The 144,179-nt window shown below is 36.1% G+C and overlaps 2 protein-coding genes across 2 annotated transcripts; both read left to right on the top strand.

The window, feature by feature from the left end:
* The first annotated feature begins 3,175 nt into the window (after positions 1–3,175).
* On the top strand, positions 3,176–12,962 carry LOC126815252 (uncharacterized). The gene is made up of 5 exons (XM_050540816.1): positions 3,176–3,253; positions 6,854–6,965; positions 8,523–8,665; positions 10,332–10,463; positions 12,819–12,962. The coding sequence occupies exons 1-5, from the start codon at positions 3,176–3,178 to the stop codon at positions 12,960–12,962; spliced, it is 609 nt and encodes a 202-aa protein (XP_050396773.1).
* Positions 12,963–24,174: 11,212 nt separating this feature from the next.
* On the top strand, positions 24,175–134,030 carry LOC126816722 (vitelline envelope sperm lysin receptor). Its single transcript, XM_050543474.2, has 10 exons — positions 24,175–24,287; positions 25,975–26,018; positions 30,089–30,125; positions 30,523–30,704; positions 67,907–68,055; positions 113,152–113,297; positions 127,612–127,690; positions 127,878–128,031; positions 132,904–132,952; positions 133,831–134,030. Exons 2-10 carry the CDS (start codon positions 25,980–25,982, stop codon positions 133,995–133,997), a joined length of 1,002 nt encoding a protein of 333 aa, XP_050399431.1. The 5' UTR covers positions 24,175–24,287; positions 25,975–25,979; the 3' UTR covers positions 133,998–134,030.
* Positions 134,031–144,179: the final 10,149 nt, after the last annotated feature.

Raw genomic sequence — 144,179 nt, 5'->3', positions numbered from 1 at the left:
TAATGCATGCGGGATTTTACCAGTAGCCAATAAAGATCTTTCAAATTGAGTTTCAAATATAACCCGAACAGCATTATGCTAAGCATCCTCCAACCTGTGAATATCTGAGTCGGGTGTTGTAGCTAATAATGCATTATTTAGCGTAGTCTAAATGTGACAAGTGCACAGACTACGCTAATGGCACAATCCCTAATTCGGCACTTTCCAATCTTAGAAATGTTTCTCAACTGGGAAGATCATTTGTTTTACGGTACTGTTTATCTGTGGTCTGTTGGAGAGATGTTTTTCAAAGATGTGGCCCAGGTTCTTTGCTATATCCTTTTTTCTTTCTTTTTTTTTTGCGGCGCGGGGGCGGTTAGGTGGCGGAATGGTTAGCGAGAGAGAGAGAGAAATGGGGTTTAACGTCCACTCGACACAAACTAGGTTATTTCGGGACTAACATATGGTTTAATTTTATTTCAATAATTCGCTTGCGCATAGGGGTCTTTAGCAGTGGGAGGAAACCGGAGGACCCGGAGAAAACCCACGAGGTTGGACAGGCGACCCTACTCCTTGTCACGTACAACCGGTAATTCGAAACCATACTAAAAATAGCACAAACATGTCCATACTGAACTGCAATGTTCTATCCAAAAACATGATCATCCAAAAGTTCTCCTAAAAATCTCCCCGCGTTTTCACACAGTAATCACGTAGTTCTTAGTTAAACTATACACAAGTTTCAAATATCATATTTGAAGAAATCAGAGCAAAATAACCCAGTTGTAGCCACACATGGCAAAAAAACCATTTTGGTGCTTGGAACAGTAATAAGTGCTGATAGTAAGTGTTTTAGGATTATATACAAATTACCAACTTCAAAGAAAAAAAATAACAAACAATTTTTTTTCACCGATGAATTTTCAGCTATGGTAGATATAATTGACAAGAAAGGGGTGAATTCTAATTATTGTCGGAGATTTTAATGTCCATTATGCGGGGTGGTGTGTGTGTGTGTGGGGGGGGGGGGGCGAATGGTTAGCACGTGCGCACTGTACCATAAGGCCTGTCATTGAGTCAACTGGCGTGGTTTCGAATCCCCGGTTGTACGTGACAAGGAGTAGGGTTGCCTGTCCAACCTAGTGGGTTTTCTCCGGGTCCTTCGGTTTCCCCCAACTGCTAAAGACCCCTAAAATTAAACCATATGTTAGTCCCTAAATGTCCATTATAACAATCAAATTAAAATCTTCAATAAGAAAACTCTAAAACGAAAGACATTCTTCACTCATTGGCTGCACTTTCATGAATAAGCAATCTCGGGCAATGAAATTAAGCACGTGGTACATAACTGAAAACGGCGACATTATTAAGTCTATATATTGCATCAAAATATGACTTGTTGATTTAGAGTCAAATCGACTAATGGCATGATGTAAACATATCGACATAGTTTTTGTCGTTTAGAGGTGAATTTAATGCGCCGAGTCGACTTATTAAGTCGATTTTTTTGTAATATAACTCATGAAGTTGACATATTTCAGTTCGATGTGTTGCGATATTATCTCAATAAGTAGTGACCCAAATACGCTTCCATATAGTTACCACTGTTGTACTATGCTATGTTTATAAACTATCAGTCTATGACCTACAGCTAAAACATGAAACTTGAAACGCATGTAGCACTCCACTTGTCACATAATTATCTTTTATTTTTGACCTGTGATCTTCTAGGTTGGTTTGATTCTGGACTGGCTACTGCTGTATCTCTGTCCTCACGATACCGAAATCGAATATATCACCGAGGTGATATCGCAGACAAGACTATTCTATCCCCCGTCCTCTCTTTTATAGGTGCCTATCCCTAATTGATTTATGTCATAGACTGATAACAGCTAAATTTCAAATATGGAACAGATATTCACCATACCCTGTATACTGGCAAGGATTATTACCTAATTTGGTCAACAAATTATGATGTACGTTTTATTACATAGTAAAGTGTAAATGATCAACACATGTGTATAAATCTATAGCTCAGTTAACGTATCAAAGCAACCTGCATTACTTGATAGATTTTTGATTATGATTTTAGAACCAATAGTTTGTAAAGATACTATTTTTACAGCCATTATATTGTTACACTCACTGTGGTCAATAAGACAAGCTTCTGAAAAGTACCGAAATAAATTGACAATTAAATTATTTTAATGTGAAAAGGGTCAAGTAGTTTTAGTTATGTGGTTCAGGCCCGAAAGTATAAAAAAAATGTGGTTTGATGATTGAGATTCATCGGGTATAATTTATTTAGCTAAAGTTATAATGTTGATATAAATGATGATTATCTTATGGATTAGTAACACATTAATTTATAGCACTGCACATCTGCAAATAAGTGTCTATAATGCCCTTGGGCAACTGTTTTGCCGTGTCGTAGACGGCGGGGGGGGGGGGTGGTGTCTATAGGGGCGGGGCCATGCTTAAAATCGGAAATTGGCGGGAAATATAATGATGTTGATATCAATGATTATCATCATTAGTAAAATACCCTGTACACTGCACACTATGAATTAATGCTTTACTAACCTGTACGATAATCAAGACCCGTTTCGAACCATGTGGTTTTTGTCCCAAAAATGCATTTGGAACCCTACAGGCCCCAACCTCTCGTCCCGCCCCACACTCTCCTCCGCAATGCGAGACAGTTGCCAAGGGGCTATGGAAGCCTATTGCGGGCATTTCAGAATCTCGAGAAGTCGAGAAGTCGTGGGCGAGAATACGAGAACACGAAAAGACGAGAAGTCGATGGCGAGAGTGCGAGGGAGCGAGAACACGGGGAAACAGGGCGAGAATACGAGGATCTCGCCCGGAGAACACGAGATTACTTTCACCTCGACTTCTCGCTCCCTCGTCTCTCGACTTCTCGCTCCTTCGTGTTCTCGCCTTTGAAAAACCTCGTGTTCTCGCACTCTCGCCCTCAACTTCTCCCCCTCGACTTCTCGCCCTCGACTTCTCGCTCCCTCGTGTTCTCGCCTTTGAAAAACCTCGACTTCTCGTGTTCTCGCTCCCTCGCTTCGTCACAATCTCGACTTCTCGTGTTCTCGTGTTCTCGCCTCGGAAGTTCAGTTTATGCGCATCTATATTTGGAGACATCGACTCCAATAGGCCGATCTTCAGTCTAGTATTTCATTCAGAACCGATGGCGATGGATGGAATCAACACAATTCTCACTGATTTGGGATTAACGCATCTTATGGATGGATTTAAAGACAATTCCGTAAGTACTAAAGTAGCCTATCCTATGATAGATACGACCACATGTTTTGTTTGGATGATCAAGTCCAAAAAATCACGTTTTTAGTTAGTTTGTGGACCCTGTAGAGGTCACAATTTTGAACCAATTTTGATCCAATTTTGATGAAACTTGAAATGCATGTTTATAAATTATAACCCAAAGATCTTGGTTGCTTTCGATATTTGCGCATAATGGATTGTAACTTCCTGAATTATGGCCCCTGATTGATCGAAAAATCGCCTTTTTTAGCTTGAGGCCCCTCTGAAGGTCACAATTATTATCTGATTTAAAAAAAAACGTTTGTTTATATCACAGTTACACCGTAATGAAGGTTGTAACTCTCTGAATTATGGCTCCTGATTATTGATTGTACGAAAACTTACATTTTTAGCCTGCGGTCCCTCAAGGGGTCACAATTATTATCCGATTAAAAAAAAAACAACGTTCAAATATATCACCGTTACACCGAAATGTTGGTTGAGTTCGAATTCCATGAAAATCGGACCAAAATGGCCATCCTTGTGCGCCAATATTTATATCAAGGTTGTGGAACCTCTAGATGTCAAATTTTTTTATACGATTTTGATGAAACTTAGTTCGTTTCGATATTCATACATATCGGATTGTAACTCCCAGAATTAAGGCCCCTGATTGTACGAAAAATCGTATTTTTAGCTTGTGGATTCTCTAGAGGTCACAATTTTTCATCCAATTTTAAAAACTGTTTAACTATATCACCGTTCCACCATAATGAATATTGAATTTGTATTTCGGGAAAATCGAAATGAAACTGCACAACAAAATGGACGCTCTTTGTACGCAAATTGTGTAAAAGTATGTAATACGAAGGTTGTGGACCTTCTAGAGGTCACAATTTTTATACGCCCACATTTTCATGTGGATGTATATTGTCATCGCCCCTGTCCGTCCGTGGACACTCTAGCACATGTCACAATTTTTATCCGATTTTGGCGAAACTTGAAATATATGTCTATCTCCCAAAGATTTCAGTTCCTTTCGATATTGGCATGTATCGGACCATAACTTCATGGATTATGGCCGCTGATTGTATGAAAAATCATGTTTTTAGCTTGTGAAGAGTCTAGAGGTCACAATTTTGATCAGATTTTGATGAAATTTAGAATGCATGTTTATATCCCAAAGATCTTGATTATTTTCGATGTTCGCGCATCTCGGATTGTAACTTCCGGAATTATGGCCCCTGATTGTACGAAAAATCACGCTTTTAGCTTGTGGTTCCTCTAGAGGTCACGATTTTTTTTCCGATTTAAAAAAACATTTTAGTATATCACCGTTACACCCTAATGATGGTTGAGTTCGAATTTTGTGAAAATCGGACCAAAACTGTCAGACAAAATGGCCGCCCTTTGACTGCAAATTGTGTATAAGTAATACAAAGGTTATGGGCCCTCTAGGAGGGGGGTGGTACCCCAGGAAGAATAATAGTCGATCGCAAAATCAGTGCAGTCGGTCGCAAAATAAGAGCAGTCGGTATCAAAATAAATGCTCACTGCATACGTCACGCTACTCACGCAAAACTTTAGTATAAAATAACCTTGCCAACTTATCACTAATATTCAGTTGTGAGTGTGTTGGTCTAAGAACAAAATTTCCTCTAGGGAGAAAAATAGTCGGTCTCAAAATAAGTGCAGTCACTGCAGTCGGTCTCAAAATTATGCATCGGCGACTTAATGAATTAATGAGGTAAACAAACAATGCTAGAATAGATCCCAAACTATGTATTTGCGTGAATCCGTGAGCCTAAATTGCATACGTCACACAAAACTATGGTATAAAATAACCATGTCTGCTTGTCATGTTTGAAAAAATGTCTGTCACTCGTATTCTGTTGTGAGTATGTTGTTCTATGAAATGTTTTCCCCCCATGGCAAAAAAATAGTCGGTCTCAAAATAAATGAATTAATGAGGTAAACAAACAATCACAAAACAGGCGAAATTAGTACGGATAGGCCACATGATTCTGTCCCATTTCTTATCCTCTCGTTAACGAGAATTTTGTTCCATTTACCATGACATTGACTAAAATTTTCGGGCCTAGTCTTGCAAAACAGGCGTAATTGACAAGGGCAGATCTCGAGATTCAGTCCCATTGGCTCACATTTCTGGTCCTCTCGTCCACAAGACTTTCTCCCAGCAATGACCTCAAAAGCTAGGATATTGACTCAATTTTTCAAGATTTTCTCAGGCTGCTCAGTGTTATAGGCACAATCCACAGGCACTTGAAGGGATTAAATTAAAATTTGTTACAACTGTTTGACTATGTAATACAGTATTAATAAGGTGCATCACCCGACATTTTGTTTTGACTGGGTCATCCAGTCCCTAGGCAAATTTCGCATAACGGATAGGTTAATGAAGGGACTGGGTGAAACAGACTGTTACTAATAAAAACAAAAGGAAATTCCTTTGAACTCAATTCGTGCAACTACCGGTCCAACGAAGTTTGAAATGGACATGTGATAGCGCTTCGGGGTTGATTTGTAATTAATAACGTTGTAAAATGACAAATTTAAATACATTGGAAGCTGTATAAGGATTAAATGAAGTCTCGATGGCTATATAAACGACGGGAAGCTAGAACTAGTAAGTATTGTGAGATGATAGCAGACGAAATGTCGTCAACAAGTCAAAACAAAATGTCGGGTGATGCACTTTCTTTATACTGTAATATATAGTCAAACAGTTGTAACAAATTTTATTTTAATCCCTTCAAGTGCCTGTGGCACAATCATCATATATGACATAAACTTTATGTCAACTTAAATAAAACTGTTTTCCGGCGAGACAACAATAGGCGAACAACTATATAATTATACAATACTATCTATGTTCTATTGGGACGCTTAATGTTATAGCGAGTATTTTGTTGACATTCATTGTGGGGTGGGATTGTGGATGACGCCCTAGATTTGGAACCGCCCCCACCCCACCCCCTATGCACAGCTTCTATATATCCGCTACTGCACATGGTCCCTAGTAAACTCGCATTTGTGGTGTGCGGCTCCCGACTGCGTCACTCCTACTAGGGGTATGTGCATTAGTCGGTCGCATTTTGGCTTAACACCCCCCCCCCCCCAAACAAAATCGTTATGTACGCCCCTGCCTCTAGGGGTCACAATTTTGATCCGATTTTAATGAAACTTAAGACATATCTTTAAATTCCAAAAATCTTAGTCCCTTTTGATATTTGTGTATTTCAAGCCGTAACTTTCTGGATTATGGCCCCTGATCGTACAAAAAATCGTTTTTGTTTTTAGCTTGTTCTCTATTCATCCCTTGCAAAATGTGGGCGTATCCGGCCTGGCAGCCGCTGATTATCCGATTTTAACGAAACTTAAAATATATCTTTATATCACAAAGATGTCAGTCCCTTTTGATATTTGCGCATTTCAGATCATAACTTTCTGATCGTACGGAAAATCGCTTTTTTTCTAGCTTGTTCTCTAACCATCTCTTGCAAAATGTGGGCGTATCCTGCATGGCAGCGTATCCTGCATGGCAGCCGCTGGTTTTCTTAATTAATATCTGTTTATTTAACAGGTTGGCCCTCAAGAAGTTCTAACATTAACTGATTCAGAATTTAATTTCCTTGGTGTGAGTGCTATTGGTGATCGTGCTAGGTTGAGTCAGAGATGTAGAACATATTTGAATGGTAAGTAGCATGTGCAAAGTCTGGAGATAGCGATAGTAGATGTCGGCGAAACATAAATACTGTTTGGGGGTTAAGATTGGCCAATGATTTTCGATAACTTCCGTCTGTCATTGACATTTTTTGTTTGTACACATGAGTTTACTATAATCCATATCTTTTCGAAATTGAAATAAACGCCATTTATTTCTGATAATCACCACTAGAGTTATGCCCCCGAGTTAGACTTTATAATTTATATGCTGCATTTATTAACTTATTTCTATATGTCCACACATGAAAAACGTTGTCACTAATGTCTGTCCGTCGGTCCGCCTGTCAATAATTGACTTGTTAATTCTATAGTGGCTACAGTTTTTAACAGATTTTTTTTCATATTTGGTGTTCTGGAATATGATAACTGCTACAGGTAACTTACAGATGTTTTTCAATTTGGGTGTGGTGAATTGGGGTCATGAGAGGATGAACCCTATTTAGCATTCTGCAACCTTCTGTTTCAGATGTGCTGCTGTCGAGACATAGCTGCTGTGTGGGCGTAATTACACACTTTGCAAGGCTATATTTCAGTAATATATACTTGTCGTCTATCTGTCTTATGGAAAAGAATAATGCTTTAATTATGTCTTTTTGAAATTTTTACCCTGTTAGCTAATAACTGCTCGTAGAATATAGCTGCGCATGAGCACATGTTTGGTTATCTGCTTTTCACCCCAAACTAGCATGTATGTTCTCATTGAAACTAGCACTTAAATGTAAAGAATATTGGGTACCATACTTAAGAAGTTAATTCCTTGTGTTAAGTTAAATTTGGTAGCCTAGATTTGTCTTTGAAAGTGGCTGAAGATCTTTCATATATAATGCATACCTCAATATGCTCAGTTTATCATTTTGAAGATTTTCAAAATTAGATACAGGTATTTTTAAAATCAAATAAGTGCTCTGACTGTACTATAAATGCTCCCCGGATGTACGTGACAAGGAGTAGGGTCGCCTGTCCAACCTCGTGGGTTTTCTCCGGGTCCTCCCGTTTCCTCCCATTGCTACAGACCCCAAGCGAATTATTGAAATAAAATTAAACCATATGTTAGTCCCGAAATGACCTAGTTTGTGTCGAGTGGACGTTAAACCCCATTTCTCTCTCTCTCTCTCTATGAATGCTAAATGGACGATTGGCATATTCAATCTTGGCCCTTGCTTGGCAGATTTAATCTGACTGATTTAATCTGCCTCTTGCATGGCAAATGCATTTTCCATTCATTGATTTTGACTTCACAAATTTAAATTTTCTAGGTCAGTGTGAATCGCCGTCTTTTAAAAAATTCAAAGAACTTTCAGAAAAGAAAAAGCCACAGAATAACAAGTTAAAGTCAAACAGGAGATTATATACAGGATGAAAGCTATTCACTGGACAAAGTTATAAATTGGTTCCGTTATCACAAGGGGGTGGATCAATTATTATGGATCTACCTAAAGAGTATTTACTCCCAGACCTCCAGAAAAAGATGATAGCAACTTTCTTCCCAGATGGTCAAGCAGTCCATAAAAACATAAAACTATCACATTGTGAAACATTTATTGGAAATTTTGCTGGTGAACGTGTGCCATCAAAACTGTTAAATGAAGATCTTTTTTCCCTTGATGGATATTTTTCAGAAATAAAATCCAATCCTGTGAGACTATATTTGTATGCAAAAACTACAACAGTAAATCGACCACCATCAACTTCATCTACTACGTTAAATCAACCACTATCAACTGTATCTACTACGTTAAATCAACCACCATCAACATCATCTACCACATTAAATCAACCACCATCAACTTCATCTACCACATTAAATCAACCACCATCAACTTCATCTACCACATTAAATCAACCACCATTAACTTCATCTACTATGTTAAATCAACCACCATCAACTTCATCTACCACATTAAATCAACCACCATCAACTTCATCTACAACGTTAAATCAACCACCATCAACTTCATCTACCACATTATATCAACCACCATCAACTTCATCTACAACGTTAAATCAATCACCATCAACTCCATCTACCACATTAAATCAACCACCATCACCATCAACTTCATATACAAGATTTAATCATCAAACCTCAGCCATATGTACTCAACCACAAACAGCAATTAATGTAGTAAATTATCCAACAATTATCACCAACATCAATGATGACACAGATGATGAATTACCGGATATATCATTTTATTCAGGAACACCAACTGTAAGTATATAAATAGAATAATTTATAATCATGATGCAATTTAAAATGATGTTGAGGGTACAAAAAATAAAAATAAGACTATAGAAAATTGAGGACAAACTTTGGCCTTTAATTCTGTTCAGTGGAGCCCTCACTCACCAAAGGACCTTGGCCAATATCTTAAAGTCCATTAATCATAGACTGGCTACTGATTATTTTTTTAAGAATAAGACGAAACCAGCTTCAGTCTGCTCCAGTAATCAGACTGATATCAAATCCCTAAGTAAAAGTTAAATTTGTCAGAAATACTCAATTTTTTAGCCCTCTGTTCACCACACTCAATGTTCTTGATTATTATTTAAAATTGGCACAGCAGTCTTCATCATTGTGTGTGTATGCCATATTATGAAATAAGCTATCTTTTTACTTTCAGATAATCTTCAAGAAAAGTAAAAAGTAAGTAAATTGTCTTTAATAAATGACACTTTTTTGGGGCATATGCTCCATATTTTGAAATGATCCTCACAAAACTTTTAGGCCGGGTTAAAATTGAGGAAACAGTCACCCAGAAGGGGACAAATTTATATCATCATATTCATAGGCATATCTTCAATCCAGGCTTTAGAGAAGGCCTGGTAAACCAGAGTCAATTGGTTTTAAAGGGTAAATGACTATCAAGCAGCTACGATTTTGCCCATTTAATTAGATTAATGCTTTCTTTACATGCATGGAAGTGGTGGGACTTTAGTTGATTCATTATGGTATGAACTGATAATTTTTATGTGATGTGTTCGTAATGACAGACTGTTCTTTATGCAATTGGTAGGAGCATAAGGTATACCGGTAGATCAAATTTCATTTGAGTGATTTAACAAGCATGTATTCTAGAGTTATCGTCGAAGTCTAATATCCAGTTTACCAAATGCATATATTGAAGCAAATGAGGCCACACAGTGTTTGAAAAAAAAGGATGAGATTTATGCCCTACTGTTAAGTACTGATATCTAGGCTAATAAAGGCAAGAAAAAATTTAAATGGGCACAATATATCAGGTAGTAAAAGCTATCTTAATTTTATTTTCAGAGCTGAAAGCTTGGAAGAAATTTTAGTTCGCTTAAATAATCAGGTACAAAATGGGAAAAACATCATCAATGTAAGCAGAGGTGATGTTTTGTCTGGAACAAAGAGAGCTTTTTCCAGGAAAACCTTCAGACCCGAATTAGGTCTAAGGGTAAAATTTTCAGGGGAAAATGGCATTGATGATGGGGGACCATCCAGAGAACTTATATGACCACTATAAAGGATTCACAAGTGTTTCAAGGATCAGAGAGTAAAATGCTTTGTCCAGATATCCCCAGTAAGTATCAAATGCACAGGTGAATCGCACTAATAAAATCAGCAATGTCAACTGAAATCAACCTTTGTGACCATGCTTCCACTTGCTCCCAAGTAACCAGTCAGACTTATTGGCATATCTTGTTATATGCTCACATTTTAGTATTGTCATTATTCCAGTTTGTCATAATATCTTGTTAACACCATGGAGGCTTCAGGTTTCATCAGATCTATTTTAATGATATCTTCCAGTTATTTACTTTTACTATTATATCTTGTGGCCTTAGTGGCTGTCTAGTCTGGAAATGAAGTGGGGTTTTAACGTTCTACTGTTTTGCTCCGAACTGGGCTAATGAAGATAGACATACGCCTACTCTTATATCGAATCCCAATTGTCAAGGGATCTTTTATGCGCACGCCAATGTGTTCATTTAACCTCAGTTTTTCGTCCCATTCGAACAACTAGACAGCTTTCCTTGTCTGGCCCTCTGTCCTGCATCACTGACAAGGGGGAACCACACCGGAAAATCTGGATGCACTTTCTCGACCAATGCAGGGATCGAACACCTGAACTCCAGGCTAGCGAGCCAGCGTCCTACCCACTTAGCCACAGTCTGGAGGCTCAGTGCGGGGGGGGGGGGAGGGGTTCCATTAAATGGGCACAAAACCAGATCTAACTTTTCCACAGTATTTTTGGGGCGTAGAATACTATAAAGAGTGGTAATCAGTCTGCCGTTGGAGATAAATTTTAAATACTTCACCTGGTTTATTCTACAATTTATTCAGTACATAATTACTATATTCATATCCTATGTTAAACAATATAGTCAAAATCTTAATGATAGTAATTACACTCATTCAGTCTGTCATCATATTTTTGTACATCTTTCGGTTCTTAACCAATAGATATGTATATTTGAGTGTTACTGTTGTTTGACCAATTACTCTGACTTTTATCCCCAAACATGTTCATCTAAAAATGTGTGTGTCCAAATGGAAAAGTTAAGTTTTTGGAACTTTTAAACATGCTGGAATGTGTGTGTATGTAGCAACAGCTAGTTATTTCTCCATATTAAAATATGTTGCATTGCCCGACAAACCATCTTCACACTTGAATAGCAGATTTAAAATATATCTATTAGCTTAACTGCACGGTTTAAATTATTTGTCAGGTGAAGAAAGAGATGATTACAGACTGTTTGGAAAAATCATATCATATTCAGTAATTCACCGTGGTAAGTCTTTTGATATTCATTACTTTTAACATTAAGTATATAGTGATGTTGATGTAGGTAGCTGTAGTTACAGTTGAATTTCGGGATGTTATCAACTTGGATGTCTGTAGTATGTCTGGGCATAAAAATGTAATTTTTAATGATCATCAGACACCACCTAAGATGAATTTTGAACAATAATCTATCCCTTTATCTACATTTAAGCCTAGAGAGATTTTGAAATTAAAAAACAGCATAGGTATCTGCAGTTTTTGTTGAACCTTTGATAGCAATATTGTATCATTGTAGTAATACAGTGTCAGTTCAAGCATCAATAGTAAATATATAGATATTTAACTAATATTCTGCATACCAGCTACCTATATTCTGTCTTGATATTTATCCTTATCATACAAACAAATTTCTGTGTGATTTTCCTTCCAGAAAATTACAATTTATTTTGGTCCTCTTAGTTCTAAAAACCTAAAACAAAATTATTAAATTTCTTTTATTATGTTTCTACAGATTTAATCAATCTGTATTATTATGCCTACTTTATTCGGCTGGTTTATAAACATGCAGATGTTTGCAACCTTTAATTTTTAAAATTTTAAACAACCATTAAAGATTATGTAAGAGCTAAATCTGCCTATTACGGGTTTTTATTTAGGCTTCACATGTTATATAAACTATTATTTAGACATTTACTTATTACTTGACAAGCCTATAATCAACTCTCCAGCAGATGTAAATGGATTCAAATACGATTGCCATTTAATGATTTAATTTAAACATGAAGACGTGAGATGGAGTCTCGATAAACAAGTAATTTTTTGTCAAAACTTCAAACAGTGATAACATCGCTCAGAATAACTTAATTTGAGTGAAATTTTCAATATATTACTTTTCAAATATTTATTTTTGAACTATTATAGCAAGAACTGCCAGCTCTTTAGCTAATTCTTGCATAATTTATCTGGAGCAGAAAAGTAGGATTTCAAACTCCATTTCATAATTTATCTTTAAGGATCAAAGATAAATTGACTCATTTCATCGTAACATAATTGTTTCTATTTTTTCAGTGTAAAGGTCCAGTGCCAAGATTCTTTTCTAGAATCCTTTATGATCTGATAGCTTTTGGCTCTTGTGAACCAAAATTGGATGACATAGTAGATTATCAAATCAGAGAACAAATTAAAGAGGTATTTCGAATGCTAGTGTATTAGATATAGATTTGAATGTTCAGTAGTAACATTCAAATGCAGATCTTTGCTGTTTGTCAAGGTGATTGTATCATATGGTGGGTGCCGAATCTGGTTCCAATTTAATTGTATTTGAAAATGCATATAAAAGCTGGTGTTTTGTTGTATGATTATATAGATGCAAGTTTGTTTTTTTTAAAAGTTGTCAAGGGCAGATGATGTAATAATTTTACAAGAGGCTGCACAGCCTCTTATTGGCCATATAGACTTTTTAGGAGCTATACCGCTTATATTCGATGTAAAAAATAAGGAAAGTCTAGTCACATTATTAACAGGGTATTTTGTTGTGGACGGGGTAAAGGGAGTGTTTAATCAGTAAGTGAATGTTTTTTTGATCACTGTTTATCTGAAAAATTGGTGTTCCTGGACGTGGAAAAGCTGCAAGTTTTCCATGGTGAGATGAAAAAGTGATGTCCTCAATGAGTCAATGCATGTTAATCCATAGGCAATTAATATCAGAAAAAAAAGTAGAAGGAAATACTGTTCGCCTGGGAATTTTGTTAAACTTTCACATTGAATGACTGATTATAGAAATATGAATATATTTCATCTCTATAATAAATATCCCAAAACAACTAATTTTAACTTTATATTAGGTTCTGTGAAGGGATGGATTCTTTGGGTTTAAGAAAGGAAATAATTAAAAATCCAGAAGTCATGAGAGAACTTTTTGTTTTTTCTTATGAAAAATTGTCGTCCATTAATATTGATAGCCTGTTTACTACAGTTTTTAGCGAAAACAGCTTTTCGCTTGAACAGGAATTAAACAGCCATGCTCATTGGAGAGATTTTCTTCTGGATCTTGAAGGTAATCATCCTCTATTTAAGTATATTTTTCTGTTTTTCATTGTCTATAAGTTGTGTCCCACCTTCATTATCTTAGATTAGTGAACAACACAACAGCACAGTGTACATTTTTAATAGTACCATAGAACAAATGGTATGGTTGCCCATGTCCATCTGACAGTCCATAGGTATTTCTAGTCTCCAAATATTGCTCCATTGCAAGCAAAGATATTAACTTGTAAAGGTTGGACAGGATATGCGCATTAATTGCAATCACTGTTCTAATCTACTTAATATCAAAGATATCCAATGGCACCGAGAGTTGATTATGGCCTGGATAATTTAGATAAAATTTCAGGCCCAAAGAAAGATCTGCAAAAGACAGATTTAGCTCTTGCAAAATGTACTTTTAATTTCTTGACAACTGTTGGCTTTCTATAGATGTGGATGAAACTTAACATTTATTTATCCTCTCAAACAGATGAACTGGGTAGTTTGTTATCTTTTGTGACTGGTTTAAAGGACATACCTCCACTGGGATTCAACCCACCACTAAAGCTACTGTTTAGACACCCATGGGACATTGCCCCGTTTGCAAATACTTGTGCTAATAGCCTTAACATTCCAGTGTTAAAAGATTATGATACATTCAAAACTGCAATGGCCATGTCTTTAAGAATTGGCAATATTTTTTACTGATGCTTAAAATATTAACTTGCCTTTTTCGGTTTTACCCAGTCAGTTTGATAGTTATATTTAAAAACACTTTTTTTGTGATACAACTTAGTCTGTTTTATCCAGTCAATTTGATAGTTTTTAAGATAATTAAATTTAAAATTGCCCTTTTTGTGATACAACTTAATTTGTCCCTTTAAAGTGTGTAATAATTTCTTTTTTACCTTTGGGGGTAGCCCATTTTAAATTTATTTCTTTGTGATATATTTTATGTTCTTTGGTTCAATTTTGATTTATTTCTGTGTAGAGCTGCAACAATCTAATGTCATTGTATAATTTTTGCAATCTGAGTTGTTTAATTTATAATTTTTAACAAAAAGTTTTATGTTAAAAGATATATAGTAGTAGTGAAGCAGTATTTTTTTACCTGCAAACAGATAATGTCCGACAAATATTACCTTTATAACTTTTTATCTTTTACCTATTAAATATGCTCTTTGTAACTTAATTTCTTTGTTGTCAGAATTGCAGTATCTAAGGAAAACACAAACTACTTCCCTTTGCAAGACGTTTTGTACCAAATCCTATGCCTGGACATTTTGTACATGTAAATTTCCTACAAGAAACTGGTTTCTGTTATTTAAAAAAGGAAAATTAAATTGTTTTAATTTCATAGGGAATTTTTTATTTGACAATGGGTAGAAATAATGATTAATATACAGACTTTTGCATATAAAGTTAACTTGAATGTCTAGGTTGCAATCTGAACAAACCTTTTTAAGATCAAAATTCTTACATTAATTTTTATACTCCCACATTGAAATGTGGTTGTATATTTTGTCGTTAGCTCTGTTAATATCTGATTGACTTAAGATTTATACACAGTGTTTAAGGTCATCAGACCGATTTTCAACCATTTCTGATATTTACTGCCACAGTCATGGCCTTTAAAGGACAATATTGGTGCCAGTCATGTGATAGAACTGGTTAAATACATTCCAAATATAATTTTAACAGAGAGATCACTGCTACGATAGCTGAGTAATACAGGATTTGCGAATCGGAAGTGACGAACGCCAAAGGAAAACACGGGACAGACCTCTATATAACTGGCTGAAGTGCCGACTGATAACAGATACATGGGCGAATTTCTGCTCACTAATAATTCCTTCGAAGACCAAAAGTTGTTATATGGGACTGTAAGAGGATAGCTGACAATTCAATACAGTAATTGAATGTCATTAGATAAGAGAACACGAGAAAAATAGAAATAGTCCGTACATTCCCTTGTTTATATTCATTCTATAGGGGAGAGCGGGGCTAGTTCGCACCATTTTTAATGAAACCAACATATCTCGATAATTTTTGAAGCTACGTTACCGTAGACCAGTGATTCCCAACCAGTGTGCCGCGCAACACAGCTGTGCCGTGAGATCTTCCTATGTGTGCCGTTTAGTTTGAGCCATACTATGTGTCTATGACTAGTCTGTGGCTACAGTTGTATGCCGTCTATGATTTGCCATGAAGGTGCTGACAATACACCCCCCCCCCCCCCCAGGCTGTGTGCTCCTTAACCGGAGCCAGTTTAGCTTATGCCTTTTTTTGGACACTGTAGATCGATGGATTACAGTGCTTATCCCGAGAGGCGATTGTGTCAAATTCTACTGACAAATAGAAGAGAAAATAACGTACTTTGCATTTCAGGCCTACATATGTTCATAAGGCCTCAAGGGTGAAGCCCTTCCCAGCAACTAACCAAAGTTCAGGTTGATGAATAATAGTTTAATATACACCCTTCAATAAAAGCTTTGTCTACTAAAACTGTTTGACCAGCGGTTGCCAGGCAAGATACACCCACATTCTGCAAGAGATGGACAGAGAACAAGCTAAAATAAGATGTGATGTGTTTTTAAGGAATATCAAGCGCCATAATCCAGCAAGTTACGATTCGATACGCTCAGGTATCAATATGAAAGCATATCTTTGGGAAATAAACATAAGTTTAACTGAAATTGGATCGGATAAAAAAATTGTGACATCTACAGGGTCCATAACCTTATTGTGTGCGGGGAGTGGCTATTTTGTCGAGCAGTTTCAGTCCGATTTTCATGAAATTCGAGATCAGCTGACATTATTGTGTAACGGTGATAAATATAAACGTTTCTTCAAAATCGGGCAAAAAGTCTATCCTCTTGATGAACAACAAGTGACCAACACGGAATTTCATACACTCAGGGGCCATAATCCATGAAATTACCATCCGATATATCAAGAGGAACCAAGATCTATAGGATAAAAACATATTTTTATTTTCATCAAAATTTGATAAAAAAAAATGTGACCTCTAGAGGATTCACAACCATGTTATTTCATAACTTACTTTTACACTATTTGCGTTCAAGCAGCGGACTTTTGTCGGTCCAATTTTTACGAAATTCGAACTCAACCATCATAACGATGTAACGGTGATATATACAGTGAAACGGTTTTGTAAATTGGATAATAATTGTGACCTCTAGAGGGACCACAAGCTTAAAACGTGATTTTTCGTACAATCGGGGGTAAATATCGAAAGGAATCAACATCTTTGGGTTATATTCTATAATCATACATTTCAAGTTTCATCAAAATGGGATAATAATTGTACCCTCTAGAGGGTCAACAAACACTGTATGTTTAATTAGTCAGTTCTCATTTTTAGCCAACTATATAATTCTAATGCCTCTTCTGGATCATTTGGCATCGCTTTTCCGGCCTGCACTAACAATGCTGAGCATACATTGGGTCGATAAAATTTACAAAACTGACTAAAACTATCAAGATCTTCGACAGCAACTTCGGTTTTGTAATCAACTGTATCTGAATATTAAAATGAAAAAAAAAATCACACAAAAATGTTGGTATAACTAATATATGACATAATAGCAGCTTAGTTTTCATTTAATGTTCAAATAATGACCAAATAGTTTCTACCCCCATTTGATTCGTATGGTGAGAATAATAATTTCTCATATTAAATCTAGTGATTGTCGCCTTACCAAACAACTGTGGAGTAAAATATAACAAGTCCGGTTTGCCTGCAGAAAACTCTGCCCCTTTAGTTGGTCTCATCTTATGTTGATTCCAGTCTTTACGGATTTGGTCTAAATCTTTTTGAATGAGATTTGTGAAGCAAAACCTGAAACATTCTCTGTAAGACATAATGATACCAATATTGCATTATCAATATCAAAACTAATATGTATGCTTGCTAATTTTACTGTAAACATATATGAGTTAAATCAAGCATATCAAAATAGATAAACAATACCATGACATTAGACACCCTATGAAATGTATTATACTGTGGGGACCTTAATAATGGAGGCTCTATCATAGATATATGACCAGTCAGCCTTTCACTATAACTTGACACCCATGATGGATTATCGATAATCTAACTATAAACATTACATAACCATGGCCCCAAGAAGTCATCTCAATAAATGAATGAATGAATGGGTGTCACTTAAATACAACCCCTTAAGAACAATTAAAAATTACCCCTTAAGAACAATTAAAAATTCAGTCTAGAATGTAATTATTCTGTATTGCTTATTGTTTACCTCTAGTAACCTCTAGTATATTAGAGGAAAGTTTGTAGATTTAATTGTAGATAGTCGCAATGGGTAGGCAAGAAGACATACTAAATGGCAGGTCTCTGATTCGTTATTTCTTAGTTCTATATTATATTGGTATTAATGGTGTTACCAGAATATAGAATTGTACGAGGAAGAAGTGAGTTGTTATTTATTGTATGATCAATCTTACACCCCCAATTAGATTGGTCATACAATCCATCGTCTTAGATTGGACTTAAAAGCCGGTTCTAAAACCCCGGATGATAACTATATCATAATATGAAGAATACATTTTGTGAGAGCTAAATTGGCCTATCATGGATCTTTTTTCTGGCTTCAAACGTTATATTATAAATTGTTATGTAGACATTTATGTACCCCACAAGCAGCATTCTAGATCGTCGGATGGCTAAGATATTGGCTAGATTGGAACACTCGTGACACCTAATAATTAAACGCTAAAATAGTTGATAGTTTGATAATTGAGACATTCCACATTCCACTCAGAAATATTTCATTTTTCATAATATAACATGTAATTGTCTGCAATATCACTTTAAATAAAGCTATTTCACACGCATAATTAAATAAAGCTATTTCTCATGCACGCATACACCCACACACTAGAAACAATGTATGCACCGATGTAAGTAAATGCTATCATAAAGGACCTTTTGTGTGTGTGTGTGGTGAGGGGGGGGGGCACATAACCCTCCACTCTTTCAGAAGTAGCCGTGCATGGTCAGGGACTACAAGAATCAGATGCTTACTGAATTGTTTCCTGGTGGTACTAACTGGGGCGGGCAGCCACTTTGGCATAAAGCATTGGCAATGTGGTCAAGCTTTTAAGTACTATGCTGTCCAGGAAGTTGCGAAACAAGTTATACACTGGAATGTAAAAGATAAAAAGTTTAACATGTATTATTTTCGTTTGATAACATGTATACCAAGTGTTATTGTTATCAGTTCAAAACTGTAGGGGTGAGGCTGCTTTCAAATGTTTGCGACAATTGTAATCAGCTTTCGATGAAATTGCCTAAATTTGCTTGACCTTCATTTTATGATTAACACACAAGAATGCCAAGTTTCATTAACAAGCGGTTGCATAGCAAAACAGGATGGAAATACCTAGCAACACGTAGGCCATGTTTTGACAGGAGTCTTTTCGCTAAAGCCCGGTAACCGAGAAACCGTCCACTTTCAGTCAATTCCTCCTGAAATAAAAGAAAAATTTGTTATTTCCATGACAACCCAATAAAGTGGTTGGATTTAGAACCCTATATCTAAAGCATTGGTCATTATCAAGGCGGGGTTAACCATTAGGCTAATAAGGCATTAACGTAAGCCCTTTAAAAAATTTAGGCCTTCAAATCCGGCTGGGAGTCGACTAAATTTTCTAAAGATACCGTTGAAAATACCAGCAAATGTTGAATAGTCTTAGGTATCTGATACAACTACATCGCCAGGGATATCTCAAGCATTGTCTAATGAGTCCGTTTTTAATATTTTCTTTGCAAAAGTCTTCGAAAAACACACGGTGTTACATAATAACTGTCTTATGTATTGTCATTTTGTTCGCAAAATTGGGCACTTCTTCAGTAAGCAGCCATAGGTCTAAAGTACTCTTAATAAGCCCTAGTGATTATAACAGTAAATACAGACTGTACCATGTGGTGTGGGATATTGTTGTTGCTTCTCGTTATTCCCACTTTCTCCAAACTGGGGTCATTTCTTCACAAGATATGTTATGTAAGGTTTCGGAGAGTAAAATTTAGCCTATTACGTAGGCTACACACCTACTCTTATAGCAGCTGTTATAGACTCCACCTCTTCGCCTATGACCATATCTTTTAAGAATTCTTCTTATTTGCCTTTCACTGAATTAATATTAAACAAACAAAAATACATGATTTTAGTCATTTTCTAAAAGAACATATTATATTTCTTTGCTTTTGTCATTCATTATAAATTTCCATAAATTTCCATAAAATCAATGACACACATCATATCACACAATCACACACACCAAGAAAGGCATACCTTACTGATGTATTGTGCCTTAATAATAATAATACAGAGATTTCAATATTGGTGTATCCGCCAAACAAATATTCACAATGAGTTCATCACCTGTAATAATAAATAAGCATAGGATAGGAAAATTAAATCTCTGCTCGTGGCTCGAAAACACACGTTTTGACTAAAATTTAAAACATAATTAATATAAAAAATGAGGTTAAACAATTAAAATACAAGTTTTGCGACTTGATAACGAGTTACTAAAATGTAGGCCTACGTGTTGGATGACCCCCACTCCGAACCATTTATGTATATAAATTCGCCATTTTAATTGTTTATACTACACGACCAAGATGCATTGTTTAATAAATACTCTCAAACCTTCCTTTTTTTATTTTTTTATCCTAAAATTAGTTAATTTCGTGTGTAGCAAAATGTTATTAAAAAATCTGGACAAACGTAGATTTCATATGCCGAAATTGGTCAAATGAAATTTGCATTTTGATAGATTTTTGAAAGATTTTTTGTTGCGCACGAAAATTAATACTTGCACTTCCGAGGCGAGAAGACGAAAGTCGAGATTGTGACGAAGCGATGGAGCGAGAACACGAGAGGACGAGATTAACTCAAAGGCGAGGGAGCGAGAAGTCGAGGTTTTTTAAAGGCGAGAACACGAGGGAGCGAGAAGTCGAGGGCGAGAAGTCGAGGTCGAGAACACGAGGGAGCGAGAAGTCGAGGGACGAGGGAGCGAGAAGTCGAGGTGTAAGTAATCTCGTGTTCTCGGGGCGAGATCCTCGTATTCTCGCCCTGTTTCCTCGTGTTCTCGCACTCTCGCCCTCGACTTCTAGCGCTGTAATGGTTAACTTCAGTTTGTATGGCAGATAATTCCATAATAGAACACAGTATAAATTAAATTTTCTATTTCTAAATAATCAGTTGACAAAAAATCACAAAAATAAAAGCAACTCTGAACACAGATCAGACCTAATGGCATGGATATCTAGAGCAAACTTCAGATTTATAATAATTTAATATATTCTTGTGCAGTAGTGTAAAATGGACAATTTCATAGTATTGGGGGGGGGGGGGCTATAAAGGCCGTCAAAACATTACATGACACCCAGAGCAATATGCAAAATATTCATTCTCAAGTTGTTTTTGGTTTATACTTGTTTGTAAAAAGAGAAACCAATCAACTCAAATAATGTTTATTGAAAAATGTTATAGGCCTATTTAAAATAGAATTTTAATATCTTTAATTATTTTATTTTTTAAAAATGAAAGCCTACATTAATTAATAGAACAAAAATCATAAAAAGCACACGGTGAGTCAACGTTGGAGCCAAAGGTATTTTACCTTGGAAAACAACCAACGGTTCAAATCTGTTTATTGGAAAACGTTATATGCCTATTTGAAATTCAATTTTAATATTCTTAAATTATTGTTTTATATTTTAATGAAAGCTTACTTTATGAAGATAACATAAATAAGAGAAGCACATAGTAATAAGCTCTAGAAGACAAAGGAATTTTTCTTTGGGAGAAAAATAAGTCATGTTGATGTTGAGTAAAATAGCTAGGCCTTATCCAAAAAAGGGCGCGGTACTTTGACATTTTCAAATGGCCCATTTTAAGGTGTATGGAAATTACATTTCAAATCTAGGAATGGAAACAACAAGTATTTGGTGGAATAGTTTCAAAGTTAATAAAACCTCTTAAAAATCGACAATAATTTACGGCCTTAAATAGACCAATTCGTAAACCGTCACAAATGCCGTCTCTCGTCTCAGTCTCACTTCATTCCGGGCCGTACCACGCTTTTATGCATGTTTTAAAAATATGAATCATGTTTTATAAATCCCGAAACACACACACAACTAACATATTATGATTGTATGTGATAATTCTCAGTAGTTTTGATACCGAAAATACTATAAAAACTACGAAATTAAAGAGATTTAGTTCATCGATATAGATATCGTAACGTCGTTGAGCGAACTGTCAGTGTGTGTTTATTACAGACAATTCCCAAGATGCATTGCGCGTCGATGTGTTTCTAAGGGCCGTAATGCGAGTCGCCACTCTGTGTATTTTTACTCTGTGACTTACGGCTGAAAGAGCCAAATCTAACGACTGAAAGGACCAAAACTAGTACTTACGGCCGAAAGAGCCAACACTATCACTTACCGCTTAAAGAACCAAAACTATCACTGACGGCTGATAGAGCCAACACTATCATTTACGGATGATAAAGCTATCACTATCACTTACGACTGAAAGGGTCAAAACTTAAACATACATTTTGCAAGAGCTAAATCTGTTTATTGCAGGGTTTTTTTTAGGCCTGAAATGTTTTCTAAATTATTAATTGGACATTAATTAATAGATCCAGGCCACTAACCAAAACTATCAGTAACCAAAACTATCACTATCCAAAACTATTACTTATTTCCACGAATGATCTCAAAAGAATAAATTTCCAAACGGTCTTAAGAAATGGTCGCCACTACACAACCGACACTCAAATAACTGACAATATATATTTTAAAAAAAAATTAAAAAAATAGCCTTCAGTTCAAATTCATAATGCATGATTTTAGGGGAACTCCTATACAAAATTGTGAATGGCAAAATATTAAATCTAGAAGCAACAAATTTGCAGGGAAGTGGCTGGGAATTTGGCACCGTCTTAAGTTGAAAATTACTAAATAAAAATAAATATATGACTAAATTTAGCGAACTTAATCAGATATTTTCGAAAACTAATGTTCTAAAATACCATGTTAGAAAATAAAATCAACATTCAATCAATCGGATTTAAAACATACCCCATCAATTTTATCCGTAGTAAATAAAATATGTGGCGGCCGTTTCGTTAGACAGGGAGAGCAGCGTAGATAGATTGAATTTCAAATGGCCATATCTTTGTTAATACTATTATTTTTATTATTATTATTACAGCATATTTATAGTGCACCCTTTCATATAACATGTTCAGGGGCACTTTTACAAAGTGACAATGTAAATCATACATAAACAACAAGATTATGGACATGTTAACAATTGTATACAGAGTCAGTTAAAAGCCTGATTAAATAAATGTGTTTTAAGTTGTTTTTTAAAAGAATATAGAGATGTACAACATCATAAACTAAATGGTAGATTATTCCATAAAACCGGTGCTTGATAACTAAAAGAGCGCTGACCATAAGGGGCTAGTTGGACAGTTTTCGGCTTTAAAAGTAGTTTATCTGATGTACGTAATGTTCGGCCAGGTGTATAAAGTTATAAAAGATCTGAAAGGTACACAGGAGCTAAATTATTTAAACATTTAAAAGTAAGTAATAAAATCTTAAAACCAATTCGATATTTAACAGGTAACCAGTGTAAATTATATAAAACAGGAGTTATGTGGTCACATTTCTTAGTTAAAGTAACAAGTCTAGCCGCAGTATTCTGTACTTTTTGTAATTTATCTATACGCTTTAAAGGTAAACCAACTAAAAGTGAATTAAAGTTAACTAATCGAGAAGTGACCAGAGAATTAACAAGTGACTTAGACAGTTACACATTTACGTATTTTACCATTTTGAACCATTTTTGGGCTGATATTCAAATTTCACAATACTATAGAATGCATATAGCTAAAATCACGCACCGCTGCGTCTTTAATATCTATATGCAGTTCAAACATTATCAGATTCTGTTATGTTTAAAATGAGAGTCTGGATGTACGAGTGTGTCTGGATGAAAAAGAGTGAAAGCGCGTGTTGCTCTTCTCAAACGTTAACAACGTATCCAGACTAATATTCGTAGAATATTATTCTGGATGATAGAGACTAAGCGTTTTAGAATTGTTTAATGTTCAGGTTTAGAGTAAATCGAAATTTCCGGATTAAAATGTAAATGTTTTTGTAGGGACGGGATGGGGTCGGGGTGTGATAATCATATATTTTTGGGCGGTATTTGCGCAATGTTCGTTACCAAAGTCAATCTAAATGTTTAGTATAACACAATGATTCCCGTAGGCCTATGAAACTATTGCCCAAACTCAGATCCGTTCAGCGATCTTTTGTGCACGTGCATCCGTACACTGTATTTTACGCGCATGTACATTAAATTGACCGTCCATGGTTGTGGAAGTGTATACCCAACTGTTAATATAGTCACCAATTTCTCCTGAAAACAGGTAAATACTTAAAATTCGATTGTATTTCAAATTCTTATAGACAAACTAGTGAACAATCATGCCATTTTCTTGTAGCTAACATCATTTGATTGACTGTTGTTCATCTGACCAGTGTCGGTATTGTACTTATTATTATGTGTTAAAATCGTAAAATTGGTCACTACTAATAATTGTATCCGACTCTGTTGTTTCTAGTTCACTACATGGTTACGATCACAAAGTGCTAAACACCAACCGATGTTTATGAAAAATAATTTTAGGAGGGTAGGGCGGGGTGTTGCGAATAGGGTCGGTCAGGTGAGGGGTGTTTTACCGTGTTTAAAATAGTAATTAACAAAAAATAGGTACATGGCCATGTGTCAATCATATGCAAGACTAAAATGTAATTTTTATTTTCATCGGTTACCGAATTAAACTATAAACCCACAGGCACTTGAAGGGATTAAAATAAAATTTGTTACAACTGTTTGACTATGTAATACAGTATTAAGAAGGTGCATCACCCGACATTTTGTTTTGACTTTTTGACGACATTTCGTCTATCATCTCACAATACTTACTAGTTCTAGCGCTTCACGTCGTTTTTATAGCCATCGATACTTCCAATGTATTTAAATTTGTCATTTTACAACGTTATTAATTACAAATCAACCCCGAAGCGCTATCACATGGTCATTTCAAACTTCGTTGGACCGGAAATTACACGAAATGAGATCACTGACGTCGCGTTGGGGAAGCCCTTATTTTTAATTGGTCGAGACGTGTTACTAATACTAAAATTAACATTAACATTAAGAATCTCAGAATAACAGCTGAATACTCTCATTAGTATGCAACGTACTTGTGAAAACTGAATTGATCTCTCGGGTAGACAGGTAGTGGTACAAAACTATAATATTTTTTGGGAAAAAATATTTTGCCTTTTAAAGTTTTATTCAGCAAAATGATGCGTAAAAAAAAACAACCGATGTGTATAGTGCCACTCTAGTGTAGTCACTCTGCTTTATGCCCGCATTTTTTGTTTGTATGCACAAATAGACAGACAGCGACACTATATGACGTCCCGTTACAACAAAATTGTGGCCAGTTTTTATAACTTCAAAAGCCTGACTTTGCTCTGGAATTAATACCAGGGCAATTTTCATTTTCACCCGATGAACACGTGCGGTAGTGTCTTGGTGCAGTCTGGGTCATCCAGTCCCTAGGCAAATTTCGCATAACGGATAGGTTAATGAAGGGACTGGGTGAAACAGACTGTTACTAATAAAAACAAAAGGAAATTCCTTTGACCTCAATTCGTGCAACTACCGGTCCAACGAAGTTTGAAATAGACATGTGATAGCGCTTCGGGGTTGATTTGTAATTAATAACGTTGTAAAATGACAAATTTAAATATATTGGAAGCTGTATAAGGATTAAATGAAGTCTCGATGGCTATATAAACGACGGGAAGCGCTAGAACTAGTAAGTATTGTGAGATATGATAGCAGACGAAATGTCAACAAGTCAAAACAAAATGTCGGGTGATGCACCTTCTTAATACTGTAATATATAGTCAAACAGTTGTAACAAATTTTATTTTAATCCCTTCAAGTGCCTTTGTATAAACCCTATATAACCTAATTACTGTGATATGTCTGGAATTGATTTTTATAAGTACAGTATAAGTTTGATATATTTATTACAGACATAATGTGGTGGCCTTTTCTTCTGGTCATAGCAGGAATGGTGGTAAGTACTTAAGTTATATCAAATGTATAATACATAATCATACTTCATTTCAATAAATAATCATACGTACAGGTAGTTTAAATAAACAACCATTTCGATAAATGATCAGGTATCATTTAAATAATAATTGTACATAGATTTAATAACCATACACCATTTCGATAAATAATCTTTCAACAATCATTTTAATAAATAATCATTTCAATAAATAGCCATATACATATACATCCTTTCAATAAAATCCCTTCAATAAATGATCACCTATCATTAAATAAATGATCATGTATCATTTAAATGAATGACCATGTGGACGTATTATGCCGTCGCTCCTGTGTGTGTAGGTGGGAGGGGTGGGGGGTATATGTATGTGTGTCGGTGGGTTGCCTACATGGTGTATTTATGAATTGTCTTGAAACTTAGCATACTTATTCCGTATACCATAACATATTATTTTTGGAACACGCCTGCCCCCAGGGGACAGAGCCACGCCCATTTTTTTTTGTATTTGTCACGTTCAGGCCACGATTCTTAATGGATCATCTTGAAACTTTGAATACTTATTCCTTGTACCCTTATTCCTTGTGCATGCCCAACAGGGGCAGAGCCACGCCCATTTTCTCTTTGTGCCTGTGTGTCGCCCACAGATCGCAATTCTTAATGGAAACATTTCATACTCATTCCTTATACCCTAAGGATGACCTCTATTATTTTTGGTGCATGCCCGACTCCCTGGTATAGAGCCACGCCCAATTGTGTGTGTGACTTTGTGTCGGCTGTAGGCCACAATTTCGAACCGCTCCTTTTGAAACTTTGCATACCTATTCCTTATACCCTATGTTTCTGGTGAATGACCTACCCCCAGGGTCTGAGCCACACCCATATTTTCTTTGTGTGCCTGTGTTGCCTACAGGCCTCTAATTTTAATGGATCGTCAAGGAGCTTGGTATATATATTCCTTATAGCCTAAGGACAACAACTATTGGTTGTGTTTATCTTGTGAAGGCCACAATTATGGTTATTTATCGAATATTGGCCGCAATTCTGAATGGAGCATCTTCAAACATGGCACATCTATTCCTTATAGCCTAAGTGCCGCAGCTATTTACTTTGTATCATGTCCCGACCCCAGGGTCAGAGCTAAGCCTATTTTTTGCCTTTAGCACCAGGAGGCCACAATTCTGAATGGATTATCTTAGAACTTGGTATACTGATGTTGGTGCATGACCCCGGCGGTGCGACACCCACTTTTTGTTAATATTTTGTCTGTAAACAATCTACAGGTTGCAATTAACAGATTTGGATCCATCATAGGATTGTACCTATTTATATTGGCCCTTGTCCAACCCCCAGGGGCAAAGCCACGCACAATTTTTGCGCTTTTGTCTATAGGCTGGAATTCTGAATGGAATTACATATTTATTCCTTATACCGTAGGGTGGCTACTATTTATTGTGGTGCATGCCCCGACTTCCTGGGGCGGTGTCATACTCACTTTTTGTTAATATTTAGTCTGTAAATTTGGCAAAACAAACCCCAAATGCCTAGTCTTCTTTGCCTCTTGTTATACTTGTATTAAAGTCATTGCAGCCATTTCATTTTTCATGTTCATTTGAAAAAGTACCTTATCAAAGCAGGACTGTGGGCGAATATTGCTGCACCGGTAGCGATGCTCTTGTAATAATCATTTCAATAAATGAACATGCGCCATTTCAAGAATAACACAATTTCAATAATAATTGTAGAACACTACAATGTACATCCAAAATGATTACATATTTGTAATTACGCAAAAAGTCTCTCTATTCTTAGGGTATAAGGAATATTCTTAGGGTATAAGGAATAAGTATGCACAACTGCAAGACAATCCGTTAAGAATTGTCGCTTGTAGGCGACAAACTGACACATGCAAAAATTGAGCGTGACTCTCTGCCCCTGGGGGTCGGGCACGCACCAAAAACAATAAGGAACATCCTTAGGGTATAAGGAATAATTAGTATGCAAAGTTTTAAGACGATGCGTTAAGAAATGCGGCCTGTAGTTTTGAGGCGCCTAGTGATAGTGAAACTACAAAAGGCCCACTGTACGTCAACTTTCTAAGCAGACAAAACAAGTTTTCATCTGTTTTTAAACCAAACTAAATTAAAATGATACTCCCTGGATCCCAAAAGAGTCTTTATTCTTATTCTATGGTAAGAGCTAATATAAAATGACAAATATGAGGGGTCTAAGTCTTTCAGAAAGAATTTTAATCTGATCGTCAAAACCAATATTCCAATTCGTGAAGCATATTAACCACTTTGTTCTCGTTTTGGAGACACAATAAAATTAGAACACTACAATGTACATCCAAAATGATTACATATTTGTAATCTACGTAAAAAGTCTCTCTAAATAGACACGTTTGAGGAGTATAGCTCATTTAGAAGTTATTTTAAAATCAACGTGCAAAGTCAACAATTTTCATAATAGCCATTAAACTTCATCACCGCACAGATATCAAGTGTCAATTAAAAATATACTCAGCCAAATTAAAAACTTGACACTCGGGATTTTTGGGACTAGATTTTTAATATTTGGTTTAAGGCAACTATTTTAGTGTTATGTTGTGCACAGACGACCTTGACATCAACAGAAAACAAGAATACGTCTCGTCGAAAGTCCTTGACATTGATAATGTTCGTGATGACGTAATCGTATTGCTTGATCTTCCTGGAGTGACGTCACACGTGGCGCTCCCGCCCTTGGGCGGTCGGCAATAGTTCCAGTTTGAAGCACTCTCATTCTAAGATTAATTATTGTCTGGCGTGAACAATTAAAGGCTCTTGCAACAGTGACCACAGACTGACCAGCATAGAGACTACCTATAGCACGTAGACGTTCTACATTTGAAAGGTGTGGCATTTTCTAACAAAGATGAAAATAACAATTTTAATTTGTTTTTTCAGTTCAAGTTACGTGTGCGTGTTCAGTTTAAGCAAACTTGCATCGATTGACCTCACGAGTTTGAGTTTGCACGTGTTTTTCAGGTTTTTCATCTTTATATGCTCAAAAGTCATGTGATCCACGTGACTTTACAATTTTATGAAATTAAAGGCTTCTTACTACTTACTATCGTTAGAAACACTTTAAAATTTATTTGACTTACCAGAATTTGAAATTCATCAGTGTCAAGTTTTTAATTTGGCTGAGTATATATGTTATCAAATACACAAGATGTACTTTAATGTATGTTATAGTAGGATAATTGAAGTTTCATTATCAAACATTATCAGAATTACCTCTGTCCCACATGACCAAAATTGAAGGTGAAAATGGGTATATTTTTGTATGTTTTCAGTGTGCATTGAATTTCGAGACTGGATATTTGGACAAGTATATATTCCATCGACTCAGAATCTTTTGTAAATTGATAAGACAAACTGACATAAACTATGCCAATTTGAGTTTGTGTATACAATAGTGACTTTGCCAGAGACTGTGGAAATCCTGAAAATAAAAGTGATTAGTTCATTAGTTCCACATTTTGCAACCTGGTGGTGCGAAAAGTATGCATTGGACAATGACTGATGTTCAATTCGTAATCTACATCAAAAGTTGTCTTAGATGACAAAGTTAGAGAGTTCTACTGCTATTAGAAATGTGAGTTTAAGGTATCCGAAAACCTGAAAAACATTACTGAATTTATGACCGTTTCAGTACCCTAATTTCAAATGTCCATATCTCAGCGAGTTTTCGACCTAGAGAGGTAAAATTTCGGATTTGTTAGTTTAAGGTCATAAACTATAATTTTTTTATCTTTTTGGAGGTGGGGGTCATGTTTCCACCATTGGTCCAGTTGATATAGAATGACCCAAATATACAGTTTAGGGAAGTGCACAATGAAAGGTACTTTATAAAACATTCGTTATATCATTCAAATCGATGTATTCTAACTTTAATAATAATTCTGCTCTATATTTCGTGCAAGACAGCCCTTTCTCCATGGAGGTGTTTTTTTTAATACCAGGATGTGCTTACTTAGTCTCTGAATGTTCCGATTGATATCTTTAAAAATTACCTTTATTTTTCAGCATCATATATATTGTACAGATACCTTTGTTATAGAAGGTAAGCGTGGCCTATACCATCTCTGTCCGGGCTTTTAAATTACAGGTTCAATGGCGAATACAACATTTTGAAAAAAGTGTTGCGAGTGAAGAGAGGCAAAGTAAACTTTTGGGCGCTTTTCTTTGATTTCATATGATTGGCCCAGGTCCCAAAGATTTTTAGTCTTCCTTAAAATCCTGAGATGAATAATTAGTGTAATTATCGTACGTAATTTAATAGTAAACATTATTACAATATCACATGGCACCTCTTTGATTTTTCGTTCAAAGCATAATAAAAAGTAATAATTGAAGAGACTTGAAGATGCAGAATAGTAGGATGTCAAACCCCATTTCATTCATTCATTCAGAGTTATGGCTATAAACAATTGTGTTGATTGTTCCTTTTTTTTTATCAGTGTCACATACATGTGCTAAAACTCTAACAGGTGGAAGTGTTGATATTGTTACTGATGCATCATTAACACCTACCCTATATTGTAAAGATGGCTTTAATAAAACGTTAAAATCACATGATCTTGGACATTATTATGGTAATGCATATTTTAGAGGAAACTCTAGCAAGGAATGTATATTTGTAGTAAGTATATTTTACTCAACTGTCATTCAATTTGTTAAATATTTCCTAGCAATCAATACATACCACAAGCTAGAGGATTGGTCCAAGGATAATCATTGTAGATCCCCAAACACCCTACAACAAACTGTATCAGGTGGATTTAGTGCGGGAGGTAAGCCCCCCCCCCCCCCACCCCTCCCAGTAATCGTGTCTTCTGGATCACCTAATTATACTCACAAAAAAAAGTAGGGGGTATTGAAATGTAAATACCTATGCAGGTTATATGATAAATAGTCATGGACACTTGACATGCTTTGAGAGTATGTTCACAGATGAAGAACTTATCGCCCCAACAGAACCACTTCATGTGCGACACGCAATGGCGCCATACACGTGGGAGGGGTTCATTGCCAAATTTGACACTTCAAGGCAGGGTTGATCAAAACTGCCGCGTGCTGGTTTATCCTATCCATGTTTGCTTTCCTATCGGTTCTTGCATAAGATTTACTGTTTAGCGTATCTTTGTTTAAGTGTGTTACGTTTAATTTGATCGGGAGACGTGTTTGTCGACGTCAACGTCAACCGACAACACTGGAAGAATTGGCCGTGGCACTGCAAGAGGAGTGCCCCAAATCGTGATTGGACGGTTAATTAGGAGCATGTCACGACGAATTGCTGAATGTCTTGAGGATTGGTGGAGCAATCACTCATTCTTAAGACAAAAATCAAAAACGTCCTTTTTCACTTTTGACAGTGTATCTCTTTGCGAGTGAAATGGGGTCGTCAGATAAGCCGCTCATATGAACTCTTCATGTGTAGGCAATTGCTTGTTATTAACATACACTGGTTACCTCTAATAAAAACAGCAGTGCATTCCTGCGCATACCCGTACAACAATTTGTTTGGCCAGTAAGTTCACGTGATCTGAACACCAGCTTCAAAGAAATGACGGATGTCGATGTAGCACTACATTATTAGGGTTTCACACTGCTTTTGTGGAACACTATTGTTTTTGTTCGGATTATTATTTTTATTATTAAGCTTTCATATTACATATGAAAGCTTATTGTTTCTGTTAAGATTATTAAGCTGTCATATTTCATATGAAAGCTTATTGTTTCTGTTAAGATTATTAAGCTGTCATATTTCATATGAAAGCTTATTGTTAAGATTAATATTATTATTATTTTTTGTGTTTTTCCTGGAAATCGTATATCTCAGAATCTAACCATAGGATCTTTCTGAAACTTTGACCTACCCCACCAAGAATGGGTGGTGGCTTTGGAATGAACATATATTTTCAAAACGTTTTACGAATCCGAAATCATCGAATTTTACGAACGAAAAAACTAACAATGCATAGTCATAACATTGTGGATTTTTGGCCTATTTTAATCCTTTTTTTTTTGAGTACCTTGAAAAAAATCATTTTCATCTGCAATTTCAGATTTTCGAATTTCATAAATTCGTCGCTGTGACCCGGAAAGTGGAGACCAACTTGACAACTTCTTTAATATTCACACGATTTTGTTGAATTTTGGAATGTAAGTGGATCTTACTGATGCGACGTGAAAGATGTCATTAGAAATTTTCTAACTTATCTCCCCTTGAAGAAATATAGGATCAAATTTTTCAAAAAAAAATCGACGAAATATAGGTCAGATTACCTTGAATTAATTTTCCTGTACTAGCTACGACACTACTGATTCGTACACAAAAAATGGAGTTTGTAGCTCAATCCAGAAGTGCCACCATCTAGAAATGTGAAATATCCCTAAGGCATTTTTGATATTTTACTTACAGACAAGGGAATTATATTTTCCGGATCCTTGAAGGAATGCCCATTAAATGTAGTGCTTAGAATTTTGATTTCGGGCAAATGATGGACACCATTTTGAATTGAAAATGAAAAATAGTGAAAAAAATCCACATTAATGGGCTTGAAAACATATTACCGAAATTATTACATTTCTGGATAGCCCGGCTCAGGCCCGTATTTTTGTTATTTCAAAGTTTCAAAATTTCGAATTTCCACTTTGACAACAAGTTGTTTACAGGAAAATTTATTTCTTTAAGATGCTGTCAATCTTATATCCAAGAATCTAATCTTTCTAAATCTTTAACCTGTGTCCCAGAATGGATGTTGGCTTTGGAATACATATTTTCGAAAACTTTTTTCAAATCCGAAATCACCAAATGTTACTGACGAAAGAATTAACCTACATAGCTGTTATAAGTTATGTCAGTTTATTGTTCGATATTTTCTCGGCATTTTTCCAGCCATTATCAGCTCATTTTCTGATCCTTCTAGGTTTTAAACGACTTAATCGATTTTTCAGAAACGTCTGCACCGGAAAGTAAATCCGATTCCAGCAATACGGTCTCGGCAATATCTTTTTATTTTTAGGTTACCTTTTGGCCAGGTGGAATGGTTCTCGTTATATTTTAGCAGTCTATTAGTTGACTCGACTTCACTCTTCAGTCCGTTTCAATACTTGCTACGTTAAAGCTTAGCAACCTAAAATTTAAAACGTAGATAGATACCCAGATCATAAAGCCATCGCCGTTAATTATATCGATAATTCACCTTTTAACCTAATTCAAGTGGTCTGGGGATATGAGACTGAACCTCGTAAGTGTGGTAATCTGGGGGAAAGGGTAAATTCTCCGACATAAAACCTATTCAATATGTTATATTCGAACAGTTTCTGACATTTTGGGGGGTTTCATGTTTGCACAATATTGTCCATAGCATGGTGTTGATTTTGTCTGATATATGGAAACACCTGCTGTCCCAGCCAGGTGACTTTTTTCTAGCTCTTTGAACTATAGAAATATCTTTCAACTTTTAAAAAAATTAAATTAAATGAAATCGAGTCTCTCACTGTTCTGCTCCGACTGGGCTAATGAAGAGAGCATATCCATACAATGTGCTAGGAGGGAAATTTTATGCGGACAGCGGCTCTACGGCATACTGTTATTTTGAATTCCAACTGCCAAGGGATCTTTTAGGTGCATGTATCAGGATACACAGGACCTGTTTTTTTTCGTCCCATCCAAATGACTACACATTATTCCTTGCCAGACCCTGTCCTGCACTAAAGTCAAGGGGGAACCACGCCGTAATGAACTTTCTGGCCAACGCGGGCATCGAATACGGCACTTCCATGTCATTGAGTCAACGTCTGGCTCACCAAGCCATCATGGCTCCCTTTCATATAAAGAACGTGGCGATTGTGTCTTTTTAAGACGTTATAGCATTTAAAATAACATGACAAATAAGAAGTAAGCTATTTACATATTTCTTTTGCCCTACTAGTCAAAGTTCATAGGCATAATTAAATTGTATGCATGCATGAAATGTGCACATTATGTTTATATGCAGATTTTTCCAAATGCACGGCACACGGCCCTATCCATTTTTGTCTACATTCCTTCTATTCGTCTTCAGTTGGAGCAAATGGAGACGGGCGTTACGCACGCACCCCCCGCCCCCACACACACCATGTGATACTGAAACAGAGCAAAATGAGTCGTATAAACTTGTCACAGGTTTATCACAAGGAGGGCTTGCTTATTCTCTCTAGAGCACCCGATACCACTTCTTGTATGGAGTACACACAACTAACACTTTTTTTTTATGTTTGTGTAATCTTTATTCGGTATAAATTGATTAAACAATAAATAAACAAACTTGCATTCATGAAAACAACTTTTGAGAGTTATTCACACAGGTAAGCTTCCATATTCCGCCTCTTGATAGTATTGTCAATATTGACTTTATAAAAAGCAAAAATACTAAATTTAATTAAGTTCTTGGCACAAGTATTTAAATGTTTAGAGACTTTCAAAACGGGATTAATTTGTAAACCCTTTTGCCTATGAACTCGGATGCGTGCGCGTAATTCAGTCCCGCACTCCCCTATGTAATTCTTCTTACAGTTATTGCAAACAAGAACATAAATTAAATTTTTAGTACTACAATTCATATGATTAATTCTAAACGTATAATTAGTATTAGAAAAAGTGAATTTAGTATTAATAATCATATGTTGGCAACATTTACAAAGTAGGCTATGGCACTTAGAAGTAGAAAAAGTTCCATTTCTAGAAGCTTGAAACTTAGCTTTAATATATATATATATATATATATATATATATATATATTAGATTGTTCTATGGCGAGCATCTGAATACGAGGAACATATAAGGAGATAGTGATAAGGATCTTCTATTGAATTACTACATGAACATTCGGGAGTATTTAAAATATGTCTTGTAAATTTTAAATTTTTTTTAGATTACTGCAGCCTAGTCTTAGTTTAGTATGTATAATTTGATTTTTACGTTTGCCAATATAATAAAAGAGAGGTATTTTCGGGTCATGTTTAGAGAATTCTTGTTTAAATTTTGAGAGTGATAAAACATTTATTATGGACGGATTTAGGCTTAACCAGTCTACCGACCATTCTACGTTTGATTAACAGACCGGGATAATCAAGACTACTTTTTTTACGAAACATAACAGAAAGCTGGAACAATAAATTGAATTTAGAAACACGCACGTTGGGCAACTCAACAACTGTTTTAAGAACCCTGTAAAAGTAAAATGAAACTACTGCTAGTATCATGTTCTTGCCTAATGCAAATATTTCAGAGATATTATTTGTACTAAACCAAACGATGCAGCTCCTAATGGTACAGTTAATGATAAAGCAATTTAAAAAATAAAACGAACTTAATTTCTAAAGCTGCGGTAATATCCAAAAGGCTAAATTTTACTGCTATTCAGAATCGTCAACAATAGATTTTTTACGGCTGTAATAGTTGATAAATGTGTAGAGAATTGTACGTGCGATGGCTATTTATAGTATCATAGACTCTAGCTCTGACTGTTATCATAGTGCATGCGAGAAATCACTTCAAGATAAGCCACTGAAGCGTGTAGATTCGCCGTGTAGATTTTTTACGGCTGTAATAGTTGATAAATGTGTAGAGAATTGTACGTGCGATGGCTATTTATAGTATCATAGACTCTAGCTCTGACTGTTATCATAGTGCGTAGTGTATGCGAGAAATCACTTCAAGATAAGCCACTGAAGCGTGTAGATTCGCCGTGTCGAGACCAACTTTCTGCACAGTGCACGGGTCACCCTACAATTTGTGTAATCTTTATTCAGTATAAATCAACAAATACAAATATCAAAAATACTTGGATTGATGAAAATAATTTTTAAGAGTTATTGATAAAAGTGGGCCAATCATAATTGCTCTCATTTTAAAAATGAGCATGATTACATGTTTATCTTAAATAACATCAAATAAGCAATTAGTTTTCTTTACCATAACAGTAACATTACAGCAATTGTATTAAAAATATTTTCCTTCTAGACATTCCGATTACAGCAGTACAAGTCTGGTATTTCCCCTTAATTTACAGATTATTTTTTGGCCCGGGTAAAAAATGTTTCTCGGTATATTTAGGCTTATAACGTCACGAATTTTTGACAGATTTTAATGATTATTTTTCCTTGTTGAGGTTCTTTAAATAACCCATGACATGTGACAGGAAGTGACTAAATATGTAAAAACGGGAAATTTTGTTTTTAGTACCGTTATACTTAATAGTTAATAATGCTTTCATCTTTTGACAAAATCAGTAACACATCTGACTTAAATGGGTTCCTTGTTGAACTCTCTCGATAAAATCCAGTCTGTTGTTAAATGTTGGCCAATTTGTTTTTTATTTTTAAAGTGATGTCATTACATTTCGTTTTTTTTTTTTTTTAAACGCAGAGCTATAAAATCCAGTCAAATTTTGACCGCAAACTATCTATTCAAAAAAAGTAGGGGATATTTGATTTTTAAGTGTTATTAAAGTCACCTAATGAAACTGACGAAGAAACAAATGACAAAATGAAATGAAGTTCACATTCATCGATTTATTCCAAATGATCGTTAGACTAAGTAAGGCACAGACTGACCATTATAAGGGTAAAATGATACCCGGGGTCAAACAGCAAAGTTACCACAGCATCACAACCAAGTCAGTAACGGGTAAATCCTCCTCTGTTTGCCAAACAAGCATTGATCCGACGTGGCATACTCCTAATGAGACGTCTAAGGTCATTTTGGTCCAGATTGTCCCATTCCTGTTGCAACGCAGCAGCAAGTTCTTGGACATTGGCAGGACGTTGTTGACGTTGACGTAACCTCTGTCCAAGCATGTCCCAGACATGCTCGATGGTGGAGAGGTCGGGACTCGGTGCTGGCCAAGGTAATGTGGTGATGTTCTGTTGTTGGAGGTAACCTGTAACGATCCTGGCCCTGTGACATCTTGCGTTGTCATCCTGGAAGATGAAACGGCGGCCATGACGTCGTGCGAACGGCACAACATGGACTGCCAAGATGTTGTCCCGGTAGTACTGGCCTGTAACACGCCCTGCAACAACATGTAAAGCCGTTCTTCCAGCAACAGTGATGCCTCCCCACACCATAACAGAACCACCCCCAAATCGATCATGTCTGATGACGTTAACGTCTTGGAAGCGCTCGTTTCGACGACGCCACACCCTCCTACGTCTGTCCAAAAAATCAACAGTGAACCTTGACTCATCTGAAAACATCACATTGCTCCAGCGTCGATTATCCCAGTGTTGACGGTCCCTACACCAACGACGTCTTGCCTGAATGTGATGATCTCTCAAACAAGGGATCACGCGAGGACGTCGGGCGCGAAGGTGACCCTTATGCAGTCGATTCCGAATCGTCTGGCCACTCACTCTCACACCAGTGTCTGTTTGAAGACGAGCGCTGATCTGATTTGCTATGATGACACGATTTCTCAAGGCCAAGGTACGGATAAATCGATCCTGGGCTTGAGTTGTCGCCCTTGGTCGACCTGAGCGTGGTCTGTCCTGTACAGATTGTGTATCACGGTATCTGGACCATAGCCTGCTTATGACGGACTGAGAAACATTCATCGTCCGCGCCACAACCGCCTGTGTTGTGCCGATCTGTAGCATGCCAAGGGCACGTAACCTTTCATTTTGGGTAAGCCGACGCATATCAAAATTTGTTTTCTGGTCACTAAAACAATTAAACTGATGTTTCCACCCTGGAATTCAATGCCACAATGACTGTAACATTCAAAGTCAGAGTCGTGTAAATCTTGGGTTGGACCCCCATGATGATCCCAAGCATCACCTGCATTCCATGCGGTAGCTATTGGTGCGTTTGGGCGTCACATGTAACTGGAAATGTTTCTTCTGTTAGGTTCTATAGTGACTTTTTTCGTAGTCATTTGCATATTTTAGTATTATGCCCCCAAAATCAAATATCCCCTACTTTTTTTGAATAGTATATTAATTCGGCCAGTGGGAGCTTATTTTTAAAGTCTTGTCAAAACTGCCCGGTTGAAATCCTTACCCTGATAACCTAGTTAATAATTCTGTTTTCTTTAAGATTGACAACATCAATAACATCTGATAGGAAGTGGTGCTTGGTTGTTATGACTTAGACAGTTTTTAACCGATTTAATTCGTAACAAATAACGGCATATTTGGCCCGGTTGAAATGTTTCTTTTTATAACTCAGCGAGTTTTTTTGCCGATTTTAATCATTCTTTTTCTTTGAGATTCTCTATATAACAAATGACATGTAACAGGAGGTGACCGTGAATATTTTTTTTTTTGGGGGGGGGGGGGGCTGAAAATCTTATATCCCGGCATCTAACCATAGGATCTTTCTGAAACTTTGACCACCACCCCCCTCCCCTCACAAGGATGGGTGGTGGCTTGGGAATGAATATATTTTCAAAACGTTTTACGAATCAAAAATCACCGAATTTTACGAACGAAAAAACTTACAATGCATTGTCGTAACTTTGTTTTAAGACGCTAGCTCGCTAGCCTGGAGGTCGGGTGTTGGCCGAGAAAGTTCATCCAGATTTTCCGGCGTGATTCTCCCTTGTCAGTGATGCAGGACGGAGGGGCTGACAAGGAAAGCTGTCTAGTCGTTCGGATGGGACGAAAAACCGAGGTCCCGTGTACACATTGGCGTGCACGTAAAAGATTCCTTGGCAGTTCGAATTCGATATAAGAGTAGGCCGTAGTGCCGCTGCCCGGGCAAAATTTCCCTCATAGCACACTGTATGGCGTATGCCCGTCTTCATTAGCCCAGGTTAGGAGCAGAATAGTAGGACGTTAAACCCCATTTCATTTCTAAGTTATCTCTCCTTGGAGAAATTAAGGATCAACTTTTTAAAAAAAAAATCGACAAAAAGTAGGTCAGATTGCCTTCAAAATTTATTTTTGTACTAGCTAAGTAATGACAGATGTGTACATATAATATGGAGTTTGCCGATCGAACCGGGAGTGCCCCATCTTGAAACGTGAAAAATCCCAAGTCTTTTACGATATTTTACTTATAGTCATGGGAGCTACATTTTCTGAATCTTTGAAAGAATGCCTAAAAAACGTTCAGAGCAGAATTTTGATTTCGGTCAACTGCTGATCACCATTTGGAATTGAATATGAAAAACAGTGAAAAATCCACCTTAACAGACGTCAAAATAAACACAATGGGCCTTAGTTTGGAGAATTCGTCTCCTAATTCCGAAAAGAATACATTTCTGAATATCCCAGATCAGGGTTGAATTTTTTAACAGGACAATTTTTGTCCTTAGTTTTCAAAATTTACAAATTTAACTTGAATATTCGACCAGCTGAGGTCCGTCTGGTTCCAAAAATATAACTACCATTCAAAGTTATCTTAATTTTTCCATATTTTCCCGCCATTTTTGAGTTCTTTCCCGCCATTTTCATTTCATTTTCTCATCCGTCACGATTTTAAACGGCTTGACCCATTTTTCCGAAACTTCTGGAAGGGGATGTCATTCGGACTACAGCAATACAAGTCTCAGTTATTTCCCTTTAGCTTTCAGATTATTTTTTACTCGGGTGCAATGTTTTTCACAATATTTAGACCTGTAACTTCGAGTTTTTGACAGATTTTGATAATTATTTTTTTTCTGAATATCCCAGATCAGGGTTGAATTTTTTAACAGGACAATTTTTGTCCTTAGTTTTCAAAATTTACAAATTTAACTTGAATATTCGACCAGCTGAGGTCCGTCTGGTTCCAAAAATATAACTACCATTCAAAGTTATCTTATTTAATTTTTCCATATTTTCCCGCCATTTTTTAGTTCTTTCCCGCCATTTTCATTTCATTTTCTCATCCGTCACGATTTTAAACGGCTTGACCCATTTTTCCGAAACTTCTGGAAGGGGATGTCATTCGGATTACAGCAATACAAGTCTCAGTTATTTCCCTTTAGCTTTCAGATTATTTTTTACTCGGGTGCAATGTTTTTCACTATATTTAGACCTGTAACTTCGAGTTTTTGACAGATTTTGATAATTATTTTTTTTCTAGGTCTTTTTTTCTTTTAAGATATTTGATATAATCCATGACACGTGACGATTAATATGAAAGCTTTCATATCTGCATGGGACAGTAGCAGATCTAGTTTACTATTATTTACCGCGGGAGCCTATTTCTCCATGATCGAAAAAAAAATATCGACCTGGAACGAAATTTTCTATCGGCAAATCATCTGGTGGCTACTTGATAAACTATTTTTGAAACTTCTGCGCATACCGGAAGTGTCCGAACTTCGTAGGTTGGCCCGAAATTGAAAATCGGTCATAGTTTCGTCAATTCTTTATCCATTTTCAAATAAGTGACATTTTCGGAATCCGTGAGTCTTTTCGAGATAGTAGCAGTCTCAGATTTTGCAATTTCGAAACTTCGTCGTTGACTTCTATCGATCGAAAATTGAAAACACCATTGGGTGGCACGAGGATTGGATTACTGTATTAAACCCAATTGATACGGATAGTATGGCCAGGCAGCAAAATATGACACGATAAAAATCAAGTATTTTCTGATTTGGAACATTTTTGGACGCCTTTATCTCAAAAACTGCTCCAGCGATTTTTCTTAAACTTTCTCTATCGAGAAACCCTTCGGTAGTCTTGTGTACGAAACAGTCCATTAAGACTTAAAAATATCTAGAATAGGTAAAAAACCGGACTGAAAATCGAAAAAAGTCGAAAAATCGTGAAATTTTGGAAAAAGCTCTATATTTTTTTTTTTTTTTTTTTTTTTACGGATTTTCAAAAAAAGTTTTTATATTTCGATAGCTGATGTAATGTCGATTATAATAATGTATAATATGTATTCGGTTATTGAAATTTAATTTTCGATATTTTGACATTTTTGCATTTATCGCACTTTTGAACATGGGATTTCTCATGGTGATTTCGTCTGATCAGATAATGTATCATTACAGAGCACTGCGACTATTTAATTGCCCAAACCGGTTATTAAAACTATCCCGACAATAATCTCCATACCGGAAGTATTCAAAAAATGAAAAAAAGGTTAAAAAAATTGACGCTCTTCCGAAAATCTTGATTTCTCCGTGAGATATTAGCGGACCAAAAAAACTAAAGTGTCGTTGGATAGTCCCATTAATGGACTATCATATGACATCTAAATGATACACGTCGAAAATCTGTTATTTTCCGTTTTGGAGCCTTTTGAGAGACGCCTTTTTCTCGAAAACACACCTACGATTTTTTATACGCCCACATTTTCATGTGGACGTATATTGTCGTCGCCCCTGTCCGTCCGTCCACAATTGTTTGTGGACCCTATAGAGGTCACCATTTTTATCCGATTTCAATGAAACTTGAAATATAGGTTTATCACCATAAGATCTCGGTGTCTGCCGATTTTGGCGTCGCAATTTTTTATCCGATTTCTTTTAAACTTGAAATATATGTTTATAACCCACAGACCTCGGTTCCTTTCGATATTCGCGCATATCTGACCATAACTACCTGAATTATGGCCCCTGATTGTACGAAAAATCCCGTTTTTAGCTTGTGGACCCTATAGCGGTCATAATTTTTATCCGATTTAAAAAAAATATATCACCGTTGAGTTAGAATTTCGTAAAAATCGGACGGAAACTGACAAACAAAATAATGTCAAAATATTGTGTATCAAGGTTGTCGACCCTCTGGAGGTCACAATTTTCATCTGATTTTGATGAAACTTGAAATGCATATCTTGGTTCCTTTTCATTTTCGTACATATTGAATAGTAACTTCCTGAATTATGGCCCCTGATTGTACGAAAAATCGCGTTTTTAGTTTGTGGTCTCTCTAGAGGTCACAAGTATTATCCGATTTAAAACAAAAACGGTCGAATATATCACAGTTGAATTTCATGAAAATCGGGCACTAACAAGGACAGCTGTCTAGTCCTTCGGATGAGACGAAAAACCGAGGTCCCGTGTAAACATTGGAATGCACGTAAAAGATCCCTTGGCAGTTGGAATTCGATATAAGAGTAGGCCGCAGTGCCGCTGTCCGGGCAAAATTTCCCTCATAGCACACTGTATGGCGTATGTCCGTCTTCATTAGCCCAGTTCGGAGCAAAGCAGTAAGAAGTTAAACCCCATTTCATTTCTTTTTGAAAAGCGGGCCAAAACTGCCGGACAAAATGGCCGTCCCTTGTACTCACATAGTGTAAACATCTGGTATATCAAAGTTGTGGACCCTCTAGAGGTCACAATTTTGATCTGATTTTGATGAAACTTGAACTGCAAGTTTATAACCCAATGACCTCGAGTCCTTGCAATATTCGCGCATATCGGATCGTAACTTTCTGAATTATGACCCCTGATTGTACGAAAAATCGCATTTTTAGCTTGTTGTCCCTCTAGAGGTCACAATTATTATCTAATTTAAAAATCTGGTATGTAAACATCTGGTATATCAAAGTTGTGGACCCTCTAGAGGTCACAATTTTGATCTGATTTTGATGAAACTTGAACTGCAAGTTTATAACCCAATGACCTCGAGTCCTTGCAATATTCGCGCATATCGGATCGTAACTTTCTGAATTATGGCCCCTGATTGTACGAAAAATCGCATTTTTAGCTTGTTGTCCCTCTAGAGGTCACAATTATTATCTAATTTAAAAAAACGTTCGGATATATCACCATTACACCGTAATGTCTGTTGAGTTCGAATTTCGTGAAAATCGGGCCAAAACTGCCGGACAAAATGGACGCCCCTCGTACGCAAATAATGTAAACATCTGGTGAATCAAGGTTGTGGACCCTCTAGAGGTCACAATTTTGATCCTATTTCGATGAAACTTGAAATATATGTTTAACCCAAAGATATTGGTTCCTTTCGGTATTAGAGCATGTCGGGTCGTAACTTCCTGAATTATGGCCCTTGATTGAACAAAAAATCACGTTTTTTCTGATTTTAAAAACCGTATAAAATTCAAATTTCGGAAAAATCGAAATGAAACTGCCCGACAAAATGGCCGCTCTTTTTACGCAAATTGTGTAGAAGTGTGTAATACGAAGGTTGAGGACCCTCTAGAGGTCACAATTTTTATCCGATTTGATGAAACTGAAAACATTTTTATATCCCAAAGATCCCAGTCCCTTTTGATATTTGCACATTTCAGGCCATAACTTTCTGCATTATTGCTCCTGATTGTGCAAAAAATCGCGTTTGTTGTTAGCTTGTTCTCTATCCATCTCTTGGAAAATGTGGGCGTATCCTACCTGGCAGCCGCTGGTGTTAAACATTTTTTTTACTCAGTCCTATCGGTGGTCTATGGCGTGAATCCCAAAACAAAAGCATTGATATAATATGTGGTCCAAAAATAGACCCAATCTTTGAAAAAAGTTGAAAAATCCTTACATTACTGAAAATACTCTTCTATTTTTCTTTGTTTTGAAAACAGCTCCATGGATGTTTCTGAATCTCCTGGTACAGAAAGTTAAGTATCCAAACAACTTGTTAAAACTATTCAAAAACCGGAAGCAGTCGAAACAATATCCGATATTTTGAAAAAAAAACCGAATAAAAACAGCTAAAGTGTCATTGGATAGCCCGAATAATGGACGATCTTATTGAGTTTTGACATTTTTGCATTTATGGCACTTTCGTTTTCTCTCGGCCCTCCGGTTTCCTCCCACTGCTAAAGACCCCTACGCGCAAGCGAATTATTGAAATAAAATTAAACGATATGTTAGTCCCGAAATGACCTAGTTTGTGTCGAGTGGACATTCACCTCCCCCTCCGCTCTCTGTCTCTCTCTCTCTCTCTCTCTGTCTCTGCCTCTCTCTCTCTGGCACTTTTGAACATGGGATTTCTTCAACTCAGTCCTATCGGTGATCTATGGCGTGAATCCAAAAATAAAAGCATTTAAATAATATAAGTGGTCCAAAGAGAGCCCCAATCTTTGAAAAAAGTTGTAAAATCCTTAAATTACTGAAAATACTCTATTTTTCTTTGTTTTGAAAACAGTTCAATGGATGTTTCTAAAACGTCTGGTAGAGAAAGTTAAATATGCAAACAACTTGTTAAAACTATCCCGACAATGATCCAAAAACCGGAAGTAGTCGAAAAAAATACCCGATATTTTGAGAAAAAAAAACGTAAAAAGTAAAAAAAAAAGGTGATCTTACTACGCCAGATGTCACCGAATCAAAACAACTAAAGTCTCATTAGATATCCCGAATAATGGACGATCTTATGACTTCCAAATGGTACAAATTCGCTAGTTAGGCAATATATTATGGGACGCTGAAAATCTAGTATTTTCCTTTCTTGAGGCCTATTCAGACGCTTTTATCTCGAAAACTACTCTTATTTCATTTCTTAAACTTTTGTTAGTGTCCTAACGGTGGCCTAGGGTGTGAATCCAAATTTAAAAGCCTCAATATGGTCCAAAAAGGGCACAAATCTTTGAAAAAAGTCTTAAAATCTTTATATTACTGAAAAAGCTAATAGTATAAGGGAGGTAACTAGACCTTAACAAGATGGGCTCAGACTAGCAATTCTATCAGTCTATCACGTGGTTCGTGATTCTGTGAGATAGCAATACGCATGCTCCAATCAGTGCGATACATCCTCTCGAGGAAGGACACATTATTTTAAAGACATAAAAATGTCCTTTATTTGCCTCTACATAGTGATTAATATCACTGGCACATCAATTTCGATAATTCGAAATTAATAAACTAAGTTTTTATTCTACTACTACTTAATTAGTGGATGGTAGTAGGTACCTTTACTTATAAAAAAATAAACATATGGTGGGATGGCAGACGTCATTTTAAAAGAAGCCTCGCCTTCATAACTTACACCAAAGAGGGTTAAATCGAAAGACAATACAAGCATGAAAAATGATTCTATCGAGAAATCTCCTACAGTCGCTACTAAAAAGTGAAGGGGTTCGAAGAAATCGTCTGCCGTAGAAAAATCAAAGGCGAAAGGTAATACCTGTAGTGTTATTTCATCTGGCAACATCGCCAACTCTCCCTCCGCCGCCGGTCAATCCGGGTCGAACTGGAATCAATCGACGGATGATTCTAATATTGCCGTCCAAACTTTACTAGAATTAAAGAAACTTGGTTCATCAATGATTGAAATGAAGTCTTCGGTATAAAATTCTTTTGCTCGTCTTGAAGAATACCCAAGGGACAAGTCATCTTAGCCCTCAGTACGACTATGAGTCGAACGATTCAGATTATATACAACCATCACAATTCAAGGTCAAGGTTACTGAGGACAATACCGGAAGTGAGGACCCGGCATCAAAACTTTTTGATAATTTACTGTCAGAAGACGAAAATCAAACAGATACCATAGATACGGACGAGCCGGAAGACGACATTGATGCTTTATCATCGTTAAAATCGAGCATTACAAGAGATGACCTAATAGGAACCAAAGTAGACGACAATTTAGCAGTTATCGTCACAACAGCTTTCACTTACTCGAATAAACAGGATTCCGACGTAATGGCGGAAAAATTGAAAAAAATATAAGAGACCGGAAAACTGTCCAGCGCTACAAGCGCAAAAAATTTCCAAATTAATGTGGGATTCAGTCGGAGATGAGTGTAGGTCTAATGACTGCAAGTTTCAAAAAGTTCAGAAAGCTATAGTAAAGTCTTCAACCGTTGTAACTCAGTGTTTAGATCTTATTCTAAAATCTAAAAAAGATCTTCCTAAAGACCTGACTAAACAATTAACAGAGAAATTAGGAGACTCCATTGCTATAAATGCTCACGCCCTTAGAGAGATTATCGTGAGACGAAAATCTCTGATAAAGCCATATCTACAAGAACAGTTCAAGCCACGTTGTACTCCAAGCGCTGCAGTATCGCATGAGAATCTATTTGAGAAGATCTACCCAAGACAATGAAAGATATGTCAGTTACCAGTCGTCTAGCACACAAGATGGGACGCAGACAACGTTCAAATACTAATTCTCAATATCCACCAAGGCATCACCCATACAATAGACCTGGACCTCCGTCTCAGACATTTTATCCTAGTGCTAGTGGTTCTAGCTCTAATTACAAAGAGATCGACCTTTTTTATACAAAGGCCGACAGAACATTTCAAACCTCCAGAAAAAAGAGGGGGGAAAGGCCACAGATAGATACCTCAGCGACCAAAAAACCCAAAGTAGGTGAGTCCAACAATCATAATAAAAAGGGTCATGCAGGTTTATTGAGATTCTATATTCCAGAATGGAAGAAAATAACAAATGATAAGTTTATCCTTAGTACCCTAGAAGGTCTGGAAATTGATTTTACTGACGAACCGGTTCAGTTTCATGAACCTAGAGTAATTCCATTTAATGACTTTGAATCCGAAATCATTAATAAAGATTGAAAATCTTTTAAATAGGGGAGCAGTGGAACTGACCTCACCCTCCGATTCACAGTTTGTTTCAAATATTTTTATTCGCCAAAAAAAATTGGCAAATGTAGATTAATTTTAAATTTGAGTGATATGAATAAATCAGTTGAATATAAACATTTTAAAATGGAAAGCCTACAGTCAATTTGTGACATGATTAAACCGGGTTTGTTTATGGCATCCATCGATTTAGAAAATGCATTTCATTCTATAAATGTAACTCCAAACTCTAGGGAAAAGTTAAAATTCCGTTGGAATGATGAGTTATAGCAGTATACCTGTATGCCCTTTGGGCTGTCATCTAGTCCTAGAGTATTTAGTAATATACTATTCAAAAAAAGTAGGGGATATTTGATTTTTAAGTGTTATTAAAGTCACCTAATGAAACTGACGAAGAAACAAATGACAAAATGAAATGAAGTTCACATTCATCGATATATTCCAAATGATCGTTAGACTAAGTAAGGCACAGACTGACCATTATAAGGGTAAAATGATACCCGGGGTCAAACAGCAAAGTTACCACAGCATCACAACCAAGTCAGTAACGGGTAAATCCTCCTCTGTTTGCCAAACAAGCATTGATCCGACGTGGCATACTCCTAATGAGACGTCTATGGTCATTTTGGTCCAGATTGTCCCATTCCTGTTGCAACGCAGCAGCAAGTTCTTGGACATTGGCAGGACGTTGTTGACGTTGACGTAACCTCTGTCCAAGCATGTCCCAGACATGCTCGATGGGGGAGAGGTCGGGACTCAGTGCTGGCCAAGGTAATGTGGTGATGTTCTGTTGTTGGAGGTAACCTGTAACGATTCTGGCCCTGTGACATCTTGCGTTGTCATCCTGGAAGATGAAACGGCGGCCATGACGTCGTGCGAACGGCACAACATGGACTGCCAAGATGTTGTCCCGGTAGTACTGGCCTGTAACACGCCCTGCAACAACATGTAAAGCCGTTCTTCAAGCCTCCCCACACCATAACAGAACCACCCCCAAATCGATCATGTCTGATGACGTTAACGTCTTGGAAGCGCTGGTTTCGACGACGCCACACCCTCCTACGTCTGTCCAAAAAATCAACAGTGAACCTTGACTCATCTGAAAACATCACATTGCTCCAGCGTCGATTATCCCAGTGTTGACGATCCCTACACCAACGACGTCTTGCCTGAATGTGATGATCTCTCAAACAAGGGATCACGCGAGGAAGTCGGGCGCGAAGGTGACCCCTATGCAGTCGATTCCGAATCGTCTGGCCACTCACTCTCACACCAGTGTCTGTTTGAAGACGAGCGCTGATCTGATTTGCTGTGAAGACACGATTTCTCAAGGCCAAGGTACGGATAAATCGATCCTGGGCTTGAGTTGTCGCCCTTGGTCGACCTGAGCGTGGTCTGTCCTGTACAGATTGTGTATCACGGTATCTGGACCATAGCCTGCTTATGACAGACTGAGAAACATTCATCGTCCGCGCCACAACCGCCTGTGTTGTGCCGATCTGTAGCATGCCAAGGGCACGTAACCTTTCATTTTGGGTAAGCCGACGCATATCAAAATTTGTTTTCTGGTCACTAAAACAATTAAACTGATGTTTCCACCCTGGAATTCAATGCCACAATGACTGTAACATTCAAAGTCAGAGTCGTGCAAATCTTGGGTTGGACCCCCATGATGATCCCAAGCATCACCTGCATTCCATGCGGTAGCTATTGGTGCGTTTGGGCGTCACATGTAACTGGAAATGTTTCTTCTGTTAGGTTCTATAGTGACTTTTTTCGTAGTCATTTGCATATTTTAGTATTATGCCCCCAAAATCAAATATCCCCTACTTTTTTTGAATAGTATATTATGAAGCCGGTTATGGCACACTTTCGACGTAATGGCATTTTGTGCGTCATATATATCGATGACATCTATATTCAGGCAGACAGTCCTGAGGAATTAAAATAACATTTAAATACAGTTATTACCGATCTTGAATATCTAGGTTTTACTATAAATTATGAAAAGTCATGTCTTACTCCAACTACAGAGATTAAGTATTTAGGATTTACTATCAATTCTGAACGTATGGCGATACGATTGCCACAAAAAAAAGCAATAGACATAGTACAATTTGGGAAGAAAATTCTAAACAAAAAGGCACCATCTATAAGATGTTGCGAAATTGGACTTTACAATTCGGCAATGCCAGCTGTCAAATATGGACAGTCACATTTTAGACATCTTGAACTTAACAAACTAAGTTACCTTAGGCCTAACAACTGGAATTTTGATTCCAAAATGTAAGTTAATAAACACTCTAAAAATGAGATCATATGGTGGAACAAAAATCTTCTCAATTCTGAGAAACCAATCGTTATGCCTGAACACGACTTCATAATCCAGACTCAAGTGGTCTAAGTTGGGGTGCAATATGTTCTGGGATATCTGTTGGTGGAAATTGGTCTATGGAGGAAAGACAATTACATATTAATATACTAGAAACTAAGGCCATTCTAATGGCACTTTTATCATTTGACAAAACTTATGAATTTCATAACACCAGTATTCATGTACAGTGCGCTAATTCGATTGCTGTTGGCTACATCGAAAACATGGGGGGAACCAAATGTATACAGTGCAATGATTTGGCACAGGAGATCTGGTCGTGGTGTGAGAGCAGAAATCTCTGGCTTTCAATTTCGCATATTGCTGGAAAACACAACACCTTGGATGATGCAGCGTCAAGAGCTAACTATTCTGAAAGGACAGAATGGGCATTAGACGAAAAAGTTTTTCGAGACATTTTAGATTACTGTAACCTCACTCCTACTATAGACTTGTTTGCAAGCAGACTAAATCATAAACTAGACGGTACGCCTCCTGGCATGTTGACCCTCATGCAAAAATTATCAATGCCTTTTCATTTGATTGGAAGCAAGAAATCATATTTTGTTTCCCTCCATTCTGTCTACTACCCCGGTGTATTCAAAAAATCATGAAGATCAATGTAAAGGCATAATCATTGGCCCTATGTGGCCAACACAGTCTTGGTTTTCACAGCTTATCAACATTATGTTTCAGACCAGTTATGTTACCACAGAGGAAGAACCTCCTCAAGATAATGGACAAGTCACATCCAATGTGGAACAAACTACACCTTACAGCTTTTGTGGTGTCCGGAATTTATTCAGAGAGAGGAATTTATCAGCAGGCAGCTGAAATTATCATCTCCTCATGGAAGCCTTCAACAAGACAATACTCATTCATTTTCCGATATCTGAAATTTTAGATTTTCTCGTGAACATTTATAACCAAGGATCTGGTTACAGCCTACTTAATACGGCACGAAGTGCATTGTCGACATTTATTTTTATTGGACATTCAGTAGGAACACACGCACTGGTCTGCAAATTTATGAAAGGAATTCATTACGGCAGACCAGCCTTGCCTCGTTGTGATAAAACTTAAATTTGTTGCGAAAATTGTCACCAGTGAAAGAACTGTCACTGAAAGATTTAACAAACAAACTTGTGTTAATTATGCTAATTATGGACCAAAAGAACTAAAGTGTCGCTGGATAGCCCTATTAATGGACATGGCTAGAAAATAAATTATGGTACGCCGAAAATCTAGTATTTTCTGTTATGGAGCATTTTGAGAGGCCTTTTTCTCAAACACAACAACTACGTTTCTTCTTAAACTTTTTTTTACTCAGAGTCCTATGGGTGGACTATGGCGTGAGTCCAAAAATAAAAGCATTGAAATAACATAAGTTGTCCAAAAGGAGCCTCAATCTTGGAAAAAAGTTGAAAAATCCTTAAATTACTGAAAATGATCTTCTAATTTTCTTTCCTTGGAAAACAGCCGAATGGATTATTCTGAAACTTCTTGTACAGAAGGTAAGGTAACCAAACAACTTGTTAAAGCTATCCCGACAATGATCCAAAAACTGGAAGTAGTCGAAAAAATTTCCCATATTTTGAGAAAAAAAAACGTAAAAAGTAAAAAAAATGGTTATCTTGCGAAAAAAGCGATTACTACGCCAGATTTTACCGAATCAAAACAACTAAAATGTCATTGGATAGTTCGAACAATGGACGATCTTGTGACATCTAAATGGTAAAAATTCGCAGATTAGGCAATATATAATGGAACGCTGAAAATCTATTATTTTCCTTTTTGGAGCCTATTCAGAAGCTTTTATTTCGAAAACTTCTCTTATTTCCTTTCTTAAATTCTGTTACTTACAGAGTCCTAACGGTGGTCTATGGTTTGAATCCAAATTTAAAAGCCTCAATATAGTATAAATGGTCTAAAAGGGCCACTATCTTTGAAAAACGTAGAAAAATCGTTATATCTGTAAATCTGCTTCTAATGGTATAAGGGAGGTAAAACTGTAAAATGGATCTTTCTGAAATTTTTGGTACATGAAGTTAAGTTCCTATTCCACTTGTTAAATCTATCCCGATAATGATCCGTAAACAGGAAGTAGTCAAAAAAATATTCGATATTTAAAAAAAAGACAGTAAAAATATCGGTGCTCTTGCAACAATCGGGATTTCATCGTCGGGTGTGACCGGATCAAAACATCTAAAGTATCGTTTGGTAGCTAGATAAATGGGCTGTTGTATGACACACTTCCTGTCTGATTCCTGAAAGCCGGTTTAGTGCTGCTTGCAGGTCTAGTTATTAGGCTTTCATTACTAAAATTATTATTATTATTAGGCTTTCAGACTTAAAGACTTTTGTTTTTACTAAAATATTAAGCTTTCATATTTCATATGAAAGCTTATTGTTTCTGTTAAGATTATTATTAATCTTTCATATTTCATATGAAAGCTTATATGAAAGCTTATTATTTCTGTTAAGATTATTGTTTCTGTTAAGATTATTAAGCTTTCATATGAAAGCTTATTGTTTCTGTTAAGATTTCATATGAAAGCTTATTATCCCGCGCCGAACGAAGTTAGGGAGGGATTTTGAAACGGGGTTCGTCCGTCCGTCCGTCCGATTTCGTTTCCGGAGTATATCTCATAAACTGTTCAAGATATCTTTCTGAAACTTTGACTTAGTTTTTGGTGTACAATTTTGTTTCCGGAGCATATCTTATAAACTGTTCAAGATATCTTTCTGAAACTTTGCACACACATCAACCTATTACAGTAGTTGTGCCTTTTGCTATTTAGGAATTTCTGGGATTTATATTTTTTTGTGTTTCCATGGAAACAAATTTGACTTAGTTTTTGGTGTATAATTTTGTTTCCGGAGCATATCTCATAAACCGTCCAAGATATCTTTTTGAAACTTTGTACAGACATCTACCCATTACAGTAGTTGTGCCTTATGCTATTTAGGAATTTCTGAGATTTATATTTTTTGTGTTTCCATGGAAACAAATTTGACTTAGTTTTTGGTGTATAATTTTGTTTCCGGAGCATATCTCATAAACCATTCAAGATATCTTTCTGAAACTTTGAACACACATCAACCTATTACCTTAGTTGTGCCTTTTGCTATTTAGGAATTTTTGGGATTTATATTTTTTGTGTTTCCATGGAAACAAAAGTTTTTGTTGTACAATTTTGTTTCCGGAGCATATCTTATAAACTGTTCAAGATATCTTTTTGAAACTTTGTATAGACATCAACCCATTCCAGTAGTTGTGCCTTTTGCTATTTAGGAATTTATGGGATTGGTATTTTGTGTGTTTCCATGGAAACAAATTTGACTTAGTTTTTGGTGTACAATTTTGTTTCCGGAGCATATCTTTCTGAAACTTTGTACACACAACAACCTATTACAGTAGTTGTGCCTTTTGCTATTTAGGAATTTCTGGAAACACATAAAATTATCAAATTCAAAATAAGAGGATGAAGAACTTACATTATGTGCACCTATAATACCAATTTTTTTTCAGTTATAGTATATGATTCACTCATTATTTACTTTACGAAAGTCTAACATGATCAACATATTGTATTTTGTTAAGTTCACTTTTTTGTATAATTGTTACTTGAATATCTATATTTTGCCGCTTCATTGTTATGCTTTCATAAACCATTTTCTCATCAGTGTCTGGACATTCCTAAAGGAGAAGAGATGTTTGTAGTAAATCATTTACTCATAAAACTCATTTAAATACACATTCAACTATTCATCATTAATTTTAAAAACCTTGCTTGTTACAGAGAGGAAGAAACATGAATAAATGTGAGGATTGTACTAAATCATTTACATGCCAGCGTAAATGTCTGCACTACAATCGTAATGATACATTGCATAAATTATAGGATATATGATTCCTGTTCTAGGTTATTTGGGTATTTGCAAATGTACTATTCTTTCATTGATTGGCTCAAAACTTTGTAACAATACAAACAGCTACATGTATACATTACCAATAGCATAAAGAAGTTATTTTTCCTTATTTCTTCCAAACAAGTGCAAGGGCGCGGGATGTTGATGACTAGTCATCTTGTTTCTGTTAAGATTATTAGTGTGATTATTTATTTTTTTTGTTTTATCAACAAATCGGATTTCTCAGAATCTAACCATAGGATCTTTCTGAAACTTTTACCTATCCCCACAAAAATGGGTGGTGGCTGTTGATTAAATATATTTTCAAAACTTTTTACGAATCCGAAATCACCGAATTTTACGAACGAATGCATTTAACCTACAATGCTGTAACTTTGTGACTATTTGACCTATTTTACTAAATCTTTTTTCTTTGAGTACCTTGAGACAATTACTTCAAATCTGCAGATTCAGATTTTCGAATTTCGAAAATTCGTCGCTGTGATTTTGAACCTGTATTTATGACCAATTTGACAACTTCTTTAATAGTTGTACGATTTTCATGAAATTTAGCATGTAGGTAGATCTTACCGATGCGACTTCAAAAATATGATTAGAAATTTGCTAAATTATCTCCCCTTAATGAAATTAAGGATCAAAATTTTCAAAAAAATCATCGAAATATATGTCAGAATGACCTAATTTTTTTTTTCGATACTAGACAAGTAATTACTGATTCATATGCAAAATATGGAGTTTGTCGTTCGAACCGGAAATGCCACCATCTTGAAACGTGAAAAGTCCTAATAACTTTTGCGATATTGCACTTACAGACATGGGAGTTATATTTTCTGAATCCCTGAAGGAATGCCTAAAAAAGGTTCAGAGCAGAATTTTGATTTAGGTCAACTGATGGCCGCCATTTTGAAGTGAATATGAAAAATAGCGAAAAATCGACATTTACGGTCTTCCAAACAAACACAATAGGGCATAGTATGTTCAATACGACTCCTATTTCTGAAATTAATACATTTCAGGATAGCCGGGATACGGGTCGAACGTTTGGTATTTGAATATTTCAAAAATTCGAATTTCGCCTTTGATGTTTTCCGTGCCGACAAGGTTTTCGAGTGTAGGCCCGCGCATGCGCGTCACAACCCGACTATCGTGCACACCAACTTGAAACTCACCGGGTATCTGGCTTATGGTCCCAAGCACAATTCCAAACAAGAAATTTTAGGGCCCGACCCATGGGGGGCGAGCGGTGGCCATTTTCCCGGGGTACATAAAGTAAAACAAGAAAATAGAGATGGAACTAGGTGTTCGATTTTAATTTAGAGACAATTTTTGGATGCGCCGAGGATGGAAATGGGGGGTTAGCCGAAGTTTCGAAGAGATAGGTCCATTTTGTAAAAAAATACCTTCATAAAAAATATATTTCGCTGCTTTTGACTTCGCGCATGCGCAACGCTGGAACCAAAGGTACCATGACTACCAAATTCCGGCTAGGAACTTTTCACGTTGGTACCTAGGTGCCCTGAAAATTTCAAGGCGATACATGCATTCCTTCAAGTCGTTTGTTCTTGGCACGGCTCCAGGTCGGCTGCCGGTCTCATTTTTTCCAAGTCCAGATACGGCTTCCGTAAGGGGAAAAAGGGGGAATTTCGCCACGACACCGGAACGGATTGTCCGAGAACCATGAAGTTTGGACACAATACGCCTATTACCACCCCGGATTCTGTACTTTACTCCCATTTTGATCCAATTAAAAAAAAGGAGTTTTAGCAAAAAAATGATTTTCGGAATTTAAATTTTGTTTTAATTAATTTTGACATTGCACATGTAAAGGGATCTTATCGCCTCTTCCGTAAGTGATAGGTGTTAGTACTATACACATTATCCTTACAAGACAATGTTTAAAATAACCGCAACACTAAAAACCTAAATCGCCTATTTGGCTTTTTTTGACTGCTGAGGCATCCTTCCGGTGGTCAAAATCTCTGGAATTTCCAGCGGTTGGCTGCGCCGCGATAATATTTATCATATATTAAAAGGGAAAAATTTTCGCGATATTATACTTACTGACATGATGGTTACATTTTCTGAATCCTTGAAGAAATGCCTAAAAAACGTTCGAACAGAATTTTGATTTCGGTCAACTGATGGTCTCCATTTGGAATTGAATATGAAGAACAGTGAAAAATCCACTTGAACAGACGTGAAAATAAACACAATTGGCCGTAAAATGTTCAATGCGTCTATTATTTCTGAAATTAATGCATTTCAGGATAGCTCGGGATCAAGATCGATTTTTGGTGTTTGAAAATTTTTAAAATTTCGTATTCGCCTTTTGACCTTTTTATTTGCCGACAAAGTTGTTTGCAGGACAATTTATGCCTTTAATTTTCAAAATTTACAAATTTAACCTAAATATTCGAACAGCTAAGGTCAATCTGATTCAAAATATATTAGTTCCGTTCAAAGTTATTTCATTTATTTTTTTGATATTTTCCTGCCCCTTTTTAGTTCTTTCCCGCCATTCTCGTTTCACGTTCTCATCCGTCCCGTTTTTAAACGGCTTGATCCATTTTTCTGAAACTTCTGGAACGGAAAGTCATTCCGATTACAGCAATCCAAGTCTCAGTTATTTCACTTTAGTTTCCAGTGCAATGTTTCTCACTATATTCAGACTTGTAACTTCGCGACTTTTTCACCGATCTTGATAATTTTTTTTTTTTTTGTTCTTTTTTCCTTTTAAGATACTTGATATAATCCATGTCATGTGACGATGAATATGAAAGCTTTCATATCTGCATGGGGCAGTAGTAGATCTAGTTATTATTATTTTTTGTGTGTTTTATCCACAAATCGGATTTCTCAGAATCTAACCATAGGATCTTTCTGAAACTTTTACCTATCCCCCCAAAAATGGGTGGTGACTGTTGATAAAATATATTTTCAAAACGTTTTACGAATCCGAAATCACCGAATTTTATGAACGAATGCATTTCACCTACAATGCTGTAACTTTGTGACTATTTGACCTATTTTACTAAATCTTTTTTTTTTTGAGTACCTTGAGACAATTACTTCAAATCTGCATATTCAGATTTTCGAATTTCGTCGCTGTGATTTCGAACCTGTATTTATGACCAATTTGACAATTTCTTTAATAGTTGTACGATTTTCATGAAATTTAGCATGTAAGTAGATCTTACCGATGCGACTTCAAAAATATGATTAGAAATTTGCTAAATTATCTCCCCTTAATGAAATTAAGGATCAAAATTTTCCCAAAAATCATCGAAATATAGGTCAGAATGACCTAATGGTTTTTTTTCGATACTAGACAAGTAATTACTGATTCATATACAAAATATGGAGTTTGTCGATCGAACCGGAAATGCCACCATCTTGAAACGTAAAAAGTCCTAATAACTTTTGCGATATTGCACTTACAGACATGGGAGTTATATTTTCTGAATCCCTGAAGGAATGCCTAAAAAACGTTCAGAGCAGAATTTTGATTTATGCTAACTGATGGCCGCCATTTTGAAGTGAATATGAAAAATAGCGAAAAATCGACATTTAGGGTCTTCTAAACAAACACATTAGGGCATAGTATGTTCAATACGTCTCCTATTTCTGAAATTAATACATTTCAGGATAGCCGGGATACGGGTCGAATGTTTGGTATTTGAATATTTCAAAAATTCGAATTTCGCCTTTGTTTTCCGTTCCGACAAGGTTGTTGACGAGTGTAGGCCCGCGCATGCGCGTCACAACCCTACTATCGTGCACACCAACTTGAAACTCACCGGGTATCTGGCTTATGGTCCCAAGCACAATTCCAAACAAATTTTAGGAACCGACCCATGGGGGCGAGCGGTGGGCATTTTCCCGGGGGTACATTAAGTAAAACAAGAGAAAAGAGATGGAACTAGGTGTTCGATTTTAATTTGGAGACAATTTTTGGATGCGCCGAGGTCGGAAATGGGGGGGTTAGCCGAGGTTTCGAAGAGATAGGTCCATTTTGTAAAAACAAATCCCTTCATAACAAACATATTTAGCTGCTTTTGATTTCGCGCATGCGCAACGCTGGAACCAAAGGAACCATGTCGACCAAATTCCGGCTAGGAACTTTTCACGTTGGTACCTAGGTGCCCTGAAAATTTCAAATCGATACCTGCATTCCTTCAAGTCGTTTGTACTTGGCACGGCTCCAGGTCGGCTGCCGTTCTCAGATAGGGCTTCCGTAAGGGGAAAAAGGGGGAATTTCGCCACGACACCGGAACGGATTGTCCGAGAACCATGAAATTTGGACACAATACGCCTATTACCACCCCGGATTCTGTACTTTACTCCCATTTTGATCCGATTAAAAAAAAAAGTTTTAGCAAAAAAAAAACAATTTTCGGAATTTAATATTAGTTTTAATTAATTTTGAAATTGCAAATGCAAAGAGATTGTATCGCCTCTTTCGTATGTGATAGGTATTAGTACTATCTATACACATTATCCTTAAGACAATTTTTTAAAATGACCGCAACGATGTTTGCGACACTAAAATCCGAAATCGCCTATTTTGACCTTTTTTGACTGCTGAGGCATCCTTCCGGTGGTCAAAATCTCGGGAATTTCTAGCGGTTGGCTGCGCCGCGATATTTATCACATATTAAAAGGAGAAAAAGCTCAGATATCAAGAACAATAAAAAATCGATAAAATACGGCAATTTTTTAAGCAAAAAAAAAACATTGATGGGTGGGGGTGGGCTTCGAATTTATTTTCAACGTTCTCGAAATTCCACACTCTTCTATTTTTAATATGTGATAGCTAGTATCCCAAGGTACATTCTGTGCAAATTTGAAGGTAATCGGATCACTGGAACGCCATCTTAGGTCCACCCGACCTCGCGGATCCACCCCACCACACCAAACCACTTCGAAATTCACCCAAAATCCACCACAACTTCGTTTGACTTCGCGCATGCGCCACCCTGGAACCAAAGGTAGCATGACTACCAAATTCCCTCTAGGAACTTTTCACGTTGGTACCTAAGTGCCCTGAAAATTCAAAGGCGATACATGCATTCCTTCATGTCGTTTGTTCTTGACACGGTTCCTGCGTTCGTCAATTTACGGATTCTGTAAGGGGAAAAAATTGTAATTTCGCTACGACACTGGCACCGATTGTCCGAAAACCATGAAATTTGGACACAGTAAGCCCATTACCACCCGGACTCTGTGCTTTACTCCCATTTTGATCCGATTAAAAAAAAAAAGAGTTTTAGCAAAAAAAAAACCGACTTTCGGAATTTAAATTTTGTTTTAATTAATTTTGACATTGCAAATGTAAAGGGATCTTATCGCCTCTTCCGTAAGTGATAGGTGTTAGTACTATACACATTATCCTTACAAGACAATTTTTTAAAATGACCGCAACACTAAAAACCGAAATCGCCTATTTTGACTTTTTTGACTGCTGAGGCATCCTTCCGGTGGTCAAATTCTCTATAATTTCCAGCGGTTAGCTGCGCCGCGATAATATTTAGCACATATTAAAAGGAGAAACAGACTGAGGTAACGAGCGGTAACAGACAAACGATCGAATTTCATTTCACTGATAATTCCGTTGAAGTTGAAAAGTTATTTTATGGGACGGTGAGAGGGTTCTCACAATTCAAAAATAGAATTGGCTGTCACTAGATAAGGGAAACGAGAAAAAAAGAAAAATCCCCTGCATTCCCCCGTTTTTATTCATTCTGTTCTTCATAAAAACATGGTAATGCACGGACTTTTTCTAATTTGTTCGTTATCTTTTATCTACTGACAGCCAATTCTTTTTTTTGAATTGTCAGATATCCTCTCATCGTCTCATGTAACAACTTTTCATCTTCAACTGAATTATCAGTGAAATGAAATTCGAACGTTTGTCTGTTACCGCTCGTTATTTCAATCTGTTATATATAGAAGGACAACTCGTGTTTGTCATATTTGACGTCACTTCCCGTTTCTTCACGTGCTTGTTACTCAGCTATCGTAGCAATGATCTGTGTTAAAATTATATTTGGGATGTATTTAACGAGCTCTATCTCATATTTTATAATGACCCCAATATTGTCCTTTAATTTTGACATTTCAAATGTAAAGGGATCTTATCGCCTCTTCCGTAAGTGATAGGTGTTAGTACTATACACATTATCCTTACAAGACAATTTTTTAAAATGACCGCAACACTAAAAACCTAAATCGCCTATTTTGGCTTTTTTTGACTGCTGAGGCATCCTTCCGGTGGTCAAAATCTCTGGAATTTCCAGCGGTTGGCTGCGCCGCTATAATATTTATCATATATTAAAAGGAAAAAAATTTCGCGATATTATACTTACTGACATAGGAGTTACATTTTCTGAATCCTTGAAGGAATGCCTAAAAAACGTTCAGAACAGAATTTTGATTTCGGTCAACTGATGGTCTCCATTTGGAATTGAATATGAAGAACAGTGAAAAATCCACTTGAACAGACGTGAAAATAAACACAATAGGCCGTAATATGTTCAATGCGTCTTATTTCTGAAATTAATGCATTTCAGGATACCTCGGAATCAAGATCGATTTTTTGGTATTTGAAAATTTTCAAAATTTCGTATTTCGCCTTTAACCTTTTACGTGCCGACAAAGTTGTTTGCAGGACAATTTATGCCTTTAAAGATGGGTTCCCAGAAAAGTATTTATCGGGTGGTTATTTCCAATAAAAGTATGGCAATTTTGGTATATATGGAAAGTAGAGATATCCAATTTTACTAGAAAAAATACTGGATTCCCCGAAAAACACTCATAGAGCGTATACAGGACAAAAATGTAAGGGTTCCCCAAATCAACAGCCCGACGATTAAGAATTTCTGCACGCGTGATGTCAAAGGTCACAGGCGAACATTGAGCGCTTGATGTGCAAGTTGACAAACGCTATGAATAGTTAGACGTACAACACTTTCTGGGATAAAAATGACGGAAAAAGACGCGGGTAGTGGATAATCCGTGAATTTAATTAGGATTCGATATTTGTAATAAATAGTAAGCGATTAAAGACAACATCGTCTTATGTATGCAATGAATTCTCCTCTGACATCCAAGACAAGACGTGACGTAAACATGACCTGGTTTGATCGAATTTTAATAGCAGGGCATTCCTTTGCAATTACAATGTTTGAGAAGGATTTGAAGCATAATTATGACAAACTAATTAGTTTGAATATGTTTTTAGTCCAAATATACCATTAAATCACCCAGTTTGTACGCGGGAACCCATCTTTAATTTTCAAAATTTACAAATTTAACCTTAATATTAAAACAGCTAAGGTCAATCTGATTCAAAAAATATTAGTTCCGTTCAAAGTTATTTCATTTATTTTTTTGATATTTTCTTGCCCCTTTTTAGTTCTTTCCCGCCATTTCCGTTTCATGTTCTCATCCGTCCCGTTTTTAAACGGCTTGATCCATTGTTTTGAAACTTCTGGAACGGAAAGTCATTCCGATCACAGCAATCCAAGTCTCAGTTATTTCACTTTAGTTTCCAGATTATTTTATTGCCCGGGTGCAATGTTTCTCACTATATTTAGACTTGTAACTTCGCGACTTTTTCACAGATTTTGATAATTATTTTTTGTTCATTTTCTTTGAAGATACTTGATATAATCCATGTCACGTGACGATGAATATGAAAGCTTTCATATCTGCATGGGACAGTAGCAGATCTAGTTAAGCTTTCATATGTATTACATATGTAAGCTTATTGTTTCTATTAAGATTATTATTATTTTTATACGCCCACATTTTCATGTGGACGTATATTGTCGTCGCCCCTGTCCGTCCGGACGTCCGTCCGTCCACAATTTGTTTGTGGACTCTCTACAGGTCACAATTCTTGTCCGATTTTGACGAAACTTGAAATATAGCTTTATCCCAAAAAAATTTCGACTGCTTTCGATATTGACATGTATCGGATCGAAACTTCACGTTTTTAGCTTGTGGACCCTATAGAGGTCACAATTTTTATCCGATTTTGTTGAAACTTGAAATGTAAGTTTATAACCCAAAGATCTCAGTTCCTTTCGATATTCGCGCATATCGGACTGTAACTTCCTGAATTATGGCCCCTGTTTGTACGAAAAATCGCGTTTTTAGCTTGTGGACCCAATAGAAGTCGTATCCGATTTAAAAACCCGTATTATTATATCACCGTTACACCCTAAGGACGACTGAGTTCGAATTTCGTGAAAATCGGCCCAAAATTGACAGACAAAATGGCCGCCGTTCGTTCTCAAATAGCGTAAAAATATGGTATATCAAGGTTGTGGACCCTATACAGGTCACAATTTTTATCCGATTTTGTTGAAACTTGAAATGAAAGTTAACAACCCAAAGATCTCGGTTCCTTTCGATATTCGCGCATATCGTACCGTAACTTCCTGAATTATGGCCCATGATTGTACGAAAAATCGCGTTTTTAGCTTGTGGACCCTATAGAGGTCATAATTTTTATCCGATTTAAAAAAAACGTATATCACCGTTACACCCTAAAAACAGCTGAGGTCGAATTTCATGAAAATCGGCCTAAAATCGACAGACAAAATGCCCGCCGTTCGTTCTCAAATAGCGTAAAAATATGGTATATCAAGGTTGTGGACCCTATAGAGGTCACAATTTTTATCCGATTTTGTTGAAACTTGAAATGTAAGTTTATAACCCAAAGATCTCGGTTCCTTTCGATATTCGCGCATATCGGACCTTAACTTCCTGAATTATGGTCCCTGATTGTAGGAAAAATCGCTTTTTTAGCTTGTGGACCCTATATAGGTCATAATTTTTATCAGATTTAAAAAAACGTATTATTATGTCACCGTTACACCCTAAGGACGACGGAGTTCGAATTTCGTGAAAATTGGCCCAAAATTGACAGACAAAATGGCGGCCGTTCGTTCTCAAATAGCGTAAAAATATGGTATATCAAGGTTGTGGACCCTATAGAGGTCACAATTTTGATCCGATTTTGATGAAACTTGAAATACATATTTATAACCCAAAGATCTTGGTTCCTTTCGAAAAATCGAGTTTTTAGCTTGTGGACCCTATATAGGTCATAATTTTTATCAGATTTAAAAAAACGTATTATTATGTCACCGTTACACCCTAAGGACGACGGAGTTCGAATTTCGTGAAAATTGGCCCAAAATTGACAGACAAAATGGCCGCCGTTCGTTATCAAATAGCGTAAAAATATGGTATATCAAGGTTGTGGACCCTATAGAGGTCACAATTTTGATCCGATTTTGATGAAACTTGAAATACATATTTATAACCCAAAGATCTTGGTTCCTTTCGATATTCGCACATATTGGATCATAACTTCCTGAATTGTGGCCCTTGATTGTACGAAAAAATCACTTCTTTTTTTGAGCTTGTTCTCTGTCCATCTCTTGCAAAATGTGGGCGTATCTTGCATGGCAGCCGCTTGTTTGTTTTTTTTGTGTTTTATCCACAAATCGGATTACTCAGAATCTAACCATAGGAACTTTTACCTATCCCCCCAAAAATGGGTGGTGGCTGTTGATTAAATATATTTTCAAAACGTTTTACGCATCCGAAATCACCGAATTTTACGAACGAATGCATTTGACCTACAATGCCGTAACTTTGTGACTATTGGACCTATTTTACTATATCTTTTTTCTTTGAGTACCTTGAGACAATTACTTCAAATCTGCCGATTCAGATTTTCGAATTTCAAAAATTCGTCGTATTTATGACCAATTTGACAACTTCTTTAATAGTTGTACGATTTTCATGAAATTTAGCATGTAAGTAGATCTTACCGATGCGACTTCAAAAATATGATTAGAAATTTGCTAAATTATCTCCCCTTAATGAAATTAAGGATCAAAATTTTCAAAAATCGAAATATAGGTCAGAATGACCTATTTTTTTTTTTTCGATACTAGACAAGTAATTACTGATTCATATACAAAATATGGAGTTTGTCGATCGAACCGGAAATGCCACCATCTTGAAACGCGAAAAGTCTTAATAACTTTTGCGATATTGCACTTACGGACATGGGAGTTATATTTTTCTGAATCCCTGAAGGAATGCCTAAAAAAGGTTCAGAGCAGAATTTTGATTTAGGTCAACTGATCGCCGCCATTTTGAAGTGAATATGAAAAATAGCGAAAAATCGACATTTACGGTCTTCTAAACAAACACAATAGGGCATAGTATGTTCAATACGTCTCCTATTTCTGAAATTAATACATTTCAGGATAGCCGGGATACGGGTCGAATGTTTGGTATTTGAATATTTCAAAAATTCGAATTTCGCCTTTGTTTTCCGTTCCGACAAGGTTGTTTACGAGTGTAGGCCCGCGCATGCGCGTCACAACCCTACTATCGTGCACACCAACTTGAAACTCACCGGGTATCTGGCTTATGGTCCCAAGCACAATTCCAAACAAGAAATTTTAGGGCCCGACCCATGGGGGGCGAGCGGTGGCCATTTTCCCGGAGGTACATAAAGTAAAACAAGAAAATAGAGATGGAACTAGGTGTTCGATTTCAATCTGGAGACAATTTTTGGATGCGCCGAGGTCGGGAATGGGGGGTTAGCCGAAGTTTCGAAGAGATAGGTCCATTTTGTGAAAAAAAATCCCTTCATAACAAACATATTTAGCTGCTTTTGACTTCGCGCATGCGCAACGCTGTAACAAAAGGTACCATGTCTACCAAATTCCGGCGAGGAATTTTCACGTTGGTACCTAGGTGCCCTGAAAATTTCAAGGCGATACCTGCATTCCTTCAAGTCGTTTGTTCTTGGCACGGGAAAGGGAGAATTTCGCCGCGACACCGGAACGGATTGTCCGAGAACCATGAAATTGGGACACAATACGCCCAATACCACCCCGGACTCTGTGCTTTACCCCAATTTTGATCCCATTAAAAAAAAGAGTTTTAGCAAAAAAACGATTTTCGGAATTTAATATTGATTTTAATTAATTTTGAAATTGCAAATGCAAAGAGATTTTATCGCCCCTTCCGTATGTGATAGGTATTAGTACTATACACATTATCCTTAAAAGACAATTTTTTAAAATGACCGCAACGATGTGTCGACATTAGAAACCGAAATCGCCTATTTTGACCTTTTTGGACTGCTGAGGCATCCTTCCGGTGGTCCAAATCTCTGGAATTTCTAGCGGTTGGCTGCTCCGTAATGATATTTATCACATATTAAAAGGAGAAAAAAACTCATATATCAAGAAAAATAAAAAATCGATAACATACGGCAATTTTTTAAGCTAAAAAAACATTAATGGGTGGGGGTGGGCTTCGAATTTATTTTCAACGTTCTCGGAATTCCACACTCTTCTGTTTTTAATATGTGATAGATAGAATCCCAAGGTACATTCCGTGCAAATTTGAAGGTAATCGGACAAACGGAACGTTGCCTAGGCAGAGCAAATCAACCCCGGTCGCGAAAATTTGCTCATTCTTCAACGTTATTATAATATTGTATTATGACCGCCATCTTAGATCCATCTGGGTCCCCGATCCACCGTCACTTATCAAACCACTCCGAAATAGACCCAAAATCCCCAAATCAACCTTAATTTCTTTTGACTTCGCACATGCGCCACGCTGGAACCAAAGGTATCATGACTACCAAATTACGGCGAGGAACAGTTCAAGGCGATAACTGCATTCATTCAGGTCGTTTGTTCTTCACACGGTTCCTGTCGTTCGGCTTTTTTGCGCCATTTACGGCTTCAGTAATTGCGAAAAAAGTGGAATTTCGCCACGACACCGGCACCGATTGTCCGAAAACCATGAAATTTGGACACAATACGCCCATTACCACCCCGGATTTTGTGCGTTACTCCCATTTTGATCCGATTAAAAAAAAAAAAGTTTTAGCAAAAAAAAAAGATTTTCGGTCAACCGATGGTCTCCATTTGGAATTGAATATATATGAAGAACAGTGAAAAATCCACTTGAACAGACGTGAAAATAAACACAATAGGCCGGAATATGTTCAATGCGTCTCTTATTTCTGAAATTAATGCATTTCAGGATAACTCGGGATCAAGATCGATTTTTTGGTGTTTGAAAATTTTCAAAATTTCGTATTTCGCCTTTGACCTCTTACGTGCCGACAAAGTTGTTTGCAGGACAATTTATGCCTTTATTTTTCAAAATTTACAAATTTAACCTAAATATTCGAACAGCTAAGGTCAATCTGATTCAAAAAATATTTTCCTGCCCCTTTTTAGTTCTTTCCCGTCATTTTCGTTTCATGTTCTCATCCGTCCCGTTTTTAAACGGCTTGATCCATTTTTCTGAAACTTCTGGAACGGAAAGTCATTCCGATTACAGCAATCCAACTCTCAGTTATTTCCCTTTAGTTTTCAGATTAGTTTGTTGCCCGGGTGCAATGTTTCTCACTATATTTAGACTTGTAACTTCGCGACTTTTTCACCGATTTTGATAATTATTTTTTGTTGTTCTTTTTTCTTTTAAGATACTTGATATAATCCATGTCACGTGACGATGAATATGAAAGCTTTCATATCTGCATGGGACAGTAGCAGATCTAGTTCTTCTTATTATTTTTTTGTGTTTTATCCACAAATCGGATTTCTCAGAATCTAACCATAGGATCTTTCTGAAACGTATACCCATCCCCCAAAAAATGTGTGGTGGCTGTTGATTAAATATATTTTCAAAACATTTTACGAATCCGAAATCACCGAATTTTACGAACGAATGCATTTGACCTACAATGCTGTAACTTTGCGACTATTTGACCTATTTTACTAAATCTTTTTTCTTTGAGTACCTTGAGACAATTACTTCAAATGTGCAAATTCAGATTTTCGAATTTCGAAAATTCGTCGCTGTGATTTCAAACCGGTATTTATGACCAATTTGACAACTTCTTTAATAGTTGTACGATTTTCATGAAATTTAGCATTCAAAAATATAATTAGAAATTTGCTAAATTATCTCCCCTTAATGAAATTAAGGATCAAAATTTTCAAAAAAATCATCGAAATATATGTCAGAATGACCTAATTTTTTATTTCGATACTAGACAAGTAATTACTGATTCATATACAAAATATGGAGTTTGTCGATCGAACCGGAAATGCGACCATCTTGAAACGTGAAAAGTCCTAATAACTTTTGCGATATTGCACTTACAGACATGGGAGTTATATTTTCTGAATCCCTGAAGGAATGCCTAAAAAAGGTTCAGAGCAGAATTTTGATTTAGGTCAACTGATGGCCGCCATTTTGAAGTGAATATGAAAAATAGCGAAAAATCGACATTTACGGTCTTCTAAACAAACACAATAGGGCATAGTATGTTCAATACGTCTCCTATTTCTGAAATTAATACATTTCAGGATAGCCGGGATACGGGTCGAATGTTTGGTATTTGAATATTTCAAAAATTCGAATTTCGCCTTTGATGTTTTCCGTGCCGACAAGGTTGTTTTCGAGTGTAGGCCCGCGCATGCGCGTCACAACCCTACTATCGTGCACACCAACTTGAAACTCACCGGGTATCTGGCTTATGGTCCCAAGCACAATTCCAAACAAGAAATTTTAGGGCCCGACCCATGGGGGACGAGCGGTGGCCATTTTCCCGGGGGTACATAAAGTAAAACAAGAAAATAGAGATGGAACTAGGTGTTTGATTTTAATTTGGAGACAATTTTTGGATGCGCCGAGGTCGGAAATGGGGGGTTAGCCGAAGTTTCGAAGAGATAGGTCCATATTGTAAAAATATCCCTTCATAACAAACATATTTAGCTGCTTTTGAATTCGCGCATGCGCAACGCTGGAACCAAAGGTACCATGTCTACCAAATTCCGACTAGGAACTTTTCACGTTGAAACCTAGGTGCCCTGAAATTTTCAAGGCGATACCTGCATTCCTTCAAGTCTTTTGTTCTTGGCACAGCTCCAGGTCGGCTGCCGTTCTCTTTTTTTCCAAGTCCAGATACGGCTTCAGTAAGGGCGAAAAAAGTGGAATTTCGCCACGACACCATGAAATTTGGACACAATACGCCCATTACCACCCCGGACTATGTGCCTTACTCCCATTTTGATCCGATTAAAAAAAAGAGTTTCAGTTAAAAAAAAAAAAAAATTCGGAATTTAAATTTGGTTTTAATTAATTTTGAAATTGCAAATGCAAAGGGATCTTATCGCCTCTTCCGTATGTGATTGTTATTATCCTTAAAAGACATTTTTTTAAAATGACCGCAACACTAAAAACCGAAATCTCTATTTTGACTTTATCATACATTAAATATTATATGCATGCGGTTAATTTTTATACGCCCACATTGAAATGTGGTCGTATATTGTCGTCGCCCCTTTCCGGCCGGCTAAAGTTTGTATGAGATTACTTTAAATTGATACAGTGTTTAAGGTCATGAGACGAAGAAGCCTATTGATTTTCAGCGATTTCCGATAATTACAGTCAGAGATATGGCCCTTGGTCACTTTAAAAAATCTTGTGGACGCTCTAGAGGCTAAATTTAGTATCCGGTCGACTTTAAATGTATAGACAGTGGCAATTATTATTCGATTTACATAAAATTTTCACCATGTGATGCCTTATGCCATTTCGGATTTCATAAAACTAATTGAACATTTTCATTATCACCGGAAGTACTGTACACTTACAGGTAACAAATGTATAAAATGAATTTATATTGCTGGATTTGGTTGATTCGGCATCCATTTTATTTGATTTGTGAAATGCTTATGTGGAAACCTGTTTAATGGTTTCATTGGTACCGGAAGTGACATGTTTAGGGTACCGTGACACCGGTGAAACCTGTCATTACTGCATCGCAGTTCTTGTTATTTTATAATTAAAAAGGGAATCGCATTTCAAATGATTTTAATCAGATTACCCTTGCATCCAAATATTCTCAACGCCGTTCTTTCCTTAAATCCACGGACAATAAAATAAGAATTGTAACCGTTCTTATATTTCACATTCCATTATTTGAATTACCTTGTGTCTTACCATATGTTGACATTTGAAAACAATTTACAGAAAAAGAAGAATGCTAACATCTTTACATTAAAGCTGTTTGTTATATGGGGTAATACTGATATATTGGTTACACATGAAAAAGAATACATCATCACATGTACCTATGATGAGAATGGTAACAGAATTGGAAGCGAACATGAAGTAGTACGGTAGGTCATACCATTCAATTTAAGGCGTCCAGTGCCAGACTAGTCGTCTGAAGACATTTTATTTTTGCGAAAAGCAAGATTGTATTACGTTATTTTACGGAATAAACGGTGGAAGGACCAGGAATTTCCGTGAAATTTAGGGATACATTTTTTTATTCCATTCTATAGTGGACTTAATTCTGTTATTTTACGGGATAAACGGTGGAATGCAACGATAAGTAATCGTATACATATATAATCATTTCTAATAATTATCAAGTGATAGTATTCAATTTATTAACAATAATATGAAGAATCATATTTTGTAAATTTTGGTATGTTATGTTATTTAACGGGATAAACGGTGAATGGCCAGGAATTTATGAATTATTTCATAAATGAATTATTTGCAAATGCAACGATAAGTAATCGTATACATATATAATTATTTCGAATAATTATCAAGTGATAGTATTCAATTTATTAACAATAATATGAAGAATCATATTTTGTAAATTTTGGTATATTATGTCATGTATATCTAATTTCCATTATTTATAAGATCTATAAAGTGTATTGTTATTGATCATTGTAATTATTTTCATAAATGTATAAAAATGTTTTAACGCTCCGTGTGTATAAGTTGTATTATCTGGTAATCAGGCACGCTTAAATCCAGTTTGACTTTATGAGGGATAGACGTATTACCAAAATGCCCATGTAAATCGACTATAATCGAAATTATATAAAGCGAAACAGGTATATCATTTGAGCAGCTTCAGGCAAATTGTTTAACCAATATGGCGGATGTTCAGTTGTTGATGATAAAGGACAACAAAGAGTAGGTGTCAGTGAAAGATGTTCAGAATATCGTGCGCGTAACATTATTTTAGTTGATCGAGCGAAATCTCGCACTCGTATTCCAGCACCCGGATTCGAGATCAAGTTAGCACACCTATTCTCTCACCGTATTCTAGCACCCAGATTCGAGATCAAGTTAGCCCACATATTCCAAGAAAACCCGAGATATAAATATCACGAAAATAATTGTTACTTTATATTAGAAAATAAAATTTTAAAACGTATTAATGCAAAGTATATATGTAATAGATCCTCCGACCCCACCCCACACCCCATAATTTACTATTACCGTAAACATATTAAAATATCGCACACTAGGCTAACTTATCATGCAAAAAAGGGGTACGTCCATTTTGCATCAGAAAGCACCCCAACTAGATTTGGTGGGAAAATGTTTTTTGTTTCACGGAATCAAGAGATGAATAAACTACTAGAATACAAAATTTCAGAAGGCTCCTATGTTGGCGTTTCGAGATATATTACCGTAAACATCCTAAAATATTGGAGAATCGGGTTAGGGTAGGCTCACTGCGCACGTAATAACTTCTAAACTAGCTTTGGTAGCTTCAATATCTTCATTTCACCAACTAGACGGGTGCATAAGGCACGAACATGCCAAATTTCATTAACTTTCTATGTTGGTGTCAAAGTTCCTAGCAGCCGGATTCGAGACGGAGTTTGTGGGTTCAATAAACAACGGGTACGCCCACACTGCATCAAAAACTACCCAAACCAGCTTTGGTGGAAAATGTTTTTTGTTTCACGGAATCAAGTGATGAATTATTGAATAAACTAATACAATACAAAATTTCAGAAGGCTCCTATACTGGCTTTTGGTATAACTCGATACGCCAACATAGAAAGTTAATGAAATTTGGCTTGTTTATACCTTATCCATCTGTCGATTTGGTGAAATAGAGTTCGAAGCCACCAAAGCTAGTTTAGAAGTTATTGCGTGCGTATTGAGCCTACCCTAACCTGATTCCCCCATAGTTTTAGTATGTTTACGGTGATATTATCTCGAAAAGCCAGTAAAGGAAGCTTATGAAATTTTGTATTCTAGTAGTTTATTCATCCCTTAACTCCTTGAAACAAAAAACATTTTGCCACCAAAACTGGTTTGGGTGTTTTTTGATGCAGTGTGGGCGTAATCCGTGTTTATTGAACCAACGAACGCCTCCTTGAATCCGGGTGCTAGGAACTTGGCAGTGGTATAACTCGATACGCCAACATAGAAAGTTGATGAAATTTGGCATGTTAATGTCTTATGCACCTGTCCAGTTGGTGAAATAAAGATATTGAAGCCACCAAAGCTAGTTTAGAAGTTATTGCGTGCGCAGTGAACCTACCCCGACCCGATTCCCCCATATGTTTAGTACGGTCATATATCTTCAAACGCCAACATAGGAGCCTTCTGAAAGTTTGTATTCTAGTAGTTATACATCTCTTGATTCCGTGAAACAAAAACCATTTTCCCACCAAATCTGGTTGGGGTGCTTTATGATGCAAAATTGACGTGCCCCTTTTTTGCATGCTCAGTTAGCCTAGTGTTCGATATTTTAGTATGTTTACGGTAATAGTATATTTTGGGGGGTGGGGTGGGGTCGGGGGATCTATTACATATATACTTTGCATTAATATGTTTTAAAATTTTATTTTTTAATATAAAGGTAACAATTATTTTCTTGGCGCTAGGAATATGTGGGCTAACTTTATCTCGAATCCGGGTGCTGGAATACGGTGAGAGAATGTGTGCTAACTTGATCTCGAATCCGGGTGCTGGAATGCGTCGGTGTTTTGTCCGAGGTGCGATGAATTCGATTGGAAATGTGTCGTGGATGCGAGTGACGATACTATATTTACCCCAACAGCTGATGCACGTGTGGAAATACCTAACAGTAATGATAACGGTATTGCAAATAACACAGAAGCGTATGGTGAAGCAATAAAAGTAATTGTACACAATCCCAATGTTGCTGATGTCACTGAAGTAGTTACCCCTACTGATGCATATGGATCTGTAGGTAATATTAATATATGTGATAAATTAAATTCAAATGTTGATCAAGTTGCTAATGTTTTTTGCAATTAGATGATGGGCCAATAAGTGAAGTTGATTTGATAAAACGGTTAATGATGATAGTGAATTTGAAATAGTTCTAATTATAGTTGGGTGTCTAAAAGACATTCAACAGAACGCAAGTCATCATATCCTCGGCGCAATAGGAAATCGGTTGCTTATAATCTTTAAAAAGTAAAATTGGTAAAATAAGAAAGTGGTCATAAATCCACTTGCGGGTGATCGTATGAAAGTTTCGATTGAATGTGCCCTTAAAAAAAAAAAAATTAAAATAAAATATTTAAGATAAAATAATGTTAACCATTTTCTCGCTTTATATTTTAATGGTTAAAGTAGCTACAATTAATGTCAATAGACTTACGAACGTGAATAAATTCAGTAATTTAATAGCTAATTTTCAGAGCAAAAGTTTAGATTTTGTGTGCGTTCAAGAAACCCATTGGGACAATTTTATTAATTCTTATAAACATGTTTGGAGTGGTGACATTTATTTTTCAAATAGTCTACATGGTTTTAAAGTTTGAGCTTCGTGTCCTAAAAATACGGCGGGACGATTTACCCAATACTACCCAATACCACCCAATACCGCTCGAATACCACTCCAATATCACCACATACTAGCCAATACTGCAACATAATGGTGCCAAATGAGCATATTACTTGATTTTTGTTTTCAAAAATGAGATATATCGTGGGAAATGTACTTCAAATGTGATTACCGATGTCTGGATGTTCCTTTTGCCTCCCTATATCACCCAAATCAAGCAAATAATAACCCAATAATACGAAATACTTATCAAATACTACTTAATACTACCCAATATTATAAAATACAAACCTAATATCGTCAATTAGTACCACTTCAGTATAATAACTGCAACGAATATTCGATAATTTACAGAAAATTAAAATATTTACGCAGTTATCTTCCTTTACAACCGACAAATAGATTTTAGATTGCTACTCAGATTAATCATCTTGTTGGTCTTTGCAGTTTGTTTCCAAGACAAAAAAAAGTTTTAAAAGTTAACAAAGATTTAAAAAATGCATTAAAATAAAATCAGTTTATAAAATAAACAGCCAAGTATTTTAGAGGTTGATTTACAAATGTTCATTTAAACATGCATTATGCAAGAGCAAAATCTGCTTATTACAAGTCTTTCTTTAGGCCTGAAATGTTATCTAAATTATCAATTAGACATTAATTAACTTATCCAGACCATAATAAACTTTCGGTGTCAAGACTAGCCTTCGATGTTGGCTGGATTAGATTTCTATATGCCGCTAACGGCCATTGATAATTAAATAAAAAAAAGTGGATAATCGAGACAATGCTGTTTATATTAATGATTTTAGTAATGACCGAGACTATGCAAAAATTACATCCGCTTTTTTCTCGGCTCATAGTGGATCAATTTGACTGAAATTTTCAGCAAATTACCTTTACACTATCTAGTTTTTAACTATTATAGCGAGAACTGCCATCTCTTTATCTTATCTCCTGCACATGCTTATTACAATGCACATCTTTATTACAAATGTGTAATGTTCTACTCGTATATACATTCCACCTGACTTAACAATTAATCAATAGGGTTAAGATTGTTGATTGGATATTCAACTTTTGATTTATTTATATAATCAAAGAACCCGACAGAGCTGTAACAGGCCGCAAATGATAGTTTTGATGAACTGAGAAGTGTCGCGTCGAGAATTACACACTGGAAAGAAACATGTGCAATTTTGTTAATTTTAAAATAAACATCGTGCAGTAAGTAAATACGCAACATCTTAATAGTTGACATAAAAAATGAATATTATGCAATTGTTTTGTTAAAGCATTAATTTTAAAATAAATACAAACAATCGACACTAACTAGGTAATTTCGGGACTAACATATAGTTCAATATTATTTCATTAACTCACTTGCGCGAAGGGGTGTTTAACAGTGAGATGAAACCGGGGTACCCGAGAAAACCCACATTGTTTGACAGACGACCTTATCAAGTGGTAAGAGACAGATGGGCCATTTTGGGAATAAAATATGGTATATCGTAATACTTGTTTTTCTTATTTAAAGTTTGTCATCTTGGAAACCAACTGCAAAGCCAAAGAAGATGATTAAACGGAGTAGCAATCTAAGATCAATTTACCGGTTGTAAAGGGAGATAACTGGGTAAACATTTCAATTTTCTGCAAAATATCGAATATTCCTTGCAGTAATTATACTAATGCGCTATTATTTGACAATATCAGGTTATTTGATCATATTGGGTAGTATTTGGTAGTATTTGATGAGTATTTGGTAGTATTGGGTTATTATAGGTTTGTTTGGGATGGTATAGGGAGGCAAATGGAACAGCCAGACATCGTTATCGCATTTTAAGTACATTTCCCGTGATATAACTCTTTATTTTTTTTAAAAAATCAAATGATATGTCTATTTTGCATCATTATGTTGTAGTATTGGGTAGTATGTGGTGGTATTAAGGTGGTATTGGGTAGTATTCGGTAGTATTTGGTAAATAGTCCCACCCTTAAAAATACACTGTTTACTCTGACGATGATGGTCGATATCTTGAATGTGATATTAAAATTAATGAGTGTACTTTTAAACTTATGTTTTTGTGCGCCGATTATTCAGAAAGATAGGAGAGACTTCTTCATCAAATTGGTGGCAGAATATTTAAAAATTCTATTTGTGGAGATGAACGGGTTTGCTGATCGATCTAAAATGTCTGCTTACGGTGTACCAACCAAGGATCTCTTTGATTTTGCGTCTGCTAATAATTTATTTCACATTTGCGAAGGAAAAACCCAGGCAAAGATACTTTTACGCGTCAACACGTACAAGGTATGCTGAAGCAGTCTCGATTGGGCTATATATTTACCACTTCATCGATTCTGGTGTTTATATCTTATTGGTTTATATCCCATACTACAACTAGTGATCATAGTTTTGTTACTGCTTTTCTCAATTTTAACAACTATGATAAAGGGCCTACAATAAGTATCTTAAAGAACATGAATATTGTGAAGGTCTTTTTATCCTTCCACATCTTATGGTAAACGCTCTTTTTCCTACGCTTCTCCTTTTCTGTGAAATACCCTTAAACCTCTCAATATTAAACTATCTGATAGCATTGAAAGTTTTAAACACACCTTTTTGTTAACTACTATGGCTTTTAATGCAGGTATCCGAGTTCATTGTATACTGTTTTAGGCGCTGTTCTTTTTTATTCTTTATTACTTTTACCTGTTTTAATTTGTTTATTACATGTCATATTTTATCATAATCTTTACTACCATATTTTGATATCGTATGCCATTTTAATTTCATCCATTTAATTAGGCTTTCAGACTTTTGTCTGAAAGACTATTGTTTTTACTAAAATTATTATTATTAGGCTTTCAGACTTTAAAGACTGTTTTTACTAAAATTATTAGGCTCTATTATTTATTGTAACAGATTTTCAAACAAAAAGTTATACATTCAGATAGCTGTCCTAATTACGATTCTAACCATGTATAATATATATATTGAGTTATTGAAATTTAATTTTCGATATTTTGACATTTTGATATTTTTGACACTTTTGAACATAGGATTTACCAGGGGCATTTTATCTGATCAGACAATGTAATATTTCATTACATAGCCCTGTGGCTATTTGATAAGCCAATCCGGTTATTAAAACTATCCCGACAATAATCTCCATACCGGAAGTATTCAAAAAATGAAGAAAAAAGGTTAAAAAAAATAGCGCTCTTGCGAAAAACTTGATTTCTCCATCAGATGTTAGCGGATCAAAAGAACTAAAGTATCGCTGGATAGCCCCATTAATGGACTATCATATGACATCTGATACGATTTAGATGGCTAGAAAATAAATTATGGTACGCCGAAAATCTAGTATTTTCCGTTTTGGGGCATTTTGAGACGCCATTTTCTCGGAAACGAAAACTACGATTTTTCTTAAACTTTTTTTACTCAGAGTCCTATCGGTGGACTATAGCGTGGGTCCAAAAATAAAAGCATTGAAATAATATAAGTGGTCGAAAAAAATCCTCAATCTTGGAAAAAAGTTGAAAAATCCTTAAATTACTGAAAATGATATTTTGAGAAAAAAAACCGTAAAAAGTAAAACAAAAATGGTGATCTTGCGAAAAAGGTGATTACTACGCCAGATTTCACCGAATCAAAACATCTAAAGTGTCATTGGATAGTTCGAACAATGGACGATCTTATGACATCTAAATGGTAAAAATTCGCAGGTTAGGCAATATTTGATGGAACGCTGAAAATCTATTATTTTCCTTTTTGGAGCCTATTCAGACGCTTTAATCTCGAAAACTTCTCATTTCCTTTCTTAAACTTCAGTTACTTAGAGTCCTAACGGGAGTCTATGGTGTGAATCCAATATAGTATAAATGGTCCAAAAGGGCGACAATCTTTGAAAAAAGTCCAAAAATCGTTATATCTGTAAATCTGCTTCTAATGGTATAAGGGAGGTAAAACTGCCCAAAAGATCTTTCTGAAACTTCTGGTACAGGAAGTTAAGTTGTTAAATACCACTTGTTAAATCTATCCCGATAATGATCCGTAAACAGGAAGTAGTCAAAAATATATTCGACAACGGCACCGATTGTCCGACAACCATGAAAGTTGGACACAATACGCCCATTACCACCCCGGACTCTGTGCTTTACCCCCATTTTGATCCCCTTTTAAAATGATTTTTAGCAACAAAAAAAACGATTTTCGGAATTTAATATTAGTTTTAATGAATTTTGAAATTGCAAATGCAAAGGGATTTTATCGCCTCTTTCGTATGTGATAGGTATTAGTACTATACACATTATCCTTAAAAGACAATTTTTTAAAATGCCCGCAACGATGTTTGCGACACTAAAATCCGAAATCGCCTATTTTGACGATCCACCGTCACATACCAAACCACTCCGAAATATACCTAAAATCTCCAAATCGACCGTAATTTCTTTTGAATTCGCGAGGAACTTTTCACGTTGGTACCTAGGTGCCCTGATAAATTGAAGGCGATACCTGCATTCGTTCAGGTCGTTTGTTCTTCACACGGTTCCTGCCGTTCGGCTTTTTCCGCCATTTACGGCTTCAGTAAGGGCGAAAAAGGTGGAATTTGGCCACGACACCGGCACCGATTGTCCGAAAACCATGAAATTTGGACACAATACGCCCATTACCACCCCGGACTCTGTGCCTTACTCCCATTTTGAACCGATTAAAAAAAAGTTTCAGCAAAAAAAAAAAAAATTTCGGAATTTAAATTTGGTTTTAATTAATTTTGAAATTGCAAATGCAAAAGGATCTTATCGCCTCTTCTGTATGTGATTGCTATTAGTACTATACACATTATCCTTAAAAGACATTTTTTTTAAAAATGACCGCAACACTAAAAAACGAAATCGCCTATTTTATCATACATTAAATATTATATGCATGCGGTAAATTTTTATACGCCAACATTGAAATGTGGTCGTATATTGTCGTCGCCCCCGTCCTGTGGGCTAAAGTTAGTTTGCGATTACTTTAAATTTATACAGTGTTTAAGGTCATGAGACGAAGAAGCCTATTGATTTTCAGCGATTTCCGATAATTAGTCAGAGTTATGGCCCTTGATCACTTCAAAAAATCTTGTGGACGCTCTAGAGGCTAAATTTAGTATCCGATCGACTTGTTTAAGGTCATGAGACGAAGAAGCCTATTGATTTTAAGCGATTTCCGATAATTACTGTCAGAGTTATGGCCCTTGATCACTTCAAAAAATCTTGTGGACGCAATAGAGGTTAAATTTTACTAATTCTTTTTTCTTTGAGTACCTTGAAACATTTACTTCAAATCGCTGTGATTTCGAACCGGAAGTTGAGACCAACTTGACAACTTCTTTAATAGTTGCACGATTTTTATGAAATTTAGTATATAAGTAGATCTTATCGATGCGACTTGAAAATTTTCATTAGAAATGTTCTAAATTATCTCCCCTTGATGAAATTTTTAAAATAAATCGACGAAATATAGGTCAGATTACCTTGAATTTTTTTCTCTGTACTAGCTTAGAAAGTACTGATGTGTACACAAAATATGAAGTCTGCCGATTGAACCAGAAGTGCCACCATCTTACGAATGCATTTGACCTACATTGCTGTAACTTTGTGACTATTTGACCTATTTTACTATTTTTTTTTCTTTGAGTACATTGAAACATTTACTTCAAATCTGCAATTTCGAATTTCGAAAATTCGTCGCTGTGATTTCGAACCGGAAGTTGAAACCAACTTGACAACTTGCACGATTTTCATGAAATTTAGTATGTAAATAGATCTTACCGATGCGACTTGAAAGATCTTATTAGAAATTTTCTAAATTATCTCCTCTTGATGAAATTAAGGATCAAAGTTTTCCAAAAAAAATCGACGAAATATAGCTCAGATTGCCTTGAATTTTTTATCTGTACTAGCTTAGACAGTATTGATGTGTACACAAAATATGAAGTCTGCCGATTGAACCGGAAGTGCCACCATCTTAAAACGTGAAAAATCCATAAGGCTTTTGCAATATTTTAATAGACATTGGGGTTACATTTTCTGAATCCTTGAAGGAATGCCTAAAAATCTATCGGATTTGAATTTTGATCTAGGTCAATTGATGGAAACCATTTTGAACTGAATATGAGAAAATGTGAAAAATCGACGATAACGGACATGAAAATGAAAACAATAGGCCGTAGTTTGGAGAATACTTCTCCTATTTCGAAAATGAATACATTTCTGGATAGCCGGGATCAGGGTCCAATTTATGGTATTTGAAAATGTCACATTTTGAATTTTGCCTTTGTAGTTTTTCGAGCCGACAGAGTTGTTTACGAGTGAAAAATCGCATTAACTTCGCGAGTTTTTGACCGATTTTAATTGTTTTTTTTTATCTTGTTGAGATTCTTTATATGACCCTTGACATGTAACAGGAAGTGATTGTGAATATGAAAGCTTAAATATCTGCTTAGCAGATCTAGTTAAGCTTTCATATTTCATATGAAAGCTTATTGTTTCTGTTAAGGTTATTAAGCTTTCATATTTCATATGAAAGCTTATTGTTTTTGTTAAGATTATTATTATTTTTTTTTTTTGTGTGTACTTTCTGCAAATCGGATTTTTCAGAATCTAACCATAGGATCTTTCTGAAACTGTCATTGACATTTCGTCCCGGAAGTAAAACAGAATTGTCAACTTCTTTGATATTGGTACGATTTTCATGAAATTTGGAATGAATGTAGATGTCATTGACACAACTTCAACGATACCATTAAAAATGCCCTAACTTATGTCCCCTTGGAGAAATTAAGGATTAAAGTTTTCAAAAAAATCGACTAAATATAGGTCAGATTGGCTTGAAAAGTTTTTTTTCTTTACGAGCTACGACACTACTGATTCGTTCACGGAAAACGGAGTTTGTAGCCCATTCCGGAAGTGCCACCATCTTGAAATGTGAAATATCGCTAAGGCTTTTTTGATATTTTACTAACAGACAAGGGAATTATATTTTCCGAATCCTTGAAGAAAAGCCCATCAATTGTAGGAATTAGAATTTTGATTTTTGGCAAATGATGGACGCCATTTTGAATTGAAAATGAAAAATAGTGAAAAATCCACATTAATGGGCTTTAAAACATCCACAATTGGTCGTGGCTTAAAGAATCTGTCTCCTATTACCGAAATTAATACATTTCAAGATAGCCTGGCTCATGGTCGAATGTTTGGTATTTGAATATTTCAAAAATTCGAATTTCGCCTTTGATGTTTTCCGTGCCGACAAGGTTGCTTTGAGTTTAGCTGTTTTTGATTTCGCGCATGGTACCATGAGTACCAAATTCCAGCGAGGAACTTTTCACGCTGGTACCTAGGTACCCTGAAAATTTCAAGGTGATACCTGCATTCGTTCAAGTCGTTTGTTCTTGGCACGGCCGTTCCTTTTTTTTTTTTCTAAGTCAATTTACGGCTTCCATAAGGGGAAAAAGGTGGAATTTCGCCGCGAAACCAGCGGCGATTGTCCGAAAACCATGAAATTTGGACACAATACGCCCATTACCACCCCGGACTCTGTGCTTTATTCCCATTTTGATCCCATAAAAAAAAGAGTTTTAGCAAAAAACCGATTTTCAGAATTTAATATTGGTTTTAATTAGTTTTGAAATTGCAAATGCAAAGAGATTTTATCGCCTCTCCCGTATGTGATAGGTATTAGTACTATACACATTATCCTTTAAAGATAATTTTTTAAAATGACCGCAACGATGTATCGACACTAGAAACCGAAATCGCCTATTTTGACCTTTTTGGACTGCTGAGGCATCCTTCCGGTGGTCCAAATCTCTGGAATTTCTAGCGGTTGTCTGCGCCGCGATGATATTTATCACATATTAAAAGGAGAAGATGCTCAAGAACAATAAAAATTCGATAAAATACGGCAATTTTTTAAGCAAAAAAACTTTGATCGGTGGTTGTGGGTTTCGAATTTATTTTCAACGTTCTCGGAATTCCAGACTCTTCTATTTTCAATATGTGATAGCTTGAATCCCAAGGTACATCCCGTGGAAATTTGAAGGCAATCGGCCCAACGGAACGTTGCCTGGGCAGAGCAAATCAACCCCGGTAGCGAAAATTTGCTCATTCTTCAACGCTTATTATAATAGATCAATCCGGGTCCCCGATCCACCGTCAAATACCAAACCACTCCGAAATATACCCAAAATCCCCCGTAATTTCTTTTGACTTCGCGCATGCGCCACGCTGGAACCAAAGGTACGATGACTACCAAATTCCGACGAGGAACTTTTCACGCTGGTACCTAGGTGCCCTCAGAAATTCAAGGCGATACCTGCATTCGTTCAGGTCGTTTGTTCTTCACATGGTTCCTTTCGTTCGGCTTTTTCCGCCATTTACGGCTTCAGTAAGTGCGAAAAAAGTGAAATATCGCCACGACACCGGCACCGATTGTCCGAAAACCATGAAATTTGGACACAATACGCCCATTGCCACCCGGACCTTGTGCCCTACTCCCATTTTGATCCGATTAAAACAAAAGAGTTTTAGCAAAAAAAAAAAGATTTTCTGTCAACTGATGGTCTCCATTTGGAATTGAATATGAAGAACAGTGAAAAATCCACTTGAACAGACGTGAAGATAACCCACAATAGGCTGTAATATGTTCAATCAATTAATTAATGCATTTCAGGATAGCTCGAGATCAAGATCGATTTTTTGGTGTTTGAAAATTTTCAAAATTTCATATTTCGCCTTTGACCTTTTACGTGCCGACAAAGTTGTTTACAGGACAATTCATCCGTCCCGTTTTTAAACGGCTTGATCCATTTTTCTGAAACTTCTGGAACAGAAAGTCATTCCGATTACAGCAATCCAACTCTCAGTTATTTCCCTTTAGTTTTCAGATTATTTTGTTGCCCGGGTGCAATGTTTCTCACTATATTTAGACTTGTAACTTCGCGACTTTTTCACCGATTTTGATAATTATTTTTTGTTCTTTTTTCTTTTAAGAAACTTGATATAATCCATGTCTCGTGACGATGGATATGAAAGCTTTCATATCTGAATAGGACAGTAGCAGATCTAGTTATTTTTTTTTGTGTGTTTTAACCACGAATCGGATTTCTCAGAATCTAACCATAGGATCTTTCTGAAACTTTTACCCGTCACCCCAAAAAATGGGTGGTGGCTGTTGATTAAATATATTTTCAAAACGTTTTACGAATCCGAAATCACCGAATTTTACGAACGAATGCATTTGACCTACAATGCTGTAACTTTGTGACTATTTGACCTATTTTACTAAATCTTTTTTTCTTTGAGTACCTTGAGACATTTACTTCAAATCTGCAGATTCAGATTTTCGGATTTCGAAAATTCGTCGCTGTGATTTCGAACCGGTATTTATGACCAATTTGACAACTTCTTTAATAGTTGTACCATTTTCATGAAATTTAGCATGTAAGTAGATCTTACCGATGCGACTTCAAAAATATGATTAGAAATTAGCTAAAAGAATGACCTAAAAAAAAATTCGATACTAGACAAGTAATTACTGATTCATATACAAAATATGGAGTTTGTCGATCGAACCGGAAGTGCCACCATCTTGAAACGTGAAAAGTCCTAATAACTTTTGCGATATTGCACTTACAGACATGGGAGTTATATTTTCTGAATCCCTGAAGGAATGCCTAAAAAAGGTTCAGAGCAGAATTTTGATTTAGGTCAACTGATTGCCGCCATTTTGAAGTGAATATGAAAAATAGCGAAAAATCGACATTTACGGTCTTCCAAACAAACACAATAGGGCATAGTATGTTCAATTCGTCTCCTATTTCTGAAATTAATACATTTCAGAATAGCCAGGATACGGGTCGAATGTTCGGTATTTGAATATTTCAAAATATTTCGAATAACGAAAATTAAATTAAAATATTTCAATTCTTATTATACATCGCTAGAATCGTAATTAGGTCAACTATCTGAATGTGTAACTTTTTTGTAAAAATTTGTTTAAATAATAAAGTAATAGAACATTTTCCAAATTTTCACGATTTTTCAACTTTTTTCGATTTTCAGTACGTTATTTTACCTATTCCAGACATTTCAATGTCTTATTGGATGGATTCATGCACAACACTACCGGAGGGACTCTGATAGGAAAAGTTTAAGAAAAATCCTTGGAGCAGTTTTCGAGATACAGGCGTCCAAAAACGCTCTAAATCAGAAAATACTTGATTTTCAGCATGTCATATTTTGCTGCTTGGTCATACTATCTGTATAAATTGGGCATCATACGACAGTCCATTCCTCAGGCAACTCAAAGAAAGCTTAAATCTTTTAATCAATTGATACTGGACGGAGAAATCGAGTTTTTCCTCCAAAACACCCATTTTTTGCGGGTTTTTTTCCCAAATATCTATCATTATTTTGACTACTTCCGGTTTCCGGATCGTTGTTGAAATTGCTTTATGCAGCGGTCTGACTATATAGCTTTATGTTCCAGTAGTTTCAGAAACATCAATTGAGGCTTTCAAAAGAATATGAGGGTTATAAAATGGGCAGAAAATTCGAAAAAATTCGAAAAATAAAGGGCGAGAACTCTGAATGAAACTTATATTATTGGAATCGGATAGATTTCAGGTATCCCAAAATGTAGGTCAAATTTGAAAATTTTGCAGAATAACAAAAACTGTCTCGTAAACAAAGTATTTTCAAAATTCGAAGGACAAAAGCCATAGATGAATGTTCGAAATTGAACAATGTGAGATAGCCATTATCTCGGAAAAGATTCGGGGTTTCCGAAAATGTCATTTGTTTGAAAATAGGTAAAGAATTGACGAAACCACGGCCGATTTTCAATTCCGGAAAAAAGTACAAAATTCGGTTACTTCCGTTATGCGCAGAAGTTTCAAAATTGATTTATCAAGTAGCCACCACACGGTTTCCCCAATAGAAAATTTGGTTCCAGATCGATATCTGTTTCCGATCATGGAGAATGGGCTCCCGCGGAAAAATATAATAATAATAACTAGACCTGCAAGCAGAGCTGAACCGGCTTTCAGGAATCAGACAGGAAGTGTGTCATACAATAGCCCATTTATCGAGCTACCAAACGATACATTAGATGTTTTGATCCGGTCACACCCGACGGTGAAATCCCGATTGTTGCAAGAGCACCTATTTTTTTACTGTCTTTTTAAAAAAAAAAAAAAAATATCGAATATGTTTTTGACTACTTCCTATCTACGGATCTTTATCGGGATAGATTTAACAAGTGGTATGGGAATTCAACTTCCTGTACCAGAAGTTTCAGAAAGATCAATTGGGCAGTTTTACCTCCATTATACCATTAGAAGCAGATTTACAATATAACGATTTTTTGACTTTTTTCAAAGATTGTCGCCCTTTTGGACCATTTATACTATATTGGATTCACACCATAGACTCCCGTTAGGACTCTAAGTAACAGAAGTTTAAGAAATGAAATAAGAGAATTTTCGAAATAAAAGCTTCTGAATAGGCTCCAAAAAGGAAAATAATAGATTTTCAGCGTTCCATTATATATTGCCTAACTCGCGAATTTTTACCATTTAGATGTCACAAGTTCATCCATTGTTCGAACTATCCAATGACACTTTAGTTGTTTTAATTCGGTGAAATCTTACGTAGTAATCACTTTTTTCGCAAGATCACCATTTTTTTTACTTTTTATGATTTTTTTCTCAAAATATCGGATATTTTTCGACTACTTCCGGATTTTGGATCATTGTCGGGATAGTTTTAACAAGTTGTTTGGTTGCCTAACCTTCTGTACAAGAAGTTTCAGAAAAATCCATTCAGCTGTTTTCCAAACAAAGAAAAATAGAAGAGCATTTTCAGTAATTTAAGGATTTTTCAACTTTTTTCCAAGATTGAGGCTCTTTTTCGACCACTTATATTATTTCAATGCTTTTATTTTTGGACTCACGCCACAGTCCACCGATAGGACTGAGTAAAAAAAGTTTAAGAAAAATCGTAGTTTTCGTTTTCGAGAAAATGGCGTCTCAAAATGCTCCAAAACGGAAAATACTGGATTTTCGGCGTACCATAATTTATTTTCTAGCCATCTAAATCGTATCATTCAGATGTCATATGATAGTCCATTATTGGGGCTATCCAGGGATACTTTAGTTCTTTTGATCCGCTAACATATGATAGAGAAATCAAGTTTTTCGCACGAATCTATTTTTTTTAACCTTTTTTCTTCATTTTTTGAATATTTCCGGTATGGAGATTATTGTCGGATTGGCTTATCAAATAGCCACAGGGCTATGTAATGAAATATTACATTGTCTGATCAGATAAAATGCCCTTGGGAAATCCTATGTTCAAAAGTGTCAAAAATATCAAAATGTGAAACTATCGAAAATTAAATTTCAATAACTCAATATATATTATACATGGTTAGAATCGTAATTAGGACAGCTATCTGAATGTATAACTTTTTGAAAATCTGTTAAAATCAAGAAATAATAGAGCATGGGTGGTGGCTGTTGATTAAATATATTTTCAAAACGTTTTACGAATCCGAAATCACCGAATTTTACGAACGAATGCATTTGACCTACAATGCTGTAACTTTGTGACTATTTGACCTATTTTACTAAATCTTTTTTCTTTGAGTACCTTGAGACAATTACTTCAAATCTGCAGATTCAGATTTTCGGATTTCGAAAATTCGTCGCTGTGATTTCGAACCGGTATTTATGACCAATTTGACAACTTCTTTAATAGTTTTACGATTTTCATGAAATTTAGCATGTAAGTAGATCTTACCGATGCGACTTCAAAAATATGATTAGAAATTAGCTAAAAGAATGACCTAAAAAAAAATTCGATACTAGACAAGTAATTACTGATTCATATACAAAATATGGAGTTTGTCGATCGAACCGGAAGTGCCACCATCTTGAAACGTGAAAAGTCCTAATAACTTTTGCGATATTGCACTTACAGACATGGGAGTTATATTTTCTGAATCCCTGAAGGAATGCCTAAAAAAGGTTCAGAGCAGAATTTTGATTTAGGTCAACTGATGGCCGCCATTTTGAAGTGAATATGAAAAATAGCGAAAAATCGACATTTACGGTCTTCCAAACAAACACAATAGGGCATAGTATCTTCAATTCGTCTCCTATTTCTGAAATTAATACATTTCAGAATAGCCAGGATACGGGTCGAATGTTCGGTATTTGAATATTTCAAAAATTCGAATTTTGCCTTTGATGTTTTCCGTGCCGACAAGGTTGTTTTCGAGTGTAGGCCCGCGCATGTTCGTCACAAGCCTACTATCGTGCACACCAACTTGAAACGCACCAGGTATCTGGCTTATGGTCCAATGCACAATTCCAAACAAGAAATTGTTAGGGCCTGACCCATGGGGGGTGGGGAGCGAGCGGTGGCCATTTTCCCGGGGGTACATAAAGTAAAACAAGAGATGGAACTAGGTGTTCGATTTTAATTTGGAGACAATTTTTGGATGCGCCGAGGTCGGAAATGGGGGGTTAGTCGAAGTTTCGAAGAGATAGGTCCATTTTGTAAAAAAATCCCTTCATAACAAACATATTTAGCTGCTTTTGACTTCGGGCATGCTCAACTCATGAACCAAAGGTACCATGTCTACCAAATTCCGGCTAGGAACTTTTCACGTTGGTACCTAGGTGCCCTGACAATTTCAAGGCGATACCTGCATTCCTTCAAGTCGTTTGTTCTTGGCACGGCTCCAGGTCGGCTGCCGTTCTCATTATTTTTAAGTCCAGATACGGCTGCCGTAAGGGGGAAAAAAGGGGAATTTTGCCACGACACCGGAACGGATTGTCCGAGAACCATGATATTTGGACATACGCCTATTACTACCCCGGATTCTGTACTTTACTCCCATTTTGATACGATTAAAAAAAAAAGTTTTAGCAAAAAAAAAACAAAACGATTTTTGGAATTTAAAATTAATTTTAATTAATTTTGAAATTGCAAATGCAAAGGGATTTTATCGCCGCTTTCGTATGTGATAGGTATTAGTACTATACACATTATCCTTAAAAGACAATTTTTTAAAATGACCGCAACGATGTTTGCGACACTAAAATCCGAAATCGCCTATTTTGACGATCCACCGTCACATACCAAACCACTCCGAAATATACCTAAAATCCCAAAATCGACCGTAATTTCTTTTGTTTTCGCGCATACGCAATGCTGGAAACAAAAGTACCATGACTACCAAATTCCGGCGAGGAACTTTTCACGTTGGTTCCTAGGTGCCCTGATAAATTCAAGGCGATACCTGCATTCGTTCAGGTCGTTTGTTCTTCACACGGTTCCTGCCGTTCGGCTTTTTCCGCCATTTACGGCTTCAGTAATGGCGAAAAAAGTGGAATTTAGCCACGACACCGGCACTGATGTCCGAAAACCATGAAATTTAGACACAATACGCCAATTACCACCCCGAACTCTGTGCCTTACTCCCATTTTGATCAGATTAAAAAAAAAAGTTTCAGCAAAAAAAAAAAAAAAAATTTCGGAATTTAAATTTGGTTTTAATTAATTTTGAAAATGGAAAGGGATCTTATCGCCTCTTCCGTATGTGATTGCTATTAGTACTATACACATTAACCTTAAAAGACATTTTTTTTAAAAAATGACCGCAAAATAAAAACCGAAATCGCCTATTTTGACTTTATCATACATTAAATATGTACATTGAAATGTGGTCGTATAATGACGTCGCCCCCGTCCGGCCGGCTAAAGTTAGTATGCGATTACTTTAAATTTATACACAGTGTTTAAGGTCATGAGACGAAGAATCCTCTTGATTTTCAGCGATTTCCGATAATTACAGCCACAGTTATGGCCCTTGATCACTTCCAAAAATCTTGTGGACGCTCTAGAGGCTAAATTTAGTGTCCGATCGACTTTAAATTTATAGACAGTGTTTAAGGTCATGAGACGAAGAAGCCTATTGATTTTCAGCGATTTCCGATAATTACTGTCCGAGTTATGGCCCTTGATCCCTTCAAAAAATCTTGTGGACGCTCTAGAGGTTAAATTTTACTAATTCTTTTTTCTTTGAGTACCTTGAAACATTTTCTTGAAATCGCTGTTATTTCGAACCGGAAATTGAGACCAACTTGACAACTTCTTTAATAGTTGCAGGATTTTTATGAAATTTAGTATGTAAGTAGATCGTATCGATTAGAAATGTTTTAAATTATCTCCCCTTCATAAAATTAAGGATCAAATTTTTAAAATCCGCGAAATATAGGTCAGATTGCCTTGAATTTTTTTTTTCTGTACTAGCTAAGAAAGTACTGATGTGTACACAAAATATGAAGTCTGCCGATTGAACCGGAAGTGCCACCATCTTACGAATGCGTTTGACCTACATTGCTGTAACTTTGTGACTATTTGACCTATTTTACTATTTTTTTTTTCTTTGAGTACATTGAACCATTTACTTCAAATCTGCAATTTCGAATTTCGAAAATTCGTCGCTGTGATTTCGAACCGGAAGTTGAAACCAACTTGACAACTTGCACGATTTTCATGAAATTTAGTATGTAAATAGATCTTACCGATGCGATTTGAAAGATCTCATTAGAAATTTTCTAAATTATCTCCTCTTGATGAAATTAAGGATCAAAGTTCTCAAAAAAAAAATCAACGAAATATAGCTCAGATTGCCTTGAATTTTTTTTATCTGTACTAGCTTAGACAGTATTGATGTGTACACAAAATATGAAGTCTGCCGATTGAACCGGAAGTGCCACCATCTTAAAACGTGAAAAATCCATAAGGCTTTTGCAATATTTTAATACAGACATGGGAGTTACATTTTCTGAATCCTTGAAGGAATGCCTAAAAATCTATCGGATTTGAATTTTGATCTAGGTCAATTGATGGAAACCATTTTGAACTGAATATGAGAAAAAGTGAAAAATCGACGATAACGGACATGAAAATGAAAACAATAGGCCGTAGTTTGGAGAATACTTCTCCTATTTCGAAAATGAATACATTTCTGGGTAGCCGGGATCAGGGCCCAATTTATGGTATTTGAAAATGTCACAATTTTGAATTTTGCCTTTGTCGTTTTTCGTGCCGACAGAGTTGTTTACGAGTGAAAAATCGCATTAACTTCGCGAGTTTTTGACCGATTTTAATTGTTTTTTTATCTTGTTGAGATTCTTTATATGACCCTTGACATGTAACAGGAAGTGATTGTGAATATGAAAGCTTTAATATCTGCTTAGCAGATCTAGTTATTAGGCTTTCGTCTGAAAGACTATTGTTTTTACTAAAATTATTATTAGGCTTTCAGACTTTCGTCTGAAAGCCTATTGAGATTACTAAAATTATTATTATTATTATTTACCGCGGGAGACTGTTTCTCCAAGATCGAAAACAGATATCGAACTGGGGTTCAATTTTCTATCTGGAAACCATGTGGTGGCTACTAAAATTATTATTATTATTTACCGCGGGGGACTGTTTCTCCAAGATCGAAAACAGATATCGAACTGGGGTTCAATTTTCTATCTGGAAACCATGTGGTGGCTACTTGATAAAGCATTGTTGAAACTTCTGCGCAGACCGGAAGTGGCCGAATTTTGAAAGGAAGCAATAAATCAAAAATCTGCCGTGGTTTCGCCCGGGGATTTGACTATCAAATGATACCAATTTCACACGAATCCCATAAGAGGGCAGCAAAATATGACATGCTGAATATCAAGTATTTTCTGATTTGGAGCGTTTTTGGACGCCTATATCTCGAAAACTGCTCCAAGGATTTTTCTTAAACATTCCCTATCGAGAGTCCCCCGGGTAGTCGTGTGCATGAATCCATCCAATAAGACTTTGAAGTGTCTGAAAATCGAAAAAAGTTGAAAAATCGTCAAATTTTACAAAATGCTCTATTATTTCTTGATTTTAACAGATTTTCAAAAAGTTATACATTCAGATAGCTGTCCTAATTACGATTCTAACCATGTATAATATATATTGAGTTATTGAAATTTAATTTTCGATAGTTTCACATTTTGATATTTTTGACACTTTTGAACATAGGATTTTCCAAGGGCATTTTATCTGATCAGACAATGTAATATTTCATTACATAGCCCTGTGGCTATTTGATAAGCCAATCCGACAATAATCTCCATACCGGAAATATTCAAAAAATGAAGAAAAAAGGTTAAAAAAAATAGCGCTCGTGCGAAAAACTTGATTTCTCCATCATATGTTAGCGGATCAAAAGAACTAAAGTATCCCTGGATAGTCCCAATAATGGACTATCATATGACATCTGAATGATACGATTTAGATGGCTAGAAAATAAATTATGGTACGCCGAAAATCCAGTATTTTCCGTTTTGGAGCATTTTGAGACGCCATTTTCTCGAAAACGAAAACTACGATTTTTCTTAAACTTTTTTTACTCAGTCCTATCGGTGGACTGTGGCTTGAGTCCAAAAATAAAAGCATTGAAATAATATAAGTGGTCGAAAAAGAGCCTCAATCTTGGAAAAATCCTTAAATTACTGAAAATGCTCTTCTATTTTTCTTTGTTTGGAAAACAGCTGAATGGATTTTTCTGAAACTTCTTGTACAGAAGGTTAGGCAACCAAACAACTTGTTAAAACTATCCCGACAATGATCCAAAATCCGGAAGTAGTCGAAAAATATCCGATATTTTGAGAAAAAAATCATAAAAAGTAAAAAAAATGGTGATCTTGCGAAAAAAGTGATTACTACGTAAGATTTCACCGAATTAAAACAACTAAAGTGTCATTGGATAGTTCGAACAATGGATGAACTTGTGACATCTAAATGGTAAAAATTCGCGAGTTAGGCAATATATAATGGAACGCTGAAAATCTATTATTTTCCTTTTTGGAGCCTATTCAGACGCTTTTATTTCGAAAATTCTCTTATTTCATTTCTTAAACTTCTGTTACTTAGAGTCCTAACGGGAGTCTATGGTGTGAATCCAATATAGTATAAATGGTCCAAAAGGGCGACAATCTTTGAAAAAAGTCAAAAAATCGTTATATCTGTAAATCTGCTTCTAATGGTATAATGGAGGTAAAACTGCCCAATTGATCTTTCTGAAACTTCTGGTACAGGAAGTTGAATTCCCATACCACTTGTTAAATCTATCCCGATAAAGATCCGTAGATAGGAAGTAGTCAAAAACATATTCGATATTTTTTTTTTTTTTTTAAAAAGACAGTAAAAAAATAGGTGCTCTTGCAACAATCGGGATTTCACCGTCGGGTGTGACCGGATCAAAACATCTAATGTATCGTTTGGTAGCTCGATAAATGGGCTATTGTATGACACACTTCCTGTCTGATTCCTGAAAGCCGGTTCAGCTCTGCTTGCAGGTCTAGTTATTATTATTATATTTTTCCGCGGGAGCCCATTCTCCATGATCGGAAACAGATATCGATCTGGAACCAAATTTTCTATTGGGGAAACCGTGTGGTGGCTACTTGATAAATCAATTTTGAAACTTCTGCGCATACCGGAAGTAACCGAATTTTGTACTTTTTTCCGGAATTGAAAATCGGCCGTGGTTTCGTCAATTCTTTACCTATTTTCAAACAAATGACATTTTCGGAAACCCCGAATCTTTTCCGAGATAATGGCTATCTCACATTGTTCAATTTCGAACATTCATCTATGGCTTTTGTCCTTCGAATTTTGAAAATACTTTGTTTACGAGACAGTTTTTGTTATTCTGCAAAATTTTCAAATTTGACCTACATTTTGGGATACCTGAAATCTATCCGATTCCAATAATATAAGTTTCATTCAGAGTTCTCGCCCTTTATTTTTCGAATTTTTTCGAATTTTCTGCCCATTTTATAACCCTCATATTCTTTTGAAAGCCTCAATTGATGTTTCTGAAACTACTGGAACATAAAGCTATATAGTCAGACCGCTGCATAAAGCAATTTCAACAACGATCCGGAAACCGGAAGTAGTCAAAATAATGATAGATATTTGGGAAAAAAACCCGCAAAAAATGGGTGTTTTGGAGGAAAAACTCGATTTCTCCGTCCAGTATCAATTGATTAAAAGATTTAAGCTTTCTTTGAGTTGCCTGAGGAATGGACTGTCGTATGATGCCCAATTTATACAGATAGTATGACCAAGCAGCAAAATATGACATGCTGAAAATCAAGTATTTTCTGATTTAGAGCGTTTTTGGACGCCTGTATCTCGAAAACTGCTCCAAGGATTTTTCTTAAACTTTTCCTATCAGAGTCCCTCCGGTAGTGTTGTGCATGAATCCATCCAATAAGACATTGAAATGTCTGGAATAGGTAAAATAACGTACTGAAAATCGAAAAAAGTTGAAAAATCGTGAAAATTTGGAAAATGTTCTATTACTTTATTATTTAAACAAATTTTTACAAAAAAGTTACACATTCAGATAGTTGACCTAATTACGATTCTAGCGATGTATAATAAGAATTGAAATATTTTAATTTAATTTTCGTTATTTTGACATTTTTGCATTTTTCGCACTATTGAACATAGGATTTCCCAGAGGCATTTTATCTGATCAGACAATGTAATATATCATTACATAGCCCTGTGGCCATTTGATAAGCCAATCCGGTTATTAAAACTATCCCGACAATCTCCATACCGGAAGTATTCAAAAAATGAAGAAAAAAGGTTAAAAAAAATAGCGCTCTTGTGGAAAAACTTGATTTCTCCATCAGATGTTAGCGGTCCAAAAGAACTAAAGTATTGCTGGATAGCCCCATTAATGAACTATCATATCTGAATGATACGATTTAGATGGCTAGAAAATAAATTATGGTACGCCGAAAATCTAGTATTTTCCGTTTTGGAGCATTTTGAGACGCCATTTTCTCGAAAATGAAAACTAAGTTTTTTCTTAAACTTTTTTTACGCAGAGTCCTATCGGTGGACTATGGCGTGAGTCCAAAAATAAAAGCATTGAAATAATATAAGTGGTCCAAAAAGAACCTTAATCTTCGAAAAAAGTTGAAAAATCCTTAAATTACTGAAAATGCTCTTCTATTTTTCTTTCTTTGGAAAACAGCTGAATGGATTTTTCTGAAACTTCTTGTACAGAAGGTTAGGTAACCAAACAACTTGTTAAAATTATCCCGACAATGATCCAAAAACCGGAAATAGTCGAAAAAATATCCGATATTTTGAGAAAAAAACATAAAAAGTAATAAAATTGTGATCTTGCGAAAAAAGTGATTACTACGTAAGATTTCAAAACAACTAAAGTGTTATTGAATAGCCCGAACAATGGACGATCGTATGACATCTAAATGGTAAAAATTCGCTGGTTAGGCAATATATAATGGGACGCTGAAAATCTAGTATTTTCATTTTTGGGGGCTATTCAGATGCTTTCATCCCGAAAACTTCTTTTTTCCTTTCTTAAACTTCTGTTACTTAGTCCTAACGGTGGTCTAGGGTGTGAATCCATATTTAAAAGCCTCAATATATACTGAGCGCCATGGAAAACGCATCACTTAGTTTTTCGTATAACAAAATGATCCTGTAAGCATATCTTATTTATTTTGCTTCTTATTGTGAACAATATTCAAATGGGAAAACATCAATAACACATTTGTACACTTATGGATGTTTAATCTGTAATCAACGGTACAAAGTCAGAGGGGTCAAAACCAAAAGTACGACACAGATGTCAATAGCGCATGTGTCCTCCAAGGGCTCTTACGCACGCTGTGCAGCGACGTCGCATGGAATTTACCAATGTTTGAAAGAAGGCCTGGGGCAAATTGTTCCATTCTTGGACAAGAGCAGCTTCTAAAGCAGCAATGGTGTGTATCTGTGGTCTCCGATACAGACGGCGTCCAATCTCATCCCAGACATGTTCTATCGGTGCCATGTCCGGAGACATGGCTGGCCAAGACATTGATGTTGTTAGCAGCCAGGTAGTCCATACTAAAACGGGCGGTATGCGGACGCGCATTATCCTGTTGGAAGTGCTGAAGTTGTGGGTGCGCTTGAAACATCGGAACAACAATTGGTTGGAAGACATCATCACGGTAGGCTACAGCATTAACGCGCCCCCTGCAAATGTGTAGGGCGGTCCGGTGATGAAATGTGAAGCCTCCCCACACCATTACACTTCCCCCACCCCATCGATTCGTTTCGAAGACGCAGCAGTCTGCAAGACCTTTCCCAAGACGTCTCCACACACGTTGACGGCCATCAGCGTGATAAAGATGAAAGCAACTCTCATCACTGAAGAGCACACTTTGCCAGTCTACTCTTCTCCATGTCTGGTGCCCTTGAGCCCATATCAAACGGCGCTGACGGTGATGATCCCCGAGGATAGCTCCAACATAAGGTCGTCGTGCACGGAGTCCTACTTCTCTTAGACGACGTCTTACGGTGTTGGCACTTACTGGTCCTTGTCTTCCGACGACTGCTGCACCTGTTCGAGTCACTGGGCGGAATCTGTCACGCAGATGAGTGACCCGGATGTAGCGGTCTTGATCCTGGGCTGTAACGCGTTGTGGACCAGGACGTTGACGGTTACGTGTTGATCCAGTAGTGGACTGATGACAATTGAAGTGTCCGGCAATAGCACGTGTAGACATGCCAGCCCTGGACATTCCCATGGCTTCATTCCGTTAATTTTCAGTAAGTCTCGGTATCTCTAGCTCGATTCCTTCACACGTCCAACAACAAATTACGACAGATTGACGTTTCCCAGTTCATGTACTGCACATTAAGTTGAAAACATGCTTTTAAAGGGCTCACACACAATGCTGCACGTGAATATTGGGTTTTTCATGCGCATCTCGTGCAATTTTTTTTTGTGCACACGGGCCGATATTTTTTGCGTTTGGGGGCATTGTGTGAAACAATAGTTCATAGTATTGCATAATATTATACATACAAAACCACCTAGTAATAAAATATTTGGGAAAAAGTGATGCGTTTTCCATAACAAAGCACAACAATGTAAACAATGATGACAAACAAAGAGAATGAGTCAGCAGCGCGGAAAAAGTTGGATTTTGATAAGTTGAATGTTAGCGAGTTAAAATCATATCTTCGTGATCATGGACAATGTGTCAGGAGTTAAATCTGAGTTGATTAAACGCGCAAAAGGAACAAATATTCTTGGAAAACGGCCGTTACATGAATTGGATTTAAGAGGATGAGAATTTAGAAAAACGAAGGAACCTAGAAAGATTTCTTATGTTTTGTATCGGTAGGGGTAAGACGTGTTATAGTCAAGCACCTCACTATAGAGATTGTTACAATGAACTCCTATTCTAAACAAATGTGTTAACTATAGGGCAATATCGCTTGCTACTTGTACTTGTGTTTGTTGTGGATTTTACGAACTCAATCTATCGAATGAAAATAAAATAAATGGAAAATTATGTCTGACCAGAAAGAAATGGATATAGAGGTTGAAATTGAAAATGGTAGTATAAAGTCCTTGCTCAATAAGATATGTAAACGGCTAGATAATGTCGAAGTGCATATGGAAAAGATTGATGACATTCAACTTTCTTTGCATAACATTTGTACAAAAGTAGCAAATCTTGAAAATATTTAACAAATTCAAGTAAAAAGTCAAGAATTAGAAAGTACTACTCAGAGAATTAACAACATGTGTGAAGAAGCTCACCGACAAATCACTTTAAACAAAGAACAGATTAAGAGTATCCAAGTGCAAGTGAACTCATGTATTGAAATCTCCCCTTCAGTCATAGCCGATATTACAACCCTGATTAAAGATCACGGTGAAATTAAAGACACACTATTAGATCTACAGTGTAGATCAATGAAAAACAATCTAGTTTTTAATGGTTTAAGAGAATCAAATCCCGAAGACACTGACGCTAAATTAAGAGATTTTCTCAACCGTGAATTAGGGATACACCATCGTGTGGAATTCGGCAATGTGCACAGATTTGGCAAAATCATGAATGGCAAACATCGCCCGATCGTGGCTCGTTTCATCTACTACAATGATCTCAGAGAAACAAAGAAACGTGGATACAAACTTAAAGGTACGCCTTATGGAATCAGTGAACAATTCCCTGTAGCTATCCAAGAGAGGAGGAAACAGTTATACCCCATAGAAAGACGCCTTTGGTTGTCAGGACACCGCACACGTCTCATAAGAGATAAGCTTTTCATAGACGGCCAGCTATACACAGATGAAACCAGTTCATTAGAAATGTTAGATGAAACTCCACGAAGTAATCTATCAGCCACAGCAGCTACACAGAGTTCTGAGAGCAACCGCTATTATCAACCACCCAAGCGAGCCCGCTACGGACCGACGCCGGAGAGACTGCGACAAGAGATAGCATAGGACGTGTTGGGGAATACAATTAATGTAGTATCTTGGAACATTTGTAGATCACTAAAAGATAAAGTAATTGACTGTGAGTTCGTTAATATTATGTCAGTATGATATTGTATGTCTATTCGAATGTTGGATAAAACCCGAAGATAAACAATACCTAGAGTTAGATAATTATACATATTATTGTATACCCAGGGTTAAAGCAAAAGGTGGTGGTAAGTCATATATATTAAAACCTTAATTAGTAGGTATTGCACAATTTTAGAAACCAAAGAAGACAGCATCGTTGTACTAGAAGTATCTCGCAATAAAGAATCACACGATAAATTATATTGGATAGCTATTTCCCACCAATTAATAGTGTCTTCTATGATAAATATGATGTAGTTCTATTTACTTGTTTAGAAGATTGTATACTTAAATATAAATCACATGGTACCATTGTTTGCTTCGGAGATTTCAATAGTAGAACGAGTACTAACAATGATTACATTGAGCTGGACTGTTTGTCTAAAACATGTTTAAATAATCTGTCGTCAGTCATAACATACACACCTGATATATGTACCATTAGTAAGCGAAATAACACCGACCCAAATGTAAATCAATTTGGTAGAAACTTACTTTCTTTGTGTAAAACAACCGGTCTGAGAATTGTGAATGGTCGACATGCTGAAGATAAAAGTGGGGCAATTACATTTTATAACACTAGAGGCACAAGTTTAATAGACTGTCTTATGCGATGAGAAAACGTTTTCTAAAATATTGTCATTCCAGAGTGGTATGTTTAACCAATACTCTGACCACGCACCTGTAAGCTTCACAATTTGTAGCCCGGTTGACACAAGAAATATTGTTTATAATAATGTTTATAACAATGATTGTATAAATTCTGATAACAATGATGGTATAAATTCTGATAATACTGATTGTATAAATTCTGACAACCACACAAACTCTATTTTCAGATGGAATGAGGAAAATTCAGCCCATGTTGTTAATGCTGTTAGTAATGAATTTAATAAGTTGTGTGAACTATGTAAAATTGAAAACCACGATCAACGTAGCATAAACAACTCGATTGAAAAGTTTTCAGGGGCGCTTGTTAGTATTATACATCCTTTCTGCAGTGAAATTAAAATCTGTACGTCCCACAATGTAATTAAAAATAAAAGGTGGTTTGACGAAGAATGTAAACAGCTATTTAAAGAATATAAAAATTCACTTCATGCATTTAATATGTATAAGTCATTCGAAAATCATTCGACTCTTGTTACTAACAAGAAAATATAAGAGAATTGAGCGCACGTTAAAAAATAGATATAAATTACAACAAGGAAATATGTTGGATTTTTTAAGAAAATATAACCCCAGACAATTTTATAAATATTTTAAAAGGGCTGGTAGACCCGTACAATCAAATTTATCTACTGAAGAGTTTTATTCACATTTTTCAAACCTATGTTCCACGAATGCTAAAGTCAACGAAACAGTAGAGGAATATATGAATAAATATTAAAATCATCTCACTGACGTGAATACACAAGAGCTAGATTTAGAAATATCAGAATTAGAAATATCTTCTGCAATTGATAACTTAAAGACTAATAAGTCGAGTGGATTAGATGGAATATTAAATGAGTTTCTAATTAAATGCAAAATGACCCTGATGTTTTGTCTTAAGAATTTGTTTAATAATGTTTATGATTCGGGCTATTTTCCCACAAGTTGGTCGATAGGCTCTATTGTCCCAATCTTTAAAACGGGAGATGTAAACGATGCTGACAACTATAGAGGAATAACGCTACTCAGTTGTTTAGGTAAACTATTTACAAGTATTTTAAATAAAAGATTGATCAAATATGACGCACAGTATTCCCTCATTACAGACGCACAATTCGGATTTAGAAAAAATGTCAACTACTGATGATATTTTCTCCCTACATTATCTAATTAGAAAATATCTTAATAAAAAAAAACGACTTTACTGCTGCTTCGTGGACTATAGGAAAGCTTTTGACTTTGTAAATAGACATAAATTATGGTACAAATTATTAAAACAAGGCGTTAAAGGGCGTATTTTTAACATAATCAAGTCACTTTATGACAATGTCAGTTGCTGTGTCAAACACGATAATTTACTCTCAACAATGTGTTTATGTTCAAATGGATTATTTCAAGGCGAGGTTTTATCTCCGATATTATTTTCCCTATATGTGAACGATTGTGAAGATCAATTTTTAACAGATAATTGTCCATCAATTAATTTACAAATGATCAATTTATTTTTATTAATGTACGCAGATGACATGGTTTTATTTGCAGAAACTCCTGAAGGTTTACAAAAATGATTAAGCTCACTCGAAAGTTATACCGATTCGTGGGACTTAACCGTAAACATCGAAAAAACTAAAATTATGATTTTCAGAAACGGTGGTAAAATAAGAGAAAACGAAATTTGGTTCTATAAAAATTTTTTTTTAAAAACTGTCGCTTAATTTAACTACTTAGGTGTACTTTTAAATTATAATGGTAAATTTAATAACACGCAAAAACGCTTAGCGGACCAAGGGCGAAAAGCTCTTTTTAGCTTATCAAATACTTGTAATAAAAACCATTTTAACATAGAAACAAAATTATCAGTCTTTGATACATACGTCAAAAGTATTTTAAATTACGGTGCCGAGATTTGGGGCAAAGATTCGGCTAGCGATATTGAAAAACTACATTTATTTTTTTGCAAAAAACTACTTGGAGTCCGAAAAACAACTTGTAGTAGTATGATTTATAATGAACTCGGTAGATACCCTTTAATTTTAGATAGAAAATGTAAGATTTTTAAATATTGGATTCGTCTACGTAACACCGATAATGTTATTCTCAACTCCTGTTATGAAGATATGATTTTAAATAATGACAGTTGGATTAAATTTATTAAAACTGAATTAGATAGAATCGGTCTTGGATATATATTGCTTTTAAAAGAAGTTAACAGTGATACGTTCCAAATTATAAAAAATAGGTTGTTTGATATCTTTGGCCAAGAAAATATGGAAAAAATAAAATCGTCCGCCAAAGGTATAATCTATCAAAATTTAACCGTTAACTTTAACGTTGGATATATATTGTTTTATTCAAGATCAAATGCCTTACGGCATATAGATACAAAAATGGACATTACATTGATGGCACAATTATACAAAGTCACTGAAAACAACAATAATTAAATAATCAACTACCGAACAGTAATTAAACTTTCTCTTGAACACATAGCCTGTTTTAAAAATTTACTTAGATTATTCAACACCTTTACATTGTTTGATGCGAACAACTGTGTGAGTTTAAAAACCGAAGGTCTTACAAAATAATACCGTTTAAGATATTGTTCTCTTATCGATTTATAAACAGGACACCTCAGGACAAAATGGAATTCATCTTCAATGTCGTGACTATCACAAACTAGACATATACGTTCATCTACTGGTATTTTACAGTATCGTCCACTCTCGATATTTAGGTGAGAAGACGTGCGAAATTTAAATAATACTTGTTTACTTTGATTTGACAAAGGTTTCCTTAGATAATGTAAACCAAACGTTGAAACAATGTTACGGTACAGTTCACATTTCCTACTTACATTAATTGTCGATTGCAGCTGTTGTATATAATTATCAGTTAGATTTCTATTAATAATAGCAAGTAAATATTTTTCATTATACTGGTGGTAGTCTGTAAAAATGTAACTTATACCCAATACATTTAACTCATTATAAATACAACTTAACCAGTTCTGACTATCGTGTTTTTTACTATCATTATGGAAATCTAACAAAGTTTGTAAACAGTTCTGCAAAATACAGTTTTCACTATTCATAATATGTAACCAATACTTGAAGATTGATATCTTCCGTTTTGTAAAAAGGTCGAGCCTTCCTAGTTCATGGTACAACATACAGTTAGAAGATGATCTATGTGTACCGACTATATTTTTTAGAAACTTTAGATGAACCTTTTCTATCTATCTCAGGTGCTTTGTGAAATCCCCATGTTTCGGAGGAGTAACAAAGAATTGGTGTTACATAGCAATCAAAGAGAGATAACTTATTTTGGATATTCTGTAACTTATAGCATGGATTCTTACAGAGAGCAAAATACGCCTTACGACCTTGATTTGCGTCTTTGCAAATTTCCCGTTATAGTTAAAACATAAGCCAAGATAAGTGAATGAATCGACAGTCTCAACAGCCTGACCACCATAAATCCAGGATTCATACTCAAACAAATGTTTACAGTTCCTGAAAACTAATACTTTGGTTTTATCTGTATTTACCAGGAGATCAGTCCGAACAATAATTATACAGGGTGTCCAACATACATTGTAAATCCTCAGTGGATTCAGATATAAGAACCGTGTCATCAGCATAAAGTATTAGAAATAAATTTAACAATTTTAAATCAACGCTCTGGGAATTTGAATTAATTAAATAGTTTTCCAAATCATTGACAAACAGTGCAAATAACATGGGAGACGGAGCTTCGCCCTGCATTAAACCTACTTTAACTGGAAATGATTCACTCGTACAGTTATGCAACCTGACACATGACGAAACATCACTGTACATAGATTTGATAACCTCCAATAATTTTCCTCGAAGACCTGATTTCACTAATTTATTCCAGAGATTGTGATAGGTTATACTATCGAAGGCTCGACGGTAGTCAACAAATCCACAGTAGAGCCGTTTTCGCGACTTTAAGGATTTATAGATAAGTGTGTTAAGGGCGAAGATTGCATCTCTTGTTCCAAATCCAGGTTTAAAACCAATCTGGGCATCTGTTACATTATTTTCTCTACTCCAGGTTAGCAAACGGTTATTGACGATTGACGTAAATAATTTTGACAGATGACTGAGGAGGGTTATCCCTCGATAATTATTGACGTCGTTGCGATCATTTTTCTTGAAAAGGGGGATTATTATTCCCTTTGACCAGGATGAAGGGAAGTAACCCGAGCCTAGGATGCAGTTAAATAACTTCTGTAAGATAGGTGCGATGGCATCTTTTAAGTTCAGGAAATATTCATTCGCTGCAGAGCTATTTTAAAAAAAAAGCGTTAAATCTATTTTCCGTAAAACTATAAGCAAATTCCTATTATCCGCGCATAATTTAAATATAGAAGTAGGCCGATACAATAGAATAGAACGTAGTGAAAGTGCACAATTTGTAACCTGAACGACATAGAAGACGAATTTCATTTTATTTTAAGCTGCCCTTGCTATAATGAATTGCGTCACCAATTTATCATACCATACTTTTTACGAAACCCTAACATATTTAAATTAATTCAGTTATTAAGTATAACTTCAACATCCGAAATACGGAACCTGGGCAAATTTCTCATTTCTGCAGATAAGAAAAGAACCACTCTATTAATTAATAATTAAACTTGCCACATTACCTGACCTAACTAAAATTTCCCCCCACCCTTTGATTTGACTGTTTATTTTGTTAATTTTTCTCTTTTTTTTCTTTTTTTATGGTAATAATCTAGCTTATTTTCACCTTTTTAAAGTCATTTTAGAAGTTCGGATGATTTTATGAAGCTTATAATAATTATTGCATTTTCCGTCATGTTTAAATTTAGGCTAGCAATTTAATACAATTTATTTACACCCCATCCCCATACTTTTTGTGTATTTGTATTTAATGGACATGTGTATATTGTGTTTGTGTATATGTAATTATAATGTTTGTATTTACTTGCCGTGTATATATTGTGTTTGTGTATATATGTTATCTGATGAGTCAGTAGACTTAAAGAAATAAAGAATTGAATTGAATTGTTTCGCCATTAGGAGAAATATTACGGCACCCGTCGTTCCTTAAACACGGTTGGAATGACGATTGTGAAAAAATACCTGATTTTTCAAATGCAGAACTAGTGTTAAGTCAAGGTCGGACAATTGACAAAGAGCAGAACAATGCCAAACAACAACTGAAAGCAAAGGTGTTCTATGAGGATAGACATGTACATTCAGTACAATATCATCAAATCAAGTCCTCAATTACTCACTGTTTCGTACGTGCCAAAGTCATCCCATCCATGCCTACCCTTGATAAAAAGAAGCCAGATTATTTAGTTTGGATTAGTATGTCTAAAGTTACGGGACATGTTCATTCAGCTGGGTGCGAATGTAGTGCTGGGTAAGTACATGAAAATGTGTTTTCTGTTGTGTAATACTGCAAAGTGAACTAGGGAGAAAAAGTGCACCCAGTGTTGGTTCGGCGTTCTACCAATTGAGTTAACCGGACGGCCTGGTCAATCACCACACTGGATCACTGTTCAAATTATTTAATAAATTTCACTATATCTTACATTTTATTGGGAATCTGCATGTGTGCTTGGAATATGATATATAATGTGTGAGCATTAAACATTCTAAATTTGTTTCATCTGTTTCAGTGAAGGGGAATCCTGTAACATTACCGAAAAAAAAGTCTTCGTGCGTCTACATCAAACAAGTGTAAATGGAATGAGCCTCGCAAACGAAAACTTGGCCCCAAAAAATCTCAGGACATAACATTTAAAAAGTGCAAATGGACTCCAGAGGTTCAAATTCCAAAGGAGAAAAGACACCATTTAAAGAAGAAACTGTTTTAACCGTGACACCACTTTGCTAGCAAATTAAGGCAATGTGCACCACATGCTGCATGGTTATTAACAAGCCGGACACAGTTGTTATAAAAGATGCTAAACAGGTGTTACCAGAAATACACAACATAACGTTTAATTATGCAGACAGTGTAAAACTAGATTCTGAAAAATGCCAAAATTTCTTTAAAACATATCGCAATAGTCAATGTTTGTCTGCTGATGATTGTAAAAAAACTGAAAATATTACTCGTGGACAATTCAAGAATAAATGTTGGAAAAAAGCCCGTGTCGGCCGTGTGACATCATCAAACTTTGGTACACTATGTAAATTTAGAAACTCAACTGAACCAGAAAGTTTAATTAAAACAGTCTTGGGTTACAACAGTTTCTCCAACGCAAGTGTTAAATGGGGACGTGACCATAAACCAGCAGCTAGACGGAAGTATGCACTGGTAAAAAAGGCTGCTGGTCACAAGATATCTGTGAGTGATACGGGAATGTATGTTTGGAATGAATACCCATTTATTAGCGCGGGTCCGGATGGTTTAGTGAGCGATAACGATCAAAACGGTGTTCTGGAGGTTAAATGTCCATTTAAATGGAGATTTTCCAAAATTGTTGACGCTTCCAAAGATTCTCAATTCTGTTATAAAATTAAAAAAGGATAAAATATAACCATAATTACTTTTATCAAGTACAAGCCGAAATGGCACTTACAAACTCGACTTTGTGATTTGGGCATTATCCGACATAAATGGCCGCCGCTTGTACGCGAATAGTGTAAAAATATGGTATGTCAAGTTTGAGGTCACAATTTTAATCCTATTTTGATGAAACTTAAAATGTATATTTATAACCCAAAGATCTTGAATCCTGTTGAAATTTGCGCATATCGGATCGTACCTTCCGGAATTATGGCCCCTGATTAAACGAAAAATCGCCCTTTTTAGTTTGTGGTCCCTCTGGAGGTCACAATTATTATCCGATTTTAAAAACCGTTTGATTATATCACCGTTACACAGTAATGAAGGTTGACTTCGAATTTCGTGAAAATCGGACCAAAACTGCCAGACAAAATGGCCGCCGCTTGTACGCGAATAGTGTAAAAATATGGTATATCAAGGTAGTGGACCCTGTAGAGGTCACAGTTTTAATGCGATTTTGATGAAACTGAAATGCATGTTTATAACCCAAAGATCTTGGGTCTTTTCGATATTTGCGCATATCGATTCTTAACTTCCTGAATTATGGTCACAATTTTATCCGATTTAAAAGAAAAACGTGTGAATATATCACAGTTATACACTAATGATGGTTGAGTTCGAATTTCGTGAAAATTGGACTAAAACGGACGGACATAATGGCCGTCTCTTGCACGCAAATAGTGTAAAAGTATGGTATATTTAGGTTCTGGACCCTTTAGAGGCCAGTTTTTATCCGATTTGGATGAAACTTTAAATATGTTTTTATCATATGATCTTGGTTCCTTTTTTAATCACACATATCCGAACGTAACTTCCAGGATTATGGCCCCTGATTGGTCGAAAAATCGCATATTTAACTTGTGGTTTTTCTAGAGGTCACATTTTTTTCTAATTTTAAAAACCGTTTAGATATATCACCATTACAACATAATGAAGGTTGAATTGGAATTTCAAGAAAATTGAAATGAAACTGCCCGAAAAAATTGCCGGTCTTTGTACGCAAATTGTTTATAAGTATGTAATACAAAGGTTATGGACCCTCTAGAGGTGACAATTTTTATCCGATTTTGATAAAACTTAAAACATATCTCAGTCCATTTTGTGCATTTCAGATAACTTTCTGGATTTAGGCCCCTGGTTGTACACAAAATCGTTTTTGTTTTTAGTTTGTTCTCTATCCATCTCTTGCAAAATGTGGGCGTATTCTGCCTGGCAGCCGCTGGTTCAAAAAGCTTGGTGATAAAGCAGAATTACGTAATTGGAGACCCATAACTCCCTTAAAGGACAATATTGGTGCCAGTCATTATCACATATGTGATAGAGCTGGTTAAACACATTCCAAATATAATTTTAACACAGAGATCATTGCTACGATAGCTGAGTAATATAGTTTTCCAGAATCGGATGTGAGCAGAAATTCGCCCGTATATCCGTTATCACTCGTCACATCAGTCAGTTATATAAAGAGATGACTTGTGTTTTCCTTTGGCTTTCGTCACTTCCGATTCTGGAAAACTGTATTACTCAGCTATCGTAGCAATGATCTGTGTTAAAATTATATTTGGAATGCGTTTAACCAGCTCTATCACATATGTGATAATGACTGGCACCAATATTGTCCTTTAAATGTTGATTATAAGATCTTCTCCGGGACACTATATATATATAGCTCTTAGATTAAAAACAGTAGTAGCGGATTTTGTATCGCTTGATCAGCCCTGTTGTGTTCCCAGCAGGGATATTGCTACCAACATTCTTAACATACGTAGGGTGACCCGTGCACCGTACAGAAAGTTGGTCTCGGCACGGCGAATGTACACGCTTCTGTGTCTTATCTTGAAGTGATTTCTCGCATACACTACGCACTCAGCGGTAGAGTCTATGATACTATAAATAGCGATCATTACGTTCGTTTATTTTTTTAAATTGGTTTATCATTAACTGTACCATTAGGAACTGCATCTTTTGGTTTAGTACAAATAATCTCTGAAATACTTGCGTTGGGCAAGAACGTGATACTAGTTGTACATGTAGTTTCATTTTACTTTAACAAGGTTCTTGAAACAGTTGTTGAGTTGCCTAACGTGCGTGTTTCTAAATTCAATTTATTGTTCCAGCTTTCTGTCCCGACCTAATAATCAAACGTAGAATGATCGGTAGACTGGTTAAGCGAGAATACTTTCAAAACAAGGGCACGTAACCTAATTTTTACTCACACGTGCTCGGATATTATGGGCGACACTCGGAACCATCTTTCAGTGTATTATTTATGGATGATAAAATGGTCATAGCTTATTAAGTACAGCATGACCGTTTATTTAGTGACTATAAATGTTTGAAATTGATTTAAGGCTTGGTGTATATATATAGATATTGTGGTGTAATTGTCGAGATATTTATTTATGGTGGGTCACCCTAACATACGTGACCTAATTTCCATTGCTGATCTGGAAGATCCCCCTCTGTATCTTTTGAAATTAGATGCCGAGAAAGCATTTGACAGGGTCTCCAATGATTATGTTTAATTTATTACATAAATTCATAAGGTCTGTCATTGAGTCAACTGACGTGGTTTCTAATCCCCGATTGTACGTGACAATAGGGTCGCCTGTCCAACCTCGTGGGTTTTCTCCGGGTCCTCCGGTTTCCTCCCACTGCTAAAGACCCCTACGCGCAAGCGAATTATTGAAATAAAATTAAACCATGTTAGTCACGAAATGACCTAGTTTGTGTCGAGTGGACGTTAAACCCCATTTCTCTCTCTATTACATAAATTTGGATTTGGTGAGAAATTTATCAATTCTATTAAAATCTTGTATAAAGACATTAGAAGTTCGGTAAAGGTAAACGGGCATGTCTCTTTATCATTCCCTATTCTTCGCTCTGTTCGCCAAGGATGTGGAATTTCGGCCTTGTTATATTTATTAACCTCAATTTCATTAAATGCACTAACGAGAATATCAAGGGTTTTGCTGTTCCTGGATGTGATAATTCAACCGTGTTTCAACACGCTGATTACATAACCTTGTCTTTAATTAATTTAGATTCCGTAAATGAATCCCGATCCACAGTTGGAATTTATTGTTCGGCATCGGGAGCCAAAATTAACCCCTATTATTAAAGTTTTACATGGAGCTGCAAAGTTCCTCGGTTTGTATATGGGTCCGGATGAAGCAATGTGCGAACGATCAAATTGGGATTCCAAGGTTAATAAAATTGGCAGAATACTTATTCTCTGGAGGCAGAGAAGGGCTTCAGTTAGGTGGTAAAGTTTTAATTGTCAACATCATATCATGTGTCTATCAACTTTATGGTATCTATTAAGAGTTTCAGAAGTTCCGTAATGGGCTCAGGATCGTATAAAAAAATCTATTAGATCCTTTATTTGGAATAAAGGGGGGGGGTCTATTTCAGGTAGTACTGACGTTGGGGGCCTTAATCTGAATTATGTTATTTTAAAACAGAAAGCCTTTGGGTTATACTGGCTATCTAAATATTTATCCTGTCCAGATAACCTATTTATACCCCCACATTTTCATGTGGATGTATATTGTCGTTCCCGTCTTCATTAGCCCAGTATAGGAGCAGAATAGTAAGACGTTAAACCCCATTTCATTTCATATATTGTCGTCGCCTCTGTCCGCCCACAATTGTTTGTTGACAGTCTACAACGAAACTTGAAATATGGGTTTATCTCCCTAAGATCACGTTTTCTTTCGATATTGGCATGTATCGAATCGTAACTTCATGGATTATGGCCCCTGATTGTACGAAAAATCACGTTTTTAGCTTGTGAACCCTATAGAGGTCACGATTTTAAACCGATTTTGATGAAACTTGAAATGCATGTTTATAACCCAATGATCTTGGTTCCTTTCGATATTTGCGCATATCGGATCGTAACTTCCCGAATTAAGGCCCCTGATTGTACGAAAAATCACCTTTTTTTTAGCTTGTGGTCCCGTTACTTTATTGTTAAGATGAGCAAAATTATTGTAAACTGACCAACTATTTTGACGCAAATCTGACGTAAATATAACTTCAACTTTTGACATTAATCTAACATCATGAAAATGACGTTAATCTAACATGATAAAAATGATGGAATCTAATTAACCAATCATTTTATGGAAATCAGTCATGATCCTCAGACTAAGACGTTGGCTCACCCAACCTGCTGGCCCCATTTATGGTCCCTGCATTGACCAAGAATTATAAAGTTCATCAGGGTTTCAGAGCAGAACAGTAGGACTTTAAACCCCATTTCATTGTATATCTAACATTAAGTTTACATCACTATCTTTTGTAAATCTTTAATGAGTATGTAGAAATATAACTCTTGAAATGTTCATCAGGGTTTCAGAGCAGAACAGTAGGACTTGAAACCCCATTTCATTGTATATCTAACATAAGTTTACATCACTATCTTTTGTAAATCTTTAATGAGTATGTAGAAATATAACCCTTGAAATGTTAACAAAGTCAACCAATAGCCTTTTAAATCGCAAAATCATATAATTACAACAAAAAGTCAATATACTATATAAATTTTATTTAAAAAAATAAATATAAAAACTTCAATTGTTAACAGTAATCATAGATCCTGAAATGGTGATAATTGAGAAAATAATACAAGCACGGTGAGCATAAACAAACCATAACCATATACATTATTAAAATAGTACCATTAAAGAGAAATTTCATTCATATAAATATAATTAGCACTATAAAGGAGATCCCCACGCCCACCCCCAAATCAAATATGAAAAAAAAAATTAGAATTGACTACATTATAACTAGAATGCTTTAATAACAATAATACAAGTAATATGAATGAACAACCCATAACCATAACATTTACAACATAAATAGTAACATCAGAAATTTCATTCATACAAATTCATAATTAATTAGCACTATAAAGTAGACCCCCCCCCCCATCCCCCCAATAAAATATTAACATAAACAGAATACAAAGATTTTTATTTTTCATTTTCTTATTAATGTTAACTAAATGTGAGAATGTATTACATGTGCACAAAAAGGTGAGACAAAATACACATATCCTCTCTGGGGCATATCGTAGCCAATTTTTGATACCTTCATTAATTTCTAATCTGTTGAATTTCTCGTCATAGGATTTTTCCGCACAGCCCCTGAAACAAAATAATGGCAAATGTTCAATTTATTGACAGATGACAATATGGCTGATAAAACCATGCCATTAATGATTTAATGAGTCATTGTTAGATGATTTGAACTGCCGGAATATGCAGGTTTCTATGAAATGAAATGAGGTTTAACATCCTATAGTTCTGCTCCAAACTGGGCTACGCCATACAGTGTGCTATGAGGGAAATTTTGCCAGGACAGCAGCGCTATGGTCTTCCATTATATCGAATTCCAACTGCCAAGGGATCTTTTACGTGCACGCTAATGTATACACAGGACCTCAGTTTGTCCGTCCCATCCGAATGACTAGACAGCTGTCCTTGTGAGACCCTCTGTCCTGCACCACTGACAAGAGGTGACACATTAAATTATTCATAAATTTAAAGCCAAGCTGATTTAGCCTCTAAAGCAACCACAATCCATTATGCTAGACAGTCAGGGATGACATCACTAAAAATATCTACTTACTTTCAATAATGTCCTTAAAAATTAGGGTACAAAAAGCAGTCTTATCCCCCTTTCCCTTCCAATTGAAATTTGTCGCCAGTGTGTCTATAAAAAGAGCTTTCATAATTCTCTTGGTAACCTCTTTTGCAGTTACATCACCAATGGTACTCAAATGCAGGATCTGTAAACACAAGGGTGATAATATTTTAATTGAAGTGAAATTTGCAAATTTTTATACAGACAGCAACGTTGCAATTGCTAGTAAATTAGGTTATCCCATGACAGGATTAAGATGATACAGGAACAGGATTTCATTGTTATTTGAGATTGTAAAGGAGCATGGCAGTACAGACAATATTCAACTGCAGGCTAAAAGCACATCGATGCTTTTACCATTGTATTTCACTATCCACTAAATTTTGGATGGCATTTCATTCCTCCATGTGTGTTGAACTGGTTGAAAATTAAATAAACACAATATACTTACTAAACTCTTTGGTGCGTCTTTCAGTGAGATAATTACACTATTAAAATCGGCAAGTGTGTTGATTGGCAATTTAATTGACGCTGGCAATTCTAAAGCTGGTCCAGCAACACTAGCAACAATCAAAAGTTGATTTAATTTACCATTTATTTCTCTTTGGGTTTTCTGATTGTCGTTCAATCTTTGGTTAATCTTTTCCATCATGGTAATCAATTGTAAAACATAAGTAGGGTGACCCACGCACCTACAGAAATACAGTCAACCGCTGATAGTTCGAGACTACCACTGAAGCGTGCACATTCGCCGTGTCGAGGCCAACTTTCTGACAGTATGATACTATAAATAGCCATGGCACGTGCAATTCTCTACAAATCTATCAACTATTACAGCCGTAAAAAAATTATTGTTGACGATTTTGAATAGCAGTAAAATTAAGCTTCTTGGTTATTAAAGCAGATTTAGAAATTACGTTCGTTTCATTTTTTAAATCGCTTTATCATTAACTGTACCGTTAAGAGCGGCATCTTTTGGTTTAGTACAAATAATATCTCAGAAACACTCGGGTTAGACAGGAACATGATACTAGCAGTAGTTTCATTTTACTTTTACAAGCTTCTTAAAACAATTGTTGAGCTAGCTAACGTGCTCATTTCTAAATTCAATTTCTTGTTCTAGCTTTCTGTTATGTTTCGTAAAAAAGTAGTCTTGATTATCCCGACCTGTCAATCAGCCCTAGAATGGTCGATAGACTGGTTAAGCGAGACTAATTTCAAAACAAGGGCACGTAACCTATCTTTTACTCAAAAGTGTCTGGATGTTATGGACGACACATGGAACCAGTTTTCAGTCTATTATTTATAGATGATTAATGGTCATAGCTTTTTAAGTACAACATGATCGTTTATTTAGTGACTATAATTGTGTGAAACTGATTTGAGGCTTGGCATATATATAAATATTGTGGCGAAATTGTCGAGATATATGGAGATATTTATTTATGGTGGGTCACCCTAACATAAGCTGAAACAATAAGATAACTTTGAAAATTTTTCAATTACATCTTTACCTACTTATCTACTGTTAATATGTTAAATGAAATTTGGGGTTTAACGTCCTACTTTTCTGCATCTACTGGGATAAGACAGGCATGTGATATACAATGTACCAGTAGGGACATTTTGCCCAGTGCTATAGCCTACTCTTATTCCAAATATCAACTTTCAAGGGTTCTTGTGACTTTTGTCATCCGAAGAACCAGATCCTGTTTTTTGCCAGGTACACAGAAAATTACTGGGAATTTTATGGGCCAATACCGAGATCAAACGGGGATCACGGTGGCTAAGTGGGTAAGACGCTGGCTCTCTAGCCTGGATGTCAGGTGTTCAATCCCCTCATTGGCCGAGAAAGTTCATCCAGATTTTCTTGCGTGGTTTCCCCTTGTCGGTGATGCAGGACGGAGCGTCTGACAAGGACAGCTGTCTAGTCGTTCGGATGGGACAATAAATCGAGATCCCGTGTACACATTGGCGTGCACGTAAAAGATCCCTTGGCAGTTGGAATGCGATATAATAGTAGACCGTAGCGTTGCTGCCCGGGCAAAATTTCCCTCACAGCACACTGTATGGCATATGCCCATCTTGATTAGCCCAGTTTAGGAGCAGAACAGTAGGACGTTCAACTCCATTTCATTTCCCACAAAACAATATCATAACCACTTTTTTCCAATATTTACATTATTTTCGTTCGTTAAGGTTTGTCATCGACTCCATGCGCTGACGTCACACAAAAACCTAACCAACCTCTGAAGTCTTTATACTTCCGCCTCAAAATCATGAATACCAAAAACATGACATTCAACAGACATTCGATTTACTTTTGAAAACTAACATTAGGTTTACGTCAGTTTTCTAACATTAGGTTTACGTCAGTTTTCTAATGTTAGATTTACGTTAGTTTTCTAATGCTAGATTTACGTTAGTAAACTAACGATAAATTAACGGTTAAACTTCTGACATAAATCTAACGTTACATTAACGGTTAGAATCCTGACATAAAACTAACATTACTTTTACCTTAGAATACTAACCATTAACTAACGGTTAGAAACCTGGTGTAAAATTTACGTTAGATTAACGTTCGATTTATAACCAAAAATACTTATGTCATTATCAGTTGTTAAAATGTATATACACTGGTATGGTTATTTAATTGACAAATATTCAAAGCGAAAAAAATTGGTAAGATAACCGTTATAAAATTTACGTTAGATTTACGTCATTTTCTGACATAAAACTAACCATAATCATTCTGACGTATTAGTAACGTAAATTTAACTATCAAATTATACCATTATTGGACGCTAACCATAATGACGTAAACTTTAAGTAAATCTAACCATCGTAAAATCGGACCAAAACTGGCATGATTTTTATAATGGTAAAAGGCCAGTTGTTAATTATGACGATCTTCAATCAGCCATTATTTAATAATCCACAGATTGTATTAACAAAACTTTATATTTAGGTGATTTTATAGAAGCCGGTTTAGTCCAAATTTCTGATCTGTGTTATATTTTTATCTCGGGGTTTTTATCAGTTGACGCTATATTTGAAATGGTTAGAGAATCGTTACCAGATTGTAAATTTGAGAAAATTGAAAAACCATATAACTTGATTCTTAAATGTTTGCCAGTGTCCTGGAATAAAAAAAAAATCGCTCTGAGAGTGATATTATACGCTATGAATCAGATTTTGAACTTATTATTAATAAGTACGTTTTCGGTCTATACGTTATTCAGAGATACGAATTTTGAACCCCCTGTCTGCGAATCTTATTGGTAGCACCAAGGGTACGACATCAACTGGCCAGTGGTCTGGAAGTCTGCTTTTACTATAAATAAAAATTCAGAATCTTAAGATAATGATTATAGAATTTTATCACCCAATAATACATTCTACAGTAGATATCGCTTGTGTGATATATTTCACAATCTACTGCGATATTGGTCAGTTGAAAAGGAACTACTTTTTTTTTATTTAAGAACATTTCTTATAATTTTTTTTTAATTAAAAATGAACTATTGTTATTCAATTTACCTTGATGGAAACACTGGGTCAATATAAAGGACTTTGCAATGGTTGAATTGCTGTCAAAAAATGATGTATCACTACGCCGTAATGTTCAGTAAAAGTGAAATCTACAGCAAAGAATTATATTTATCTATTTGTGCATGTAAGAAGGGATTGGGTGATAAATAAAATCTACTACTCGTCTTTTTTGATATCAAAAAATATCAACACTCGTTGATAAAGTAAAAAAAAAACTCGGCAGAGCCTCGTTTTTTGTTACTTTATCAACTTGTGTTGATATTTTTTGATATCAAAAAAGACTGGTAGGAGATTCTCTATGTACACATTATTTGGACCAATGAGAAGCTTCATAATATTGGTAAAATAAATAATCCTTATTGAAAATTCTGTGATAAAGATTCTATTGAAAATTTAGAGCACATGTTTTATAGATTGCAAATCTGTTAAGAATTTGCATGAATGTATTTTAGATTTTAGGTGTTTTTCCAATCCTCGGGTTTTGGACTAATTGATTTTCGTCGGTGGTTACTGTTTGGCTATCCTATGCTAAATGAGGACAATAACCTGTTTTTAATTTTTATTTTCTCGTTTGCTAGATTAGCTATTATCAAACGGAGCGTTGTAGATTTGTGTATATTTAAAACACAATTAACTAAACACATAAATTACTGTACTTGTATCAATAATATGTCAACGCACGTATGTATGCAATAATTGTTTTATAAATTAAATGAAATTAAAAAAAGCACGCTTAAATCCGCATAGTATAACCGATTGGCCAGTGTAAGTCGGTTTGTCTCCATGGCAAAGTTTACATACCTGCAAGCTTACATCTGAAAGCCTCTAACCGGTCCAATCACTGACGAGTAGTAGTGGCTTGTGATACCTTGCGCTCGTCTCTTGATTAGGATATTCCGTATTCTTATGAGCGGAAAGGGGTTGCGTGTAAAGATTGTCTGCGATATCACTTCGGTGGAAGCGGACGTTAAATAAAGCTATTTCACACACGCGTATGAAGTCAATGGTTAATTCAATGGCATATGTATCACTTTCATGAAACTTAATAACCAGGGGGGGGGGGGGGGGGTCTGTATTTGAAAATGGAATTTGTTAACTGAAGGAATTACTGTAAATTACAGGAAAAACAAATACGGATAAAATTTTGCGGGTAATTTTTTTTCCGTAATTTTGTACGTTTTTTCACGGTTTTGTTTTTTTACAGTGTAGTAAGAAAAGAGTGCACGGGTTATACGTAGGATGTGGCGACCGAATTTGCTCGGCCGCTTTCCACGTCTGACAAACGACCAATGGTACTACGAGATATTTCAAGATAATACCAACTGTCATTTGAAGACGCTTCCTTTCAATACTAAATAAGTCATTTATTTGAAGACGTTACATTTTAATTAGAAATTTCAAAATAAACCAGTCCGAATAATAACAGACTAAACCAAACGAACATATGACACCAATTCTGAAAGATCTCCATTGGCTTCCAGTCCGTCCACGCATCAGTTTTAAAATACTATTACATATCCTGCTATGTATGACATTAATACCTTATACAACTTCTCAACATTTATACCCCGCGGCCCAGAACCCTTCGATCACACCTTCTCAACATTATTTATTATATTATTGCAGAGTGTTCGCCGGCAGAGAGAATCAGAAAAATATGGGTGCTAAAAGCCGATCTAAAATCGATCTTAATATCGTTGATGTTAGAGGTAAACCATTAATATCCAATATTTTCAGAGGAAAAATCATACAGTTGAGGGCCACATTTGAAGGTGAGTTTAAAGTCATATTAGGGAGGCTTTTATTCCTCTTATCGTAGGACGTGGGATGCACAGTGGCAAGTTTGTGGTAACATGACCCACAACCTGATTTGTCATTGAAACAATATTAAATCTGCCTGTCTTTTGAGTACTCTACTTCTTACACTTCACTGCTGTAGCAAGTTTTTGTGTTCAGTGGATAACGACGTTAAGTTTTTGAAGCATTGTGCAGCAGGGCTCACACTGGCTTTATTTTTTTTTTACCGCCAAAATGGATCACAATTTTTATATAAAAAAATTGATATTTTTTATCCGCCAAAAGTTTACGAAAAAACAAAATTGTCAAAGTGTAAAACAATTTTATTTTGCATATATTAAAATATCATACACAATTTACAAAATTTTATTTCGGATCTATTATTTAATTATCATACACAATTTACAAAATCCTCCTTTGCTTTACATTAGGCCAATTGATAAATTACTTTTGAAGATTTGGTTGATTTTTAGTTAGTGATGGACATTAAATTTGATAAAGTATCTGGTTTTAAACATTTCCTACTGACCGTTTTAATTAAGTTTTGTTTACTGAACCCCCGTTCACAATCAAAGTTGCAACTGGTATACACAATAATCTACTTGCAATTTTATATACATCAAAAAAATATTTATTTTCTTTTAGAGTAAGTTTTAAGACATCAATGCTGTCTAATCAACATGTTTTAAATAATTCCTGAATGATACAATATCTGAAACAGTCATTGATGTCGAGATCAGTTGTTTGAAAATAATTAGGTTTTTTCTAAAATTAGTTGGATTATGCAATTTCACATAGTTGTATTGTTAGCAACTGAATTTAAACTCACTGTTTTAATTGGTAAACAACCTGAACCAAGTTTTAATCTGTGAGTATTTCAGGCACAAAACCAATCAACAAAAGCGGGGTAGCAGGGCTGGTCAGACCAAACAAAGGCTGATTAAAACTATTAGCAATGTGAGAAAACATTTGAATGACTTTTCAACAAGAGGTGTAAATTATGATAACCACATTGAATTACCTACTGACTCGAATAACATTGAAGTGATTGTCACAAATAGAACACAACTCCAGGTTTTAAGAACAAGTGTGAATTTTGCAAATCTTTTTTCAATTTCAAGGATTTCAGTATTTGATAACAATAAAGTATCTGTTGCGCTTTGGAATGTCCGTTCTATCTGCAATAAACTGCCAGCTTTAGCATCTTCCTTTTACGAAAACAAGACAGATATTTGTTTTATCACCGAGTCCTGGTTATCCAGCTCCCCGAAGGGTGAGTGTGTGAAAAATAAACTTTGTTCTCTAGTTTCTGGTTATGTTTACAGTCGACCTAGGACATCTTCCATGGACTTTGGTGTTGCTGTCATTGCACGTGATAACCTGAATGTGAAGGTAAATAGGAACCATCAACAAATTTCATCGTTTGAATCAACGGACCTGTCTGTCATGAAATGCCACGCCTCCTAGTTGTGAACCGACCCCCCACCGTCAAAAAAGAATGGGCTGTCTCGCTACCTGTATGGCTTATTCTTGTTGATTTTAATTTTCATATTGACAACTCCAGCTGTCCAGATGGCAGGAAATTCCCCAATCTACCCGACTCATTCGGGCTTGTCCAACACGTAATTGGTCCAACACACTCCAAGGACACACCCTCGATCTTGTCATTACGAGGTCGTCGCAGAAATACCTCATGAACTTTGTGTTTGACAATACCCTGCCCTCAGATCACAGCTTGGTGAACTTTGTACGTGACGTTAATCGTCCGCGGCCTAAGAAAACCAAGCGCGAAACCAAAAAACTTTCATCTGTTGACGCCGACGCTATCAATACAGCCATGGACTGTGGACCATTGAAGCCAATGTCGGATGCTAGCGTTAATGAATTGGTTAGACTACAGTGACAGATTGAGTAATCTTCTTGATAATCTCGCCCCGCTTAAAACCAAAGTTTTACAAGACAAACCGCGTGCTCCATGGCACAATGTCATTCACCAAGACAAGGTTGAACTGCGGCGCCTGGAACGAAAGTTCAAGGCCAATCCCTTAGAAATCAACCGACTGATTTTCCATGACAAGCCGTCGGCACACAATCGCCTAACAAACGCTCGTAATTCGTATCACCGCAACAAGATCCAGAACGCCGATCAGAAGCAACTCTTCCAAATAACCGATGACATTATTGGCGAAAAGAAGTCATTGGCTGCTACTTTACCAGACCACACAGGTCCACAGGCGCAAGCACAATCGTTCTCAGATTTCTTCACACAAAAAGTTTGAATGCTACGAAATTCACTGGACTCCATACCAAGTCAATATGTTTTAATTGCGTCTTGTGTCAACAATGTTCACTTGATCCATTTCCCACTAGTCACCTGAAATTGTGTATTCAACATTTTCTTCCTCGCCTTACACAAATAATCAACACGTCATTTGATAACGGACAGTTTCCTTGCGAATTTAAGCACGCCATTGTTCGGCCACTACTGAAAAAGCCAGGATTGGTTTCTAATGTACTAAAAAATTATGGTCCAGTTTCGAACTGCCCTTTTGTCGGCAAACTCATTGAAAAATGTGTAGCTAGTGATCTTGATAACCATCTCAGTGAGTTTTCTTTATATTCAAAATTCCAATGAGCCTATAGAAAGTACCATAGCACCGAGTCTGATTTACTCAGAGTACATAATGATATCATGCTAGCCCTAGATGGTCATTCGGAAGTTATTCTGGTATTGTTAGATTTGTCAGCTGCTTTTGATACCATTGATCATTGCATTCTAATGGAGACACTTCAGAAACGGTTTGGTATCAAAGGCGTGGCCTTAAAGTGGATGGAATCTTACTTGCGTGATAGAACTCAAGAGTGTTGTCGTTAATGGTCACAAATCAGTATCCGCTTCTCTTGAATTCAGTGTACCACAGGGGGTAGTGTCTTAGGTCCGCAATTGTTCACTTTACTGCACTCCTTTAGAGGACAATATTTTTAGTCACAGTTTGGATTTTATGCTGTACGTTGATGATACTCAGTTGTATTTTACATGTAAGAATGCTGAAGTTTCAAAGGTTGCAATTGAAAAATGTGTTGATATTCGTGCGTGGGTGCTTGCTAACAAACTTGTACTTAATGATGGTAAAACTGAAGTTATACATTTTCATTCTCAGTATAGATGTTGTGATAAATTAAAAACGATACGAATTGGCAATGAGTAAGTTCTTCCATGTTCGGCTGTCTGGAATTCATCACCTCACGCCTTGATAACTGTAATAGTCTTTTGCATGATCTCTATCTTAGCTCGCTAACTAAACGTCTCCAATCTATCCAAAACTCTGCTGCGGGACCCATAACACGCACCCGTAAGAATGAGCATATCACCCCTATTCTCCACGATCTCCACTCGTTACCTGTGCACAGCCGCACTGAATTCAAAATTCTCACTTTCTCTTATAAATGTCTCAATCAGCTTAGCACCACCTTATCTGTCTGATCTTTTAACAGAGTTCCATATATGTTTTTATGTCATGTTTTCATGTCATATTATATGTTTTTGTACTACGCATTGGGATTGTTTTTACGATGTAATGCGTATAATAAGAAATAAATATTACTATTATTAAATGTGTAGTGTACAAAAATTTAAAGCAAGTTATGGATTTCGACAAACCAACACCGATATTAGACTTGAATAGTTTCTCAGTAATGCATTTACAGATCCCTCAAATGATAGCCACCTCGTATTTGATATTTGTTTAAATCGGCATTAGCATTAACAACAGCAGGAATTTCCTGGATTTTTTCAAGTCTGGACAGGTTTTTAGGTGAATTTGAAAAATATTTGTAAATGCAATTAACTAGTTCCTGATATTTTATGAGGTATGGTATAGAATCTGCAGCACCTGATGAACATAGGGCAAGTCTATGGGCAATACAATGGGTACTTGTCTATGGGCAATACAATGGGTACTTAACAACCCCGGAACCATTTCCTTAAATCTTGTCAACCCACTCTTACTACCAACCATAACTGCAGCACCATCAGTAGCAATTCCACACATTTTCTTCACATCAAGATTATTTTCGAACAATAACTCCGACTATTCATTGAGAATTTTATCGGCAGTTGCACAATCTGAAGGTTTTCTGATCCCCAAAAAGTATGTCCTAATATCATTACAAAATATATATCAAACATACTCTATCAAATTTTGATCCACTGACACATCGGTTGATTCATCTAATAAAATACTGTAATATGATGATTGACTCAGGCGTTGGCGAAGATCTTCACGTACTGTCTTCTAATGCTTTCCGAAATTCTTGTATACTGCCTTTATGTGTATAAGATGTGTGTTTATCTACCAGCAAGTCTTTGAATTGTCCAGCACCCTGAAAAACAGGAAAGAAAAATCTAAATGAAAGGGAGAAAAGCAGACCGGTATATTTGTGCTCTATGGTGAACTTATCTAAGTAAATTAAAGTATGGTAACTTACCTGTTGTAAACAGAGTGTATTCAAATTGGTCAGTAGCAAGTTGGGTAAATCATGCTCTGCCATGAACAGGACATTTCTCATGGCTGATAAAACAGCTTCTTTTGATTTTGACACTGATTTCTCTCTGGTCCTGGCCATGTCATTGCCATTTCCAATACTAGCCAATGCTGCTTTGTGGACCTAAAAAATAATAAAGTTAAGGGCAAGGTAAAGTGACGCCATTTTGTCACAACACCTGAAATAGGGGGTTCTCAAAAAGGGATTTACACCAGCTTTAATGCAAATATGTTGGTATCTACATGTGCCTGAGATGATACAGAACAATAAAAAATGGATGGAAATCCAAAATAATGACTTTGAAATCAAATATTTACCAAATAATGAAGCAAATTCCTAAGTCAAGACTGCGCAGCTACAAGCTTTATAAAAAAAGAACACAGGAAAATTAAACTGGCTAAAAGTTCCTCAGATAATCAAACTCCAACCATGAAGACTTGAAATCTGAAAAAAAAAATCAAAACTTAGTTATAAGACCTCAAAGTTTTCAAATATTTTGTAAACAAAAAGCCATTTTGTTTCATGCACTACTTTTTCTGCAGATGTATGGTGTGGCACAGTGGACAGCAATATTGCCCCTATGATATGAGGTACACATTGTACAAATAGCCTTCATATTCCGGATATGACATCTTATTACAATAATAGCAGCCTTTTTGCAGGGATTTTACGGTTTAGGCCTTATAAGACGATCAATGATCATTCTATGAAATCTGACTATATTATCATTTACCTATAAAATCAATGTTTGTTTATATCAGTGTGTTTTATTTGTAAATATTAATTCAGATAAACTTCAAGAATGAGGTAAATTTTCAAAATTTTCAAATTTTTGACGCTATTTTGACTTGACGTCACAGGTCATTTTTGACGTCATTTTTTAATTCCTTGGTATCAATTTCCTATAGGCTCCTAGTACATTATTAACCCCAAACATGAATATTAAGCGAGTTATCATAGCCATTAACGGATTTTAGGGCGATTTCGGGGGTCCAAACAAAAAAGCCCCCACCTGTATACCCACCTGTTATTATATTAAAGTCAACAAATCCTAAATCACATTTCAGTTCCTGACCTATATTTCTGAAAAATAAATAATGTAAAGGTGTATTTTTCAATTCATTTTCTAAATCCAGCACATACACACATTCTCAATATACATGTACATGTGTAAAACATTCAGCATTATTTGCAAACTTTCCAATGAGAAGTGATATCAGATGTTCTAGTTAATTAGATGCTGACATACATGAATCACATCCATCACAGATGTACAATGTTTCTGTCTTCTAGAAGGCCTACATAGATTTGTAAACTTACCAACAGGGTTTGTGTAATATTAATAGTGATATTTTGGGCATACCCCGCCCATGCACAACACTCGTCACTTTGCAAAAGTGTAACTTAACTGTCTAGATAGGAAATGTTTTTGATTGGCATGTATTAATGGTTGCTTTTGGTATGCTAGATTTAAAAAAAGACAGCTACCATTGTAAATACATTAACCATCAGTTTGGAGGATTTTAAATCCACACCTACATGTATTCACATATTTTATTTGACTCGGAATGTTTAATGTTTTTGGGGTTTTTTTCATATAAATTGACAATACGTACCATTTTAAAGTTTTTTTTTATCATAAATGCCACATAATTTTTAATGCTGCTTTAAATTCCATAGAAATCATAGTTTTCCTTGTTTATCTGTCAAATTACACAAGTCTCTAACTCAATATCATCCAAAGTCTTCCACCTTGAAAATACAAATTATTTGTCAGTTTAAATCAACATTGATGCTGTGATCTAACCGGGAAAAGATGGGCTATGCGTTTCAGGACCTTTTGTAATAAGGTACTCGAAGAACGAGGCTAGACATATTCCACAAGCCATGTTTAGCGGTGATGCCATATTCTTATCTGGAGAGTATGCACAATAAATACTATTATTGTAGACTGGAATAACCAGACGCTAGAGATTGTCATTCAATTGAGACTTCTGACATATTTCGCAGAACATAATTGAATTGAAATTTGAGTAAAAACGGAAACGATTGAATGTAAATCAGTTACATTATTATATGCGTTGCTACCCATCTGTGTCAATTTCTAGGTCTCAAATATAAGCGATTTACCTCCTTTAACTTTAAAGCAACACGGCCACCACAATCTGCGTAGATTATCTTGTCCAATGCTGTAAAATAAGAATAAAAGTTACAAGGTATATCAATGGAAAGTTTATTTGAAACAAATCCTAAATAAACGACACATAATTATAATAGTATAATTATTATATAATCATTTTAAAAATGAAAACCCCAACAAACCATGTCTTAAAGACACAAAAAATAATTTAATAATATAGGCCTAGGCTAAAACTTGATAATTTTAACATATATAAACCCATAAAATTTATCACTAGAAATTGAAAATATCCAACAATTAATTTTCAAGTTGATAATAATGCATCTTGGCAAAGTTATAATTTCAAAAAGCCCAAATGATTAGGCAAATAAATTGAAGACTGTCGTCTTTGTCATGTGCTATCTGTGGCGTTCCGTAGTCCCAAACAAAATACAGGATAAGCAATTAAAAACTTTTTTTTTTCCAAATTGATACCACCACAACATAAGTTGCAATGCAAGAATGCAGTGTGTACTTACCAACATGAAAATAAAATTTATTCAACGAATTTGAGATCACTTGACGACGAAACTACATGTACGGTACCAACTTTTTTGACAGTTCGTCCCATCTTTCTAAAAAAAAACCCACATCTCCAGAGATCGGCTATCCGATCACAAATGACATCGATGCTACAAAATGCCACAGTACCTTCACATTTTCTCCTTAAAAAACATTTCTCTCAAAATATTCACGAAATAAAGTTTTTGCCAAATTTCTTAATTGTTGACATTTGGAGGCCGAATGACACCTTCTAGAAGTTCTGCTGCGAATGGCAATAATTTAAATTCCATAAGTTACACTTCACCAACAATCTGTAATACAAGCAACATATTCTTACTGATATGTGTCAAATAGTATGCCACATAATATGACACTTATTACAGCAGAACGCGGAGTAATGCCTGTAAAGGGTGAAGGTGGTTTGAGCTGTGTTCGGAACTACGGATTGTATATACTCATTATCATGGGTGATCAGAAAGACACTGCAACGGTTAGGGTTTTTAAAAATATATAGGTATGTAAATAATTGATTTCCCTCGATTTGTATTCCGTCAGTAGGTTCGATCAACCTGGCGATTTTTCGTGCTTCAGTGATATGTCAACAGAGGCTCACTGGAGAAGAAGGGAGAGACGAAATAACTAAATGGCTAAAGCACATGCGAGTATGTACCTAACGTAATGAAATACGTATTTCATTAATAGAGAGGTTAATTGAAAAAGCTAGTCTCGACGATTGTTTTACACACCATGTGACAATAGTTGAATGTGATAAGCAATGTCAGACAGTTCAAATAATTCTTGTAGGTGTAACCGCGTTTGTTGGACATTTTGCGATATTTTCACCATAAATTTAGGCCTCAGTGATCACAACATCAATTTAAAGGGTCAGTGGTAGTAAAAAAAATGGTCTGTGAGTAATGTTTTTTTTATTTTAGACTTTTGTATCCAAGGGCCACTGTTCTGGTTTTTGAAATAATTTTTTCATCTTTTCAGGTGTTGTGACAAAATGAAGTCACTTTACCTTGCTCTTAAAACTTTGTTAATAAGAATAGATATTAGGCTAGCATATAAAATCATTCGGGTAATAAATATAGGTTCACCGAATGTTATTAAATCGAAGATGTTGTCATATAAATCACTCACATGTACTAATGTCCAAAAGAAAGTATACACTGTGCATTTCGTCCTGCTTCAAACAAAGTCGTATTTCCATTGTATGCGGTATTTTGGTACAATGTCCATTTGTTTTGCCATTTATTTGCTTAGAAATATTTAGTTTGGACGCAACAAAACGTAGTCATATCTTCAGTGTGTATACTTTCTTTTGGACATTAGTATAGATTCATCGACAAAAAGAAGTGTAAAATCGGCTTACCTTTTGCAGATAGATGAGTGTTAATACTTTCTTTCTTCAGCACAGAACAACCAGATGTAAAGTTATTGCTTACTTTCGAATTTTCACAAATTGAACAAAACATTTTCTGCGTGCATACGTCAAATCTCGGCCAAGGATTGCCAAATTTACAGTTTTCTTTCGCGTGTACAATAGGCCTTTTTTTAATTTCAGGTACCGTAACAGTGTCAGAATCATTAATCGCGATATCAATTTCATTTTGTCTAGAGGAACCAACGTCAGATTCTTCGTTAACTTTAGAACACTTCGGCGGCGGTAACGAAAAAAAAAGCAGACAGTTTTTTAACTCCAGAATCGTCACTATTCGACTCGTTCCGACCCATGGTGATAATATAATTTGAATTAATAATGTATCATTATCGTTCGTTCGTTCGTTCCTAGAGTTTTACGTCCACTTCCACCTAAGTTGATATCGTAGACAAATGTTTCCTTAGATACTTACTGGAGGAAGCCATAGGGAATAGGCTTGGTCCAGTTTGATTTTGAGACAGTGTCTTTGCAAGGGAATGTCCAAAGTAAATCTCATCGAAAGGAGAAAGTTCGGAGAATAGACAAGGAAGGATGGCGAGTGTGCACAGACTGGCCCGCTTTGCCATTGATGCGACAACCTTAGTTAGGGTAGATAAGTTGGTCTGACGGTCAACCGGGTCCTAGGGCCCGCCACCTGTCCGACCAGGATGTTTACGTTCATAGATGATCTGACCTTTATTAGGGTCGGCAGTGATAGGTATGACTGTCAGCCGGGCCCTAGGGCCCACCGTCTCTCTGAACGAGGTTCAAGGATGCAGCAATGTTTTCGGGCCAGGCATTGTCGTGCCATAGGCCTTACCAAAAAAAGAAAAAAAACGGCCACCACAGGGCACCCGACGTCACTTCACGTAAGGACGTCCGACTAGCAGTAGCCCTCGGGATGATCACTTATGGATCCCATCCGTTAGGTCTTGGGGTAGGTCCCCATGTCTTCAGTAGAACACCCTTTTCGTCCCTGCGGGGCCACATCATATCTAGGATACCAATCCCACACACGAATTCATAGATTAACTCATAGATCTCGTGTTTGCTTACTTTAGGGTAGAGTAAGTTCGGAACACTGAGAGTTGTGTTAAGGGAACTCAGTTTATCCGTGAGGGGTTTCCTTTCGGCTGTGAGGCGAGCACAGTCTACTAAAATATGAGTAGGAGACACGCCCGAGCCGCAATTGCACCTTATAGGCTTAAAGGTACGATATCTGAGCGTTTCTTTCACCTTCAGCTTTATTATCAGACAGATTTTCCTACCGGGATGGTTTACAGATAACTTAGCATTTTAAGGACTCATCGGATCTGAATCTGTATGTGTTGTGTTCCGCAAGGGAGTTTTCCCATTCAGAGCTGACGCGTAGCCCGATCATACTTTTAAATTCGTTCATGCTATAAGGGGAGCTCGACACTAGGTTCTTTTAATTGTGACCCCTTTAGGGCGAGTCTGTCCGCCTCTTCGTCCCCCTTAGGTATATATGCGACGGGACCCATGTCAATACTATCTGGTTGCCATTTGCCAAAGGCAACGCTAGGTAGATCTCGGTCAGCAGTTAGGGACGGGCGTCCGATCTCTGATTTCTTATGGATTCCAGACTACTTAGGGAGTCGCTGAGGACAACATAGTTTGATTTCCTTTGGCTGGATATCCACACTACGGCTTCTTTGATCGCATACATTTCCGATGTGTACACAGAGCACATGTTTGGCCGTCTATTTGCTGCCTGTAACTCTTTCCCCGGGATATATATCCCGAAGCCCGTCGTAACGTTCTCGGGGTTGTGCGATCCGCCCGTGTATATGCGAGTCCAATTTGACCAGTTATCCTCGATGTGAGCTAAGGTGAGATGCTTGGCCGCCAATGGGTTATTCCCTTTGTCTACCCTCAGAACGAGTGTGGTATCTACGGGGGGTACTGAAAGGGTCCAGGGGGCCCCTAATCGTATCTGCTATACTATTAATGATGAGTTTATCGAGACCGTAGTCTCTAACCATTTCGCCGACTGTCTGACTTCTTAGTGTTGTCCCTAACTCTTGTGAACCTGGAGATTTCGCTAAAGGCAGGAAACCTTTACCCTAATCGGCTTAGTTTGACCCAATGCCCCAGGGTCAGTATTTTCCTTCGTAGTGACAGAGGAAGTTCGCCTACATCCTGTAGCAATGACTCAAGCTTTACGCCCATGCCACAGCCAGTAGCAATACAAATAGCTTTGTATTGTATGGTGTCCAGTTTACTTAGTGTAACGGGTCTTGCATTTAAGAATGCCATGCAGCCGTAGTCTATTGCAGGACGTATCAGAGAACGGTAAATCATCATGGGGGCAACCCTGTTCGCTCCCCATTCATGGTCCGTGATATTCCTCATTAAGTTCAGAATGCGGTCTCTATGTCACTTTCCTATCAAAAATTACACCATGGAACTTGGTTTCGTCTTTGAATTCTATGAACTGAAAATTTAGCTGCAGGGACATCCGGGGAACCTCGGGGTCCTTGCATACTAGCTACCTACAGTTTTTGGGAACGAGATCTGGAAACCCCAATCGTTTGACCAAAGGGTGAATCCGCCCAAGGCTCCTTGTATACGTTTCTGTACCTGAGAATTTAGGCTACCCTTTGTCCAGAGGATGCTATCATCCGCAAACGTAGCAAGTGAAATATCTTTGCCGAGATATTCTTTGATGTCGTTCACCATGGTAATGAACAAATTTGGGCTTATAACGGAACCCTGGGAAGTTCCGTTATCCAACCCTGTCTCTTTACTGAGGTATTTACCGAAATTGACCCTGATTTGTCTTGACCCAGTTGTACATGTTGCCATGCACGCCCACCAAGGACAGTTTGTGTAACAGTCCTTCTGTCCAGACAAGGTCGAAGGCTTTTGACAGATCAACAAAGATGACACAGAGGTATGATCCGCCTCTCGTGGCTGTCATCATGGCATGTTGAAGTCTGGAAATGTGATCGTACGCCACAGACTGGGTATCTCGCTTTTCCGCCAAGAGAGGTTAAACCGGTAAAGGACGATTTTCGAAGCATTTTCTGGCAGATTTTTTAGCATGGAGTACTTGACCCCGTCCGGCCCCGAGGCGCTGTCTTTTTTAGAGGACAGTGCTTTTTTATACTCTCTCAGGGAAAAGGGGGCGTTCAGATCTGAGCATCCCAACGTTCGCCGCCTTTCGGCTTAAACTTTTCTTTTTGTGGATCGAAGTCTTTTTTCCTGTCGCTAAATTCAGGCGTGAGGTTATTATTGCTACTCGCCATAGTAAATGTTTTAGCCAGAAGTTCGGCCTTTTCTGCGCAGCTCTGTGCATGCCGCCCTAGTCTTTCCATTCACAGTATTAATTTTCTGACACGCCTCTTTTCTTGTAAGTATATAACCGACTACATACTGGATAATAATGGTCCAATTTAAATTTTATTTTAGATTTTCTGTAGTTACCTAACCCTGTCTGATTTACCTCCCTTAATGTTATGCCTTTATAAATACACTTACATAGTACGATTTCTTCAACATACCTGTTTTGCATTTCTTGTGTGGGGTATTATATTAATATATTATATATTGTACAATTACATAACTTTATAATTCCGATTAGTCGCTAGAACTTATGGTTTTTAAACTTTTAACGTTATTGTATCTGGATTATCGCCCTTATTATTGTGATTTTTTTATCACCTTAGATATGACGTCATTCTCAGTCAGCAGACGGCTGTCCCTCGAGACAGTCTACATTTCGTACTTGCTTCTTTGTATTCAGTTTTGTTTTTGTTTTTTTGTGACGATGGAACATGTACCCTGTATGTATTGAATACTGAAGCGTTTCTTGATTGAATTAAGAGTTTAGACTACTTTTTTTATACATTTCACCGATGTGGTTACTTGTATAGTTGAATTTTACTATATACGCTTACATACGTATTTTGTGTAGCATATAGCAGATCATGACTCATGCTGGCATTACACAATGGGTTGTATTCCTAATTGTTTTCAAATTTGAGAAGTCTGTGCCACTACAGACCCGGGACTGTACAGCTCAGTGGACGCTTACGGCTAGCCCCCGGATCCATTCACTTTTTTTTAATTGTCTGTATGTTTGTGTTTTCCTGAGTATATGTCCTGTCCGTGTATTTGTTTTTGTGTAAATTTTGTGTGGTGCATTCCCCCTGCACTTTTAGAGTTTAAATTTGCATTCAGGGACTAGCAGTAGGCGTGCGAATGTTGGGTTTGACATTGTTTGATGACGTCTCTTGCCGCATACTTCGCCCTTAGGTATGCGGACCACGTGGCGGGAGAGGTGGCGTTGGCACTTTCGTAGGCATCTGCGTCGTTCTCGTACTGCGACTTGACAAGAATCGGACCACCAAGGTTTGCGAGACTTTTCAGACTGGGTACCTGTCAAGGGGATAGAGGCCGTGGCAGCCTCTATTATAGCATTGGTTACGTTCGCGGCATACTTTTCAGTATCTTCCGCAGCCAGTTCCTCTTCCCTCCACTCTCGACAGAGTAGATTGAAGCTGCCTCGGTTTGCTTTCAACATCTTCCATCTTGGATTTCGATCAATATTGCCTCGATATGGCGACTTGCTGAGAGTGATCGTTACCGCCATATGATCACTGCCAAGCATTTCGTCACACTTTGTGGTCCAGTCGCAGTAACTTGCAATGGGTGGGGATGCCAACGTTAAGTCTATATGAGTTGGGTTTACATCCCGGTCTAAAGTAGGTTGGACTGCCGTCATTCAAAGTGCGGAGTCCATTGTCTTCAATAAAGCTGTTCAGAACACTGCCGCTACGATCAGCTTTCGATGGGCCCCACACAGCGTTGTGCATGTATCATTAGCCATGCTGATATATTTATACATGTTGTATGAAGCCACAGTAAACTAAATTCAACTATCAAACATCCTAACTCTCTTTGAAATGAATTGTCTGCCATTAGTCGGCCATTTTGATTTCTTTCCCTTTGTTTTAATCACGCGACATCAAATAGTCACCGTTGATCTATTTGTTACGGTTAATTAATATGATTAACTAATGACTTGAGATGGGCTTCATTATCGGCAATTATCAATCAGCCACTAATAAAAAGGAATCGCCAGTACCCCAAAACTGTATCGCCAAAATCAAAATTTAATCGCACTTTCATTTTTTTTTATCGCAAATTGCGACTTTGGTGACCGACAACGTGAGCCCTGCGTGCAGGGTTATGTCGCCTACTTTAGGTCAGAACCAAATTAATAATATGCTTTGGGATAAATTATATTTTCCGAAACCAAGCGAATCGCTACCTCGGGTCCACGACGAAGTAGGAAATTCCCAAAGATTAGACGCGAGGCCAGTCGGAAATAATTTAGCGCCGCGTTTTTATCTTTCAAAGAGGAAGACAAGCGGGGATTCGGGAATTATTTTACTTTTACGGATGGAAACCTATTACAAAAATGCCAAGCGAAGCGAACGGAATTTTTCAGACTTTGCGTTACTAGTACATATTGTCTACCTAATGGGTAGTATACAATACTGGAGGGGTCATTCATTGATTGATTGCTGTCCGAAATTTTTCCCATATTGACATGATCTTGAATTCAATAAATATCAAATATTCTAAATTACTATTATACATTTTCTTCCAGAACAAAGTAAAAGTATAAAGGTTGTATCATGTGATGCTGTATCTAACTCTGGTTTAAAACATGCAGTCTTAAGAGGAGGGTAAGTAAATCTTAAACAACAATGAAATGTGGTTTGAAATTGGGAGGGAAAAGAAACCTGGTATCTTTTGCAACTACAATATACCGGTTTGGAAACCTGTTGTGGTCGATCAGAATCAAACTCAATCACGATGTCGAACTAGAGTTGACCTTTGTTGAACCATAATGACTAAAGTGTATATTTCAAGGTGTGGAGATGGTACCGTGTTTAAGTTAAATCAAGGTTTTACAACGATTGGCAATGAAATAAAGAGTCCATATTTTCCTGCCTTCCGTTTGCAGACCGGCAACCAGCTTTCATTCCGATGTAATTTTACAGTATGTAGCGGTAAATGTGAAGGGGTGAGTAAAATTGAACATTGTAACAATCATGCATTAGGATTGCACTTCTAGACTTGTTTTGCTGTGAATGGAATTGGCCATAGTCTAGTAAAGGTAGTTATGTTTTATACATCTAAGTTACTTGTAACCGTCAATTAGATTTGTCAGGGACCGTACAATATAAAAATATTTATATTTTCATAAAATTTCGTCATTTCTCATAAAATTATCTTAAAATGGAAAAACATCATCAATATTAAATTTCACTAGTTCTCATAAAATCATAAAATGAGATGACAAATTTTTCAAAATATAAAATCCGGATGTGAAGAAAAAAATCATCTAGGCATTTACAAATTATCTGAAATCTTTCTGCGTCTACGGCGCTCGATCTCCTTCCACTCCTGATCTGTGGTCTTATACTCCCTCATCACTATCATAATACGGTTATAGTGGATCGGCCAGTTAGTAATACCACTAGTGAGTGGGTCGTGGGGCGACAGGCTGTACAAATGTTCAGTCAACTCTCACAAAACAGGCGGAATTGACAGGCAGGACTCGAGATTGTCCCATTTCTTATCCTGTCATTCACAAGAATTTGCTCGCATCAATGAATTTAGGCCCAGTACCAAGAAATTAAAAGCTTAATTACTCAGCGCTCGATTCCATTATAGCGTCATCCTTCCTCCACTCCAGTGATCTTTTACCATACTATCTCATCACTACCATATGCACAGTGAACAGCCCATTTAACTCCCACAAAACAGGCAGATCTCAAGATTCTGTCACATTGACTCCCATTTCTGATCCTTTTGTTCACAAGAATTTGCTCCCAGCAATGACCTCAAAAGCCAGGATATTGACTTAAATTTTCCTAATTTTCTCAGAAGGATGACCCCCCACCCCCCCTTAGGTGGTTCAGTGGTTTTCGGCCAAATATTCACTTAAAGTTTTCATAGAAGTATACATTTTTTGAAAATCTGTACAATGTAATTAAAATGACTAATTCAAAAGAATTTGTGACCATTTTTGGGGTTTTTAACGTTTTATACATAATCATTAGGGTGTTTCACCTTTTTCGTAATTTTTACCCGTCACCTGGGGGTCACGGTGGCTAAGTGGGTAAGACGCTGGCTTGCTAGACTGGAGGTCGGGTGTTCGATCCCTGCATTGACCGAGAAAGTTCATCCAGATTTCCCGGCGTGGTGGTCAGTGCTGCAGGACGGGAGGGCCTGACAAGGACAGCTGTCTAGTCGTTCGGATGGGACGGAAAACCCAGGTCCCGTGTACACATTGGCGTGCACGTAAAAGATCTCTTGACAGTTGGAATTCGATATAAGAGTAGACCGTAGTACCGCTGTCCGGGCAAAATTTCCCTCATAGCACACTGTATGGCGTATGCCCGTCTTCATTAGCCAGCTCACAGTAGGACGTTTTTTACTACCCGTCACCGATGTCCACTCGGGGTCAAACTTACTTGTAATATATTCACAATGCTGACCGACATTCATTGTTGGGTGGGATTGTGGATGATGCCTTAGATTTAGAACTGCCCCCCCCCCCAGATCCGCTACTGACTGCCAATGCAGTTATATATATAAAAAATAATAATAACAAAAAAGTCATGAAATGTGATAAAAACATTATAAAAATATCATAAAATTTGATAAAAACATACAAATCCTAAAATTCCACTAGAAGCTTTCATAGAAATAACAAATTTTGAGTAAAATCTATTGTGTACAATGTAATTAAAAGGACTAATTCGGACAGTTCAAAAAGAATTTGTGACCATTTTTTTTGTTTTTAACGTTTGAGACATAATCATTAGGGTGTTTCACTTTTCACCTTTTTCGTAATTTCTAAGGTTTCTACCCGTCACCGAAGTCCACTCGGGTCAAACTTACTTCGTAATATTTTCACAATTTTCTTGCCAAAAATGGCTGCCAGCGGCCATTTTCTTCCGAAATTGTGGCGATTTTCGGGATTTTGGACGTTTTGAACTTAAAAGATAACTTAGAAAGGTCAGGTATGGCTTGTAATGTGTCTATTTTATGCTTTTCAGGGATGTAGAGTCCATTCCCACCGTCTTAAATGAGATTGTCAAAATCCAAGTTGGTCCCAAAAATCGTCTATCTTCGTGACATGGAAAAGCGTTTTTTAAAGACTACAATTTTGCACTCGTAAAATTCATTATTAGGGCCAAAATGATGTTAAGAATGACACTGATCTAGCCAGATCTACCTTTGGTTGAAAATGGAAATTAATTGCTTATTGGTTGTTGGTAAAAGTGACCTCAATCGTCTACTCATCAACAGTTGCGACGGAGGTAGTCCGACAGAACTATGGCTGAACAAGGAAATTGTATACCATGTTTTTTTAGGGTTGATTTTAGTAGCCTAGGGTGTCTTATTGGTGAATCTTGGCCACCCTTAAGCGTTTTGAAAAAATTCCAGATGGCGTCCAAGACGGCCGGCATTTCAAGTAATCCCATATAACTAGCATAGTATTTAGTATAGGATGATAATTTTGGTGTCTAACCGTATGTTTTGGGGGTCAAGGAATACACCAAAACCGTTCATTATGTTGTGGGGTGACTAGATGATAGTAAAATCCAAAATGGCAGACAATATGGCTCTTTAACTCGTTAGCGGCGGTTGGGGCGATTATTTCACGAAACTAAATTATATTTAGAGATAATCTATATATTTCTGGATTGGAGCATATGAGTGATGCGATAACACCACATACATGCCTATCAGGAGCTCCAGGGCCACATGACAGACTCTGGAGCAAAGTGGTCGGTTGTAATGTTCTCAGTTTAGTAGCCTTTACCCAGCAACACAGTTCCGGATTAAGTTCCCAGCGGATTACGATTTTCCAGTGAACGCCAAACAATAGCTTGGTGATGAGCTCGTTTTACGTTCCCTGCAAATGCATTATTCGTTGAGCATTACTACATGGTTTGGGTAGGGATGATGACGATATATTTCCAGTTTTGGATATCTATAAACAGCCGATATATACACAGTCGCCTGTGTAAGCATTGATTCTATTGGAGCGTCTACTACTCTGACGAGTGAGAAAGAATACAATCAAGCTCTCGCTACTTTAAAAGCTGTTCCTTTCCACACGACATATGTAACCGTGTCACATCCAGTACGAGCATGAGCTGGCAGGATTTCAATAGTACTGGACATGTTTCTCAGTAATTGAACCAATGTCAACGATTGTTCTTTCCTCGATTGGCGATTCGATTGTAAGCTTGTTATGGACAGAGCTCTTGGAAATCGATACCTGAAACACGTTGGAGGGTATAGGCATCCCAAACGGGAAATGTATCGTCATCATCCCCACCTAAACCATGTAGCCTTGCTCCAAAGAATGCATGTGTCGGGAAGGTAAAAAGATTTCATCACCAATCTATTGTGTGGCGTTGACTGGAAGATCGTAATCCGCCGGAACTATATTGCTGGGTTAAGAGAACATTAGAACCGGTCACGGTGCACTGGATTCTGTCATATGGCTCGTCAGATGTGGATGCAAGAGTGACGGCTCATGTAGTACGCGTGCTTGTAGCTGCACGAGGGATGGCTTAGATTATACAGTACATGTATTTTGCGCTTGTGCTGTCACAGTTTGCAGCAAGAAACACGACTAGAGGATTAAACTGAATATTACTTAGTGTTTCGCAGGTTATTTTTGTGTTTTGCGGGTAGAATTTGTTTTTTCAAATATTTGAAAAAAAACCAGCTTCTGCCTCCCTTTCCAGAACCGATCCACTTGGCTCTGGAGCTCCTGGTAGGCACGTGTGTAGTGTTATTGTATCACTCATATGCTCCTATGTCCAGAAATATATAGTTTGTATTTAGATATACATGTAGTTTGGTTTTGTGAAATAATGCCCCCCCCCAACCGCCGCTAACGAGTTCAAGCGTCATATTGTCTGGCATTTTGGATTTTACCATCATCTAATCACCCAACAACATAATGAACGATCTCAGTGTATTCATTGGCCCCCAAAAAACATACGGTTAGACACACAATTTATCATCCTAGACTCAATACTATGTGGGTTATAGGGGATTATTTGAAATGCCGGCCGTCTTGGACGCCATCTTGAATTTCTCAAAACGCTCAAGGGTGACCGAGGATCACCCGGCAGATTCTGAAAGAAGACACCCTAGGCTAGACACCAAAAGTATCATCCTAGACTAAAAACTATGGGACTTACAGGAGATTATTTGAAATGCCGACCGTCTTTGACGCCATATTGAATTTCCCACAACGCTCAAGGGTGGCCAAGATTCATCAAGAGGATACGCTAGGCTACTAAAATCAATCATAAAAAAAAACTGTGTATACAACTTCCATGTTCAGCCATAGTTCTGCCAGACTAATAGTGTGGTGAATATACTCCATAGGAGCTTCACTTTCAGTCATTACCTTCTGCCATTTTCAAACCAAGGTAGATCAGTGTCATTCTGAACATCATGTTGGCCCTGATAATGAATTTTATGAGTGCAAAAGTGTATAGTCTTTGAAAAATGATTTTCCATGTCAGAAAATATACGATTTTGGGCGCCATCTTGGATTCTGACAATCTCATTTAAGATAGTGCGAATGGACTCTACATCCATGAAAAGCATTAAATAGACACATTACAAGCCATACCTGACCTTTCTGAGTGATCTGTCAACCTCAAAACGTCCAAACATCTAGAAAAGGCCTGCAAGTTTAGAAAAAGTGGCCGCTGGCAGCCATTTTTGACAAGAACATTGTGAAAATATTATGGTGTAAGTTTGAGCCCGAGTGGACTTCTGTGACGGGTAGAAACCTTAGAAATTACGAAAAAAGTGAAAGTGAAAACCCCAAATAATATTTATTTTACAGTCGAGTTGTGTGAATATTCAAAAGAGATCTCTGAAACGAGAGGAGAAAAGTAAGTTCTGTGTAAAACTGAAGATATGACATTTATCTTGCACAAATGGGACCCGTATTGATTCGTAATTCACTGATTTATAAAATGGGGTCGTGTTTGTCAAATGGAAACTTTTCTTGATCAGTGCTGTGAGTGAGTTACCATAATCAATGTTGTGGGGGAGTTTCCATGAATGGCCTTGTGGGGGACTTGGCAGAATCCGCCTTGTACGGAACTTGGCAGAAACCGCATTGTGCGGGACATGGCAGAAACCATCTTGTGCGGGACTTGGCAGAAACCGTCTTGCGCGGGACTTGGCAGAAACCGCCTTGTGTGGGACTTGGCAGAAACCGCCTTGTGTGGGACTTGGCAGATACCGTCTTGTGATTCAAATGGTGATGTTCTCGTTAAAGCTGAACTCCGATTACAAAACTACAGAAATAATCAAATAGAAAAAAATGGTAACGCCCAGAACAACCGCCATTCTTGTTTTCAATTTCAAGAAATAACATGGCGATCGCTTTGGGCGGGCAAACACACAGCCAGGCCAGGCCCACTTCCAGTGTATACCGTGTGAAGCGAAGTGTCCACATCCGGTTAGTAAGTCAACTACCAATTACCTCCTGTCGTCCTGATTGAAGTTCTTTTCACTTTTAGCTCACAGAAAACATTATTGCTACACAATTATGTCGGATCAGGTACATATTATTTTACTAATTAGACGAAGTAAGTCAACCACGACGTACTTTTGCTCTAAAAATAACAGAAAAACTGCCTTAACCCAAACAATAACAAATCTGTAGTTTCGTAATCGGACTTCGGCTTTAATATACATAACTAAAGAAAGCACTAGGGCGACTATTGTGACATAAGTTAACATCCATAATTTGTTTTTTCAGTGTTTAGTATCGAAACTGTACAAATTGAGATGAGATCTTATTCTTCAGATACCGCCAATGCTATTGCACCGGATGGTGAACCACCTAGATATTATATATATTTCGGCATGCTTATATTTTTGCTATCCTTTGTTGTGTTTCTGATTATTGTAATGTCGGCACTCTGAAAGTCTTGGTAATAAAAGAAGTCCAATATCAAATTTAATATTGTTTTTTTTTATTATTTCTGTAGACGGCTCACTACCAGTTACAGTAAAAGAGTACACGCAGGCTAATAAGAAGTCGGCTATAGTTATATCTCATTGATTTGGTCCATTCCTTTCAAACTTTCGCTTCTTATCTATATATTAAAAGTCTTATTTTTAATTTGTACTAAAAATAAATGTGATACGAATTGAATTGCAACCCAAAACCTAATAGGCTAACGGTACCACAGCCATTGGAAACGTTACTTGATAATCGAGATTATGTAGGTGGAGTTAACACCTGTCAATCAAACGATCGACCATTCTCGGAGATGAAGAGAGAGCTGACTCCTATTTCTAGTCAAAAATTACAATGGCGATAACTTTGTTCAGAATAAAGTAATTTGACTGAAATTTTCAATATATTCTTCTTTCATCATCTATTTTTGAACTGTTATAGCAAAAATGGCCAACTCTCTATTAAAATCTCCCATAATGTATCTTTAAATTAATTATAATCCTTGATCTTTCATTGATTTTTGATATTTAAAGATACATTATGGGATATTAGATAAAGAGCTGGCAATTCTCACTATAATAGTTAAAAAATAGATTATGTTGGAATTCGATATGAGAGTAGGCAATAGTGCCGCTGTCCTGGCAAAATTTCCCTCAATGCATTCTGTATAGAGTATGCCCGTCTTTATTAGCCCAGTAGAAGCAGACGTTAAAGCCCATTTCATTTCATATTAATAACCGTGCAATTTTAGGGTTGTATAATTTTCCAAATGATCATCGCACGACATTTTCCTGCCATTCTTGAGTTATTTCCCGCCATTTTCATTTCATCTCTCATCTGTCCCGTTTTTCAACATCTAGATCCGTACTTTAAACTTCTGGAACGGGGAGTCAATTCGATTACAGCAATAAAAGTCTCAGTTATTTCACAGATTTCTTTGCCCGGGTGTAATGTTACTCACTTACTCACTATATGGTATGTTTACTTGATCTAACGTGAGTAGTTTACTACGGTGGCTGATAAGGGACATGAAAAATAATATAATTTGGTTTTTTTTTAATATTCACCCAAGTCAATTTTAATATAATTTGTTTTTTTATAATTTTCACCCAAGTCAATTTTAATTTTCACCCAAATCAATTTTAATATAATTTGTTTTTTGTAGTTTTCGCCCAAGTCAATTTTAATATAATTTGTTTTTTATAATTTCCACTCAAGTCAATTTTAATATAATTTGTTTTTTATAATTTTCACCCAAGTCAAATTAAATATAATTTGTTTTTTATAATTTTCACCCAAGTCAATTTTAATATAATTTGATTTTTATAATTTTCACCCAAGAATTTCCAAAAAATTATAAAAAACAAATTATATTAAAATTTAATTGGGTTAAAATTATAAAAAACAAATTATATTAAAATTGACATGGGTGGAAATTAAAATTGACTTGGGTGAAAATTATAAAAAACAAATTATATTAAAATTGACTTGGGTGAAAATTATAAAAAACAAATTATATTAAAATTGACTTGGGTGAAAATTAAAACTGACTTGGGTGAAAATTATAAAAAACAAATTATATTAAAATTGACTTGGGTGAAAATTATAAAAAACAAATTATATTAAAATTGACTTGGGTGAAAATTAAAATTGACTTGGGTGAAAATTATAAAAAAACAAATTATATTATTTTTCATGTCCCTTATCAGCCACCGTAGTTTACAGCATTTGAGAACTAAATTATTAAAGAAACCCGATTATGAACACTGAACAATAAAAGAATTTGTTTAAATAGTGATATGATATATTAAGGTACTAAAAAGTTATTTCATACTTCATAGGTTTTAAGAAATTAGTTGGGGGGGGGGGGTTGGGGGGGGGGGGGGGTAACAATCGCTGTAAAATTTGGTACAATTTTTTTAACATTATAAGTTAGCCATTTAAATGTAATAATATAGCCCATCCTTAGGTCTCAAGACATAGTTTTCTTGAGCTTGCTTAGATCATATTGTTAGCATGTTTATTAACTTGTCTATTTTACATGTAATTCATGTAATTCATTGTGTATAATTTTGTTGACATTTAAGTTCTTGTTAAAGGTCATGTACCATTAATAAACCCTTTGGAGCCCACAAGATATGTGTTTAATTGTTTGGGTGAAGTGTCAATCAAGATTGTCTAATAAAGAACTCCACTTCCTTAAATGGTGCCACATAATTTAAAGCTGTTTATCTTAAAAATGATATGCATATGTTTGCTATCATATAATAAACATCGCTACACATGCTTGCTGTATTGTAATATAACATCGCTACACATGCTTTCTATAATGTAATAAAACATTACTTTGAATTATTATTACTTAACCTTTATAGCCCTGTTTGGTAGCATAAAAATGTAAGATTAGGGCCCTGTTTAACAAAAACTTAAACTAAAATCACTAAAATAGATTTTAACTAAAATCAAACTAAAATTTTAAATTTTATACGTTTCACGAAGATCGATTGTAACTTGAAATGCAATTTTAATAGATTTTAGTTACAATTGCTTGTGCAGTGCACAATTACGGTGAGGGCACTTAGAGTGTAAGCGTACACGCTTCGGAACTGAAAACTGTTGCCAGGTTGAACTAACCATTACAATACCAACTAGAACTGCGAAGCAATAATGACGGGTTTCACCGGTGCCACGTTACCCTTGAACTTATGTCACTTCCGGTACCAATGAAACCGTTAAACATGTTTCCACATAAGCATTGCACACATGAAATAAAATGGACGCAGAAACAACCAAATCCAGCAATCAATTCATTTGCTACATGTCAGTGATCCTGTCAAAATTACATTACTTCCGGTGATAATGAAAATGTTAAATTGGTTTATGAAATCAGAAATAGCATCATCACATGGTGAAAATTTTATGTAAATCGAATAATAATTGCCACTTTTATAGACCAAAAACCTTGAAAAGTGACTTGTAGAAAATCGTCTATTTCTCTGCAACCGTACAAGTTAGAAACCATTTTCTGGAATCTGTATGATCGTATGGGTTCAATCTATTTGCTGATTGGAATCAAATATCATAATTTTAAAAACATAACAAATCAGACTCATTTGAATAAAATATCTGTTTTGAAGGCTAAAAATACAGTTTTTGCCAAAATGACGTTACTTTCGGTGATAATGAAAATCTTAAATTACTTGTATGAAATCGTAAATGGCATTAGGTATCACACAGTGAAAATTTCATTAAAATCGAATAATTGACACTTTAATGGACAAAAAACCTTGAAAAGTGACCTGTTGAAAATTGCCTATTTCTCCGATACTGAACAAGTTAGAAACCATTTTGTGATATTTATATGATCGTATGGGTTCATTCTTTTAGTTGATTAGAATCAAATATCAAAATCTTAAACAAACAACAAATACGACTCATTTGAATAAATTATTTGTTTCGAAGGCTATAAATACAGTTTTGGTCCAAATTTCGTCATTTCCGGTGACATTGAAAATGTTAAATTGAGTTGAACTAGTCACAATTGACATTATGCATCAAATGGTTTCACTTTTATGAAAATCCAATAATAATTGACTTTTTTACAGGCACAATAGCGTAAAAAGTGACTCATGCAAAATTGACCATTTCTCGGCAACTGCGCATATTACAAATTAATTGTCACAAACATTCTCTCCGTATAGGTTATTGCTACGAGTTAATGAAAGTTACGAAGTAATATTTTAAAATATGAAAACGCTGGATGGGTTGTAAATAGCTTAATTTTACACCTTTTTTTCACCTTTTAATCGAAATAGCCCGAAAACGGAATCGAAATTAAAAAAACTGGGCCCAACATTTTGTGCGCCTTTAAGGGGTGCACCCTTTCAGTTATACCAGATTTGAAAAAAATAATATTTGCTTTCGAAAAGTGGTACCTAACTGTCAAAATTGTAGTTTTTGGTAAAATTACGCCACTTCCGGTGCCGACAGATAACTCTATCGGTAACAAAAAAAAATGGCAATTGAGACATCGGATCATATGAACTTTGTTTTATAAAACCGAAGAAATCGTAACGATCCGACAATCAGTTGCTGAGATCTACTCAAAACAAAAGAATAATAATAATAAGAAGAACTAGACCTGCAAGCAGCACTGAACCGGCTTTCAGGAATCAGACAGGAAGTGTGTCATACAATAGCCCATTTATCGAGCTACCAAACGATACTTTAGAAGTTTTGATCCGGTCACACCCGACGGTGAAATCCCGATTGTTGCAAGAGCACCGTTTTTTTTACTGTCTTTTTTTTTTTAAATATCGAATATTTTTTTTGACTACGTCCTGTTTACGGATCATTATCGGAATAGATTTAACAAGTGGTATGGGAACTTAACTTCCTGTATTAAAAGTTTCAGAAAGATCCATTGGACAGTTTTACCTCCCTTATACCACTAGAAGCAGATTTACAGATATAACGATTTTTCGACTTTTTTCAAAGATTGTGGCCCTTTTGGACCATTTATACTTTATTGAGGCTTTTAAATTTGGATTCACACCCCAGACCAGCGTTAGGACTCTAAGTAACAGAAGTTTAAGAAAGGAAATAATAGTAATTTTCGCGATAAAAGCGTCTGAATAGGCTCCAAAAAGGAAAATACTAGATTTTCAGCATCTCATAATATATTACCTAACCAGCGATTTTTTACCATTGAGATGTCATAAGATCGCCCATTGTTCGGGCTATCCAATGACACTTTAGTTGTTTTGATTCGTTGAAATATGGCGTTGTAATCACTTTTTTCGCAAGATCACCATTTTTTACTTTTTAAGGTTTTTTTTTCAAAATATCGGATATTTTTTCGAGTACTTCCGGTTTTTGTATCATTGTTGTGATAGTTTTAACATGTGGTTTGGATAGTTAACTTTCTGTACCAAAAGTTTCAGAAACACCCACTGAGCTGTTTCCAAAACAAAGAATAATAGAAGAGCATTTTCAGTAATTTGAGGATTTTTCAACTTTTTTTCCAAGATTGGGGCTCTTTTTGGACAACGTATGTTATTTCAATGCTTTTATTTTTGGACTCACGCCATAGTCCACCCATAGGACTCTGAGTAAAAAAAATGTTTAAGAAAAAACGTAGTTGTTGTGTTTGAGAAAAAGGCCTCTCAAAATGCTCCAAAACGGAAAATACTAGATATTCGGCGAACCATAATTTATTTTCTAGCCATCTAAATATTATAATTCAGATGTCATATGATAGTCCATTAATAGGGCTATCCAGTGACACTTTAGTTCTTTTGGTCCGCTTAGATCTAATGGAGAAATCAAGTTTTTCGCACGAGCGCTAATTTTTTTAACCTTTTTCTTTATTTCTTGAATACGTCCGGTATGGAGATTATTGTCGGGGTAGTTTTAATAACCAATTTTAACAATTAGATAGCCACAGGGCTCTGTAATGATATATTACATTATCTGATCAGATAAAATGCCCCTGAGAAAACCTATGTTCAAAAGTGCCAAAAATTCAAAAATGTCAAAATATCGAAAATTAAATTTCAATAACTCAATACATATTATACATCGTTAGAATCGTAATTAGGTCAGCTATCTGAATGTGTAACCTTTTTGTAAAAATCTGATTAAATAATAAAATAATATAGCATTTTCCAAAATTTCACGATTTTTCGACATTTTTCGATTTTCAGTCCCTTTTTTATCCTATTCCAGACATTTCAAAGACTTATTGGATGTTTTCATGCACAAGACGACCGAAAGGACTCTCGATACAGAAAGTTAAAAAAAAATTGTAGGTTAAGTTTTTGAGATAAAGGCGTCCAAAAACGCTCCAAATCAGAAAATACTTGATTTTCAGCATGCCATATTTTGCTGCCTGTTCATAGTATCCGTATAAATCGGGCATCATACGACAGTCCATTCCCCGAGCCACTCATCGATACCTTAATTTGTTATATCCGTTGGTATTGGACGGAGAAATAGCGTTTTTCTGAAAAGCACGTTTTTTTCAAAATTCCCGACATTATTTCGACTACTTCCGTTTTACGGATTGTTGATGAAATTGCTTTACAAAACAGAATGACTATATGGCTTTATGTTTCAGGACTTTCAGAAACATCAATTAATCCTTTCAAAAAAATATAAGAGTTGGGGAATGGGCCCAAAATTCGAAAAATATCGAAAAATAAAAGGCGATAACTCGGAATGAAACTTATATTTCTGGAATTAGATGTCTTCAGGTATCCAAAAATGTAGGTCAAATTTGAAAATTTATAAAAATAACAAAAATGTCTCGTAAACTACGTTTTTTCAATTTTCGAACGACAGAAGTCCAGGGCGAATTTTCGAAATTGAAAAATGTGAGATAGCCATTGTCTCGGAAAAGAATCAGGGTTTCTGAAAATGTCATTTGTTTGAAATTAGGTCAAGAATTGAAGAAACCACGGCCAATTTTCAATATCGCGAAAAAGTACAAAGTTCGGTCACTTCCGGTATGCGCAGAAGTTTCAAAATTGTTTTAAGGAGTAGCCACCACCTGGTTTCCCAATAGAATATTTGGTTCCAGATCGATATCTGTTTTCGATCATGGAGAAATAGGCTCACGGGATAAATAATAATAATAATAACTAGACCTGCAAGCAGCACTGAACCGGCTTTCAGGAATCAGACAGGAAGTGTGTCATACAATAGCCTATTTATCGAGCTACCAAACGATACTTTAGATGTTTTGATCCGGTCACACCCGACGGTGAAATCCTGATTGTTCCAAGAGCACCGATTTTTTTACTGTCTTTTTTTTTAAAATATCGAATATTTTTTTGACTACTTCCTGTTTACGGATCATTATCGGGATAGATTTAACAAGTGGTATGGGAACTTAACTTCCTGTACCAGAAGTTTCAGGAAGATCCATTGGACAGTTTTACCTCCCTTATACCACTAGAAGCAGATTTACAGATATAACGATTTTTCGACTTTTTTAAAATATTGTATCCCTTTTGGACCATTTATACTATATTAAGGCTTTTAAATTTGGATTCACACCCAAGACCAGCGTTAGGACTCTAAGTAACAGAAGTTTAAGAAAGGAAATAAGAGTAATTTTCGAGATAAAAGCGTCTGAATAGGCTTCAAAAAGGAAAATACTAGATTTTCAGCATCTCATAATATATTACGTAACCAGCGATTTTTTACCATTGAGATGTCATAAGATCGCCCATTGTTTTTTTTCAAAATATCGGATATTTTTTCGACTATTTCCGGTTTTTGGATCATTGTCGGGATAGTTTTAACATGTTGTTTGAATAGGTAACTTTCTCATTTCTGCTCAAGTAGGATGATATTTTAACCCTGTGTAAAATACCATCAAAAATATTCATAAATAAAAAAGGTTTTCGTAAAAAAAAATTAAAAAGGTTTTCGTAAAAAAAAATTAAAAAGGTTTTCGTAAAATAATTTTTTTTTTCAAAATATCGGACATTTTTTCGACTACTTCCGGTTTTACGATCATTGTCGTGATAGCTTTATGAATTTCTTTGGATACTTAACTTTCTGTACCAGAAGTGTCAGAAACATCCAATTAGTAGTTTTGCCAAAAATTTAACGATTTTTCAATTTTTTTTCAAAGTTTGAGGCCATTTTTGGACCACCTATATTATTTCAATGCTTTTCATTTTGGATTCACTATATAGACAACCGATAGGACTTTGAGTAAGAAAAGTTTAAGAAAAATCGTAGGCGTCGTTTTCGAGAAAATGGCGTATCAGAATGTTAAAAAATCGGAAAATACTAGATTTTTCTTCATACAATAATTTATTTCCTTACCATCAAAATCGTATTATTTAGATACCATATGATGGTCCATTAATAGGGCTATCCAACGACACTTTAGTTCTTTTGGTCAGCTATTACAATGTTTTTAACCTTTTTTTTCCTTTTTTGAATACTTCCGGTATGGTTATTATTGTCGGAATAGTTTTAATAGCCGATTTGGGCACTAAAATAGCCACAGGGCTCTGTAATGATATATTACATTATCTGATCAGATAAAATGCCCCTGAGAAATCCTATGTTCAAAAGTGCCAACAATGCAAAAAAATTAAAATATCGAAAATTAAATTTCAATAACTACATACATATTATACATCGTTGGAATCGTAATTAGCTCAGCTATAAGAATATACAACCTTTTTTTGAAAACCTCTTAAAATAAAAAAAATAGTAGAGCATTTTCCAAAATTTCACGATTTTTCGACTTTTTTCGATTTTCAGTCCGTTATTTCACCTATTCCAGATATTTCAAAGTCGTAATGGAATGCTTCGTACACAAGACTACCACAAGGTCTCTCGATAGAGAAAGTTTCATAAAAATCGCTGGCGTAGTTTTTGAGATACAGGCGTCCAAAAATGCTAAAAATCAGAAAATACTTGATTTTCAGCGTGTCATATTTTGCTGCCTGATCATAGTATCCGCAGGAATTGGGTATCATTCAGTGGTCCAATCACCGCCCGACCAAATGATACCTTAATTTGTTTAATCCGTTGATATCGGACCTAGAAATCGTGTTTTTACCCAAAACACCAATTTTTCACGTTTTTTTCAAAATATCGCATCTTATTTCGACTACTTCCGGTTTAAGGATTCTTGTCGAAATTGCTTAGTAAGTTGGTATTGGACTATAACTTCATGTTCCAGAAGTTTCAGAAACGTCAATTCTGCCATAAAACGAAACCCGAGCTCACAAAATGGGAAGAAAATTCGAAAAAAATCGAAAAATAAAGGGCGATAACTCTGAATAAAACTTATATTACTGGAATCGGATGGACTTCAGGTATCCAAAAATGTAAGTCAAATTTGAACATTTTGAAAAATAACAAAAATTGTCTCGTAAACAACATGTTTTCAATTTTCGAACGATAAAAGTCATAAACGAATGTTCGAAATTGAAAAATGTGAGATAGTCATTGTCTCAGAAAAGATTCAGGGATTCCAAAAATGTAATTTGCTTGAAAATGGATAAAGAATTGACGAAACTATGGCCAATTTTCAATTTTTAGACAACGTACAAAGTTCGGTCACTTCCGGTATGCGCAGAAATTTGAAAAATATTTTATCAAGTAGCCACCACATGGTTTTAGATAGAAAATCTAATTCCAGATCGATATCTGTTTTCGATCATGGAGATCTAGGCTCCCGCGGTAAATAATAATAATAATAATAACTAGATCTGCATAGCAGATATCAAAGCTTTCATATAAACTTCAAAAGGGGTTATTAGAATCTATGAATCAACAACCACTCTGACGGAAGATATTCTCTGGGCTAAAAAATCTTTTTTCTCTCAGCTACGAGAGATACGTAGAATTAAACCGGCCCAGAGCCGACCGTGTTGATACGAAGCCGCTTATTTGACATTGACACATAACTGAAGGTGAATAGGCCTACCCGTCCAGTTAATACAATGGGCAATCTCACATCGGTCCACTAAAGAGAGGCACATGCTAGTCGCCCCCTACTTCCCCAAGACATTTAGTCCAAACCTTGACTCTCATACATATAAACCATTTGGTACTACATGTACATGTATTTCGTACTTATATCATATTAAACCCCTCGGCCGCCATGTTGAATCACACAGTATTTAACGTTCTATATCCTAACATCTTTATGAAATCAACGACAAATCTAAACTTGGGCACTCCAACCATTTTTATTTTTACATCATTCAGGTTTTTTTTAAAACAGTAATTCTATCACAAATTATAGTGAAGACTGGACCACTAAACTAGTTACCCATCAGTTTTTCTTTGTCTTAATGCGTTCTACATTTTCAAAGCAATGATTCTTATAATGTGCGAGCCGCCATGACACCGGCGGATATTATAACTTCGATAGGCGAGAAACTTCAGGTAGCAGTTGGGTTTCATCAAATCATATAATTATGCGGTACGGCTTCACCTTTATTTCAATGGGAATTGGTTTATTATATGTGCAGTGCAGTTTTAGGTCAGTTTATGTGTAAATTAAGGGAGCTATACATAGGCCAGTAACCTTTTTGTAGTCATTTGACTAAAAAAAACTTGCGGAAAGGAACTCCGTAGGACAAGCCACTACTGTGGCAGGAGAAAGG

This window comes from Patella vulgata, chromosome 3 (assembly GCF_932274485.2).
Source record: "Patella vulgata chromosome 3, xgPatVulg1.2, whole genome shotgun sequence".
NCBI lineage: Eukaryota > Metazoa > Mollusca > Gastropoda > Patellidae > Patella > Patella vulgata.
Note: the sequence above shows the minus strand (reverse complement) of the source record. Positions and strands in the feature narration are given on the sequence as shown.

What these genes read in the sequence shown, in the direction of transcription:
- LOC126815252 (XM_050540816.1), top strand. Translation starts at nt 3,176, where the DNA reads ATGGCGATGGATGGAATCAACACAATTCTCACTGATTTGGGATTAACG. An exon ending in ATGGATTTAAAGACAATTCC is followed by an intron (nt 3,254 to 6,853) that starts GTAAGTACTAAA and finishes TTTATTTAACAG; the next exon opens with GTTGGCCCTCAAGAAGTTCT. An exon ending in ATGTAGAACATATTTGAATG is followed by an intron (nt 6,966 to 8,522) that starts GTAAGTAGCATG and finishes TAAAACTATCAC; the next exon opens with ATTGTGAAACATTTATTGGA.
- LOC126816722 (XM_050543474.2), top strand. Translation starts at nt 25,980, where the DNA reads ATGTGGTGGCCTTTTCTTCTGGTCATAGCAGGAATGGTG. An exon ending in TGGTCATAGCAGGAATGGTG is followed by an intron (nt 26,019 to 30,088) that starts GTAAGTACTTAA and finishes TTTATTTTTCAG; the next exon opens with CATCATATATATTGTACAGA. An exon ending in AGATACCTTTGTTATAGAAG is followed by an intron (nt 30,126 to 30,522) that starts GTAAGCGTGGCC and finishes TTTTTTTATCAG; the next exon opens with TGTCACATACATGTGCTAAA.